At 31.3% G+C, this 144,179-nt stretch overlaps 1 protein-coding gene across 1 annotated transcript; it reads right to left on the bottom strand.

Annotated features, from left to right (window-relative positions):
* Window positions 1-8,568: 8,568 nt before the first annotated feature.
* Window positions 8,569-89,933, bottom strand: LOC142318774 (uncharacterized). Its single transcript, XM_075355231.1, has 9 exons — window positions 89,775-89,933; window positions 53,285-53,433; window positions 52,523-52,652; window positions 35,009-35,070; window positions 27,390-27,425; window positions 21,010-21,136; window positions 17,777-17,865; window positions 14,167-14,194; window positions 8,569-8,954 (listed from the first exon to the last, which is right to left on the bottom strand). Exons 1-9 carry the CDS (start codon window positions 89,872-89,874, stop codon window positions 8,896-8,898), a joined length of 780 nt encoding a protein of 259 aa, XP_075211346.1. The 5' UTR covers window positions 89,875-89,933; the 3' UTR covers window positions 8,569-8,895.
* Between the last annotated feature and the right edge of the window lie 54,246 nt (window positions 89,934-144,179).

Consider the following 144,179-nt stretch of genomic DNA (forward strand, 5'->3'; position numbering starts at 1 on the left):
AAGAATAAAATTACATCTTTCAAATAAAATATTTTTACTGAAGTAGATTTTTTTATCCGTTTAAGAGAAATATCAACAAATATCTAGTTTAACAGTTTTAAATTTATAATTTTTTAAATTATTTTTTCTCTCATTTTCATTCCTACATTAAAAGGGAAATATTTATTTGTAAATTATTTGGTTTTCTTTTTTAAAGAAAATCAACATTACCAGCTTTATTTAAAAATAAATACATTTTTTTTATAAAATTAAATAGAGAATAAATAAAAAGAGGGTTAGGTAGGATGTGATCGAAAAAAACATTATTGTCAAAAGTTTCTCATATTTTAAACTTTTTTTGTATTGGTCAGTGGTTTCTCGTGACTAATCGACTATTAATTGGTTAATAAAAAATAAATAAATCGTATTAAAACAAACAAAATACGATATTAAAAAGACAAAAAATTTAACATCGAAGTACTTTTTTTTTAAAAATAATAAATTAAAGAAAAGTAACTTTTTCTTAAATATAAATAGCATATTTTATCTTTGTAATTATTATTTTTTTTTTACGATTAAATTTCTTTTTTAAATTCTTGTTCCTGTGTAGATCGAATGCGATATTTTTGCAAACGTTAGATTTTTCTTGAGTCCAGAGGAAAAATTTTCTTAGCCTATTTGCAGGAATGTAAATATGTATGCATTCAAAACAGATACAGAGAGGTAAGATTTTTTTTTAATTTCCGATATAATTAAAAATGTAATGTTCGTTTGTTTAAAATCTTAAATCTCCGAAAGTTATTCACCGATTGCTTTGAACATAACGTTGCATTCGAATACGCGTTTGTTTTTATATACCTACTAATTATATACCTAAGATGTCATTACCTGTGACAGGTAAGAATGTACTTTTTTTTTAAAAACTGCCCTATCTGTTGAACGTAAAAGTAACACACGCTATATTAAATATTTTACGATTCCATTTCAACGTTTGCGATATGTGTCCGCTATAGACTAAAAAACTACTGGACCGATTTACGCGCGGGGAAAAAGGGAAAAATAGGAAAAGGGAAAGGGAGAAAAATCGAAAAAGTAAAAGGAAAGAAGAGGAAAATGATAAAAAGAACAAAGTGGAAAACGAAATGGAAAGAGGAAAGGAGAAAAAAGAGAGGCGAAAGGGTAAGGCGGATAGTGAAATAATGGAAAGAGAAGTGTGGCAAGGAAAGGTAAAGGTGGGAAGAAATAGGAGAAAGGGAGTATGGTAAAAATTAAAATGGAAAAAAGGAAAATGGGGAAAGGGAAAGGTTAAATTTTGTGAAGTTCCGTAATGTTCATTTTGTTAATGTTTAAAACTTTCAATTCTGATATATACTCAAATCTAGCAATAGCGAAGCATTGCCGGGTCTGCTAGACTAAATATATATTGTTCAGTTTTACAAATACTGCATGAGGAAAAGTATATTAATCGGGTCAAATTTTGCATGTCGGTGATTATTTGGAGATTGTGACGTTTCACTACCACTTTAAGTAGACAGTAGAGATTAGCATTAAACAATTTCGCAAGGATATATGTGTGTTGGTTCCGTGTTGGCTTGATATTTCCAGACTAGATAAATCTATACAAATGAAATTTGAATTAAAAAATTTGTATAAGCTGAATATTAGTTTTGTATACCTTTAATATTAGTCACAACCGTTCATGGTGGTAGGAGGATAACGAATATACTGAAGCCTTATGGCTTCAGTATATCAAAACCTTATTTTAAGGGTAGGTATATCTTTCTGCATAATTTAATTTCCTTTAGGTACTTGAGTGTTTAAGTTACTTTTTTACCATGTTTGGGTCTTATTCAAATTTCCATAAAATCGGAAGAAAATACCCTTTTTTATGTCATATTATTATTACTACATTATTATGGTAATTATATATTGCATTGAAATTAATATGGAACTTTGGGTATGAGGTTAATAATTAGAAAATTTCATTCAGCAGTGGGGAATAGTAAGCCAATCTTTATTTGCTTTTTTCGTCAGTTATCTTGATATCTTAGTCGTGAATTAGCTCGTTGATTAGGTATTTTAGGTTTGCCCAAAGCTCAGGTTTAATTACGTAGAAAACAATCTATTAAATAAAAACTTGCGCTTACATGGAGCCACTGATATCGATTAACATTCATTTTTTTAAAAATCAGCGAAAAATAGAATTCTATAAGCAAGAATTCTTAATAAAATTAGTTGAAAATATGCCGAAGAGAATCTACAAAGACAATAAAGCTAACGTCTTATTAATATTGTCCTCGTAAGCAGTAGTCTCTCTTTTTATGTTTAGCTTCCGGAACCACCGTAAGGTATTACTTCAGAGGATGAATGAAGATAATATATGAATGTAAATGAAGTCTTGTACAGTCTCAGATCGATGATTCCCGAGATGTGTGGTTAATTGTAACTGAACTACCGAAGAACACTGGTATCCACGATCTAGTATTCAAATCCGTTTAAAAGTAACTGCCTTTACCAGCATTTGAACCTTACAACTCTGGACTTCGAAATCAGCTGATTTGCGATGATGAATTCACTACTAGACCGACCCGGTAGGTTCCTAACCAGTATTTCTTTTTTTTCTGTTTAGCCTCCGTAAGGTATTTCTACAGAGGATGATATGTATGAAATGTAAATGAAGTGCAGTCCTTTTTATTTTTTCAAGTAGAACTCGGTATACGGACACTCGAGAGAGTGTCGTTGAGGGCGATGTCCACGACACCCGGATTTTTATAAATGGTGTACTTTATTTCTTTGTTGTTCACGTCATTTATTATGAATTTGGCAAAACGAATACAATAATAGCTTTTTCATTACTTTTTTTTATTCAGTGTGCTTAGAAGAGTTAGAGGAATGTAAACCTTTTTTAAAGAAAGCTTTTAATATTTCGTAAAATGCACGCATAACTAATAAGACAGTTTATTTTTATGCAGTATTGATCTCACTAGAGAAAGACGTACTCATCCGATGACTTAAATACTTATTAGTTAATATAATCGTTAGAGAAAATAATATTTGTATTAATAAGGGACTGAAAATCTGATGTGGACACCAGTGACTTCCTTGTTCGCCTATTAAATTATATATACATTTTCTAAAAATTAAAAGTACATAAAATTATATTTAATTAATAACTTTTCATATTATTTATTTTTATTGAATTATTATTTATCGTAAAAATCTTTGTTTACAATCAGATGCTAATAACTATTAATAAATCAATCAATATATTTAAATTAAGAAAAAAAAAATTTTAAAAAAGGAGATGAAATCGGATATGAACCGATGTGCCTTTCCCTTGTAAGATCAAAATATTTCATTAATTAAAATTTTATTTGGCTATAACTCAGCAACCAATGAAAATAAGTAACACTTATATCGTTCAAAAGTTCTCAATAAGGGCTTATTACTGCAGTTAAGAAAAAGTACAAAATCCAAAGTTTTTGGACTTTGGGCTTTTTTTGGACACTTTAGGCGCGGTAGATTGCAATCTAAAGGGGATGCGGACAACTAGAGTTACAACAATTCTAAATCCAAAATTTCAACATTTTACGGGTAATCGTTTTCGAGTTGTGCGAGATACATAAGCACATACGTAGTAGTCAAAATGGATTCAGGTATGGTCAAAATGGATATTTCATTTAAAATGTGAAAACCTAAATTTTCGCGTTCACAATACTTACTTTACTTCGAACAAGGAAGTAAAAATGTACGCAAGAAGTTTTGTATAAACGAATAGTTTTCCATACTTGAATGAGAAAATCGGCCGTGCACAATAGTTTTTTTACTTTGCATGGATGAAGTGTATGGTTCTAAGGTCAGGTTTAATTTTTCAGTTCATAATACAGTTTGTAATAATCATTTTGTGCAGCTTACTTTTTTTAAACAATCTTTGATGTTGGAATAATCCTACTTCTTGTGATGTGTTTTTATAAATTTCCTTCTGAACAAAGTTTATTCACGTCAAGGAATATGAATAATATTGACAGATGATATATTATTTAAAATCTTATAACAAGTTATTATATCCTTTAAAATTCTCAAGATTAGTTATACAGAATGTCGTGGTTTATTAAAAAAAAAAACTTCTTTTAGTTTAATATTACCGACTTTCGTTGGTAATATTTTGGTCAATTAATCACGTTATACTTCGGACATTTCTTTTTATTGTCTATGTATAATTCAAGTTTTTATTAGTTACTAGCATCCCCATCGTGGCTTCGCCCATGCTATATGGTTACTTGCGTTTCCCGTCGCGGTCAAGCGATATTTGGCCGATCAGGGCTTTGCTACCTGGACCCTCCATTAGAGTCATGCTTATGAGACTAATCATCATCTATATAAATAGAAGACACCCTTCGTTTTATGTGCGTCCTAATAACTGAAAAACTACTTGACCGATTTCGATGAAAATTTCATAATTTATTATTATTTGACCTGGGAGAAAATACATGAAGACCGTTTAAAACAAATACATTGAAAGTTTAGAAACACGACCATTATTTTTATTTATTTTTCAATTCAGTATAAATTGAATAGCCGAAAAAATAAAGAAAATTATTAGTGAATTAATGTTACGAAAACATTAAATTAATTCACTATTAATTTCTTTCTTCTTATGGTTTCCGGAATTTTTACCACAGTTCAAACCTCACCAATCTTACTACTATAAAAATAATATTAAAAAAATCTCTTTCCACGTGCCGGTAGGCGGAGGTTGATTTCACCGGTGCTAAGTGGGGGTAAAAAAAGATTTCCACTTTAAAATTAAGAAACATTTCAAATTTTCTCAGTACACAATGGTTGCACGTGAAAAAATGTTTCACATTTTTAACATATGACAAGCCCCATCTTCTTACAGTTCCAGCAACATTTTGGTCATCCCTTGCCGTAAGGCTTGATCATATCAAAAATTGTTTCAGACATAGGTTTTAGGTAATGTTTAGAGGACTAATGACCACTTTAAACCGAATCGATACTCTTCTATTAAAGGAGGTATGATTTTTTTGTTTTTGTAACCCCGTTTTTCCACCCCCTGGGCCAATGGTTGGTGATATCAAAAAGCTTTACTTAGATAAATTTTAGGTCCTTATCAAAAGAATAGTAGGAACTTTAAACGAATTCGATATTTTCATATTTTATTCCGATCTTTTCTTAATCAGAAAGTTATAGCGATATTTTGTTTTTTCGAAAAAGCCCTCCCCGTTCTAACCACCATGACCCGATTTTTCCTATTAACAAACTCGATCGAGATTTTGGGTTACTATATTTTATATATCAGTTTGAAAGTTATTGGCGCAAAATTACGGCAGTTATGGTATCTACAAGAACGTTAGTTAATACACACGCACACACATACATAAACGTTTCTTTTAAACTGACGGTGGTTTTGAGCTCCGGGGTATGTGAAACGCGAAGACAGGTAGCTTTTACATTACAATAGGTAGCTTTCTTATGAAATATACCTAAAAAAAGTATAAATAAATAACCTAAAACGTTTTTTAAAACTTTTTTTACTAAATTTAATGTCTTATATATCGAGAGATCGTCTATATCGCTCGTTGTTTATGTCAGTATTGACTTTCTCAGATAGTTATTATGTGATTAAATGTGTCATGGAACTAATAACATGTAAACACTTCCGGAACAAATAATAATAAATTGTGAAATTTTCAACGAAATCAATTTAGTAGTTTTTGAGTTATTAGGGCACATACAAAACAAAGATTTATTTATATACATTATTTCCTAGCCAATTCCACTAGTGGATGACGTTTAATTTAATTAATTTGGTTATATATTAGTGGAGTGGTTAATAAAAAAAAGTATTTGTTTTAAATAGAATTCAATGGCTACCCGTAATAGGAGAGATAAAATTGTTTTTTATTCAAGAAAAATGACTTTAAAATTAAAATTTTAAATTAAACTTTACAGTTTATCAGCGTAAATTAATTATGACAGCACTGATTCGTAGAACAGGATTAGTTTTTATATGGTAAATTTTATATCACTTGTGATATTAAAATTTTAGCCGGAATGACTGTATTTTTTTAATTACTGTAATTCTCATGAGTTACAAGTTCCCATCGTGCGGTTTTCGCGTTTCCACTGGTGTGATACAGTGCACACGTATCTTGTAAGCTCCCGACTCTTCTAACGCTGTATCTGTTACTTATTAATTGCTATTTAACCATGTTATGTGCCCCACAAATGTCTATTTATTTTGGATTTAAATGCACTTCTTATACATCTGGCATCGCACTAAATAGAAGGTACATTTTAACTTTTTCCCAACTACTCTAGGTTATGTCCGAATAGAAGGGAAATCGAGGGAATGGAACGTCTCACCGTAAATGCTCCTGCGTATAAAAATGTTTACGTTTGTAGAGGACATACATGCAGTTAACATGATTATGCATGTTCAACTTGGCAGACGGCATGTGGGTCATTCCTTTTACGTTAATGTAAAATATGATGTTTTATATGATGTAATTTGTTTATAGATTATGATTTGAAACTATGATTTCTGAAGCCTATGACTGTAGATTTCACCCCCGTGAAGCGGCAGCATCTCTGTTTTTTATCCGGTAATTTATTTGTTCGAATCAAAGTCAGGTTCGGTTGGTTTTTTCACACGCTGCAAAAATGCATTTCTCGTCACTAGGTGTAATTAGGTAGGTAGAGCCTGCTGAAAAATGAAATTATTATTAAATGAAAATATATATATATATATATATATATTAAATATGACAACGTAGTTGAAAACTTTTCCCGGATGTATTTAAAAGTCACCATGGTTATAGGAGAATTATTCCACCCTAATATTCAAATTAAGAAAAAAGACAATTCACACAATTTTTTTTCCTGTTACAAGTGGAATCGCTGTATATATAATTCTTATGACTATGCATGTACCCTTTCCAGAGAAAATAGACGCCAGAAAACTATAACAGGGTTCTGACCTGCTTATTTTTTAATTTTTTTATTCGGAAAACCTCAAGACGTAATGAAAACCAAATTCCAAATATTTTTATTCACTACATCATTTATTTTTTTTAATGTTTTCTATATCGTAATTAGTACAGTAAAATTCATGCGATGATTCGATAAATATTTTTTTCAGTTATAATTTTATTCGCGCATTAAGATTCTGGAGAGTCCTAGCGAATAAGGTCTGTAGAGTGTTAGAATGGGATTTTTTGTTATCTTTCTTAGTTTCTTACTTATCAAATTAGTTTTGACAAAATAGTATACTATACATTCTTCCCAGGTGGAGGTAAAAAATGAAAAAAGTTAAAAATGAGGTGTATCGTAATTCAAGAAACTTTGTAAACTTAAATGTAGGTCTCGTGATACTTTTTTGTAAAATCAATGATTGTTGAGATATTAGCTAAAAATGTAAATTTTCCCCCTCTCCAATAATCCTTTCTCAGTTTTACCCTATTATTGTCAGGATTCTTAGGGCTCATATTCGCAAAGTAAAATACAAAAAAATTGTAAACCGTACGGTAAGAGTCTCGCAGGTATCATTTCTTCCGCCCCAAAACTTAACAAAATGATACTGATATCAAAAAAGGTTAAGAAATTACGTTTCTGTTATCAGAATCTGTTATTAATTTAGAATTTTCTTTAAAAAAAAATACTTGTTAAATATCTGTAATAGACAATAGGTAATTAACAATGTTTAAGCGTTACATATAATAACCAAAAAATAGAAAAATTTGTTACAAAACTTACCGCCCCAATTTCATTTACGTGTAATACATATCACATTTACATAAATAATAAAATTCTTACGATTATTCGTTGTTTAATAAATGAAATCGGGCCAGTAAGAGTTTTGTAACATTTTTTTATATTTTTTGCTTATTATATGGAACGCTTAAACATTTTTTATTATCTATTATTATTGTATATCTATATATATAACATGTATTTATTTTAAATGAAATTCTAAATTAATAACAGATTTTGATAATAGAAATGTAGTCTCTTAACCTTTTTTGATATCATTATCATTTTGTTAAATTTTTAAGCGGAAGAAATGATATCTGCGAGACTCTTACCGTACGGTTTACAATTTCTTTGTAATTTTTTTTTGTTGATATCACTGCATTTTGTTAGATTTTTATTCTTTTATTTATTTTTTATTTTTATTTTTTAAATAAATAAAAGAATATATCCATACGACCGTTATCGTATGGATTTATTATTTTAATTTATTGCCTTTCTAGAACAAACAAGTATGCATTTTTTTAATTTCTCGGACTATTTTTTTAATTTTTTTTCTAACATCTCGTAAGTAATTAAGTCGTTAAATTTGGTAAAACGTTTTGCGGAACTTTATTTTCTTTGTTGATTTTCTCGCACGATATATTATTTTATATAAATTAGTGTTCTACTAAATCAGTGGAAAAAGTTGATGGAATTGTGTTGAATTAATTATTTTAATTAAAGTAAAAATAAATTCTTTTCTTCTATCTGTTTGTTTTTATATTAAGTAAAGTGTGTAAAAATGAACATTTTATAGGAAAAATAAGAATAAGAAGGTTAATTTTAATTTGTTTATTTTTAATAGAAAAAAATGTATAATTTCTGTAGCGACGATGTTATAAATATACCTTTATTTCAAATTTAAAAATATTGTTTTTTATATTTTAAGTATATTGTAGTCTGACCAGTCTTTGAAGAGTTTTTCTTTTATTTTTTAAAAATTTTGCTTTTAAAATAATAATGTTGAAATGAAAACGTTAATTAATAACATTAGTGATTTAAAAAAAATATAAAATTTAAATTTATGAAAGTTTATCTAATAAATTATTGCACCCAACAACGGTTTACTTTATTTCATAAATATCAATATAAATAATATATTATTTACATTCCTGAAGAATTTAGCTTGCGAAGTCTTTCTCGTAGGCGTATACATTTTGGTTCTGAAATTATAAATAAAATAAAACATTAATTTAACTATATATATTGAATAAATAGATCTATAATAGTAGTAAAAGTAATTGTAATAATAGTAAAAGTAATTAAGTAAAAGTAATCGGCAGTACTTTTAAAATATAAATTACATTTGACAGTTCGAATGATACAGGAAGTGATGCCACTCAGAATATTCTGTTGTATATTCTCTTAATATTTTAATACTACGTATGTTTAGTTGTAATTCGTGATAAAGAAGGTATTATATTAACATAGGTAATTATAACAATTTTAAAAATGATGTAGCAAATCTTAAGGACAAAGTGTAATAAAAAACGCAGCTGTATCATAACCAAATACGTTTGGAGATTTAGTTTATAAATTAATTATATAATAATTTCTATTTATCAACTATTTTTATTATTATGTCCAATCGAGAGCTTCATACTGACATGACTGATAACATCGACTATATTTTTACATTTTGACGATCAATTGTTGTATTTATAATTTTCGTTTTTAAAAAATTCACAATTCATCTAATATATTAATTTGTGTAGGAAATAATTATAATCCATAACATATAAACGTTCCTGATGATGGATTAATATCCGAAAGCGCTAGGACATAATAATAAAAATAGCTGGTAAGTGGAAATTATTATATAATTAATTTATATCAATACTAACGGGCTGTGATTAATAATAAAATTAATTTATAGTTTTAATTTTTTTTTTAATATGATGGGGGATTGTAGATTTTTAATTTTCTACCTGTACTTTAATAGAAATGCTGTAACTGTTTTTAAATGCTTTTATTTAACTCGCTTTAGGAATAATCAAATCGTGCAACTGCTATATCTTTTGATCTATCGTATGAAAAATCAATGAAAGTTGGTACACCTATGTAACTTCGATGACAATACAGCACTACGGTGTCGGAATTTGATATGACCCACCCCCACCCGTTACCCCTACGCTAAATTCATGCATTTAGTTGAAAATTTTCATTTCTCATGAACTATCGTATGAAAATGTTTGAAATTTGGTACACGTACGTGTACCAAATCGATGTGTAAAAATAAATATTTTTACTTTTTTTTAGTCTTAAAAAAAATACAAAAAAAATTACAAAAATATATTTGATACATATAAAAAATTATTTTATAAAAAAGCTTTTATTTAACTAATATTAATATTAACATTAATAAAAAAAGGAAACAGATTAGAAAACCCCTCTAAAAAGTAAAAAATAAGAATTAAATCAAATTGAGAATTTAAAAAAAAGTATAATATATTAACGAATATAAAAATGTACTGAAAAGTAAAAAATAAATTATATAAATTTCTAATAAATAAATATAATAATTATTAGATTTTAAAATTAAAAGTAATGAAAATATTTAGTTAAATAAAAGCGTGGCGCAGTATTTATAATTTATTTAAAACACAACATTTATTTTTACAACAATTAATCTTCATTTTCAATAACGACGCGAGGAGGCGGAAAGGTCTGCTGGAACCTCTCCAGTTGAGACTGACTTGCTACAAGTAACAATCTGGGAAAATGCACCCACTCGCTTTCTTTGTACGTGTTCCCACATAGTTAAAGTTCATCTTCGAATTGTGCTTGTAATCCAAGTCAAATTGAACGCACTCTTTCCGCTAAAAGTTTCATTTTAATTAATTATGAAGTTTTATTTAATGAATTCATAATTACGATTACAATTATAATAATGATAATAATTCATATTTTTTCAGATACCGTCAAAATGTAATAACTTTGTGCAAGATTTCTAAATTTAATTTTTATTTTTAATCTTATTAACTCTTAAAGGTCATCTCGGTACAAATTTGAACCATAAAATAATTAAAACTTGAGTTATTTTATTACAGATAAAGTATATAAATATACTAAACAACCTCATTAAACAAAAAATATATTTTAAAATACAGCAAATCTCTATAAATACTTATTCGAAAAGAATGTTATAAAAACTCCGCCACCCTTTTATTTAACTAAATATTTTCATTACTTTTAATTTTAAAATGTAATAATTATTACATTTATTTATTAGATATTTATATAATTTATTTTTTACTTTTCAGTGCATTTTTATATTTGTTAATATATTATATTTTTTTGTTTAAAATTCTCAAGTTGATTTAATTCTTATTTTTTGCTTTTCAGAGGGTTTTTCTAACTTGGTTCCGTTTTTTTTATTAATGTTAATATTAATAGTAGTTAAATAAAACCTTTTTTGAAAAATAATTTTTTATATGTAATCAAATATATATTTTTTTTTTAATATTTGAGCACTCGGATTAGATTTCTCTTAAAATTAATTTGAAGTCTGGGAATTCTCCTTTCGTTCACCATTATAACTAACATATATTTATTAAAAACCAATATTTTAAAATTAATGATTTGTCTATTTTTACGTACAAAAAATAGCTGTTTTTTTAAATTTCAGCTATTTAGAAAACGTAGTATAAAATTTACACCTTGTTTTAATTTCACTGGAAAATTATTAACGGTCTTGTCCTAATAAAAAATTATAAATGAAAACCATTAAAGATCGCTGGAATAAGAATTTTTTTTATTTAAAAAAAATAAAAATATATGGGACAAAGCTAACTTTTATTTTTATAAATCAATAACTTAAGAACTTAGGCTACATTAAGTAATGTTAAATTTGGAATTATTTAATTTCTTCCTTTACTCACTCTTTAAGAAAACGTCTTACCTTAGATCGATTTTACTTAAAAATTATTCCATCTACAATATTAAAAAAAAAACAACTTATTTTATTCAAAATTTTCTTCATATTCTGCCATATGAAGTCAATTTTTACTTATTTATTTTATTTTTAGAGATATTTGAAAAAAAAGCATTTCGTCACCGTTTTTTAATCCTCCGTCGGAAATCAGGTATTTTTAGTTTACGATATTAAGTATTAGCGTGCGATACCTAGGACTGCATTTGGATCACCGTCTTACGTGCAGAATTCATGTCAGGGAGAAAAGGATGCAGCTTAACATAAGTTCATAGGATGTACTGGTTGTTAGGCAAGGGGTCGCAACTATCATGATTTAACAAGCAATCGCTTTATTTAGCGGTCCTGAAACCGATTCTCACTGTGGGATACGATAAGCGAGAGTAGTATCGAAGTCGTACGGCAAAAACTATTGAGAAATATAACAGAAGCGCCGTGGTTTGCGAAAAACACTGAAATACACGGTTTTCGAACGCCAAACGTTCGAGAGGAGATACGGTGACTCGGTGTAAGATAAAAAACGAGACGTAACATGTGAACTGGCTCACAGTTAACCTGTTTAATAGCGAGAACTTAAGGCGCATAAAGCGACAGCATGTATTAGATATGTAAGTTCTCCGAGATTTGAGGTGAATCAGCTACCCTGCGGTTTGGTGTGTCGTAAAAATTTTTCAGTTTGTTCCTCGCTTACACTTCTTGAACCTTCGATTTGTTTTACTGTTTCTACGCTTCATTAGTTATTATTTGAGTTAGTTATTCTTTTTTTTTTATTGTTTTGTTTGCTTTTTATGTTATGAACTTGTCTACTTCTTGGACTCATGTTTGTATACAATTATTTATGTTTTTGTATTTATGTATATTGTATAAGATGTATACATATACATTTCTTTGTGGAATTTCGATGGAAACCCTCTCTGCGTCTCTTTTTTTTAATTCAAATTTACTTATGGTTCCGGTAAATTGGAACCGATTATAAATTAAAAGTTGCGACAAAAAAAAAAATATTTACTCGTATATATTTATTAGTTTTCTCAATACATACGACCTGTGTGAAACAATTTTGCCAGTTTGATATTTCTCTGAAATTTTACTTTGAGGACTGTTCTAATGGACAGTTAATTAACGATGAGACGACTCATTCTAAATTTATGTTATAATGATCATATTAGTGTCCATTACTAAGGTGACTTAATATTTTTACATCATTTTAAATTAATTTCTTTATTTGGAATTTTACAAATAAATTTTTTTATTTATATTTTAAAAATGTAACTCTGAAGTATAGTTTTTCTTTTCTGTTATGGTGAGGAATCGTAAAAACGATTCCGTAATCAAGGAATAAAAAATGACGACTGGAATCATCCTAATACTCGTACTTATCAAAAATGTTATTAATTTTTGTCGGTAATACTGCTGAATTATTATGAAGGAGTATCAGTATTATCGATTATTATGAATCCTAAAACTTCATTTCGTGAAAAAGGACTTTAATTACAGTTAAACAAAAATATTATCCAAAATAGGGGTAACGAACTGTCTGTCCTTAATTATGAACTGTATGAGCAATTTATAATATATATGGGTCGAAGTGACGCTGTTTGTCACTTGAACGGGTAGGTGTCCGCTTCCTCTTGTCGAGCACCATTCCTCCAATGAGTTTTATGTTCTTTAAATTTTTCCTTTATATCATTCTTAAGCTTTTTTCTTGGTGCATAACTTTCTTTCCTACAGTTGACCCGCATTTTCAGTATTTGTTTTGTAATTAAATTAACGGAAATTAGTATTAATATATTAAGACTTTAATTGTATTTTACTACGAAAAAAAAAGAAAAGATTTTGCTATTATTTTTCCGACGATGGTTAATGCTTTCAGGCCTTAAGCTAACTTATACTGTCAGCAGCACTGATAATGACATAATTATAGTTTTAAATTTTATTAAACCTAACGAAGGATGAATTTTATACGTATAAGTTTTCAGTTGAATATTCATAATAAATCGGTCTTTTGAATATAACATTTGCTAATTTACTTTTCTATACAGTTATAGTGGCAGAATTATAAAAAAAATCATAGTATGACGCACCTCAGTAGGGTAAACAAGGTCTCTTAATTCCTTCTATAAAATTACATTCTAGTAACACTGGATATTTTTGTTTATCTTCTTAATTTAACGAGCGGTTTATCTTAAAGAAGAAATAAATAAATTACAATTTGTTTTCTTATTTACCGTTTTTTCGTATTTCAAATAACTCTCATATATTAAACTCTTTAATTATACTGTTTTCGTTAAAATAAAGTGAAAGTTGAGTCGAAAAAAGTAATTTTTGGGTAAATTTTACAAAATATTAAATGTTTTTACTTATATATTCTTTCTCTTATTATTTTAACCGTAAATAATTGTTATGTGCATAACTATATATCGAATAATGTAATTAGTACTTACTTGTATCCATTTTAGATTCGGGGCAGTTCTGAAAAAAAATAAAAATGTTTAAATGAGATTGGATGAAGACTTACGTATTAATAAATCGATTTAAAATATTTTACACAAACACACCCGTAAACAGACAAACAACTTTCCTAAAAATTTAATTAAAAAGGAAACTTATTTAGAAAGATATCATTATATTACTTTTACCCGTACTTCGATGCAGTAAGTTTTAAAAACAAGAATTACTGTTAAATTCGGTTCTGATGACACAACTTGAATTTTTTTCCGATATTTATAAAAAAAATAAACTTATCAGATCGGGAAGTATTTATCGCAGGTATAAATATATATTTAAAAGTGACAATTATTTTTATAATTATAATTTTAATCACTGTATTTTAATTTTAATTATAATATTTTGTTTAAATATTCCATAATTTTCTCATTTTTAATGGAGTTTTGTTTATTACGAAAAAGTATCTTAGGGAGGGTTGAATTAATAATTTTTTATATTTTTTACCGGTTTAAGAGATATGTTTACCAGATTTTCTTTTGGTTTCAAAAACTCTTGTAAAAAACCGCAAGTTAGTAAAAATACTTTTTCCATAGTGGGTTTAACTTTAATTTTAAGCTCTAAGCAAATTCAAGAAAATTTCGGCAACATCATTTCCAGCTTTTTATATTACGATCATTTTTATACAGATATCCATAAAATCTTTATAAATAAAAATGTAATTGTTCGTTTGTTCAAGATCTTAAATCTCTGAAAGTTGTTCACCGATTGGTTTGAAATTTTGATATACCATTGCATTCAAATACCTGCGTGTTTTTATATACTTACCATTATATATATGTCACACTTGTGATAGGTAAAACATGCTTTTTTTTAAAAAAAAAATAAAACAGCGTTATCTGTTGGACGTAAAAGCAACACACGCTATACTATATATTTTACGATTCCATTTCAACGTTTCCGATATTTGTCCGCTATAGACTAAAAAACTACTGGACCGATTTACGCGCGGGGAGAAAGGGAAAAATCGGAAAAAGTAAAATGGAAGAAGAGGAAAATGGAAAAAATAAAAACGGGAAGAGTAAATGGAAAGGGAAAGAGGATTGGGGAAAGGGAAATAAGGAAAGAGAAATGGGGAAGGAAAGGGAATATGGTAAAATGAAAATGGAAAAGGGAGAAAAGGAAAGGGTAAAAGGGAAAAATGGAAAGGTTAAATTTTGTGGTTCCGTAATGTTCATTTTGTTAATGTTTTATAAAACTTTCAATTGTGTTCATTTAATCTATATATATATATATATATATATATATACTCAAATCTACCAATAGCGAAGCATTGCCGGGTCTGCTAGATAATTATAAATATTATTATACAATTTTTAATGCGCAAATTTTTTCTTCTAAAGTCAATTCAATCTGCTTGATATAATTAAATCATATTATTAGCGTTCTTCAGTTGTTTGACTTATCTTTCTGGGTAAACATGAGAGAAGAATTTTTTCGGAAAATGTGAGAATCGTTCAAAAATTGCAGAAATAAATAACTAGAAAAATTATTATTTATTCCAGGACAACGAAACTCTACACTACTTTTCAACGTAATTCCTGACTACGTTTAGGCAACCGACCCATATTTCTGTCAGGTTTCTTATTCCAGTAATAAAAAATTGTTCGGCTCGGTGTCTGAGCCGTTCTTGTATAGTATTTTTGGCTGCTCATTGTTGCCAAACTAGATGCCCCCGTAGAACAATTTGAGAGGACTAAAGAAAAAAATTTGATGATGCGAGATCAGGACTGTACGTTTGGATGCGGCAACACTGCCGCATCCGAAGAGCTGCTTACTGTGTCTTTTCAGATGTATAGGGCGGATATTATCTTCCAAAAAGATTACGGCCCTAAATTTTACAATCTTGTCCAAATTAATGTGAACAAGAGTATATTTTCTAAATTAATTAAATTTATTACACATAAAGAATGTACAGTGTTTATTACAGTATTTAATGTGTTCTCCTCGCTCTTTAATAAACATTTCAATTCTTTTAGGAATTGAATCTATAAGTTGTTTACATAGTTCTTTAATTTCTTGATTGCGAAACCACATCTTTATCAAAGCACAGATTATCTTCTCTTTCACAGTGCAATCCATTTTTCTCAGTCTTTTCTGCACAATTGCCCATAAATTTTCAGTTGGGTACAGGTCAATTTCCAGACCGGTCGAAACAACTGAATCCATTTCTGATAGCTGAAAAGCTTAACTTTCCTTTATGAGTGGCAGAAGCCCAACCAAATCTTGTTGAAAAACAGCGTTTTAGACTAAGTAAATCTCTAAGTTTCTCTAAGGTAAAATTCTATTTTCCAATAATGGGAGGTACTTTTCACTGTTCCTCATCCAGGAGATAGGCACGAAAGTTGTAAATCCAAAGTAGCTGAAGCATCCCCAAAACTTTTTTTTTAAAGAATGCTGTACAACTTGTTTGATGTGTTTCGGCGAAACCCGCTCATCATCTCTTCTTCGCACATGTTACACGCTTAAGCCCTTAACTAGAAAATTACTTTTCTACAAGTCTCAACACTCCAGTTTTTGTATTTTTTGGCCAAAGAAGCTTTTTCTCGTTCATTGCGCCCGTAAGAAGTTTTCTTATAGGCCTTCGTACCTTGCAACCGCTTCTCAGAAATATTCTTCGTACAGTAGAATCGTGGAATTTTAATATCAGCTGATTCTAAGTCTTTTTTAAATCAAAATTATTTTTCTGTGGAGTAATTTTACTTTTTCTAAGTAAAATAGTAAAATAAACTTTTTCCAGGCGGGCAATATTTTCATTTTACTCTAACGTTCGGAATCCGACTCAAAATGATGAATTCAAATTTCCTCGTAACATATACTACATAAAAAAGTATTACTTTCCGTTAAAAGTCGTTGTTTTACTGCCGACCAAAAATGTGAATTGTGGGTCTTTGTGAATTTCCAGACGACCGTCTCGGAACCCACCTCGAATACGTTTTCTGGTAATTCGGCTTATCATCGATAATGGAAATGACAGTACCGATACTTGCATTACAGTTTCAGCTATTTCCAAAATTGTTGTGCCTTAGCCAATAAAATTATTAATGCAATTTTGCAAAGTGTCAGTCGTAACTGCCACCGGTTTTCCGCTCCGATGAAACTCGGTATCACTTGTTTTGGCCGATTTAATTGTTCAATACGAAACTTTCCACGTTTAGTATACTTTTTACCGTACTATATGAACATCCGCGTAATGTATTTCAGCCAGTTTTCAACTTTTAGAAATGAAAATTAACACGCTGTTCTTCTATGGTACATGTTTAAGCAGAGCCGACATTATCAAATAAAACAAAACATTTTTTTATGACGGGAATTTATCAGCTGACATTTTTTGTTAGAAGGCATTTTTTGTTGAAGGTGAGACATTTTATCATATTAAATTATTTCTCTGCTGTTTCCATTCGTTTCTTTAATTGTTGAACGACTATTAGGTGATTTGTTAATTAAAGATCAGGAAGAATTGTACTTAATAGTATATTTGTTGACGTGTAACGCAAAAATAAAGTAAATATTTTAAGAATAAATTTTAAAAGCTAAATGTATACTTACAGTTTCAATTTCTCTCCATAAACAGTATTGGAATTGGACTGATGTTGGATTGCATTTTCCTTCCATATCTTCCATTTTTACCATGTGATCTATAATCATACGAGGACAATTTTATTTAAGTATATTCTATAATGTGTTTACATTCATACTGAAAATTAAATCTCTTCATATACATAAAAAGATTTTTACATACAAAATATATTTTGCTTATGACAAAAGTTAATTTATGAACTGGTAGTCATGATACATAATGGATGTATCACAGGAAGCCTACATAATGGTGTGACTCAACATTAAGTTACTGATCTGAAATTAGAATACATGCTATAATTTGTTTATGTTATTACCATATATTAGTATATTATACCGCAATACGCAGTACAATGATAAATACAGATACTGAACCCTTATTTGGAAAGGTTCAGGTTAAGGTTTTATTGACATGATTTATTTCTGCATTAATTTAATTAGTTTAACACAAATTTCCTGTACCAATCTATAATGTCCTTTAACTAACTAAATAGACTTTTCCAAATATTTTATTCTGTCCATGGATTTTTTTTTTTTTTTTTAATTTTAAACCTTATTTTTTCTATGACTAGAAAGTCATTTAATATTAATTACATAGCTAAATACATATAGTTAAAACATCATTTTCATCTTCATGTGTCCGTTTTTTTAACTGAAAATATGTCGGGTTCTTTAAATTGTGTCATTTCTATAAACGTATTTTACCTCAGTTTTATTTACTTTTTTATTAAAAACTATCTTTAAATACGAAAAAAAACAATGTGTTATATAAACGGTTATTAATATAAAAAACTGATAAATAAAAAAACAGTGAAAAATCGTTTATATAGAAATCAAATTCTAAGAGCTTATAATTTACTGGAGGAGACCGTCCAAGTGCAGATTTTTATGTCGGTCAGATAGTTTTTAAGATGATTGTACCCTGGAATTCTCTTAAACAATAAAAGTAATATTTTTGACCGGTTCTCATTATATAAACTAGTGGAAATAATGTTTTTAAGCGGTTTTTAAGAATTATTTGATTGAATATTGTATTTTTTATTTTCAATTTTTCTGTTTATTTTGTTATTTTATGTACGTACATGTTGATGAGGATGACGGGGTTTACAAACGCAACGCATCCAGTTTGAAATTTTTATTTTTTTATTATATTATACCGTTTTCCGTATCGTTAAAATATACACAGACTGTTATTAAATTATGAGAATAATTTGGAACTTTTCGATAATTAAATATAAAAGAAATGAAATTTAGCAGATGCTCTTACCTCATTGCGATTTACCTTTCGGTATGTGATCGCAAATCCCCTTCGACCCCTTGGGAGAACTCAAACATTTTAAGTTAAAATGTTAAGTTTGTCACGCATAATTGTAAACGGTATTGAAAAACAATATTTTTGATGTAAAAGACATCAGACTACAATCGTAATGAAGATAGCGATTTAGTTACTTAATATTTTCAACAACTCTTAATTGTTTGTTTGAGCCCGGGTAAACCTGGGTGATAATTCCATGTTTCATAGGTGACGAATTTTCGTCGGTAATTAATTCTAAATCTACAACACAAAGATTATGGAAACCGCCATTTATTGCGTCGCTGAAAATAATGTAAGTAGTCCTTAGACCATCGTCTCCATATAGATTGTATGAATTTTTGGAGTAATTGCCGACGACATAAGCGATTTATTTTAATTTTTTGGTAATTTGGTTCAGGCAAAGGAGTGGAAATCCTATGAGAAAATGTCCTGGAAATAGAGGTTCTGGGTCTCTATGATCTGTTGAATTAGCGAAGATAGGACGAGTGACTTGTGTTTTCACAGATAGTTTCAAATGTGGTCTAAATTACTTTCTAAGAAGTAATACAGAAAAATAGACCGTTTTGTAGTTGAAATATTTGATAATTTTTTTTTTTTTTTTAGTGTTCCACAGTGGAGTACTTACTTGAGACGTTAGTTAGTTTTGTAAATTATCGATAACATTTTCCTATTTATTTTATTTCATTTTTTTTTATAATTGTCATTTATTAGTAATAAGATGGCCGCTACTGATTAGAACATTATTGCACTGATAACACAAATAAGTGAAAGCGTGAAAGAAAATGTAAGTTAATTGAAAAGGTATAAAATAAAATATGAATAGAATGGAAAAGAATGTGAACGAAAATATATGAAAAATGATAAAAAAAACATCTCATATTGAGAATAAATTAGGTACTTTTAGTACTGAACGTAAGAGGTGAGGAAAAAGTATTAAATCTGATTTAGTTGGTTTTAAGATTAGACTTTAATATGTTAGAGAATAGGTTAGTTAAGGTCGAACAATTAGTTAATTAATTAGTTAAGCATTTGTATTTGTTAGTTTCTCAATATCCTGATCGAGCCAGGAACACACCATAAAATGAATAACAGTATTAATGTATATATATATATTTTAATTTGAAACCATGCCGATGTATATTTATGACACAATTATTAATTTATTTTAAGTACTTTTTAACAAAACGCTGTTAAGAAGATATTTCTAATAATAATGTTGTTCTATATATTTTCCTTTTTCTTCTGTATATTAAAACCATTACTGTATCATAATTTAATTATGTTGACTGAATTTTAGTTTGTGTGTTAAGTAATACAATAATGAAGTAATTTATTTTTCTTTAATAGGAATTTATTATCTTTGTTTGCTTTGATATCAGATATATAATATTAATTGCAATATATTAAGTAATAAATAAATCTATATTAATTTCTATAAACGCAGAAATAAAAGTGTTTTATGGAAACGTACCATAAAAGTTTATATTCAATTAAATATCAGACTAGATTAGATAAAAAGATTACTACCGTCAAAATTTATTTATGTAAGCATATATAGAAAGACTCCTCAATTAAGTAAAATTAAATATTTGTCGGTATCATTAATTAAAAATTCATTGAATAGCTGATTTATAAGCGTAAAAAAGTACAGGTTTTTAAAAAAAAAGTAATTAAAATTGTTACTGCGTTTTTAAATATAATCTTTACGTAACTATTATCGTATACTAGAGATATATTACGTAAGCAGCTAACAGCCTTACAGTTGTGCTGTTTATTATATGAATAACTTCATAGGTTTTAGAGTAGAAGAATATTTAAAACGTTTTTGGGTTAAAAAATAAAAACAAATATATTAATACTAGGATATAGTTTTGTACAATTAACTTACTGTAATTTTGTGATAAACATTTTTCTACTGCTTTTCCTCCTAATTCTTTTGACCAATCTTCAGTAAACATGTTTTCTTTTGCGTATTGTCTGATGCCATCAGGACTTAAGGAACCATCTTCGTTGATCTAAATTGGCAAAAAAAATTCAAGTTAAATAGAAACAAGAAATTTTACGTAGTTTACGTTTCATTACACTTAATTTTGTTAAATGCTTTTGCAAATTGAACTGAAACGTTCATGAATTTTTAGCGTACTACAACAATAAAAACGAAAGCTTCAAAATCCTGAACATTTTTCTTCAGTTATAATTTTTTAACGCAGCTCTAATCCCAATGTTTTCCTTTTTTATCCCCAAAACACAAAATATAATTTTAGATAAGTCGATCGTATTAAGAAGTATAAACCGGTCGGACGAAGGAAGTGTTCGTGAAGTATAAATCGTTCGAACGAATGAATGATTCGTGCGCTGCGCGCAGCCGCCCGGCGCACCACCATTGGTCCACTCTGCGCCAATAGCAGCTAAAATAAAGATGTGAGCACGTAAAAAAATAAACCAACCCACACGCCATCCTTTTTACTTCCTTGTAGGAAGTAGATTTTATAGTAAATTTTATGTACTTCTCATTTAATAAAAAAATGTGTTTATGTAATTTAATAGGCGTACAAGGAAGTCATATGGTATCTACATCGGATGTTTACGCACCTTATGGAGAGTGATAATAACATGAAATAAATTAAAAACTCTATAGAATTTATTTTTAAATTGTTATAACATGTTTACGATTGATTTGTATGTATGAAATTTAATCTTTATAAAGAATTTTGTGTATATTATGGAAACACGTATAGATTATAAAAAAAAAAAAATTCTGGCCGTTTTTGATACTTATAGATTTAATGTGTGTTATATACGTATTATTAATTTTTCATTGTATTATTATTATTATTATTTACCATTTTCTTTTAACAGTGTTATATTATAAAAAATGATTGTGGCAGTGATTTATTCCGTGTTGCGTACCATACAGTTTATTGGCAGACAGATAAAATTCAAAATTCCCTACAGAAAATAACACAACCATTATCTAGTTTAATAGTATCTAATGTTACGTCTACTAAGGAAAATTATGAACGAAGCGGTTTCCATCGCCTTTTTCACTGAATAGAAAAACCGATCCATGAAATTTAATCGATATTCAGCTCTATTTGTGATAACCCACCGAGTTGGTGAACGCGTCTTCGCAAATCAGCTAATTTGGAAGTCGAGAGTTCCAGCATTCAAGTCCTAGTAAAGGCAGTTACTTTTATACCGATTTTAATACCGGTGTTCTAAATCTACCGATTTAGAACACCGGTGATTGTGGATACCGGTGTTCTTGGTTGGTTAGTTTCAGTTAACCACACATCTCAGGAATGATCGAACTGAGACTGCACTAGACTACACTTAGTTTACACTCGTTCATATCATCTTCTTTCATTCTCTGAAGTAATCCCTGAACAGTAATTCCCGGAGGCTAAAAAGGAAAAAGAAAGAAAAGCTCTATATGTGATACCGTCTATCTTTTACTACATAAATTATCTGTTAACTGATCGTTCTTACTCCCAGAGAAATCTGTTCTTATCGGTATCGCTTTAACTCTGACGCTTTATATATATTACACTGCTAATACTTACCGTAAAAGTATAACGTAAGAAAATAATGTTTTCTTTTCGGTATGAAAAAATGCAATGATGTATTAAGTAATGAAATAATATAAATAAAAACTTTATTGTAAATAATTAAAATAACGTATTACTTATTAGTTTATACATTATGAACTTTCTATACGTGCTTTTGTTTTTAATTTTTTTCTACAACAAAAATTATGTAAATATTTTCGTTATGGCGGGTACAAGAAATAAATTTGACTCACAATTGTGAAAAATATTAAAATCTTCAAAAAACCAATTCTGAGTCCGATTTGTCATTGTTTACGAATATATATTTATCAAAAGAAAAATAATATTTAAGCTCGTGAATCATGTTTCTATTATACTTGTTTCTGCTGTATTCCATTTTACTTATGCAGTTCTTATTCAAATGCTGTCAAAACCTTTCCCCACATTAGTTTGAATCGTCAGATAACGCACAATGCAAGAAACGTCATATTGATACTTAAATATTGACAAAGTATTCCCGCGCTGTCTCTTACGTTCAGAAAACGTTTAAATTGACAATATTACAATATTTAGTTAAGTAATATTTATCTAAATTTAATTAAAACAATTATTATCAATATAATTCTGTTTTTACTAAGGTAAAATTCAAGAAATCATTAGTACCGTGGTATTAATAATTTTATTTTAAACGAATTAAAAATTGTGTATATTATTATTAAATAAAAATCACTAATAAAATTTATTCTTGCTTATAAATAATATCAATAATGAAAATAGTGTGTTTACTGGATCGATTGAACGGGCAAATGAACAGACTTGACTCCCAATTACGAAAAAGATTAAAAAATTCAGTAAAAAAGTTGCGTCCGATTTTGTCATCTTAATCACACTATTCTAAAATGCAACCACAACCTTAAAAATTGTGCAGTATAAAATGCATGATGGAGTAAGCATGAAAACAATTAGTAAAAGAATTTACACCTAATTAACTTCCTTAACCGATTAACCTTTTCATCATTATGGTTTTACTGTATTTGAAGTATATTTATGTAAAAAAAATTCATCAGATTTCACTCCCTTGACAGTTATCTCATTTAAAATTTTTAACAATAGAAATTACAACAGATTATAACATTTTTTGCCTTTTTTTAAAAGTTGCTATGTCATCTGCATTAATATTATGTAGAGTTGGATTTAAAATCCAACTGCATAAAATTAGGTATATACGTAAATATTAAACATAAAAAAAAGATATTTAAGTACGGATTCCTTTCAACTGCTTGTTTTTTTTTGTTTGTTAAAAGTTTATTTATTGGAGTAATATTTACGTCATTCAATGTTATTCAACTAGGCTAAAAAAATTATTTTAATGAAAGAAATATGTGTACCCCACATACCCCGTTTGTTCGATGGGGTCGAAAATTAGAGTAAACCTGGAATATGTATAAGTAAATATCAACTTTTTTGGTCAGCGAGTTTTCGAGATACCAGATAAAAACTGTTTAGAAATAACATTTATTATCCCTCCACGATTAATCCGTGACTTAAAATTTTGGAATTTTAAATAATTTTAAAGTACTTTCACCGTATTTAAAGCTCAATTTTCTACGATTACTATACAACAATTTTAAAATTAAAAATGGGAAAAATTATCGCCCTCCTTTTTTATTTATAATTTTGTCCAAAATTTATTCCCATCCATGCCCGTACATAGAAATCTTTTGAGCCATTTCGAAGAATTTAGGTAGAGCCAGTGAGAAAACTTTGATGAAAATATTGGCCAATACACTACATATTTCTTCAGGATGCACTACATGTATCTTCCCGAAGTTTCTGTAAATATTTTTATCCCTTTTGGACTAAGAGAGGGTCTTGAAACGACATTTGAAATAATACCGATATATAAAATTTTAGCTGATTTCTATAGTTCCCGTTATAGCAGTGCTATTGTAGCAGCAATAGAGCTGTAAGTGGGAAAGTAAAACGTAAGATAACTTACGTTTAAGGAGTAGTAGTAAACGATAAAGAAGAGCAACCTTCTTTATCTTTTACTACTCCTTGGGGACGAAGGTGGTTTTAATTCGAACACATTTCCAAGGGAAAATCGGGTTGAATTCATTCCTGTTTTTCCTCTGCCGTCTTTGTGCAGATCCGTTCGGTCTTCAGGATGATGTTATCTGAAATAAGCCTGCCGAAATTTCTCAGGGGTACTTCCATGTGCTACAAGGGGAAGTGTGCGCACTCGAACACAGTGTATTCTTCGATGTCCTCCCTTCTACGATAATCACACTCTGCGGAGGGTCTTAATACCCGCGCATACAATAGTTCTTTAAGGCGGCCGTGATCGGTTAAGAACCGGGTCGACTGTTACTCTAGTTCCTCTTGCTTGCAGTCATCTTTGGAGGTCCGAGGAAGTCTGTAGGTTCTACAGATTTCCTTCGTCGACCGATTCCATCTCTTCTGCCAACCGCGGATAAACGATGCCTCCGCATCCGCTATACTTGCCTTCTGGTACATCTCCTCCTTTTTCGAACGTGGATGTTCACGGATGCAAGTTCTAGTAGGATGTATTACTTCTGTTGTAATGAACCTCTGAATCAATAATTTTTTATTCATTTATTGATATTTTAATCTTAATCAACTCAGGAGTTGATGAACATTAAAATTTAAATTCACTAGCTCAGTCTCTAAAGGAAAACTATTAACTCTTTTGTTCAACTGTATATCTACTTGCATATTTCTGGAAATCAACTCATTAAATCTATTAGAGATGGTGGTGTAAATTGTGGAAGTCAGTTTTACTATACCCAAGTTCAAACATTTTTTACCGAATTTCATCAATACTTATAATAAGATCATTTTAATTTGTTAACTATTTGTTGATATAAAATGCAATATTAATAATAGTAATATTATGAGTAGTACTGGAATGCATAAAAAAAATGTATGTGTGTGTGTATATATATATATATATATATCGGTCTTAATAGTACTATTATAATTTATTTTTCTGTACACATTTTTGATGTTACGTCATATCCTATATTTTTAGAAATAGAATTATTAATTGCATTATTCTTACGCTTAATACACTTTTTATCGTCTTCACTTCCATGCAATATCAAAATCAAATTATTTTATTAAATCCGTGAAATTTTAAATTTACCATAATAGTTTTATTTAAAATATAGAAAAATTATTTGTTTATAAATATGAAATAAATCTTTGTTGAATAACATATCAAGGATAACATTTCGTGGTAACACTTCAAAAATTTGTTGTATCGCTTTCAAAACACCAGAATTTTTTTCCACATGAACCTATTAGAGCTTTTTTCTCTCAAAAAATCTCTTAAGAATATTTTTTACGTGTGTATCGATTAGAAATAAAATTATCTTTTTACATTACTTTTATAATATAAAGTTTTTTTTTTTTTATTTGTATTTTATATACTCTTTTTTTTAATTTTATTTATATATTTTTAAAGTGATAAATTTCTTCATATCATTTTATTTGAGATCTATCTATATTTAAAATACTTCAACTTCTATTGATTACTAATTCTTGAATATTAAAACGTTATAAAATTCCTAGAACTTTTTTTTCAGTTATATGTACTTTTTTCTGTAGTATAGAAAGAAAATCAATTTTATATTATTTAAATTATTTTCTTATAGCTGAAAAATATTGTTGTTTTTTTTTCTGTTTTTAATAATGTATATCTTCTTCCTTTCCTAATTTGTACGTTGCAGTGTGTTCAATTATTGGATAATAATCAAACTTCCCACAGCCCATTGAGGTGGGATGGGATGTACGACATAAAGTGAGGTGTCGTCTTGCACAATCTTAGGCCAGCCATATAATATATTATTATGTATAAAGACACAAATACCTATTTTACACTTCTTACTACCTGGTGGGCTTAGCTGTGGAGGGCGTACCTATGGCACGCCTCTGCAGCTAAGTCCTCCAGGTAGGTTGTCCTGCGAGCGGTGTCTCGGAATGGGATTATTAGGTGTCTAAAATTGATTACCTCGGGTAAAAATATATATATATATATATATTTTTTTTTTTGAAAATTGATATAACGAAAGTTAAATTAGAAATTTATCCCTAACCAACGATTATCCCCTGGTACCAACGAATCAGGATTTTTCGCTAATGATCGGTATATTCCGACGCCTACATTTTGTTATAGTTCATTATTTTATGAACAAGAACAATCGCATACTATAATATAAAACGATATATTATTAATATATATTTCACATATATATCGATATATAATAACATAACAAGTATACACCTTCTTTTTTTTTTTACCTCCGGGACCGGAGGGTTCCCTTTAGGGGTGCAATTATGTATTGCTTCAGAGGATGAGATGAATGATTTGTAGCGTGTGTGAAAATGCCACGCCTGACCGAGATTCGAACCCGGGATCTCTGGATGAAAGGCCGAGACGCTACCACTCGCGCCACGGAGACCGGCCAAGTATATACTTGACCACCACGAGACATGTACTAACGAATTGGGATTTTACGCTAGTGATCGGTATATTCCGCTGCTAATCTAAGGGGAATAGACACACAAAGAGAGAGAGAGAGAGAGAGAGTGAGAGAGAGATACAAATGCCCTTTAGTTGGGTAGGATAAATGGTTCAAATTTTAATAAATAATTAAACCGAAAAAATAGAAACGGTTTTTACTTTAATATTACTTACTATTTTTGTCTTCTTTCCAATGCACTCGTGAACACACTGAAAAAAAAAAACAAACGATTATTCAATTAATATAATTCAATTAAAAGGTAACCGCTACAGGTATAGAAAGCTTTTATGTAGATATAATTCTGTCAGCATCAAATATATGTGATAATAGAATGGTAATCTTAAAAGTATTTGTTTAGATTGGTTTAACGCTTTATGGCAATAAATGTGGTCGATAGGTAAAACACAAAGGAAAGGGTTAGTGGCTTTCCTAATGCGGTGAGACTTAAGATGACGTGTTATAAATTAAGTTGTTCAGTAAAGAGGTTTAAGAGATGAGAGACGTTTGTGGTAAAATCTTGAAAAGAGACGAATATGATAATATGATTTATTTTAAGACATCAGAATTCACTCTTCTCATAACAAAAGCGCTACAGAGGATATAAAAATTGTACAGAAAGATAATGATTGTATCGGAAAAAACAGATAATTAAAGGATATCGGTTGTAATAATTACTTCAAGGTTAATAGATCAGTACAAGATGAAAAAACAGAATTTATAACAGCCATAAGACTAATGATTCCAACAAAAAGTAAGGCTTCATTATATTTTCATTAATGATTTCGATATAATTTTTTTTTATATTAGTAGGATGTGGAATTAACGTGATTAAAAAGCTTATCTAAATTTGGGAAACGATTCCGATATTTACAGTTTACCACTCAAAAAAAAAATATTTATAAAAATCTTTATCCTGATCGGTACATAAATATACTTGATACTGATCACCCTAATAAAATAAAAGATAAATTATAGATTTCAAAACAAATTATAAGATAAAAAGTAGATATGTTTAAAATCCATATTAATTATTTAAATACTGACACTGAGAAATAATGTTAAAGTAAATACATGCAGTACGAAAAATTACAACAAAATCATTCACAATTCAGATCACGCTGTTGAACAGGATGTAGATGGATTAAGGTTCTTTTTTTTAATTCGTTCTATTTAAGAAAAAAAAAAAACATTTACTCTTCTTTTTTTTTTCAGAAATTGGAGAAGATTTTTTAATCGGTTCGGTAATTTACTAAAAACGATAAGAGATGCATAATAAGACCTTTTCTTATAAATCGAAATATTGTGTTGAATTATACGAAAATATCGTATTTATTCGCATAAGCCTCGCAACATTTTTCATGATTCCCTATTTAGAATTTAGTCGTGCGGGTCTTATTCGAATTATTGTAATGGCTGAATGATTATTGTACTGATGAACCATGTATTATAGTGGTATTTCATTAAATTCTGTATAACCAAAGCGCATTTATTCTTAATAGCAGAATCACATGTTTCGTCTGCCTAATATTACAGGTATATTTACTGCTGAACTTACGTTATTAATAAGGTATTGAATATCGTTAACCCAAAATACCGTTATTTCCTTATTTGTAGCGACTCGTGTAGTGCACTCCAAGCTTTACAAGATTTTTACTCTAGATATCCGTTGGTCACTGAAATCTATAATGCAGTCGCCGAGTTGAATCGTCGCAACACACAGGTGACTTTCTGTTGGATTGCGGCGTGGGAATTCCAGGTAACGAAAGGACAGATTCCGCTGCTAAAGAGGTTTGTAATCAACCTCCCTTCGCCACTCGTTTTGCTACTTCTGACTTTATTACTTACGTAAAACAGTCTCTTCGAGCAAAATAGCAAGGTGATTGGATGGCCACCGTTGATAACAAACTCCGGTACATTAATGTTGCCTTGGGACTCTTCATGCAGAAAAATTTGTCGTGAGGAAGTTGTCCTCTGTCGATTGCGATTAGGACATACCAAAGTCACACACGAGTACCTGATGTCAGCAGGACATGCACCACTATGCGCACGATACAATTGCCGCATGACCGTGCACCAAATTCTTGTGGATTGCGTACGTTATGCGGCTTTGCGTCGTAAATTAAAATTTCCCAGAAATATCCGTCAATTTTTGGGCAATGATACCGAAGTTTTAGACCGGATCTTTCTGTTTTTGCACCTTGGTGTGGTCTTATAACTAAAATTTGATATTGTGGTGTATAGTTTTTGTTTTTGGTAAAGCTTTTAGTATGTCTGTTTTATTTTTTAGTTTTATGTTTCTGGTTTGGATTTTTATTCTATAGACTGATTTTTTAGTCCTGTTACCCAATTTTAAATGTAATTTAAGAAAGTGAAATTTAGGTGGAATTGAAAAATGTATTTGTTACTTACAAAAGAGATTTAATAAAAAGCTATTACTTACATAATTGTTAAAGAATGTGCTCAAAATGCCCGCACCTTGCGGTTATACACGCACGGACTCTTTTCAGCATATTAGCAGAAATCTTTTTATGAGTTGCATTGGAAATATTCGTGATAAGTCTGTAATATTGACTTTTAAGTTCATCAATAGTGTGAAGATTATTTTTGAAGGCCTCGGGCTTAATATAGCCCCACAAAAAGTAGTCAGGAGATGTGAGGTCTGGAGACCTTGGAGGCCATAAGCCCTTGCTTATTATTCGATCGTCAAAGAACTCTTGCAGAAAATCCACGGTTTCTCGAGACGTATGGCATGTAGCGCCTCTTGCTGAAACCAGCAATACCGTTCTTGAGGTTCCAGGATGGACACAAATTGGCGCATAATATTCCTGTATACTTCACCGTTTACAGGTCTGTTCGAAGAATATGGGTCCGACTATACGATGACGAGATATCGCACACCACACACCAATTTTTTCAGGATGCAAAGATTTGTCTTGTAAATCGTTAGGATTTTCAACCGCCCAAATTCGACAGTTTTGACTGTTCAAATAACCATCGAGATGGATCCAAGCTTCATCACTAAAGAACACTGTGTTTAAAAATACGATTCCGTTATCGTTTACGAGAGACCTAAACCAACGGCAATATTGCAATCGCTTGTTTAAATCTGGAGGCTGAAGCTCTTGGACTAATCGTACGCGATACGGATACAATTTCAATTTTTTAGCGGCTTTCTGAACACTCGAATATGACAAACCGACTTGGGTGGAAAGTTTTCATAAACTTTTCCGTGGAGAATTGAGCAATCTTTTGTTCACATTCTCTAAAACGTCATCTATCAAGCTAGTTGGTCGACCATTACGTTTTCTGTCGCAAACACTACCTGTCTCTCGAAATCGACATTTTTTGCTAGCCTTGAAATTGACATTTTTTTGTGGCGGAGGAACCCTAACGAATTTAATTTGAAATGATTCTTTTACACTCGCGTACGATTTCGTAGCAAAATATTGTTCAAGAATGAAAACTCGTTGTTCTATTGTAAAAGACATTCTGTTCATAACACGACCGGAAACGGCACAAATGTTTACACAGCTCAAGCAGAATCAACTGACACTGCCCTATCTATACCGGTTGAGTACCGCTACCAACTTCGTGTCACAAAACAAAATTTCTCTTTCTTAGAAAAATTTATCAGAAATTAACAATTGGGTAACAGGACTAAAAAATCACCCTGTATTATCTGAGAAAGGGCCCTTTACTCCCCTCTCAGGTATTGTAAAACTCTATATTTATGTAAATTTCTTATTAACCTTAAAAGTAGCCTGCGGATCTTATAAGGTGGCGGAAAATGTTTGGATAAATTCGATTGTTCCATTGTCTGGTTTTGTAAATGTGTATATTGTTTTTTTTTTTCTTAAAATTAGTAACTGTAAGAAGATAGCACATTCATCAATTTTACCGATTAATTCACCGTAGAAGCTTACAAAGAAGGTTTTAGGTGGGAATACGAAGATAAAAATTCGTGTCGTATGAAAAATCCTACTCCTGAGCGGGTTTCGAACACGGGACCTCCGGATGAAAGGCCGAGATATCACTCCGCCACGGCGATTGACGAAGTTAAACGCAAACTGGCGATTTAAACACGAAGATCAGTAAATGAATATAATTTTCTGCATACAGGTCCGGACGATTTATAGTTATGGGCCCTGCATAATTTTCCTATCTTAGAAACTCGTTCAGACTTTTTAACGGAGCCCTAGAGATGACTTTTAACGAAATGTGTAGGGATAATAAATATTTGATATTGGTGATATGATCTTTTACAACTTTATTAAAGCACTTCAGAAGAAATCATACTTGATTTTGTTACAAACGAAATCAATTTGGAGAACTTTTCATTTGATAAACACTTTTATCTTGAAATTTTCACTTTTCATCTGATAAATTTTGCTTGGTGGGCAAAAAAAAAATACTATCGTATCATTAATGGAAATTTTATCCAAGCGTTCAGTAATGTTACGTCTACTTAAGAAGTAAAATAATGATTTTATCAGTTTTTATCACAACGGTTTTATCAGTTTATAAAGTTAGTTGGTCACATCCGATGAATAATGTTTTGAACTGCTATGGTACAATTCCTTTTAAATGATTATGTTTAGGTATAGATACCGTTTTGTCGTCTGCGAAAAGGGTTACAATGAACGGTTTACGAATTTGAGGCAGGTGATAAATAAACAATAAAAAGATAAGGGATGGACAGAGAATACTTCCACGACATGAGACATTCCGCGTACTACATTTTTAAGTGAGGATCTAAATTTTACGTGTATATTTTTATCAAAAGATGACATTTCAACTATTTGTTTACGGTTGGTATGACAACAATTGTAAATAGTTTTTCTGACTTCATAGCACGTATATTTTCCCGTAGGATGTTAACATTTTAGATTTAGGAGTGTTGTAATATCTAGTTGTGCATCTCTTTTGATTGCAATCGACTGGACCAAAAGTGTCCAAAAAAGCCCAAATTTAGTACATTTAGATTTTGGACTTTTTTTAACTGCAGTAATAAGCCTTCATCGAGAGCTTTTCAACAATATATCATAAGTTTTACTTATTTTCATCGGTTCCAGAGTTGTAGTCAAATAAAATTTTACTTAACGAAATATTTGGATCTTACAAAAGGAAGGCACAACGGTTCAAAAACGACTTCATCTTCTTTTTTTTAATTTAAGTATATTGATTTATTAATAATTATTAACCTGTCATTGTAAAAAATCTTTTACAATAAATAATAATGTCATAATAACAACAAAAAAAAGAAGAAAAAATATCAGAAGTTATTATTGAAATAAAATTTTTCTGTACTTTTCATTTTTTTTAAATGTGTATATGTACTTTAATAACCAATAATAATAAGGAAATCATGTGATGTCCGCATCATATTATTTTATTATTTACTAAATTAAACATTTTTTTAAACGACTGGGAAATGCTTGTGTCAGCATACAATTTTTCCTTAAACTACGCTTAAAGTTTATTAATAGAAGCTTGGTATACTTTTCAAGGAATTTTAAAAGTACATTTTTCATAATTTTTTCAAACGCTTTAAAAAATATGGGCAATAAAAAAATTAGCTTTTAATCGTGTAAATTAAGTGCTCAACCTTTCTTAAGGACGGTAATAACAACAGAACTTAAAGCAACTAGGGATTACTCCTTTACTAAAAGACTCATTATTTAAATTGATAAGGGGGATAATACGGGAACTACGTCTTCTTTTAAATTATTAACAATTGTATCATCAACATCCAAGGAATATTTACAATACATATTTAAAATACAAATGTTAACTTCCTGGGCATTAACAAGAAATTAAAATAATGTTTCATCAACAAAATCGTTTTAAGGTGAACGGCTTTGCTTGAATAATGGATTGTTGTTTGAAAAACTGGAACAGAAATTATTAAATTCTTCCGCTACCTATTTAGGGATTAGATAACAGAAGCCCTTTTTTCTTCTTTTTTTTATGAAGTTATCTGATATGTTTTATTTTAAAATCCGATTTCATTAATAACTGCCACACATTAAATTAATTTAAACATATTTAATTTCACATTAAATTATCATAATACAATCTTTTAGTAGTACGAATAAAATTTACCATTTAAATTTACTTTCTTTTGAAATTTACCATATAATTCTGGAAGGTATCGTACAAATTATGTTTATATATTCCAAGGAAATTTCTTAGCGTATAGGTAAATTTTACAGTTCCTTTAGTAATCCGTGCATTTTTCTGTTTAAACTGTTTCGTTTTTACTAAAGGGCATTTCTTGATAGAAATCCTTCTGAAATTGTTAAATTTTTCATTACATCTAATTTTATTTCTTTCCCAATTTGTTTCTGACAGCAAGGTTCTCAAGTTCCTAGTTAAATCCTTGTCGATCCCCCTCTTGAAAAATAATAAGTAATAAGTAATAATTAGTAATAATTAAGTAATAATTTCCTCGTTGCACGTTTTCATTAATAAATTACGACATTACAATTTGATAATTACGATCTGTAAGATCGTAATCTACAAAAAAGGTTCGAACATAATTTTTGGTCATTTTTTAAAGTATTATTTATATATACAGGTGGCCGAAGTCCTTGTAATTCTGGTCGGCTGGGAAATCGAAATGTTTAGACCTGCTAACCAAAACTAACTTCGTTCATGTTAAATTCTTTCGTCTCAAGACTAGAATCGTCTAGAAGTTTAACATTAAAATCTTCACACACTATGACGTTGAATTTATTTGGAATTTTAAATAGAGTTTCAGGTAGTTTATGTAGAAGGGTTTCAAAAGAACGGTGCAACCGTACAGTAATTTAGTTTTTGAATAGTAAGAAATTAATAAAAATGGGGGTCCGACAAGAATGTTCCCTATCCCCGTTATTTTTTAATCTTTACATAGAACTAGCAGTTAATGATGATAAAGGACAATTTAGGTCCGGAGTAACAGTACAAGATGAAAAGATAAAGACGCTACGATTTGCTGATGATATAGTAATTCTAGCTTAGAGTAAAAAAGATTTAGAAGGAACAATGAACGGCATGGATGAAGTCCTATGAAAGAACTACCGCATGAAAATAAACAAGGACAAAACGAAAGTAACGAAATGAAGTAGAAATAATGTAGATGGACCACTGAATACAAAAATAGGACGAGAAAAGATTACGGAGGTAGAAGAATTCTGTTATTTGGGAAGTAAAATAACTAAAGATGGTCGAAGCAGGAACGATATAAAATGCCGAATAGCACGGCGAAACGAGCCTTCAGTCAGAAATATAATCTGCTTACATCAAAAATTAATTTAAACGTCAGGAAAAGATTTTTGAAAGTATATGTTTGGAGCGTAGTTTTATACGGAATGAAACTTGGAAGATCGGAGTACCTGAGTAGAAAAGATTACAAGTTTTTGAAAGGTGGTGCTACGGGAGAATGTTATAAATCAGATGGGTGGATAAAGTGACAAATGAACAGGAGTTGCGGCAAATAGATGAAGAAAGAAGCATTTGGAAAAATATAGTTAAAACAAGATTTACGGGCCACATATTAAGCCATCCTGGAATGGATGTCCAATGTCAAAGCGACGGCTTTGACATTGGAGGTAGGTGGTAAAAATTGTGCAGGCAGGCATTGTTTGAAATATGTAAAACAAATTGTTATAGGATGTAGGGAGTATACCGAAATGAAACGAATGGCACTATATAGGGAATCTTGGAGAGCTACATCAAACCAGTCAAACGACTGAAGACATAAAAAAGAAGAAATTATTTAATTTTAATAAATTTAATTTTATTTACTTACGATGTGTTTCATTTTTACTAATTTGATTTTTTCACAAGAGAACATATCCATCATGCCATCATCTGGAAAAAAAAATTGCATTCTGTTAATAATATTATTAGATGAGGTTTTTATCAAAGTAATTCATAATTATTTCCTGTAATACGAGTACATAACATCGATAAAAATTGTTTACTTCTGAAAATTCTTAATTCGTCTTTTTCGTGTGAGTTTCATCACATTTAATGTAATTAATGTTTGTTATACAATCAAATTGACGTATAGAATTTTGTCAAGGCGAGCCAGAATATAGTGTTGAATAGAATTTATTCTTGTTTATTGATATTTATCGCTAATAAAACCTTTTTTAGAATAAATTGTAAACAACAATTAATTTATAGTTAGTCTTTCGTTTATTATTTGGGATTACGTACGCATAAATAAAATTCTTTATGCATTACACATACTTTGCTTATTTTTTACTCGAATCGCAGTATTTTCTCGTAAATTACGCTTTGAATGCAATAAAATTGCCTCATAATTATCGTGAGACAAATAAACAAGCCAAGGTAAAATAATAGAACTTATTCTACCCGGTCGATTTATTAAATAATCTCCCTTAAAAGGTCTTTTTTCAATTACATTTGAATACAGTTAATAATATACAACGAAAAGCACCTGCATCATTGTGTAATTATGTACGGTTGGATACGCTTACATAAAATTTCATTTAAGCTTTTTAACCTAAATACAAATTGCTATAATTTCTTGTTTGTTTTAACTTACGAATAAACTTTTTAATTATATAATTTCACCTTTACAATCGTAATGTTAAGATATAATCTATGAATAAGTTTAATGATAGCGTATTTAAAGAATAAGGTACGAACTGAAAATTTGTCTACAATTTTTTTTTTAATTTTTTTTTTTACCTTGTTTCCCTACCCCCCTAGACTGGATTCACCGTGAAGCACATCACAGCCCAGGGGATTGTCCACTCTAACGGATCGTTTCAGTGCCTGCCTGTAACCCCTAGGGCAAGGTATCCAGCCCCGACTATGTCGTTCTTGAACCACACCTAGGGGCCGGGTCTAGGTCTTGATGTCTTGCTTCCAATGTGAATATCCCACAAAGAGAGCCCGCACCGGGTCTCGGTCTTTTAACGGCTACCTGCCTCTAACCGGGTCCTCCGAGGGGGCCGCAGCCGGGTCTCGGTCTTAACAGCTCTAAGGTAACGGAGTCATCGTGTCTCATCGTCGCCGCCTATCCCGGCAAATTCGGACGAACGACTCCACAGGAGGATGTCCTTCACCCCCTCGCTACCTCGTCGTCCCTGCCTTTTTGCTGTAATATCGTTGTTGTATATTGTGACACAGCCTTGAATTTGTTTTGTTTTAGGAGACGTTAATCTTTCGTATTGAATTTATAAACAATATATATATATATATATATATATATATATATATATATAACTGTTCTGGTTTTTAACCAAAATATATACATTAAGAAACAAAAAAAAAAAAACTACTGTGACTGATCAATGCAAATTAAATTCTATTTAATATTTTGATGGAATAGTAAATAATGAACGGCAAGCAGCTTCTTAATGACTTGTCCTTAAAGTATCGGGAAATATTAAATATAACCGAGTCTCATTTTTCTGCATTCGTTTTTATCTTCCTTTTGCAAGTTTAGTTCCAGCCCCATAATGTTACGCAGTTGGAATACAGCGGCTCACCAATAACTTAGCTGTTAGGATAATGTTAGTTGAAATTAATTATCTCAATAAAATAAGTCTCTACAATTCAGAGAGCAGGTCCGTAAACGAAAACGACTAGTATTACGAACGACCAGTTTGTTTTAGCGACATGGAGATAACGACAAGATGTTCCGGTAAAGATTTGTGCTTATCGCGTAAATGGTGGTCCGTAGCGCTTAGAACAGATAGGAAGAAAGATAAGATTACACATAAGATTTGACTCTCCTGAGATCACAGGATGGTCCCGGGACGGGTCAGGTCTATGGGATCGCTCGCTCAACGGCGCGGAGGTTCCTCCTTATGCGATGACGCGTATAGAATATGAAGTTTACAAGGCGTCAGGGTTTGGCGTGACGGTAGTTATTGGTGATACATGAACTGACCCGCCGGGCGGCAAATCAGCTGATTTCGATGTCGAGAGTTCTAAGATTCAAATCCTAGTTACTTAGATCCCCGTTACTTTTATACGGATTTGAATAGTAGATCGTGGATGCCGGTGTTCTTTGGTGGTTGTGTTTCAATTAACCACACATCTCAGGAACGGTCGGCCTGAGACGGTACAGCACTAAACTTCTTTTACATTCATAATCATCATCCTCTGAAGAAATACGTTACGGTTGTTCCGGAAGCTAAACAGAAAAAGAGGTACCCGAGCTAAATTTGCCTTCGATAAAAACCATCGTAGTTCCGGTCTATTGCAATGATATAATCCCGGTCAGGCATGGCATTTTTCATACGCTAAAAAATTTCCATTTTGTATTCTCGTGCACAGGCTTCAACCTTATGTAGTAAATTAATCATCTAAAAAAAAGGTCGACGACAAGTTTTACTCTGTTCCTCTAATGAGTCGACTCCCTTACCCGTCTGAATCTAATTCCTAGTAAGTAGTGGACTTAATCGGTAACTACCGATGAGTTCTAAAAACTTGCTAATAGACCGACGACATGTGACTAACAGACAAGCAGAATGTGGCTTACAGAGATGAAACCTGGCGCTGCATTTATCAAATACGGTGCTGCCTAAGAGTGGGAGTTAAACGACATTCAAAGGTATTCAGATTATCCATTGATGTAATCAGGGTGAATCGACGACACATGATCTGATTTTTTTAAGATATGTGCACGTTGATTTTTATTTTTTCTACTGTATTATCGTGTTACAATAAGTCTTGCGATTCTATCTACTACATAGTCATAGTACTTTTAATGACTTAATTAAATCTGAAAAAATTATTTCTTTTTAGTAATTGATGGTTAAGTATATCGACGATTTAAGATTTTATCGATAACTTTAGTTTCATCGATCTACTAATTAGGGATCGATTGAAAAGGCAAAATATTTTATTATACGAGTGGAGAAAACCTCAAGATAAATTATGAAATTTTTGTTTAATAATTTATTGCAAATCTTAAGTGAAAAAAGAGACAATTCGATGTAAATAAAAAAAAATATCCACGTCGACACCGGAAATTAAACTTACAGATATTTAAATTAAATGTTAATATCAATTGAATACGGAATCACAGTGGATTATCCTGATCAGTTAATTTTTAATAGCTAAAAAACGTGTCGGTATATGATATAATACTCCTACATATGTATTATTAAATAAAAGTAAACAAATAGTAGTAGCTTTCTTGGATCACGACCAAGAACTGATATTTATTTACGATGCCAAAGAAATAAGGACGTTTCATTAATAATTTATTAGTAAATAAAGAACATTTTATTAATAATTTATTAGTTTCTTTCTTAGAGAAGGAATGCGTTACAAGTGAATTAAAGAATTGCTGCTTGTTGGGGAAACGGTGATTCAGTCATAATATTATTTAGTAACTTATAACATTTTCAAACGTATTAAACAATAAAAGAGAAAAATGTTTTTGATTTATTCAAAGTGTTGTAAACATCGCACACATATTTATAAATACAGGAAAACTACATAACGCAACAAAATTAAATAAAAAACGAACGACCTTGGTATTTTTTTAATACTAAACTCCATTATATGAATCGCTGATGAGTTTTAAGCTTACAATTTGCGTCTTAATATAAAAAATAATATAAATAATCGAAAATTATTTTATTTTATTTCCTCATAATCTTTTCTGTTAACCTAAGCGGTTTCGTTTCATTACTGAAATTATTCTTTAAAAACTATTAAAAAAAGTTTTTTTTGACTCTATTTTAATTTAACCCCTAATTTACATCCGTTGTAAAACGTGCAAGTAAAAAATCCAACTACAGTAGCGTGCAAATTAATCCGAACACAGATGTATTTAATAAAATCTTATGTGGACCCCACATGACTTCTTTTTACGTCTATTAAATTACATATACATACGTTTTTCTGCACTTCATTTGAACTTATTTCATTTGAAAGTGCGATACGATTTTCCAATTCTTAAAATAAATTGGACAGTTACACAATTACATTGTGGTGAACACCACATTGCATCACATTTTTTTGTGTTGTCCGTATCAACATTTTATGTTAGTTAATATAATAATTTTGTTTCACGTCGCTCAAGTAAAGTGAGAACGTATCGGATAAGTAACCATGCACGCATCAGTTCGAATCCGACTTCATATACATATATATATATTTTTTAATTTAAAGATATTGATTTATTAATTATTAACCTTTGTAAAAAAATGTTGAATTAAATGAAACGTACATAAAATTTTATTTCACTAATAAGTTGGTCGGATTCAAACCGATGCCGCAGTGTACTTTCCAAATAAGATCCAAAGAACCCTAGATCCCTGTGCCTTCCAAGTAAGATCCAAATATATCATTAATTAAAATTTTATTTGGCTGTAACTGGAACCACTGAAAATAAGTACCACTTATGGTATATCGTTGAAAAATCTCATTGAGGACTTATTACTGCTGTTAACGTAAAAATCCACGTCAATTTTCTTATTTGATTTTGGGTTTTTTTTTTTGGACACGTTTGGTCCAGTCGATTGCAATCAAAAGGGGAGGTGCACAACTAGTTGTTACAGTGATTTTAAATCCAAAATGTCAACATTCTACTCCTTATCGTTTTTGAGTTATGCGAGATACATACGTATGTTCGTACTTACGTACTTACAGTCACAGCGCAACTAGTGAAAATGGATTCAGGCTTGGTCAAAATGGATATTTCCGTTGAAATCTGAAAACCAAAATTTTTCGCCATCAGAATAATTCCTTTACTTCGTACAAGGAAGTAAAAAACACCGTACCTGCACAATTTGTAAATATCTTGTAATAAATATATCTTCCTTTATTCTTAATCACTTCACGTACACGATTTGGCTCTATTCGACAAGTGTACTACACATTCTTTTGATTTCTTTATCGTGAAACCATACCGATGTTATAGCTTTAATGAACTCAACTTTTATGGTACAATTCATTTTTGACAGTCGTTATTTGAGTATTGTCCAACGATTTACGGTCGGATTTAAGTCAAGTAAGTTAAGAGAGTTGCTTGGCCACGAGAGCACTTCAACGTTTCGTTCTTCAAAAAAGTTTTCCACTTTTTTTGATAGTATGGCGTGGGACCAAATCTTGTTGAAACACTCCGTTGTCTTCCGGGAATTTGTTTTGAAGTTTTATCACAAGCCTTTCCATCATTTTTCAACATACCATCCACCGGAAGTTATGACCAAGAGCTTTCAACTGTAAAAGAGCCCCAAATCATTTTTTTTCTGGGGACGTTTAACTGATTGTTGGATATGAGTCGGTGATGTATTTTCATCTGATTTTTTTCTAACGTATGAAACCCTGAACATAAAAATGTGAATCGTTGAAAAGCATAACATTTTTTCCAGACTTCTTTAGTCCAGTAGCTGGACATGTGCTTTAAGCCAGAAGAACCTTTCTTGGAACGTTGTTAAAAGCTGATTTTTATCTGGCCAACAAGCCTTCCGTCCAAGTGCAAGAAGTCGGCGTGTAACCGTTGTCATGTGTAAATCTGTTCCACTGGCTGTTCATTATCGATTTAAGTCCACAGCGAATAATTTTGTATCAAGTTTACTTTTTCTCCTTAATAACAGATTCTCTGTTGAAGTAGTATTTCTTTTACGGCCATGTTTGCCTTTCCTTTGAGGTGAAAAGTAATCGGTTTCTTTAAATTGTTTTAAAAATAGCTTTTGCTCTCTTCGATTTAATATCACACCCAGAAGCTATTTGCCGTTGTGTCATACTGGTATTCTCAAGAAGAGAAGTAATTTTCGAACGCTTTCTTGGAGTTAACTCTATTATTACATATTCAAGACACACAGAACAGAAAATATGATTTTGTAATAAAAAGTGAAAAATAGTTCCACAAAACTCTATTTATTACATGAAAATTGCTAAATAACCAAAGAACAATAACCTCACATTACACAGACAACTTAAAAAATGTCCGTGGTCAAGCAGTATTGCCACAACATAGAAATAAACAAAAGTTCCCTGTGTTCAGATTAATCTGTACGCTATTTTACTTCGTAGCTGATGTTTTCTTAATGTCAAACCTGAATTTGAAATATAGAGTAATTCGATTTTATCAAAATTTTATAAAAACGCTTAGGCGTTTCTGGATCAAATTTTCTTATCATTTATCATCCATTTTACAAAGGATAACTGTTAAAATGATAAAAAAATAATTATTATTTTTAAAAATTACAAAAAATAATTATGTACGTTTTGATTTGCCGAATAAGAACATTTATAAAGTATTCGTTATTATGAGGGAATAAAAGTTCTTTTAAATAACGTACTTTTGCTATATTTATACCAGAAGACCTCTAAGAATAATTATTACAATCAATTTTATTAAGTAACTATCTTTGTAATTCCTATTGTAATTTTTGTTAGTAAGACAGGGCGCAGACTAATAAATCTCTCACCAAGAATTTATATAACATAGACTATACTGGTGCATAATACTTAATGAAGTTTTTATTTGCAAATATTATTTCATCCGTTATATAATAGATTGTTATTAATTTTTATACTCATATTCTTACTCGGTTGATCAAAGTACATACATTAAAAAAAACAAAAAAAACATTTTTATTTATTATTTGCTGGGGATAAAAATGAAAAATGTTTACTTATGTAGTTGATGAAGTAAGACTTTTTTTGTGTAACATTCCGTCAAATTGTTTTACACAACATTTAATACAGCAATTTTTAATACTAAAAAATCTTACTTAAATTAGTTAATTCTTCTTTCTTTTTCCTGTCTAGCCTCCGGTAATTACCGTTTAGATAATACTTCAGAGGATGAATGAGGATGATATGTATGAATGTAAATGAAGTGTAGTCTTGTACAGTCTCAGTTCGACCGTTCCTGAGATGTGTGGTTAATTGAAACCCAACCACCAAAGAACATCGGTATCCACGATCTAGTATTCAAATCCGTGTAAAAAAAACTGACTTTCCTAGGACTTGAACGCTGGAACTCTCGACTTCCAAATCAGCTGATTTGGGAAGACGCGTTCACCAATAAACCAACCCGGTGGATTAAATTAGTTAATTCTTAGTGAAATTTTCTCGTTATGATTCTCTAGTTGTTTACTTCTAGAGATGTACGGTTATTCTGAGGAAAAAAATAAATTCGATGGTATTTGGTAGCTTTAGGAGACAATTACTTTCGTAATACGAGACCGTAATTTTCAAAAATGGGCATTAAAATATTACATTATAGAAATTTTTTTTTCTTAACTGAAATAAAATTTACGCATATGTAATAATTGAGAGAGAGAGAGAGAGAGAGAGAGAACAAGGACGGAATACCAGAAGAAGAAGGTAACACTTTTAGAAAGCGTAAACTAAATTTAATATGAATTAGACTAGGCTAGCCGATAAAACTTCAAATTTAATTGTAAACTTATAAAGAAAAAAAAAAATGAAAATAGAGAGAAACTTATTTTACAAAATCATGCCGATCATTTTTCTTTAAAAATTCTGTTATAAACTCTAATGAAAATTAAAGAAATTTTTTTTTGCTCTTTGCGGCACACTAAAAAAAAAAAAAAAAATTGAATCGATTGACAAGTAATGTATAAAAATAATATAATAAATAGGTTAAGAAAGTAAATATAATAAGAAAGGTTATTGACTTTAGAAAGTAGAAAAAGATATAATTGATCAGAACATGACATCTAGTCGCATTGAACAAATACTAGTATTGTAATAAGTGGTAGACGTTTATAGGTCAGTAACAAAATAATGCAAGAGTTTTTTGCCAATTTTTATTTTGTTATTTTGAAAAGAATAACACAATAAAAATCGTTATTATAAAATTCGATTCGGTAAGTTACTTTAATTGTATTAAGAATGGCAAGGACGTGACGTCGCAACGAACCTTTTGATGTCTGTGTACTGAGCACGCGTGAGAATTTGGTTTTGTGCGCAGTGTGCGTCTGCGAGTGATTGTGTCCATTTCATATTTATTCGATCCACATGACAGTTACTTATACTGTTGTTCTTAATTTATTGTATTTTTCATTTACATTTGTTCGTTTTTATTTTGTTCATGAATCTGTATTTCTTTGTTATTAATATTTGAATATAATAATAACCGTTTCATGTGCGCTAGTTATTACCTAAATGTACTAGTTATTACCTAGAATTATTAAGTTTTCGATACTCAATTATCCAATTACAGGAAATTTTAATGCGGAAACCTATATTGTCAATATATATATATATATTTTTTTTTTTAGCATTCGAGACCGCCGATAGGTATTGCTTCAGAGGATGAGATGAAAATTCGGGACCTCCGGACGAAAGGCCGAGAGGCTACCACTCGCGCTAAGGAGACCGGCAATGATTAATCGTTTAATGTAATATTATTGACAATAAGTAAGTATGTATAACCTGTTAAAATGTACTGAAATTTTATAGTATTACGAATCGATTAAATCCTATTTAAAAAGTTTTATAATTATTAATAAAATAAAGCGGATATAACTAGTTATATATATTTTAGATGCCGGTAACTGAATTGCTTGTGTAAGACCTAACATGAGGTATCGGTCACTGTGAAATGGAAATTCCGTAGAGTAACAAGCATCCTCTGCCACGCTTACTAGGAAAAGAAGGGAGGCATGAAAAAATTCAGTCGTATAAGCGTCAAGTTTATTGTTTTCAACAAAGATATTGTATATAACTAACATAATTATTAACAGAGATCGTAATTCTGAAATTTAACGCTCGTATCTCTCATGTATCATACCTATAAGAAAGATTGATTATATTTTCATTAACGGAATAAAAAGTGTATTCTCTTCTGTTGTAGAGACTGAATTTTTTACACTTCCTCCATTGAGCCGTAAATAAGACAACATTATGGCGTTTCTTTAACATAATTTAAATTACTAATAGAGTATAAGATCATTATGAAAATTAACTTCCAATCAAAATGTCTCGTTTAGTAAAAAGTCTAAAATTTACGTATAAATCACTCGTAAATTGGAATAAACGATAAAAAATCCTTTTATAAAAGAACGATGTAACATAATTATTTTCAATATTTTACTTTTATTGCCTGTTCACAAGAATCAACTAATCAGATATCAAGAAAATATACATATTTTAACAAAAAATTGAAAAAAAGATGGAACAAGGATTTTTTCCAACGATAGTGTTACAATTTTTTCGTTATTGTATTCCTAATTACTAATTACTCATTACTAATTATATTTCTATAATTACTCATCCAATTGAGTATGTTTTTATGGTTTTTCAGACGTACTTGTGCATAAATGTAATAGATAGATAGAAATGACTTCTTTTAGATCCTTTATTAATAAAAAATGTCGTATAACAATATAATATAATATAACAATATAATATTCTTTATCAGTTTAGCACAATGTATATATTTTTCTATGTAGCAATAATAAATTCCAAGTCGGTTTTAACTTACACATAATGTAACACAAGGACGTCTCTGTTTTCAAGTCATACATATTTATACAAAAACAACTTCTCAGAATTTATCTGGTAATTACAAAAGAATCGGACGACGATTTAATGTAATTTAAAATTAATTTTAAATGAAAAATTTTTACCGGCAAAGAAATGGTCTTTTATGTTTAAAATTAAAAAAAAATAATCGAAGTGTGGATTTTAATAGATAAATAATGGTTAACGTACAGAGAAGTACAAGAAATACTGAGTGGATGTTAGAAATAACAAAATAAACTGAATTGTTAAAGTTAATTGATTTGTTGAATGATATTACTGAAGGTTTTCTAGGTTACCATTGAAAAGGAAAAGAACTCTTTATGCAAATAAAAATAACGGACTTGTTAAAAAACTATGAACTTGTTATAAAAAGGACGAAACAAAACTTTAATTTAAGAACTAGGTTTTTGTTTTATTGTTTCTGAATTAGTTTCATACGTATTTGTTTAACCTCTATACAGCGTCTTTATTTACTTAAATTTCTTATGGCAGCTTTTATATTTTGTGTTTTTTCAGTTGAAAAAAAGTCTTCCAAATAGTAGACTTTCTCTATTTATTTACAAACATTTTTAGATGATTCTGCTTTATATATATTTAGACTATAATACGAATTGTTTGAATTTTGAATTAGTAAGTCTACGAATTCCATAATTTGCCATTTTCAGCCCACCCCGTTCGACTTCAAAGTAATGTGACGGTTATGGAGGTACTTCTTTTTATCTATTCTACATGATTTATGTTTGTAAGTATTTATGTACCGTGTGTTTTGAAAATCTTTTTCTTTGGAATGGAATAAATTTTTTCTGTTGCCCACTATTTTGATTTCATCAAATTTTGTTATAGCACTCTGTATCATTTGTAATATTATACGCCAAGTGCTCTCATAGTCCTTCAGAAAATGCTTATTACACACCATGGTTTGATGCCCAGCTCAACTATGCCCTGAGAACCTAAGGGAAATCTTATTTCCCAGTTTCAAACTGGCTGGCTGTTAGTTTCTTATATCTGCTCCTCTAAACTATTAAAGACGGGTGCCCTGAACAAGATACGGAAAACCATAAATGAAAATCCAATATTACTAATCCCTCGTGTCAACATTTTTATGAATCGATTGTCCTCTGTTGGTTGACTGGAAGCAGTGTGGTTTTGGTATTAAGTACACATGAATGGAACAGTAGGAAGAAGCTGTTCGTAACTTTAAGCTAAGGTTTCTTACAAGAAGACCCTGTTTTTCTAGCTTCCACGTAGATCACGAACTGTGCTAGAAAGACCGATGACCGACCAAGAAAGATGTGCTGCATAAATTGGGGATGGATTCCTTTTCCCGATTATGACACGTCCAAACAATAGAAAATTTGATGAAGGATTGTAGTAGGGGCTTTCATGATCGTTCCAACGAATATCATTTTAATAGTATTGTTGCCAAAGGCTAGTAACATTTTACCTAAATATCTAGAAAGTAGAGATTATTTCGACCTGTATTACTCCTAGTTCATTCGATTACAGACACATATATATAAAATAATTCAACTCTGACATTTATAGCGAAGTGGGAAGTGGTAGAATCTTTTTCTTTCATGCGGAAAGTTCTGGAATCGAATTCCGATCAGGCTTGCTGTTTTTTCACACGCTATAGAATTAATATCTATCATTAATAACTATAATGGGTAAAAAAATCTGTTACTATTTTAAGACTAAAGAATATATATATGCACTACTGGTCTTATTCATAAAAAATCTGCACTACTCTGGGGTTAGAAAAAACCAAAACGAATCTGTTTTACCCAATAATATTATAATTGTATCTTGATTCTGATCTAGATAACAACATCCGGTTTAACTCGAGAAACAAATACAGGAGGCTATACATTGATGATGCTCTCTCTTCCGGGTGAAAAATGCCCCTCTAGTGTAAAATAAAACTTTTTGATTAAAAATAAATGAAATCCTGTTTACGAATTAAATATCCACGTTCAGAAAAACAGCCGTTTGATTTTGTGAGGTTATAATTTACCCTGTTTTAGTTAACAATTATTAAATTGGAATATAGCAATTTTCATTGTACAATTGAATGAATATATATGGTAGAAATATGTGTAACGTAACATCTTTATTCGAAGCGTTAATTGGAAATTCTGGTGGGCCGCATAGAAAGCCACATTAGTTTGAATCATGATTCTATTTGGATATTGTCCCAGGGTTGGTGGCATCATTTACACAGCTCGTTAGAGGTTAAGCATTAAATTTCCCATGTTAATTGCATTGCAACACGTGTATACAAACAAACCTATCTACTTGACGCTTATACAATACCAAAATTTCAATTCTAAATGTTTCCAGCGCTTCGTTACGGTAGAAATTCTAATAGTAGTTTGTGAAATCAAAATTAAGTTTATAAATTATATATTTATTTGTTAAACGTGAATTTTATTTACCCGATCTAAATTAATTTTAATATATTTAATTTTAGATTATGAAAACTTTCAATTATGTTTATTTTTGTTTTACTTCACTATTTCTCTTCGAATGTTATATTACTTTACAATTTCTATTTCATAAGAAATATAGTAATTAAGTTTATAGGACTTAAGAAAGAAAAGAACGAATGAAAAACAGTTACGTAAGCTTTAGATATCGATCGAAGAACAATACAGATATTGAAACAAATGTCGATAATTAAAATGGTAATGAATATATTTAATTCATACATAATTTTTGTATACCTTTTATCCACGAGCACGAGCATACGGCATTCCTGTGTAACTGGTTTCTGTCGTAACAATGTAAGCTGAAATGGCGTTTTCATCGATCATTCTATTTTTAGGATAAAATTCTTTTAAAACAAACATTTTTATTCCGTATGTCATTTAATTTAAATCTTTACTTACGTGTGTATCATATAGAATATATAATTAAAGATATGAATGAAGCGTTTTTGGAAGAGAAACATAAATATCTGAAAGATATTACTTTACAAAATGATTATAGCCGCTTTCAAACAGTTTATCTAATAATCAATAAAATACTTTTTTTCTAAATTAATTATTTTAACGATAATTAAGTATAGCAGTATGTTTTGTCGTACCATTAAAAAGAGAACACATTTTTAATGAGCAGTTAAATTTAAGAACATAATAAACATATATTAGTAAGCGGATAAAGAATAAATTACATAATAATAATAAAAAGAAGACAACAATACGAGTTGTTTGGAAAGAAGTTTATTTATTCGTCTACATTAAGGGTTATTCCCTTCAAAGGAGTCCCCATTAGATATTACACACTTATGCCAGAGCTTATTCCAATACCCGAAACACTTCTAGAACTCGATCTTTGGAATAATGTTTACCTTTATCAGCTGTTCGCTTTTAATCTCATGTATGCTTGTAAACCGACGGCCCTTTAAGGTTCTAATTTTTGGAAATAGAAAAACGTCACACGAGGTCATGTCTGGCGAATATGACGGCTGGGGTATCATTACAGATTTTTTTTGCTAAAAATTGACAAACAAGCTACGAAGTGAGAGCAAGCGGATTATCGTGGTGCAAAAGCTATGAATTGTTTCGCCACAAATCCGGGCGTTTTTTCGGATTGCTTCACGGAAACGGAACTGAACTTATCAATAATAAAATATCAACAATAAAAATATGAAATAAAGGCAGGGTTAATTCGTATTTTACTATTATTCAATGTTCTAGCAGAAATTCTGATAACATTTTAAAATTAATCCTTTAAAATAATCTTTAGCGAGGTGAAAATTCATAATTTTCTATTTCTTATATTTTTTGAGAATAAAATGTGAAGGAATCTCGTAACTGTAAATATTTGAATGTAATTGTAATCCATCATCAATGCTTATGAGTATACATATATTATAGAAAATGTTTCTTCTCCTTTTTTCTTGTATATTTATCATTAGTTAAAATAATTTTAGATAGTTTTTGTTTGGCATAATTGCAGTTAAAATACAATTCTTTTGTTTAAAATAAAATTACGTGTTTTATACCTACTATTTGTTTATAATTAGATTAGTAAAAATATAGATCTAAATCTATGTATATTTTTTGCTATAGGAATTTTAAAAGAATCAATTAAAAAACTCAGTAAAAACGATCGATAAAAATAAACTTCCTGTTAGTTGGGCTTTATATGAATAGTATTTTAGATATTTTTAAATAACGTAGTAATGTATTTTAAATTGCCTAGTGCGAATATAAGCATTACGGATAGCTGGGACATCCGGAAAATCGGCGTTTCATTGTACCAGTCAATCTAATTTTCTAATAATTTCTGTAACACCTTATTTCAAATGGTTAGTTACATTTACCTTTTCTTTTTTTTTTGCCCATTAAACTACAATTTCAGAATTTCATATTTATTTAAATTTACGTTTGATACTGATTCGTGCAATATATTTAACACTAATCGATTAATTTCGTTTAATAAGTTCGATACTCTCGTTTTTCAGAATAGAATCCTATTTTTTCTTTTTTTCTGTTTAGCCTCCGGAACCACCGTAAGGTATTACTTCCGAGGATGATTGGGGATGATATGTATGAATGTAAATGAGGTGTACTCTTAAATAGTCTCAGGTCGACCGTTCCTAAGATGTATGATTAATTGAAACCCAACCACCAATGAACACCGGTATCCACGATCTACGAATAGTATTCAAATCCGTATAAAAGTAACTGCATTTCCTACGATTTGAACCTAATACGTTTGATACTGAATGATCATTTAGTATACGTTTAATATGTTTCTTGCATTTACCGATCAAGTACTACTACGATTACAATTTACGAAGTTATTTTAAATTTAGTATTTTTTATTTTTATTTTATGTAAATAAATTTACTTTCATTTATTTATGAATGTACTCTCCATTAAATTACTACTGATAAAGCTTTTTTGTGTTGTTAATTTACAATAAAAGTTTTCGTAAAAACATTTTTTTTCCATATAAAAAATACAATTGTAGTGTATAATTACCCATTAATATATTAAAAATTAAGCTTACTCAAGTTCAAGTTCATGTTAAAATAGAATCTAAATAATAATATCCAGTTAAAATCTGTTTTACTTTCTTTCAACTCTTGTTTACTATTAACCTACTGAGATACACGGACATGCTCTCTCATCGTAACGCGAAGGAATGTAGACTTTGACCTGTTTCTTATATTTGACCTATTTCTTATTAATTTTTCCTTAAAGTTTTTTAAGTTTTCATTTATTTTACAAATAAGAGGATTTAACGTGTTCTGAAAATGTTAATTTTAACGATTATTTTTAATAAAAATATACTTAAAACATAATTTTTTTTTTAAATTAGTATGCCAATTATGAATCAGATTATTGGTATGAAAAGTATTTATGTAGAATACCATCAGATAACATTGTGTTTATATCGGTACCTTTGCATATTCTTTTTGTGAATTTATTTTGCGTTATAAATTAAGTTAGCGATACATGACAAGTGGATTATGTCTATATTAATATCTTTTTAAAAAGTTTTATGTCATTTTTTAATTAAATAAAATTCAATTAATTGCAAAGAAAATCTTTTTTCATCAACGCACGTGAAACTGTGCTTAATTACACTACATTAGATTAATTTAATTTTTTCTGTTTTATTAGGATGGGGGAAAATGCAAATATCCTTGTTTTTATAAATTTACGAGTTTTTTATACAAATAAAAATGATTTTATTTTTAAAAAAATGTGGGATAGATAATCGATTAAATATGGGGTCTAGACAATTCTCTGATTTTGTCTCTAAACTGTAGACAGAATGTCGAGTAAATATCATTGATATATGACATTTGTAGGTTATTATTAATCTTTATGTTCCAGAAGTACGAGTATTTAGGTAATTCTAACAGTAATCAAGATGTTATTTGCTGATAAGTCTGTATTTACGGGGGAAGGCTTATGGATATTATTTTTTTGGCCGGAATTATTCCAAATAGGTTGTAATGTATTTTTCACTAGGCTTTTAAGTTACGGAATTATGCTTAAAAGTAATCTTTTAAGTTACAGAGATATCGAGTTTGATTTTTGTTTAACTATTTGAAAAAAATGATCAGTTATTACACGTTTAATGGAATAAATTTTGTTATGTTAGTTTATTTAATTATAATCAAAGAAGGCGCTCAGAACTACGTTTCGACCAGGAATTACTATATAAGAATAGAATTTAAAAGAATTCAAAATAGCAAAAATAGTTGGACGTGATATATATAACAACGGATGGTTACCGTATTATTTCACGGGAGGCAATCTTGGTGATTGCAGGCGTGAAACCGATAGATTTGATTGCATATGAGAAGCAGCAGCGGTATGTTGCCAAGAAGTCCGGCGAGTTAATTTCGGATAAAGTTTGAGAATAACATGGCAATGCCTTGTGGCAGGCCAGATGGGATGAGACAGAGGGTGGGCGTTATACGCATGATCTCTTTCCAAATGTTGCTGATTTGCGGGACGCTTCTTGGGTGCACCCTAATAAATATGTGACGCAATTTCTTTTTGGCCGTGGTGCTTTTAGGGACAGACTGCAGAAATTCGGCCTGATAGATTTTGGGATATGTCCTCAGTGTGGACAATTGGATGACATTTACCATGTTCTTTATGAATGCTCGAAGTACGATTTAATGCGCACGGAGACCATCTGTCGGCTTGATCTTATCGGGTCGGCGTTGGATCTCCGTGTAAACTGGAAGGCCAGGCCGAATGGGCAATGTTGTAGAGTTTTATCGTGTACTTAACAAAAGGAAAGGATTATTGAGGGGATTTAGAGCTTTGCTTGGATTTCTCTTGTATTCTGTTTTTGTTGATTTGTTTTATTAATTATGTTTTTGTCCGTTGTTTTGTTTCAATGTAACTGTGTTGTTATTGTTCCTTGTAATATTTTTATGTTTCCTGTTGTGTGTTGAACTCACTTTTACCTTCTACGGGTAGGTAGTTCAGTTGCTTTGTTTAGTTAGATCCATTCAGTCTTACTTAAAACTTGGTAATATGTGTTTTGTTTTCAGTTCATTAAATAGTAGTACACCGGTGGGAATGTCACTCGTGGCATCCTGACCGAGGCGGACTGGAATATGTCAAAAGCCGAGGTTTCGAACATGACCTCTGATAAAGCCCATAAGGGCTACGAACGGAGGGTATCTTCCCCTACGGGGGTCAGGATATAGAGAAGAATTAATTAAAACGATGCTAAAAGGATCTCTGAAAGTCGCAAAAAGAGTGAATTGAAAAAGAATAAAAATTATAAACGATTTAAGCGTAAAAGGTATCAGGTTCTTAAAAGCTGGAAGTAAAGGAAAATGGAGACGTTTAATGGAGACCTGCCTCAGGGAAGATAACAGTATGATGATGATTTTGGATTGATTTTAATTTGACTGTAAAACGTAAATATCTAGACACTTTTATGGGATGTCAGACTTATATTTAAAATTTTCGAAGTTAAAGAATCGGTGTTTATTGTGAGGATATGGTGTAAAACCGTTCTATGTTGAAAATAAAATACCGGACGGGCTTATATTTTGTAGAAACTAACTAAAATTATTCCTTCACGTACAACAGCTAAAATAGAAGCCTAAGAGGATTCCGCTAAACACCTAATGTTTAATAAAGTAGTTGAATAATAATTAAATTCAATAAATAATATACCATAAGAAATTAATTATTAATGAGAATCATTTAAGATTAAGTATACACACACACACACACACACACACACACATATATATATATATATAAATAAGGATAATATTTATGCAGAGAGAGAGAGAGAGAGTATTTGAGCTACGTAATTTTCTACATACCATCGTCTGAAGGTGCGGAAGAATTTTGAATGGATTTGAAATCGTTCATTACTTTTTCGTAACATTCCTTTCCATATGGTTTTCCTTTTTCTCCGTAATTTTTCATTATATTAAGTTTTCCACAGCAAGACTACGAAACAACAAAACAAACCGATAACAGAAATGAATCTTTTAAAATATTACTATATATTATTTTAACATCTCTTGGAAAATAAAAATTTAATTCAAAATTAGATGCTTATCTCGTTTTGTTAAATAATCAGTAGATGTACAGATGGAAATAGTGTATAAAATTAAAGTGAATTAAGAAACAATATTACCTCGATTTGTAATGATGCCTTATTTTTAGCAATCGAAATAGCTATCTAATATTAATTTAAAGTTTTTGTAAACCGTTTTTAACGTTTTCTTATTTTGCGGTCTACTTCGATAGCCCATTAAGTAAAGCTTTGTCTTTCTATCCAACATTAAAAAAAGTTACGTACAAGTGGGTTGTACGTATTTTAAATAAAAACATATTTGTTTAATATGATTATTATAAATAAAGGTTTGCGTGTATGTTGTTTTTTTATTATAAAAAAGTAATTTCTTTTTATTTATTATGTACTTTTAAGGTTTTTTAAATTACAGTTGGCACAACTGCTTATTATACATTTGCCAAGTTGTATCATTGCGTGTGGGTAGATGTATATATACGTAATACAATATATTATAGCTGAAGAGCTGTCGGCCAAATGCCTGCTATGTAGTTACGATACTGACCTTCAAATTCCTGTGTTTGCATTTGAAATAATCGTCTGCTACATCCTGATTTTGAGAATGGTCTGCGTTACGTTGCACTCTTATTGTACCAATTTTATCTTCAGCTACTAAATCTCCTAGCTCTTTTAATTCGGTTTGTAGATATTCATCTGCAATTAAAAATTAAAGATTATTAAAAAAATAATTATAATAATAAAAACTGTTTATTTAATAATTACGTTAATAAATTTTACTATTGAAATTTATTAAAAAAAAGTAAACAAATTGTGTAATTGTAATTTCTTTATGTAATTTTACTTTATAAATATAATATTTACGTAACGTTTAGGTTATAACTAAAAATTTCTCCTATTTTGTTATATTCTCTTTAATTTAAATGTAATCGTACTAATAGTTCATCTGGCAATGCAGCAAATTGATATGCTTAACGCCGCCGGTTCGATTCACGACTCGGAATCATCCTGTAAGTTTATAATCGTTGTATAACTGCGCCCGTATATAGAAATTATCCGTTACTATCAATACAGTATTTTTGTCTTAGGTCACGTTATTACTATGTTGTCTGACTGACCTACATTATTAAAGTACAGTCCATTGACCTACTGCAACGACTATTATAAACACGCTTCGGGTTGAAAATAAGGAAGTGTAAAAAGATAATACTCTAGGATTCTCCGCGTACAAAATAAAACCAGGAAGTGACTCGCTTGAATTTGAATCGGTCTAATAAACGAATTATAATAACATTTAAAGAATATTTTAGTAGATAAAATAAATAATCATTTCTGCTGAAATAAAAATTCTTCTAAATAGAATAAAAAAATACAGCTGTATCGAACCTGACAGTTGAGGGCTTTTGTATAACACAGCACAATAATTATAACCAAAAAATAATAATCGTAAAGAAAAAACCCTATTAAAATAATAATAAAAAAAAAAAGAATACAATAATAAATTATTCCAAAACCGTACTATAAAGTATTATATTTAATGGTTTCCGTTGTCATTTTTAATAAATCGCCGACATACTTAACACATCTTCCAATAAATTTATTTAAAATAAAAAACCCTTTTTATGTTCGTATTTTTACATTTGCCGTTTACCTATTGGTTGAAGTTGTTGTTGAATGTATTATTAATGTGGAATGATTTTTTAATGTGAATGATTTTTGATTTTTTCACGCTGTCCGGTATGTTTTCTATCATGATTTCCTAATCTGTCGTGGCAAATTTTGGACAGTTTTTTATCCATCCAGTAGTATACCATTAAACATTCCTTTCGTTTAAAAGGTTTTTAAAAGTTTAAAAAGTTTTTTTTTTTAACTTTTTTTCTATAAATAGAAATTATTTTTACGTAAAAAGATGTGATTTAATTAAGTAAGATTTTTTTAAATAAGATCAGATGTTTTCATTGAAATCCATCCTGAAGCGCAGGAATAAAACCGTAAACATACGCGTGTAACATTCGTAAATTTCAAATAAGCGAATGACCGTATCGATTGAAAATCACTTTTTAAAATATTGGAAGAAGTAGGAATAGATAAGAAAACACTAAACCTAATTTAATCGATCTCTGTGATACGGTAGCGACTCGGCGTTTCATCCGGAGCTCCCGGGTTCGAATCCTGGTCAGGCATGGCATATCTTATGTGGCGATATCATAAAGAAAAAGGAGAATTAATGACATTAACAAAAAACGGTCTCAAAAGTTAAATTCTTGCTGAAATTATCAGAACCGTTTAAATCGGGTCACGAGTTAGACAAGACGGTGGAATTTCACCGCTTTTATTCAACTGTCTCCTGAGGAAAGTTATCGAAGAACGGATGAAAGAGTTGAAGAGGCAGATGCAAAAGGTCTTGTACTTGGGTACAACAAATAAAAAGGTACAAGTTCACTTTTGTATTTGCAAACGATATAGCATTTTCTTAGAAAATCTTAGGAACGCTAAAACGTAAAGAGATAGTAATAGAAGTTGCTGTGATGATTGGCCTAAATATCTCTTGAAAAAAACGGAGTTCATCGCAACAAGAAGAGTGAAGATAAAAATAAAAATGGAACAGTGAAGAGAAGAATTCAAGTAGTTTGAGAGATTACATCCGACCGAATGACAAAGAAAAAAACACTGCATAATAAGAAATAGAGAATGGAAATAGCATATAAGCTGTCAAAAAACATCTATAACAAAAAGTCCGTTTTGTGAGACCAGAAATATTGTACGCAATAGAGAACATTCTCTGAACGGCATTGCACGTACTCAGAGTCCGGAAAAGAAAATATTCAGGACAGTACTACAACAAAAAGTTAATGAAAGACGATGATTTATATTGAGACCCACAGAATGAGCTGTTTAAAATAAAATGAATGGAATGTAATGGAAAAAAATCTGATGTGGTCACCACATGACTTCCTTGTATGCATATTAAATTGCGTATACAGATTTTATTTTAAAATGAAAAGGAACATAAAATTTTTTTATATTTATCTTTTTTTATATTATTGAATATTAGTTATCATAAAAATTTTTTGCAATCAAAGGTTAATAATTATTAATAAATTAGTAAATTTAAACCAGAAAAAAATGAAGTCGAATTCGAACCGTTGTTTCTTCCCCCTTGTAAGATCTAAATATTTCATTAATCTAAATCTAAATTTCATTTGCCTACAACTCTGGAACCAGTGAAAATAAGTACCATTTATGATAAATCGTTGAAATGCTCTCAATGAGAGCTTATTACTGCAGTTAAGAAAAAATTCAAACCCCAAAGTTAGTGGATTTTAGGCTTTTTTGGACACTTTTGGGCCAGTGAATTGCAATCAAAAGGGGAGGTGCACAAGTAGATGTTACAGCAGTCCTAAATCCAAAACTTCAACATCCTACGGCTAATCGTTTTTGAGATACGTACGTACGTACAGACGTCACGACGAAACTAATCAAAATGGATTCAGGGATGATTAAAATGGATATTTCCGTTCAAATATGAAAACCTAAATTTTTTGCGATCACAACACTTCCTTTACTTCGTACAAGGACTCTCTCTTGAAGTCTATAAAAAAAAATAATAAAAACCAGTCGATTGAGAGAATTATTAAGAATATGAAGAGATAAAGGGGAATGAAAATAAATTCTGGATAGAGTAAGGTACAGAGAAACAGTCAGAGTTTAAAGATTTTCAGGATAGTAGGATAGTAACAGAAGAGAAGGAGTGAGGACCTCAAAGGAGAGAAGGGAAGCAGCAAGAGTTATAATGAAGTATCAGTAGGATGTAAGCTAGGGAAGAAACGTAAACCCTAAATAAGTGGTTTACAGATGGCTTAAGTGAAAAGAGTTATTATAATAATTATTTTTCATTACAAATTAGAAATAGATTTAAGTTAAAATAACACGATGCAAAAATATAGTTCCATGTCGTTTCACAACGCTATAAGCTTCGTAAAAAGCTAAAATTTAGCCTTTGGTCGAAATTCAACGCAGGTATATTATAAATATTTACTTTTATTTGTGTATTTTATTATGCAGTTATTTACTTCACTGGAAAATGTAGCGAATTGGTCTGCAAACTAGATAGTTAGTCCGTCTGATCGCTTTATCTATAATATAAAATTATTCGCCAATCTTATTAAATAATGTATTTATTTTATTTTATTTTATTTAAAACCTCCGTACAAACATAATTTGTTTTAGCTACCTAATTATGTAGCTAAATCTAAATCAGTTATGTTATTCTATAGATTAGTGTCGAGTAACTTTTCTTAAATTACTAAATTATTTATACGGACTTTCATTTCGTAAATTAATAACGATTTTATAATCGTTATTAATTTATTTATTAATACAAACCCTTTGTATTAATTATGCTCTAATTAAAGAGCGTAAGGGTGACAATTTTGCATAAAGTATAATATTTTTCCTAATTTTTTAAATTTATTTAAACACACACACGAGGAATATCTCTAAGTAAAGACCGCTGGGAAATTTCTCTCCTTAAAGTAGGCGAACCTGTGTCGTTTATGACTACGCTAGTAATGTACACACTGCGTTGTTGTCTGTAAGTTGTCGCGTTGTAGTATCTTTGATTTCGTGTGGGTTATTACGTTATAAAATGAATAGGAAAATCGATGTTGCCGCCTACTGTGAAATACGTAGAGTCTTATGTATTTTAAGCCATTAAAACATTAAGCCGGCTGAAATTCATAGGCGGTTGATTGTTGTGTAGGGTGACAATGTAATGAATGAAAGAAACGTCCCAAAATGTTGTTAAAGGTTTAAAAATAACAGAATTAATGTGCATGATTAAGAACGATCGGAGAGGCCCTCGATAATCAATAAGGACTTGTTGATACGCTTCGATGATGAAATCAGAAAATATCGTCGTTAAACGATTTCCGGCTTGGCCCTTCTTTTTTCCTGATGTTTGAAGAACTGTTATCAGCCGCATTGTTCACGTTCCTTCAGAAAAGATTGTTCACGTTAGGTGCCGCATGTCTTAACGGAACGTCACAAAAAAATCCGAACGAGATCTGCTTTGGAATTTTTGATGCGCTACACACAAAAACGTGATGAGTTCCTTAATTCGATTGTTACCGGCGCTGAAACATGGATTTCGTATTGTACTTCAGAGAGAAAACGGCAGTCAAGTGAATGGCTTCATTCTCAATCACTAACCAGACCGACAAAGATGGAGCCACAGCCATTTGGACGCAAACTGATTGCCACAATTTTTTGGGATCGTTTGGCTGATTTTTCATATGATTAATTCATTGCTGAATGATTTCATGCCACGTGGAACGACTATAAATGCAGAGGTCTACAGCAAAACTCTACATAATTTACAACGCGCCATTCAAAATCGACGACGTGGGCGGCTGACAGGCGGCGTCGTTCTGCTGCACGGTAATCCACGTCTACATGTTCCGGGTCCGACACGTGATTTACTGAGATTATTTGGATGGGAAATTTACGATCACCCAACCCATAGTCCGAACTTAGCACCTTCTGATTACCATTTCTTTACAAAACTGGAAGAATTTTTGAGCGATAAGCAATTTGCTGGTGACGATGAAATTAAAAATGCTGTTAATCACTGGCCGAATGGACTGGCGGCAGAAGAATACGAGAGGTATATTGAAGCTTGTGTGTATCGCTACGATAAATATCTTAATTCATGTGGCGATTATATAGAGAAATAGTGTTAGGTATATAGTTTGAAAGAAATAAAAAAATATTAATAAAGTTTTCAGAAAAGATTTTTTTACAATGAAACGGTCTTTACTTTAGAGATAAGCTCTCGTATATATATAGTGTCGCCGAATGGCTTCGACGGCACGTGGCACTTACTAACGTTATGGTGGCCATGTAAAGGGCCGTCTTTGTCGTCGATTGGCTTTGACAGCTCGTTGTAATTGTTAACCCTAAGGTAGCCCAGAGAATGGCTGTTGTCGTCAAATGGCTCCGACGGTTCGAAATCCATAACCTTATGGTGACCCTGAAAAGGGTCTAACTAACGTAAGGGAACTAACGCAAAAACCAACGTTTTTGCGTTAGTTATGAGAAGAGCTGTTGGGTCCGGAAGCTGGTCGTCGGGGAGTTGCGGCTCGTCCATTGAAGTCTGACCGGGCTTTCCCTCAGCGGCAGTTGGGTCCCCGCTACAGTGTGGCAGTGTTGGCCCCCAGAGCCCCGCAGTGTCGGGTCGGCATCGGTCGTCCTTCGCCGGCGCGACCGAGGTGGTTCTCCCCGAGCGATCCAACGCTGGGCCGGGTCCTGCGGCTGAGTCTGCCGGCCAGGGCGATTGGAACCCGGCAAGCTGGAGCTGGAGCGGGAAGGTAGCGTCAGCATCCAGCGACTCCTCGGCGGGACGGCCAGGCCTGATGCTTCGCCGAGAGGTCTCACGTTGAGCCGGCCAGGGAACTTCTATCTTCTTCTTCTTCTTATTCTTGGTCTCCTCCAGGTGGTCGACGATGAATTGAATATTAACTCTTGGGCACGCTCTTTTATTGGAGCCTGAGATTGGCGGGGATGCAGCGTCGCTATGGTGGGAGAACTGCGCGGTGGGAGTGATGCTTGTATCAGCGCGTCTGTATATTGTGCACCAGTTCGAATCTGAGTTGCTATACCGTGTTCGGCCGCATATTAAATGAGGCGTATATGTGGTAACAATGGCCTATGAGACTTCCAGTAACGTAAGGATTAGAACGCAGGGTCATACATCTATATCAGTTTAGCCGTTGAGCTGCTACGGTGGAACATACATACATATATACCCTCTAAATAAAAACTCTCTAGCGACTCGATCGAAGAAAACCATTTAAATCGGTATAAGTATAATTATTATTATAATTTTCTGAATTACATCTTTTTTCTCGTCAGTAAATTTTTGGATATAGTTTTATCTAATAATATGATTGATTTCACATAAATTTCTAGTAACATGTAGCTCTGTTAACAGTACATTTGTATGCTGTGCAGCGTTAAATTTAGTTTCTGAGGATATCAGTTAATTTTTGTTCCGGTTTGGTTCTATTGTGATTTTGTATTATACTAGCAAATACTCCTTTTGAATTTTAAAAAATCGGAAAATTATTTGCGACGATATAACTATATTTCCGAATAACCATGATCTGTTTGATCGGGAGTATACCTAATGCATGCAAAAGTTAGCTGTCAACCTACTAACAAATACCCCGTTCGAATTTTGAAAATCGGATGATTTTTGAGGAAATATTATAAGAGCACTCTATTGAACCTCCCAAAACAACGTCCCAGGGGCACCCCGTTTGTTACCAGTTGATAGTGATGATTGGTCTAGCCTCGCACAAGATGCTCGCATCATCTCTCTACTCTAGCCTCACACTCAGTCCCCACGGGAAGTTCATTATTGTTAACAGAATTTATTTGATATTATTTTATCTTATTTAACATAAATTTAATTCTATTATCTGAGTATTATTTATTTGATTGAATCGATCCACTCAGTTTAAAGCTATATATATATATATATATATATATACACACACATATGTATATAGTAGCTAGCTTTAAACTGAGTGAAATATATATATATATATATATATATATGTAGCCTATGATACTCCCGGTAACGTAAGGATCCCAACGCGGGGTGATATATGCTACGGTGGATATAAACGCATACATACATACATCCTAAATGCATTACACTCCTACTAGAGCAGTTGTGTAGAAATAATTCTAAATGCTTCACATTTTAATAAAATAAATATACTTGGGGTTATAGCAAAAAATGTGTTAAACTGTGATGGTTAAGTATAAAAATCCCGTAAAATATCCAACGTATATGTCAAGGGATAGATGTGTAATTTATCACCAATGTAGATGAGAAAGTATAGAATTCTACGGCAATAGAGTTGGAAGTTATAAAGGTTTAAAAAAATATATTATTATTTCTATTATTATTGCCTACATGTAATTTTTAACTATTAATATATTTTACGAATAATTATTTTATTCATGTTAGGCTTCACCATTACATAGGTAGGCTCTTTGTATTTTGTATCTAAATATTAACTTAAATGTAATTTATTTAAGTTTATTTTCATCTTGGTTGGATAGAATTAAATAAAATAAGACATATTTTACTTAAAAATATTATCTTTATTAATCTCTTGGGTTAACCAACTTATATATTAAATTCACTACGTTTCACTAAGAATTCTCTAAGCTTCCTCAGGCGACAACACACATCATTCAAAATTTTCTTACGTACTAAGTATGGTGGATTCTTTAGTATCTAGTGTCTATGAATGTGTATTGTTATCTGAAGAAGCCTAGAGAATTCTAAGTGAAATGGTAGTGTATTTAATTTATAAGTTCGTATAGTTGATTGTTTAACCCAAGAGATTAATAAAGATAATATTTTTAAGTAAAATATGTCTTATTATTATTATTATAATATATATATATATATATATATATATGATAAATTTGTAATATTTTTTTAGGTTTTGTTCACACAATTAGAGAAAAAAGTATTAAAAATTGATAGTGTCCTTTTTTTATACAATTGAATTTAACAGTTGTATTTTGAAAAAAAAATTGTATTAAAAAATTATTATGTAATAATACATTTTTTTTATGTTTTTAGCAACTACAGCTGTTTTAGTAATATTGTTTTGATCAGTTTTAGTATAACTATTACAAAATTAATTAATAAAAGAAAACATTTTTTTTATTGTATTTATTTAAAATTATATTAAATTAAATATTTTAAATGGCATACTTCAGGAATTGATTAGAATAAAAGGTTTTGAAAGTCATTTACGTTTTCTAACGGGAATAAATGCGTTGCGTGGGAAAAAGTGTTGAATCTTGAAGTTAAAATTCTAAAAAAAAGTTACTGTATCGATTTGAATCGGTTTTTAACATATATTAAATTGTTTAATCATTAATAAACATTTACTGAATTTTAGGGAACTTAAGAACAATTTTCATAAATTATTACTAAAACCTCTTTTTAACCGATTTCAAAAAAGTAAGATTACCAATTAGTATGTCCTTTATTTACATATGTTCAAAAAAGGACAGAAATACTACCTGCGCACTCTGCCAATTAGATCACCCTCCCGACTACGAGGGTTGCCTAGTGTACAGAGAAATACTGGAGAGGAAACATGCCGACCCTTTGCCTGAATCTGGAGGCAAAGGGTCGGCATGTTTTGATTCGACAGTGCCAATACTCTCGTACTGGGACGGAGGGCAGGTAGGATGATTCTAATAACCTTCCGTAAATCTACGAATCTTCCATGAATCTGTGGGGGTGGAGAATATCTGCGGAGGGCAAAATAGAAAAATCGTTCAGTTTGGGGAACGTCCTCGTTCAGGAAATGGGGAGCCTTATACGTTATTGACGAAGTTACTCACCAAACTTTTCTGACGGCTAGGTTTCTCAAAATTGTCATATGGGATATCATTGATGTTACTGGACGAAGGGATGAATAGAAGCTTTGATTTTTACTGAATTATTAGATATGATCCAGATCTCTGAAACCCATTTCAGTTATCGTAACTAATTTTCGGCTTAGACGTTATTCTGTGTACACGATGAAAAATCAAGATGGCAGGGCGCGTGGAGGATTTGAAGTGCATTCTGTAGTCTTTTTCATCAGCGTTGTTTGGTATTTTAATCTTATATTATTCTGATATTTATTATATTTTTACGTATTATTATTTTATTGTATTTGTTTTTATTCTATAAAATGAATTCCGAAACTTAAAAAAATGAATGAACACGGTTCAGATAGTCTTACCTTACACTCAGCAGTTGTTTCTTTTAGTAGTAGATATAGGTTTTTTCGACTTAGATAATTTTGGGACGGCCTATTTTTAATAAGGGCAGCAGCGCTTTTTTGGCCTATTTATATTTAAAATAAAATTGAACGTTTAAAATAAATATAACCGACCGTAAAAAAAATCACTAAAAAATAAAACTTGTACAATTTTCAATTCTTGTTTGAATTTAGATTTTTTAAAGTTACCGTCAAAGGATAAGGTTTCGTAAGTTGTTAGTAGTAATTTTCTAATGTGGTGCCGATTACTCTATATTATAGAAATTTGTTAATTTTATTTAAGTGTTAATTTTACTTCGCTAATGTGGTCTTTTGATCGATTTTATTACACGATTTCCACATTACTGACTTAACGTTTCTTGAAGTACTAACTGGGGGTACATCGGCTGTGTAATGTAATGAAGTTTTTGCTTCAACTATTATTTTAAAAGAATACAAATTAATTTAAATATCAATTTAAATAAATAATTAATTTCTGGAACATGGTACCGCTGATATGTTAAATAAATAATATTAAGAATTAATTAAATCCACCTTACCAGCATACTGATATGAACTCAAGATCTTTCGCCTTACTTGAAAGCCATTATCAAAAGATAAAATTATTGCATTAAAGTCAAAAATTTAAAAGATCACAGTTAATAAGTAAAACAGTCATGACTGTCCAATCCTTCCAGTATACTGAAGGAATAAACATGTAATCTAGTGGATTAAAATGAAATCAAACGGACCATGTTATAAAAGAGATAATTATTAGATAAAATTATTACTTTTTATATTTTTATTTAGAATATTTTAAAATAATATATCGTTTTTAAAAAATGTCTGTTCATTAATTAAATTTTTACAGTAGATATATTTCCATATTAGAAGTATAACCGTATTCTATTAATGTTTGGTAAAGTTGGAATTTTCTGGTTTATTATTTTTAACGCTATTTAAGTGCCTTTTTTCCACGCGTACAAAATTTGCGATTGGTCATAGCTACGTATATCATGTCACAATCCTCACAAACAAGACTGTATACTCCCTGTTTATCAAATTTGGTATCATTATTATATGATTTTTTTATTAAAATACTATTAATTAATTTGTTATTAGTAGAATAAGCAAGTATTAAGTCATTCTTTTTATATATTTTTTCAATTTTTCGACTAAAAGGTGTAAATTAATTTTTTGTTTATATTTTATCTTTTTTATCAGGTAACAATTTTATATTTTTATTTGAATTAATTTTATTGCTTATCTTATTATATAATTTGTTTTTAGTACCGACACTGTAACCGTTAGCAACAGCAATGTTGTCAATTATTTCTAATTCTTTATTTAACGAAATTTTATTATGTTTGAGGTATTTTATGTCTGTAAAACAATGAATTAAAACAATAACAATGAATTAAAAACGGCCATCGTTCGGGACGTTTTCTTTAATGCAATATTTTTATATCACGATGCTGGCTTTCAAATAAGCCGAAAGATCTTGAGTTTATGTCAATGTACCGGCAAGGTGGATTTCATTAATCGTTAATATTATTTAAATAAATAAGTAAATCAAAATGCGTGTTAAATTGGTTGTTTTTAAAAATTCATTATATGCTTAACATTAGCATACTATTCTTTTCTATTGTTTCCAAGGTTTGTTGACATATGCGCACGCAACATCTATAATCAATTTTTGTGACTTAATATTAATTTTGTTTGCACAAGTAAATAACTGTTCATCTCGCCTTTTTGTGAAAAGCTGTAATTCATTACAAAATCAAGTAATTTTATATGAACAATTTGATTACAAAAAAATTAAATATAATAATTTTATTTCTCAATTCGTTATTGAATCTTCCGATCGGTAAAAGATACAAATAAAAGATAATTTTATTTTCTGTTTTTCATTTTTTTCCTTTTTTTTAATAAAGTAATCTCCAGAAGGATTAGAATTATGTGTTTTCAACTCGTATCTATAAAAGATAAAAAAATTATTTAAACAATAAAAAGAGCTGAAATGCATATGCTAAAAAAAAATTATCCTACTGTTCTTTACCTAGCCAGAATTTATTGCAAAGATAACCCTTATAAAATCTTTTTTAACTCTGAAAGATAATTCACTATAAGCCGTTAAAAATGTTAGTGTACGTTTTAATAATTCTTGCCTTTATTTTAATTCTTCTTTTAAATAATTATGCTTAAAAAACGATTTTCATAATTAAAATTCAATATTATATGATATTGTTTTTTTTCTTTAATTTTTTTAATGAAAGTTAATGGATTCTTTGTTTTAATTCTATACCACCTTTCCTTCTAAGAGTAGATTTAATTACTGATAATAATCAAAAATAATATTTCTATTATGAATGATATATTATTAACTGCTGCTTGTACCGGTTGTCCCAAATGAAACTCTACACCGATGTTTACAAACTCTTAATTTTTTATGTTCGTATAGCAATGATAGAAAACGAACTTACTAAAACGAATTTTTTATTTACAGGAGATGCCGAATATGACCGCCATTGGCATCTTTCCCTGACTAAACACGTTTCAGTATTTGTAAATACATGCTGAAGCACCAAAGGAATGATTGCATTTTCAAATTCACTTATGTTTATTTTCGGTTTATCGAAAGTACGATGATTGTTGTTTTATATAGATACTTAGCTGGCAACACAGTTGTAGGACTTTCCTGTCACGCAGCTAAAGCCGCGTTCCGGGAAAGTCCTACAACTGTGGGTTGTCTTTGATGCACGACTTTCACACCTTAATTAAAAATATTTATCGTTTAATTTAAATATAATATTTTTTTTGTTTATTTAATTAATGGTTCTAACTAAAACGCGTGCGCATACCTTATATATTTCTCGCGGGTGTGGCGGTACTAGCAGTGACGGTCGACGCTAAGCTGATGTAATTTCACAACATACTTAGAACAAATTTCGCTTTTACGGTCGGCAGATTGGTATAGCCGCGATACTTAACGCACCAGGTACTGGGTCAACCGGACAATCGAGTTGAAACCTAGTCAGACCGATTTACTTTTTTACATTTTAAATATTATTCATTTACTTAATTCTACCGCTTTCCTGTTTAGCAGACGACTACAACAGCTGTATGACAGCCGACCTTTGACATATTAACTTGATTAGATAAAGTAAGTAATATTTAAAGTGTACAAAATAATTTGGTCGGCAACCCTGTGGAATTCAAATTTCCCGGTCCAAGAGGACGAGGGAAGGGGAATTTCCCACGGGATAAAGGGAAATTACAAAATGGCGGACTGCCACACTGGCGCTCCTTGTGGTGACAGCGGATACTATTGAGCAGTATGCCTACTTAGCCACTAGTTCAAATCATGTTTTGGGGTGGGAGTGCGATTTAGAAAAAATATTTCTTTTGCAAATATTGTTATTAACAAATGCGCATAAGAAAAATATGACCTTAATTAGGCGAAATACTGAGGGTGATCTTGCTGTACAGACTTATCCTCTTGACCTTTTAAGTTGAGATATAATGGCATCAATGTCTCATATAAAGAAGCTATCTGACCAGGTTTGGTCATAGTCGGTCCAATAGTTCCGGAGATTTAGAGGCCAACACCAAACACATACAAATACATACGAACATTAACATCCGGAAAATTTCCATCCGGTTTTATGGATTCTTTAGGCGTCAAAACGTCAACATCCGGTGAAAACCGCAAATGCCTTAATTGGACCGATTACAATACTTTCCCTTTTAGAGCTATAAGGTCTGCTATAACGATCTCCAGACGGGAAAGTAAAATCTGTAGGTGAAAGTTCAGCGGGCAAAAACGATTTAAAATATTGTTTCAAAGCACGTTTGGCCACCAAGAAGAAAAAAACATTTTCAACCCCCTCAAAAAAAAGCGAGCTTCATGTGTAAGAGCTTTGTCACTAACCGGGGGAAAACGAGTGAACTAAACCTTTAATAGGTACAGTAATAAGTATTGTCAAACAATAAAAGATGTATGTTAACAATAAAGTCAGTTCTGTTAGTTTCACTGATTAAAAAAAAAAACCAACAACATTGATTTTAGGGTAGAGCGACAACTACGCCGTATAAATTATAAAAAACGTTATTATTGTAAAATTGACAATATTTATCTATAATCGAATCATCAATAGGCGTACGGCCGAATACATTTACTTTACGATAGATGAATTTTGTAGGGCGGAAAATGGTAACTTGACCCAGAATTGGAACATAAAAATTTCCGGATGAAAGGCACAGGCTCTATTACGCGGATGGGTAGATATCTTTTTATAATTATGATATTTGTTCTTGTCTTCAGTTTTTATGTTCCTACCTATGTTGAAAAAGTCAACAAAACTGAAATGTAATAGTGCTTTTATACGCGTAAAACACTAAGTATTTTATAATATAATGTTTATGGTTCGGCATGCCGATATACAAAAATATACTTTGCTCAGTAAAGAAGGCAACGGTGAAACAATATGCTCCTTACTTTTCTTAGTAAGCCCGGCATTGTACTTGTTATTCTTTATTGTATACTACGTATAAATATTTTTTATTATCTTCATCCTGCTACCAAATAAAAAATAAATATCTTGTTATTAGTGTTGTTACATTACATTAATTGTAATTTTTATTTCTTTCCTCTGTTTTAGATTCCCAGAAAAATAATATTAATCAACAAAAATCGGAAATATAGAATTAAATTGCTTAGTTTTGCAGCACTTTCCAGGTAAAGTAGACGTAGCAGTTTTTTATTCCTTTTTTGTTATAAATATAATAATCTCTATATTTGTTTATTTATTGATTTTACGGTTATTTAATTTACTATTGATTTTAATATCTAGATCAATTTAAAATAGGAAATTTATGTTGGGAGACCTTATTTTAGTATAATAAAAATAAAATACGCTTCGACTATTTTTTTATGTAACAAATTTATTTAACCTATGTAAATATAAGTTATTTAAAATGTTGGGTGGGTTTTTTTTAATAGGTTTCAGTAAAAAAACGGACTCTTGTCGACTCATTTGTAATTTAATTATTTAAAAAAAATTCTGAATGTCTCCTTGTAAGTTTGTTTTATAAATAAATTAAAAGAGCTTTTAAAAGAAAAATTACATACATATTTTGAACATACATAAAAAAATGTTTTGATATAATTATTTAATACAGAATTGTGTCAACATAATAACATCCTTATATCATTCTGATATGAAATACAGTTTTGCGCAAAAATTCAAGACATTTAGTTAGAAAACTTCAGGGTAAAAATGTAATACATATTTTCACAGTTCAGAGAGTCTTATTTCACGTTCTGTAACCATTTCTTTATACAAATTCCTTTCTTATTCTTATCAAGATTAAATTTCTCATTTCATTTTTTACGAACAGATCGTTTTCAAACGCGCACAGAGTTTTTATATCACTATTCATTCATATTTTAAAGAAAAACGTATAATTAATTAAAATCGGCAGCATCTTACTGTTCAGTAATTTAGCGCCAACTTCAAAACTTCGTAATTTAAAGTATAATTTAAATAGGAATTAACTTTTTGAAGTCGATTTATTATTTTTTTTAAACATATAATAATTTAGTTTTTTGTTCTTCAGTTACTTTTCTAAAATAATGTAATGTGGCGAATTGTTTTCATTAGAAACTTATTACTCGTAAAACTGTATAAGAAAGAAATAAAAACACAATTTTTTCCCTATTAAATTAAAAATTAAGTACAATGAATTTCCTTATCTATATTTTAAAAAGAACCTCCTTATATCGTTCCTTTGATTTATAAATTTTTATTAAACTTCCACGGTTCGAATTTGATCGTAGAAAAGATCTTGTACGTTTATGATTTTTAACATATCAAATCTTATCTACACTTGCTAATAGATTTTTAAAAAATTATCAGAATCCAAATAATCGCCTACTGTTTTTCTTTACGTTATGATCTTTATGTAATTAGAAATTATTTCCCATCAAGATTCAAATTTGTAAAAATATTATCGAATCTGTGTAGCAGAGCAAATAGCTGTGGAAGGGAAAGTATTGCAATCGGTCCAATTTGGGCATACGCGGTTTTCACCGGTTCTTGACGTTTTCACACCTAAGAAACCCAAAAAAAACGGATGGAAATTTTCCGGATGTCGTATGTTTGGTGTCGCACTCTAAATCACCTTATATCTCCAGAACTACTGGACCGATTTTGACCAAACTTGATCAGATTACTTCTATGTATGAGACATTGACGCCATTAAAATTTTAACTTAAAAGGTCAAGGGGGTGAAGCTGTAGAGCAAGGAAACCTCAGTATTTCGAGATTTTGGCTAATTAAGGTCTTATTTTTCTTAGGTGCATTTGTTAATAATTACAAAATTATAATATTTGAAAATAAATTTTTTTGCAAAGTTGCACTTCCACCTCAAGAAGTGCCCTAAACTATTTATTCTTCCGTAATAATTCATTATTATTAATACTAAAAGTAATGATAAAATAAAAATAATGGTGTTAATTGGATCAGAAATGTTGAATCCTTTACGGTTTTTGTAATTTTTTTGTGTGGTTTTGGTAATTTTTTACGTGTTGGTGTCAAGAGGTAAATGTTGGCTTCATGGCTGTGAAATTATTGTCTAAAACGATGTGGGATTTTAGAAGATGAAAGACAAAATTATATTTTAGGAATACTAGTATTTATAAGTAAAACAAATTACAACTGATTTTTGTTTATGTGACTGGTCTTTCACTTTCAGCTGGTGTCAGTGTTATTTTTTCTGATTCTTCAGTCATTTAGTTAAAACTTATTCATTTATTCTCTATAAGCCCCAACATGCCAGACAGCTCTGATTCATGCCCCAAACAAAAAACAAATACCTGCAGGGTTTATGCTGTGCATTATCATTCCTTAACCTATCAAATCTCCTCTTGACTAAGAGGATGATTACGAAATTTATTTAACAACGAATACCTAAAAACGGTACAGTTGTGTAAGGAAAAAATCAACAAAATAATGAAAAATCCCAATCGGTAGAACAACGCCAAATTATAATATTAGTGATTTTTCTATGCCGTCAAATGAGGTCAGTAAGCCTTTGAATGAGGCCGTTATAGCATCTCTGATTTCAATTGATGAACGTTCTTTTCTTCAGTCTGACAATTCCTCTATATTCGGTCTGAACCAGATGTCTCGCTGTGTTCCATGGACATAAATAAGCAAATTGACTTAGTAAAATCCATTAAGTCAATTGTCCGCGATCCTGTTCATATTGGAATGCAATAAATGTCGACTAAATTAAGAAAAAAAAGTAAGTTCACTTGGAGAAAATCTTTCTATTCTTCAATTAGAAAATTCCGAACTAAAGAGGTTGACTTGCATCGGAAGTTCTTCCGATGGAAGAACTTTCTTCATTACGATTGGAAAATACTGAGGAGTATGTTAGTGGAATTTGGTGGTCTCTTTGATAAACTTAGTAATTTGGGTTTTGTTAAGGACGAATTGGCGTCTGTTAGTTCTCTAAACTCTGATTTTAAAGACCTTTTATCAGAGTTTATCTGCCTTCAAAAGGAAGCATCTCCCTTCTCTTCATTTCCAGTTGCTTCCTTGAGTCCTTCTAATTCATTTAACTTTTCCACTAGTTCCCTTTCCTAATCTAATTCGGATAACAACGGCTTTTAGATAAAAGCCAAGAATAATCGTCCTGGATCCAAAATTAATTCTACTAAAGGGGTTGATGATTGTACTAATCTCAAATATGTTATCTCTAAAAATACTATTAATTATAATACCGATTTTGATCAAGATAATCATATTGGCAGGGCTCATCTTCTGATACGGATACTTAAAGTAACATCGAGATTATACAACGTTCCCATAATAAGTTGGCGATATCCGTTGCAGAAGCGCCGCAGTACGCACGAAACGAAGAAATATACGACTACCTAGAATTACCTTACGTTCGGGAAGAGGTCAGAGGTTCGGTTGAAATTATAGACAGCAATTAGCAATTAGTTTCTAAGTTTAATCATGTAAACTTTTTAGCGGTTAATTTCCTAGAAAACAGCAATGATATCTGGCAACTGTAACGCCTACATGTGCTGGACTAGGGGGAATTTGTATTTGCCCACCGAGCTGGTCTAGCGGTTAACTCGTCATCGCAAATGCTAATTTCGAAGTCGAGAGTTTTAAGGTTCAGATAAAGGCAGTTACTTTTATACGGATATGAATATTAGATCGTATAGATATATTAGATATCGGTGTTTTTTGGTGGTTTTTTCCTCGGTGAGGGGGGAATTCCATTTACGAGTGAAGTGTTGGACTCGGTAACAGGTTCCGTAAGATGTTGTTAAAGTGCGTATGTATTACCTGTGCCCTACCAATTAAACCCCCACCTCACCAACTCCCCTGCCGAGGCCGGATCCGCAATTAAGCATTACACAGCCCCGGGAGGTGCCTTCGAACTCGAAGGATCTTGAGTCCCCGTGTATCTGTTTCTTCACCGTCACCCATCCACGCAAGCGCGGACAAAGGACGGCTCTATAGGAGGCTGTCCGTCATCCCCTCGCTCTCCAGCTTATGGACGTTGGTTTCAGTTAACCACACATCTCAGGAACGGTCGACCTAAGACTGTACAAGACTACACTTCATTTACATTTATACATATTATTCTCTTTCATCCTCCAAAGGTGGCCTCCGTACGGTGTTTCCGGAAGCTAAACAGAAAAAGAAAAAGAGAGTGGGAGTGATTCTTAATCACTCTTCTTATTTATTGAGTGATTCTCTTAAGCCGGTTCAATATCACATACGTGATGAGGATTTTTCTATACCCCGATGAGGAGCATAGCCTTTTCCTTTTATCTCCACGAGCTTGTTATGCTGCTATTTTGTTGACTATTGTAAATTTTTTAATGATTCTTTAAATGTTTTTTTGTTTGTATTTCATTAGATCATAGTGAACCCTTGAACCAATGTGATATGATTCAGTGTGAGTGTGTTTATATATATGAACTTTATACGTGCAATTATGTACTTTATTTATATCTTTATGTGTATGGAGTTTTTATTGAGGGTGTATGTTGGAAACCCCTGATTATGTGTAGTTTTGTAATACAATTTACTTGTAGTTCCTAACTCCCAACTGATTGTAAATAAAGTAATTGTGAGGCAAAATATAAATGCTATTTTTGTCCTTTCCTTAAACATACCTTTAAAAATCATCTTTTTTCTTTCATCGAAGGTGACCAAAAATCATCGCTTTATAATCGTGTCTGTTATTTTTTCTTTATATCATCCTTTGTTTCTAAGTTTAAATGTCTTTCTATCCTTTAGAGGACCTAATATTTTTCTAATTATTCCATTTCCTTCTTTTCTGTACTGTCCATATTTGTGTTCAAATTTAAGTCGGCTTTACTATTACTATTATTTTTAATTACTTTCTTCTCATTAAAATGCGCGTTATTTTTTCTTTTAATTCGGTTGGTTTTTTTAAAGTAAATAAATAAGACAATTTAGCGCCTCTATTGTTCGACTTTTGAATTATTATTATTCCTTATTACGTACTCTTAACGTAAAGAAATCTTTACCATATAAATTTCATTAAAGCTGGTTTGCCGTTCCTTTACAATGACCGATCTGTTATAATTTAAGAAAATATTCTCGTCTGCTCAATCTTTTTATGAAACTAATCACCTGAAAAAATTATTCTTTACTCGTACAAAAATAATAATTATTAAGATGTATATCATATGTTAAGATATTAATTTCTGATATTTTTTCTTTTTTTGTTGATGATATCACCTCATAAGCTTGAAGCTTGTGCGTGGGATATGGAGATGGAATTTTGTAGCGTATATATATATATATATATCAAAGTGATTTTTTTTTCTATTATAATACAATTATTATTACAGTGATATTTATTTAATTTTAATGATGTCAAATTAATTAATTATTATAGTAGATATCCTTACACTTAATAATTATAAATCTATACTATATATATATATATATATATATATATGTAATAAATTTCTACTGATTTTGTTTCTATTTATTTGAATGCAAAATACTATCATTTGTATGTGAATCTAGCCGCCTAAAATTAGAAGATAGTAATTAGTTCATACTGTCGTAATATTTATAATCTTGTTTTATTACCTAATAAATAATATAGAAATTTCATTAATTATTTACGCTACATTTGATTACTTTTTCAAATTAACTTAATAATTAAATGATATGTTGAAACGTTCTAATTAGGTACATCCGGAATTTTATTTCTGATTTATCAGTTTTTCTGATCAGTAATATATATAAAAATTTAGAACAATCTTTTATGTTGCGTAATGCTATATATGTAAGGCGTATATGTATATGGGTATGCTATATATGTTTACCTGTACGTAGATAAATTACCCAATTATCGTATAAATTAGAAAAAAAGATTAGAATTTTATTTAATTAAAACTGAAAAATATTTCTCTAAAATATATCACTGTTTATACTTTCATTTAATTAGACTTGTTAACTATTTTGTTTTAATGGTTAATTATAAACAGGTCTAACCAAAACTTTATTTGAAAAAAATTACGTAACGTGATATAACATTATTTAGCGAGAGATATTCGTATTTAATCCTTTGGGAATTCGTAGATGAGATCCTTTTTTTCCTTAGGGAATTATAAAAAAATCTCTGGCTTTTTACGACTGCATTTAAAAAATGTATTGTTGAATATGTATTTGTATTTATTTAACTGTAGGTGTGCCTATTTATTTTATCGTTTAGTTCTTTTGTTGACACATCTTACTATTATGAAGAAAATTTTTGTTGATTTCTGTTTTTTTTCCTAAATTTACCATATGACATACACAAAAAAGATAGTAATCTTAATATTTACACCCGCAGACAAGGGTGTCCGGGACATGTTGATTCAGGACAAAAATGAAAAAAAAATTCATGTGGACAAAAATGCCCTCATTTCATTTTCCCTCTGACTGTCATTTTGTATTTTTTTAAATAAAATTTATACCTTAAGGACAGATTGAGATATTTCAATGAAATGTAGCCGTCATTTAGGCTACATTATCTATGTGTATAATATCTATCTATTAGATAGATTATCTATCTGTTTTTACGCGTAATTTTTTCGATCTACTGGTAAGAATTTCAACCATATTTTTGTAGTTTATCAAAAAGAAGTTTCATTTTATTGAAAACATAATTTGAGAGAACTAACATATACAGTAGTATTCAGTCTCTTAAATTCGGTTAACACTTTAAAATTTGATGAATAGAAGTATATAGAAGATACGTAAAAAGTAAAAAAAAATATTTTACTCATAATTTTTAATTTCGATTTTGATGATTGTTATTTATTTATTTACTAACGTAATTCTATGTATAACATATAATAAAATTAATTGCATTTCATACAAAGAATCAAGCTTTAAAAAAAAAAAATTGTCTATTTCGAATGTTATACATTCGTTTTTAGACCAAACAATGGAATTCAAAAAGTAGAAAAAAGTAACGCTGAAAATAAATAAATTTAAAAAAGGAATAAACGAACCGTTAACTAAGTTATACCCGAGGGATATCTCTGAAGTAAAGATCGCTGGAAAATTTCCCTTTAAGGTTGGCAAACCTGTGTCGTTCATGGCCACGCTAGTAATGTATACACTGCATTTTTGTCTGTTAGTTGTCGCGTTGTAGTATGTTTGATTACTTGTGGGTTATTACGTTATAAAATGTATAGGAAAATCGACGTTACCGATTACTAAATATCTGGTGTCATACGTTTTTAAACCATCAAAACGTCAGCTGAAATTCTTATAGGCATTTGGTTGCTGTGTACGGTGATAATAAAATAAATGAAAGGAACGTCCGAAAATGGTGTGAAAGGTTTAGAAATAACAATTAATGTGCACGATGAAGAACGTTCACCATGTTGAAACGCGTCGATGATGAAATCAGAAAAGATCGTCGCTCAACGATTTTCGACCTGGCCCTTCTCTTTCCTTGTTGTTTCAAGAGCTGTTTTCGGTCGCATTGTTCGTGACCATTGTGGCTTCAGAAAGGTTTGTGCACGATGGGTGCCGCACGTCTTAACGGAACGTCTCAAAAAAATCCGAATAGGATCTGCTTTAGCATTTTTGATGCGCTACACAGAAGAAGATGATACGTTCCTTAATTCGATTGTTACCGGCGATGAAACATGGATTTCGTATCACACGCGAGCGAGAAAATGGCAGTCAATTGAAAGGTGTCATCCTCAATCGCCGACCAGACTGACAAAAGTCAAGTCACAGCCATTTGGATGCAAACTGATGGCCACAACCTTTTGAGATCGGTTTGGCATGCTGCTGGTTGATTTCATAACAGTTGGAACGATTATAAATGCGGAAGCTTACTGCAAAACTACGTAAGTTACGGCGCGCTATTCAAAATCGGCGACGTGGGCGGCTGACCGACGGTGTCGTCCTGCTACACGATAATGCACGCCCACATGTTGCGAGCCCGACACATGTTACCGAGAATGTTTGGATGGGAAATTTACCATCACCCACAGTATAGTCCGAACTTAGGGACTTTTACCGTTTGGGAAATTAGATACATGACTTCCTTGTACGCCTATTAAATTACATATATACATTTTCTTTTTAATGAAAAGTAAAATTTTATTTCATTAATAACTTTTAATATTATTTCTTTTTTTTTTATTTGTCGTAATTTTTTTTTACAATCGGAGGTTAATAATTATTAATAAATCGATATATTTAAATTAAAAAAGGAAATGAAATCTGATTCGAACCGATGTGCCTTCCCAAATATCCAAATATTTCATTGATTAAAGTTTTACTTGGCTATAACTTTGAATCCAATGAAAATAAGTACCACTTATGATATATCGTTGAAAAGGTCTCAATGGCTTATTAATCCTCATGAAGTTAAGAAAAGATCCAAAATCCACAGTTTTTTGGATTTTGGACACTTTGGTTCTGTCGATTGCAATCTAAAGGGGAAGTGCAGAACTACATGTTAACAACAGCGGTCCTAAATCCAAAATTTTTAACATCCTACGGCTAATCGTTTTTGAGATATGCGAGATACGTACGTACGTACAGACATCACGCCGAAATTAGTCAAAATGGATTCAGGGATGGTCAAAATGGATATTTCCGTTGAAAACTGAAAACCGAAATTTTTCACGATCACAATACTTCCTTGTACTAGTGAGTGGAAGTAAAAATCATGATCAACAAATTGATTAGATTTCTTAGGCCTATATCACGCGTGCCTATAGCCACGCGTGACAAGAGCTTTATTAACCTCGTTCCATTAGCTTATTGCGTAAATAAAATGTAATTATTATTAAGAAGACGAGTAGGTTTAGTAGCGGTGAAGTAAAATTTATGCATATATTTGTTTATAACATTCAATTTAATTATACGACTAGTACATACAATACACATTATATTACTGATTTTCGGGAGCTTTATGTAAATTTTCGAGTTAAGTTTTAGTTAGAAGTTTTCTAATTACTGAAAACAATTCTAAGTTTTGCACACGCAGTTCATTTGTATGCTGTGCGTGGCTTTACTCTGCTTGAATTATATAGGACGTGTGCAGCCGGTATTAAATTTCATCCTTTACCGTATTCGAGCAAAATACCGAGTGAGCTGTTTCGTTTTTATAAGTCCTAACCTGATTACTTCCTCAACTTTGTATTCGGTCCGAAAAAAGCCTTGAAATAGGCTGAGAAATATAGTATCGCCTACCTTATTGTACGTTCTTTTTCAATTAGTTTTTAAATCTGAGAGAAAGATCTAATATTCTCTGGCATTAATATTGTTCTTATATTAGTATAAAAAAAGTGTTTAACAGTTTTCTAGCTAAGTTTTGTTTAATTTTATATTTATTTAGGATTACTATTGTCACGGCTTTCGGAAATTGAATGTAGTAAAAAAAAAATTGTCTTTTTTTTCTTTTAAACGAAAAATATTTTATTACTAAAGTAAGAAGTTCTGTTACATAAAAGTAAAGTATATTATTTTAACGTCAAATTCATTTGCTGCTTGAAATACACTTTCTGTTTAATGACACAGACAGCGACGTGGATTTTTTCGTTTCTAGTCTGTTGTATAAAAGCGGTTTTAATAAATACCTATAGTTGGAATTGCATTTATTTATTTTTAATGTTTTTCTCTTGATTCGTAGCCTACTATTTTACTTATTCGAATTTTCACCGGTCGTTTAATAATTAAAGAGATAAATTAGTTCCGAAAATTATTAAAATTTTTCAATTAAAATGAAATAAGACTAATTTTCAAGATAATCCCCGACTTCATTTAATTTATTGTCCCGTCTTTCTGTATAGTTTCTTACTCCAGTAATAAAGCATAGTTCCCTTGGTGTTATAAATATTCTTGTACCGTATTCTTGATCCGCTCGTTGTTCCCGAACCCTGTATCAGGTAAAAACTCGTTGATAGAACCGTACAAAAAAAAATAGCCCTCCGGTGCGAAAATCAAAATGAAAAATTATTACGGTAACATCTTCCGACTCGACTTTTGAATAACATCCCGAGTCTTTTGAGCGGTATAGGACGGGCGCTATCGTGCTGAAGAATTAACCCTTTGAGAGAGAACCGGGACGTTGCCCCCTCATTGTGGGTTTTATTTTATTTTTCTAGCGCAGTATTGTTAGGTGTTTCTTACAAAGAACAGCAATAAATTTAGCTTTTAGAATCCCAAAACACCGTTACCATTGCTTTACCGGCTGAAAAGTAGGTTTTGATGTTTCCTTGACGGACGATTCTTAATTTTTCCTTCCGCTGACAGGAAAAGCTCGTATAAAGTAGTGCCGATACCCCCAAATAAATTTCAGCACTTTCCGAAATTTTTATGCGTCTTATTCCAGTAACTAAAATCGTTCATCTTGATGTGTACCTGCTCATTCGTTCGTTCGTTCTTAGACCGGCTCCTTGTTGTCGAATACGATGCCATGTAAAAGTTAATTCAGAAATAAATTATTTCAGCAAATTCTTATATTTTTATTTTTCTACCTTAAGTAAAAAAATTATTAATGTGATTTTGGAAAGTGCCAGACAAAAGTTCTTCCGGTCTTCCGTTACGATTCAAATCGGTGAAACTGTTCTGCCAGATTTAAACTGTCCGATCCGCTTACAGAAATTTACACGGTTAATACAGTTTTTACCGTACTGATACTGCTAATGAATTTCGGCCGGTTTTACGCCTTTGGATATAAAAATCTTATCACAGCACTTTTTTTCAAGTGGATCCAACATTTTGAAATAAACAAGAGGTTAGAATAACAGAAATATCTTGTGTGTCAGGGGTGCCGACTTGAACGTCACGCAGTTCTAGTTTATTTTGGTTGTTAGTGAACTGACACGTGACACGACAACTTCCTTAAAATGATATAGCTATTTATTATATCAAAATAATAAGTATCTCGTGCCCAGGAGTACTAAGGGAAATTGACTGTTTCTCGTCGTCTTCTTCAAAGAGTCAAATATACGGTTACACATGGCACACTAAGGCTACTTTGGTGATAATAATCGCTGATTATTAATATATAACTTAAAAAATAACTTATAGTCATAGAAATAACTTCGCGACTATATTTGCCATTTCGACTAGATAGACGGACCGTATCATCATTACCGACGTGGAAAGCAACTCTTATATTTCAGATATTTCACACGTGTTATAGCCATAAGAAAATACGGAACAGAGAGTATAGAAAATCAAATATATAAAACCCCTTTATGATAAGAAACTATATATGCATATATGTATGTATTCCAATTAGTTATTAAAGTTTAAAAAAAATCATTAACGTAACAATTGCAAACTGTAATTCAGCAAACCAAACAAATACCGTCGATAAAGACTACATTAGTGCTTCAATGAGTTACAGAAAATTTAGCTGATAAATAAGAATTATTGGAATTTACCAAAATCAAACCACATTTTATTACTATTAGTACGAATTTTTACTTCCTTGTACAAAGTAAAGGAAGTACTGTGAACGCCAAAAAATTTCGTTTTTCAGATTTCAACGGAAATATCCATTTTGATTATCCTTGAATCCATTTTGACTGGTTTCGGCGTGACCTCGCATAACTAAAAAACGATTAGCCGTAGGATGTTGAAATTTTGGATTTTGAACTGTTGTAACATTTAGTTGTGCATTCCCCTTTTGATTGCAATCGAATGGACAAAAACTGTCCAAAAAAGCCCAAAATCCAAAAAAAAATTTAATTTTGGATTTTGAACTGTTGTAACATTTAGTTGTGCATTCCCCTTTTGATTGCAATCGAATGGACAAAAACTGTCCAAAAAAGCCCAAAATCCAAAAAAAATTTAATTTTGGATTTTTTCTTAACTGCAGTAATAAGCCCTTATTGAGAGCTTTTTAACAATATTTCGTAAGTGGTACTTATTTTTATTGGTTCCAGAGTTATAGTGAAATAAAATTTTAATTAATTAAATATTTGGATGTTAAAAGAGGAAGACATCGATCGATTCATATCCGACTTTATCTGCTTTTTTATTTTTAACTTTTTGTTTTAATTTAAATATATTGATTTATTAATTATTTTTAACCTCTGACTGTAAAAACTTTTACAATAGATAATAATTGAATAACAGCAATAAAAGAATAAAAATAAAAAAGTAAGAAAAAATTTTAAGTTATTGTGAACTAAAATTTTATGTACTTTTAAAAATGTGTATATGTAATTTAATTTTAAAGGAAGTCATGTGGGTCCACATCAGATTTGGTGAATCATCTGATTAGTTTTACTAACGCATTTTTTTCATTCTACTTGATAATAAATATCGCTATAAAAATTAGTAACCTTCTCCTGCTTCGTTTTTGTTTTCATTTTGTTGATGATTACATTATAATGAATTTAATAAACATAATATTAGATAGATAGAAGACATACATTTATTTAAAGAGTAATAAAGGGACTTTTACTCTATCCCAATATTTCAGGTAAGATTGTTGAATTAACAATTGTATAAATATTTGAAGTTAATAAAAAGTAATATTTTAGCAATTATGCAACTGTTCACTTTATTAAAGAATTGGAGGATCGTATCTCACTTTCAAATGAAATAAGTTTAAATGAAGTGCAGCAAAAATGTGTATATGTAATTTGAACTGATGTACAAGGAAGTCCTGTGGTATCCACATCAGATTGTTTAATTTAAAAAAATGATCGGTATATTTTAACTATTTCAATAAGATCTAATAGTGCTAATCGGTCGGTACAGGTAGTTAGAAAAACCGACCGTCTTTGTCGGTTTCGGTGGCGTTTTCGCAAATCAGCTGATTTCGAAGTCGAGAGTTCCATCGTTCAAATCTTAGCAAAGGCAGTTACTTTTATACGGATTTGAATACTGGATCGTGGATACCTGTGTTCTTTGGTAGTTGGGTTTCAATAAACCACATATCTCAGAAATGGTTGAGCTGAGACTGTACAAGACTACACTACACTTACACTCATACACATCATAATCAGAAGTAATACCTGACGGTGATTCCCGGAGGTTAAACAGAAAAAGAAAAAGGTAATTAGAAAAACTGTTATTTTTTAACAAGTTGAACGATTTCTTTTATCTCAACCAGAAGATGTTACAGAGAAGCAGACGACAAAAAAATTGAAAAAATCAGGTGGTAGAATTTTATAAAAATTCCATTACAGGAGAAATTCGTTCTTTTTATTTTTTACAAGCTTTCTGCTTAAAGTTTTAATAGTTATACAAGAGGATAGACTTATTAAAAATTAGTTTTAAAATTTTTTTAGGTTTACTTTATGTATTACAAATCCATTTTTTTTCAGAAGGAAAGTTTTTTTTTATTAAAGTACAATTACTATTTAGGACTGTGCCATAATTAATATTTTTAGTAAGTTCAACACGCAACCTACAAGTAACCACATCAATTCCTAGCTTTTAACCTTTTAACCTCCTGGACTCCGTTACGTGTTACTTCTGAGGATGAAGTGAATTATTTGTAGCGTGTGTGAAAATGCCATGCCTGACCGGGATTCGAAACCGGGATCTCCGGACGAAAGGCCGAGACGCTACCGCTCGCACCACGGAGGCCGGCATTAGTTCCTTGCTTAGATATATTAAACTTTTCGTCTTTTGAATTATAACTAAAATTAGCTATCGATCTGTTTATTCAGGAGTTAAATTATTGTCATACATTAAAAATTCTTAATTAAATTATTTTCCTCGAAACTAATTTTTTCCCTTGGATATTTAAATTATTTACGTCATACTTTTTTTATATTTACACCTTTTCTAATAATTAAATAAAGAAATTTTCATCTACAATAATAATCTAATGTATGCCACGTTTCTTCATTCCTGTTATTATCTCTGTTGAATACAATTTGTTATTTTCTTAGAAATCCAGTCAATTACTATTTACTTGAGTATGTTATTATAAAAAAATTAAGAACAGTCTTTATTTATAATCGATAAGATTGTGAAGTACAGGATGGATTTTTTATTACTTCAAATAATTTCTTTTATAAATAAAACAAAATTACATTTAAATGTTATATTTTAATATATGTGTATTGTCTTGCACATTAAAAAAAATAAAAATTAAACAATACGGTAAGCGATGACCAAGCTATGACGAGGAAGTAGATGCTCAGTGATGTTCTATCAGTTTTAAAAATTGAGAACAATAATTATTAAAAAAAAAAATTGTACCAGATTAAAATAAAGATTTTAGTCATTTTCGTGAAATATTTTAACAATTTTTCCAAATTTACGTTCAATTTTTTTTTTATTCTTCCGTTATTATTATTATTTGTAGAGGTTGACAGTATTATCTATATTTGTGTTAACTTTAAGAAAATAAAACTTTCAACGGACATAAGTAATACTATAAGTAAATAACTTTCTTTAAAAACGGAGAATGAATTTTAGCGAAAAATGTGTATCGATGAAAGTTAAAGTAAAATAAAGTATGAAAGCTTAGTGTATTTCTCTATGTTCTTTTGCGAGGCTTACGTAATTTACTCTTTTTTTCTTTTTTTTTTGTTTAGCCTCCGGAAATTTACCGTTCAGGTATTACTTCAGTGGATGATATGTATGAGTGAGTGTAAATGAAGTGTAGTCTTGTACAGTCTCAGTTCGACCGTTCCTGAGATGTGTGGTTAATTTAAACCCGACCACCAAAGAACACTGGTATCCGCGATCTAGTATTCAAATCCGTATAAATGTAACTGCCTTTGCTAGGACTTGAACGCTGGAACTCTCGACTTCCAAATCAGGTGATTTGGGAAGAAGCGTTCACCACGAGACCAACCCGGTGGGTTTACGCAATTTACTCTACCTTCAGAGTTATTGACACCCGTAGTGAGGACGGCTTCCTGATAATAACCGACTGTATGAGTACTTGAAACCCTGAGCCGCAATGGATCTGAACCCATCGTTCAAATAATTTATGACACCTTCTCAAGAGTAAACAAGACAATAGTATTAATACGAGTCCCCGACGTTGCGACGTCCTCGAGTATGATGAGGCTTCTGCCGATAGCGGCAACAAATGAACCCGATTGAGTTAACACGTGACAGCGACTTCATGAAAACGGCCCTCTTAGAACTACGAATTTAGTGAAATAGATTCTGGCTTCTGAGTCCTCCTACGGCCTTACATGACATCCGGGAGATTGTGCTCGAGAAACCTTTTATCCCAAGCAACAGAAGCGTCCAAGACATCCTAACTCGGTTGAGGATTGGACACACAAATCTAATCTAACCCCATCTATTTGGCTTTCCTCGACAGAACTGTGAGGCGTACAATGTAAAATGGTCCGTAAACCGTTTAATCGTAGATAGCCCGATGTTTGGGTCTATTTGACGACAATTAAATCTGGGTTCAGCTGTGAAGGCTTTACTAAACCGTAAAAAATATATCAAAAGACTGTCGCGGTTTCTTTGTGATCGTGATTTGAAGAACTTAATCGGTTTTGCTTACACGATATCCTTTACGGAATACTGCGTGCGCAATAAAAATAGTCTTGTGATCATGTTCCAATATTTATTATCGATTTGTTATTCACGTTCCAGTTTGGTGTCTAGTGACTTATGATCACTTAGTTTCATTTAAGCCGCTAATGATTATTTTCGTCAAAGCGACTGTAAAAAAACGATGGAAGAAATAAATAAATAAAATGTTTAAATATTTTCATTTTTTTTCTTGAAATTTCAATAACGGGTTCCTTCTCTCACAACTATTTTTAAAAAATCTAGGAATAGTTTTTTTGCTATTTATTCGGCGGCGATGTATTTTAGTGAAATATTTTCATAATTTTTAGATCATGGAAAAATAATTATTCATTATAGTTCATTATAATCCTGCTTTTATTAAATGGGTTTATCCCTTAATATACATTTTTATCTCTGTTGAGATATCTTCAGGACGGATATTTTTTTAATTAATTAATTAAAAATATAATTAAGGTTTTAAAATTGCAGAAATATTAGTTTATTACCTCAGTCATTAATTAACCGTATTCCATTTGCAGGATGAAATTTGTTAAACTATATTTATATAAAGAATTTAGGACTATTCCTATTCAAACTATTTATTTTTTTAATTTATTAACTGTAGTTTTATTTTGATCTATTTAAATTACAGTAATTGTTAATTTAATCTGTTAAAATAAACATAACTATAGTATAACGTCGGTTGTGATAATATGGAATACTATGCACTCACTATAATGTTGAGTGTGCCTGTTATTGGGCCGTGCAGGATAGTACAATAGCAGCTATTGTACTAACTTAATCAACCGTGACCTATTTTATCAATATTATACAGTTAAAAGTGACGCTAGTAAAATTTCATGTTGTAACTTAAGAATGTTAATAATCGTGTAGGTTTGAGAGCAGAAAGTGGTTCAAAGTCAGGGTCGTCTTTATTTATAAATAAAGAGTTATACGATTGTTTGTTTTGTTTTTATTAACCGACGTTCTCTTAAAACGTTAAGCTACCGCTCGGACTATCTCAGTGATTCTTTTACCACTATAATATAATTTTTTATTTAACTTTGTTTTATACATAACTTCGTAATTATATAAGAAACAAGTGAAAAATAAAGAACGTATCGAATTTTAACACGTTATGTTTCGCTTAATTATATTTTAGGTCGAATGACTATGAGTACGTTCTGTAAAAGATGGCTGTATCGTTCCCAAAAATAAAATTCAGAAAGTGGATGATTTTTATTCTGGTAATTTCTAAAAACGAAATATGTTGTCCCCGAAGTATTAGTTGTATATAAAAAAATTTAAGGTGCTATAATTTTAGTAACAGATTAGCAACTTATTTTTTCGTAGCGAGTGTTATCGCTATCTGTACATATATATATATATATATATATATATTTTGGTACATATAATTACAATTACGTTTTTAAATTTCTAAAACTATTTTTATGTAAAATTTGCGTTTCACATAAAACCGGTTTTATTTATTTAGATTTGTCATCATATCTAGATTTTTTGGACTATGTAACAACCTTTTTGATTACTTCAAACAGGTAAAAGCTTACTTCAAAGAGGTAAAAGCTTAGCTACGCATGCTTAGCTATGGTATTATGAAATTTATAAAGATGAGGTGCTCTTTTTAGCAAAAAATAATTTTATTTTGAAATTTAATCATTCAGATCCGGTTTAAAGAAAATCGGTCACTTTAACCTTATGATAAAATATTCTTCTGATATAAAAACTCAGAATACTTTTTAATGAAAATTTCAAGCGATGAAAATTGAAATAAATATAATTGTAAACGATTCAAGTCACATAAAACGAATAATTGAGATTCGTTCCGGGATTTTCAGAAGCAACGTTTTATATAATTTACTACTCATTGTAGTTCGATTTTTCGTAGTCGATTTCTGGAGGAAATGATTTAAAGAAAGTAGAGTTGTAAAAGATTTTAGTATAAACCTTTATTTTTGGAGTCTAATAAGAATTTCTCTCTAAATAAAAAATTAGTGTATTAAGAGGAGGAAACCCCCTGAATAGTTAAGCTTGTTTTGAGCGTTTTAAATTTTAAACAGTTTATTATTGTTTTCTGGGAAAATAATTGTAGCAAATCAAATAATATTCATTTATATCACTTTATAGTTGTTCAGATATGTATTACTTTTTTCTATGTTGCACCGAAACAATACGTTTGACTACGATTTTATTATCCTACTGGTGACGTAAATACGAAAAAATTTGAGCTATGAATGAACATGGAAATATCATTTTGTCGTTTGAAAATGAAGTTTAATTATTAAAAAAAGAATTACGGATGAAACTACTAAAACAAAAATTGGGAGAAAATAAGATACAGAAGCCTTTTGTTTTCTTTTTTTTTAGTTGTATTAAATTAATTTTAAAAATAGTTCCGATTAATCGAATGTGTATTATAAATGTAATTTAAAAATTATATAAACCTAACTTTTGTTTTATGTCCGCTACATTGTTTGTCCTTGTATATTTCACTGATTTTTTTTAACATTTAAGAGATTTTATATTTAATAATTCCTAGGCTTAAACCTTAAGAGTTTTCTGTCAAACTTAAATTAATTGTAATAAATAAAAAAATTACACATGATTACAATTTTTTTTTTTTAAATTATGGATTTTTATTGATTTCAATACAAAAGAGTCTTGCGCAATCCTGCGCAAGAAGACCGACTTTTCATTATTGTATTTTGTACCGTTCTTGTGCAAGAAATATACAAAACGTAAATTAAGTGAGAAAACTGAAAGACGTATAATTTTTTTTTTATTTAAAATTTAAATTCACTCACACTGTGACTCGCTGCATAACCGCGTATGAAAAATACACAGTCAACATTGCCTCAAATTAAGGTTATGTTGTTGTCGACCTTTAATTGAGCGTAACTGAAGAACGACTCAATCAATCTACGTCACATGTTTACATGCACAACTTCAGATACACTACTAGAGCATATCTAAATTTAAATGAAATTAATAGGATAGTTTTGAAGATTTTCGAGCCGCAAAATGTTATATATGAATGGTATTTTCGTAATCCTCATTCATGAAAACGTAAGTAAAATTCAAATCACCCCTCCAATCCCACCTTGCAACCGAAAGTAATACCGAACGTTTCTTCGAATAGTCGGCAAAAAAAAAAAATTGTATATTGTGCAGGATATTAAATCTTCTATCATTCATGTTATGATTGAAAAACAATCATAAGATTGTACGTAATTTTAATATTAATTGTTAGGCGTAAAAGAAGTACTTTATTAGTCTTCTACATAATAAACTTACCGAGTGTATCACAAAGTTCTCCCGCGTCGTGCATAACCTATTCTACTTGTGAATACTGTAAATAATTTATTGTATTTCTGTCATTAATAAGAAAAATATTATTTAAGTAATTTTTATTTTACAATTAATTGTTGTGTAATTCCAGTTTTCTTTTTTAATTTTTTAAAAGGTATTTTTAACAGTAATTTTTTTTACAAATTTTTCACATGCTTAAAAAACAATTTGGTTTTTGTGTACATTAAATAAGTACTTTTCTTACTAATGTACTGTTTGTAAATAAAATCGAAGTTTTCTATCTTTTCTTTGTTATATTCAACTTGTCTTACAACATTTTGTTCAGGGTTCAATTCTGTACAAGATTTGTTCAAAACTTTTACGTATTTATTATTCATTTAACAAATTATTGTAAGCGAGACAAAAAACCCACTGTTTTTTAACCCGATTTGTTGGGTTTACTCCAGACTTCTCAAACGCCATTGGCAGATACGGTTCTGGGACTTATTTTATTCGATTCTTTATGTTTAAAAATTATAAGAAATCGCTCATTTTTCCTCTAATTCACGACCTAAAAACTTCAGTACGACTTCATTTTACCGGAGAAGCTGAAATCCGATCGAAATCTTTTACTAGCTGTAACTTGCAAACGAAGCATTTTAGGACATATGTTTATAATGAACTTTTTCCACTAATTTCAGGAGTAGAATAGGTTACGAAAGTCCCAGGAGAACTTCGTGTTAAATTTTGTATATACTTCGGTAAAAACAAATTACGAACTAAATTCGTAAGAATAATGATAAAATTTCCCAGATGCTTTATTTAATGATCTAAAGCCTATCGGATACTATTGAATAGTATATATATATATATTTTTAACCTCCGGCCGGGTTCACCGTTAGGCATGCTTCAGAGGACGAGATGAATGATTTGTAGTGGATGTGAAAATGCCATGGCCGACCGGGATTCGAACCCGGGACCTCCGGATGAACGCTATCGCTCAATATATTACGCGAATTTCACATTTCTTTGATTTTTTTTATAAACGAAGATTCGTACAAATTAGGAGATGTAATAATAACTAACCGTATGAAGTTTAACACTTTCAACCGAGTTTAGTTTATTAATTCAAAATATTTAACTCTGTGGAACGTTTTCCCTTTTATTAAATATTGATATAAAAGCAGATATACATGGATTCTAAGAAAATACAGATATAAGGCAATGTATTGTAGGAATATATTCGTTATGAAAAACAACAAAGGAGTTTCCTTTCAGGTAGTAAAATAATTCTCTTTTCATATTTTATCTACGGTAAGTTTGTTATTTCTCTTTCAAGTTTCCACAAATAAAAAAACATTTAGGCTTACAAATTGTTTAAATGTGTGTATATAAGAAACTAATTGGAATTTTTAAAAGGAAATTGTTGTTTAACTTCTTTTTTTTTCACAAATTCACAGTTAAATTTTTGAATCTTTGGCAACGTTTTTAATAAAATATATCGTGCCGCTTAACTATTAATAATAATTCAACATCAGGAATATTTTATTAATTTAACCTAATTATTAAGGAAATGTAATTAAAAAAATCTTCCAATATTGTCTATAATTCATTAAAATTCGTTTTATTTAAAAATTTTTTACCTTAATTTTTTTTAATTTATAACCTCTTTTTTAACTGTAAAATTAAAATTGTTATTAAAAAAATTTAGTAAACTCGTAAAAGGTGAAAAACCAAAATAAGAACAGAAATACAGTGATATAACATAAAGAGATTAATAACGGATTTAAACAGTCATGTCCCTTTCAAGAATATATACACATACAATGTATTTTTTCGCTCATAAATTTAGCAGTGTTGAATTTTCGCGTGAAAATATGATGAATATTGGATGACATTAAGTTGTACTATATTACGGTATAAAATCTAAGCAGTGATGACAGAAAATGTTCAAATTGCCTACGAATACGGTGTAATTTTTCGTTAAAATACTGTAAATCAGAAACTAATTTGGGAATAATTGAATTAGTTTTTGACCGCCAATTAAACATCCTCTAAACATATACAATAGGATTATATAAATAATTAAATTAATTTAATAATTCATTTTTCTTAAGTCATTTGAAAATATCTTATTTTATTTTCATATTTCTTTATTACGAAATAAAATTATTTGAAAAATATGGGATTTAATATTATCTAATTTCTCAACTCCATAAGAATTATTCCATGAAAAGTCGTAATTAATTAATCGTCTTATTAATTATTAATGTTAAAAGTTAGTACAATTAGAATAAGAATACGTACTTTACAAAATATATACATCAGGATTTTTTTTTAAAATAAAAGGGTATTAGTATAAACAATAAAAAAACTTACAAATAAATATTCTATATATATATATATATATATATATTATATTGAGTAAATGTTCCAATACAAATGATATTTAATAAAACGTTATTTTTACATTAAGTGTTAGGTAATTTCAAGAGTTTTCAACAATGAATAAAATAATAGATTTGATAAGCGGAAGGAAAGTTCATCAATAGAGCTCTCGTTAACATTTTTATTAAACTTTGAAAAAATTAATTAAAGAGAAATTTGAGTATTTTAATACCTGAAAATTTTATTCTTGAAAGCGGAAATTATTTTGGTGAAAATTTTATCGAATCGACCCTTCCGTTAAACTTTTACAAGGATCAGAGGAAAGGCTAATTTATTGCGAAACGAATACTCCAAGTCAAACTAATCGTTTGGGACTAAATAAAGAGGTAAACCGATTAGAGATGTAGAGAGAAAAAAAATCTCTTTTTTTTTTTAATAAAAAAAAAATGTATTATTAATGTAATAATAAATTTGGTTAATTTTTTAATATATGAATTCAGGTATTAATTGTAATATAAGAAATGTTGAGCTAGTGACGTAGAAATTCTTAAATAAAAAACGGATAACGTTATTTATCTCTAAAGTAAAACCAGACGACAATACAAAAAGTTGTTCTGTTGTAACTCAGCATAGTAGTACTTTGCGAACGAAAAAGGAGTATTATTCTTTGTTTGTTATTTTTAATATATTATCGATCCGTTTAAGAGCTCGTCATATTAATTTATTAAAATAAAATTTTTAAAAATAGTCTGAATTCCTTTTATCTTCGTTTAAGCAGTTCTTCAATAAATTTCATTAACAGCTAAATTTTTGTTATACTTATATTTATATATATGTATATACATATATATAAATACATGTATATACATTTTTGTATATTTATTTAATATTTAGTATAGTAGCAGAGTATTTTTACTTTGTTATTATTTCACGCATTTTTTATGTATATATGGACTTTTTTCAATGCAATTTCGTTATTTTATAGTAGTGTATTTATGACGCATTTCTGATTAAAGTTTTACCACGGTTTTCCTAGTCCATCCAAGCAAATTCTGGAGCAGTTCGTTTATTATCAGTGAAATAGCATATCTACTTGTTGCTAATAAAGCTTTGTAACTTATCGCGTACAAATGTGAATAAAGCAGTTTCTTGTTTACTGCAACTTGAAGTCTGAATAGATTAATTAATGTTATTAAATATTACAGAATTATCTTAATTATTTTTTAATTAATGGCAACACTTATGAAAATTATACAAACGATTATTATTATTATTATTATTGTTATTATTATTATGAGAATAAGATCTGTATTACCTATTAATTTTTTAAATAATCTATTATTATTTATAAAAACCTCGATGAATAATTTAAGTTTAGGAAATTAATGTGATGTATTATATAATAATTAATGATACAAATATATAAATTTGAATATCGGTTAAATTTACTTACTGAAAACCGGGTCAGAGAAGTCATAGGATGCGGTGAGGGTGACTAAAGTTGCCACGTAGATAACAGAGAGTAATACCATGTTTGCAACACTGATTCCCATTGCAGTATGTCAGACGGCGAGGCACGACCTGCCGCTATATAGAGGACCAGCTCTTCCGGCACCATTCTCGGACCGGTTCTGGTTAGCGGGCCGCATTCTTCTAGCTCATACATTGGACTCGTCTCATGTACTTTTCGATCTGATTGGAAGAGACCATACATAACAATAAGCTTAATTTATATATACATATATATATATATACCAATACATATTATTTTTTTCCACTAAATACATTTTTTTTAAATAAAACACTAATTTTTATTATTAAACAGGAAAATTTGTATTTACGTAAAAACTAACTGAAAAAAATTGATTAATTAAAAAAAAAATTGTTGTGGACCCTACATGATTTCTTTGTACGCCTATTAAATTACATATACACATTTTTTTTAAATGAAAAGTAATAAAATTTTATTTCATTAATAAGTTCTGATATTTTTTCATATATATATTTTTTTTATTGTTATGGAATTATTATTTATCGTAAAAATTTTGTTATGTGGCTTCCCCTTGTAAAATCCAGATATTAAATTAAAATTTCATTCGGCTATAACTTTGGAACCGATGAAAATAACTACGACTTATGATATATCATTGAAAAGTTCTCAAGGAGAGCTTATTACTGCAGTTAAGAAAACGTACAAAATCCAAATTGTTTTGGATTTTGGGATTTTTTGGACACATTTGGTTCAGTCGATTGTAATCAAAAAGGGAAATGTACTACTAGACGTTACAACAGTCATAAATCCAAAATGTCAACATCCTACGGCTAATCGTTTTTGAGTTATGCGGGATACATACGTAAGTACGTGCAGACGTCACGCTGAAACGAGTCGATGGATTCAGATGGTCAGAACGGATGTTTCCGTTGAAATCTGAAAATCAAAATTTTTTCGGTAACAATACATCCTTTACTTCGTACAGTAAAAAAAAAAACTTGAATTGTATGGGTGTTGTTTAATGTGTTAATTATGTGCTGAAATAATTTTAATTATCAATTTATTAATTTTTTTATTAACATTTTTTATGTTTATTTTATTTTCTTATTTGTTTAACAGTTTGACGTATTTAAATTTATTATTCTTTCGTTGTTTGTATTTCAAATAATTAATATAGATTTCAACCACTTCTATTTTCTATTATAATCTTGTAAATTTTGTGATGTTGCTGTGATCAAGGTTTTACTACCGTTTCCCTTGATTTATGTTGACAGTTAGTATTTTTCTCCGTGAAATAATATACTACTATTTATGTCTGAATAATGTATATAATTTATTATTTTATATTAGAATAAATTATTTATAATTAAAACTGTAGGCCTATCCAATCGCGAGGTCAAACAAAGACTAAAATGTATTTATGCGAAAAGAATTATCTATTTATTGGTGATATGAAAGTTATGAAACCGTTATCAATTAGGTAAGCAATCGTCTTGATTCACATTTAAAAGAAAAGAATAAGGTTATTAGTGAAAAATAATTCTCCTTAATTTTATTTAAATAATACCATGCGATTTTGTCAGGTAAGTTTGTACATGATAGACGTGCCTCTGATTATTCTGTTTATACAGAGTGTTGTGACGACTTTAGAATTATGTGAAATAGCATTCTGTTCATTCGATGTTATGTTGGCTGCTCTGTGGGTTCGTTGGCCGTTCGTTAATAACCAAGGCGTCAGTTGTTAAGTTGTGATTGAACGTGTTTTGTTTCGTTTAGTGCTATTTTGTTTACCGGTATCGATATTTGAAAGAAACGAAACGGTTCTTTCGGTAGAGAAACGGACTTCTTTCGTTGAACACGTCTTTCGTGAAGATAACAAATATATTTATTGTATTGTGTAGTTTTTTTATCGTATTTAGTGAAACACAATTTTTTGAAAAATTTTCAAATACTCCTGTTCATCGCAATGCGTATTGAACTCTTATCGAAAAATTTCGTACAGCAGGGTCTGCTGCACATCTAAATTAAACGAGTAGAAACTGCTTGATATTTCGGATGCTATGGCCGAAAGTCCATCAAAATCAATGCGTAAGTTAGCACAACAGCAAGATATCGGATTTTCTAACGGACATAAAGCTGTAGGAAAAGAACTGAAACTTTTTCCATACAAAGTAATGTATGTTCAAGAACTGAAACCTATACAGATCATGCCCAAAGACTAAATTATTGTCAATGGTTTAAACATTTTACTGACCAAAATTCCGTAGGTATCCTTGACATTACCTTTTTCACAGATGAAGAGTAGTTTCATCTGAGAGGGTAGATTCACAAAATACTCGACCGACTGTGGTCGATAACTAACCCCGAAGAATTACACGAAGCGAAAATTGGAATCTGGTTGTTGCCAGTAGAATGCGTATTGTGGATCAATCTTTTTTGAATATATAGTTAATAACGATCGTTATTGTGCTGTTTTAACAAACTTCATTAGTCAGTAAATAGAAATGGGAATCAATCACGGCTGGTTTCAAATAGATGGCGCCACAGCACACACAACTACTAGGTCGGTGACGTTTTTATGAAATGTCTGGTGAACGAATCGTTTCGAGGAGTGTGTGTGGCCTGTATGATTCTCGCGATGTGACTCTCTCAGATTACTTTGTTTGGGAAGGCTACGAGTGTATCGCTACAGACCATGCACGATTGACGAAGTAAATAGTGCAATAACAGCATACGTACTAGACATTCTAGTGCATCAGCTGGTTAAAAAGGGTTTGAAATCAAATTGCAAGGTGTGCATTGTTGTTTTGATGTTGGAGATCATTTCAACACCTTTTATATAGTATTCTAGTTATTGTAATATCCGTTTCTATAAAATAATATAATAAAAATATAAAATAATAATCAAGAAAGTTTTGCCATTGCATTTTCATAATTCCAATACACAGCAACTTTCCGAACGCTCTGTGTTATTGCCAAAACTTCTTTTACCTAAATATCTAGAGATGAACCTAAAGATAAAAAAACTTGTGTAGTATAAATTCTACTTATTTAATCATCGGCAATAAATGTCATATAATAAGTCTAGGCTAAAGATTATTTATTATTATAATAAAGAAACGGTTTTTTTCTTTAAAAAAAAGAAACCGTAACATTAAGCGAAGTTTGAGTTCTCTGAATGAAGATTTGTTTGACGGATTATATTATTAGTACTTAAATAGCGTAAAATGTAGAATGAACTGTTAATAGAAATAATGGGCCACAAAGCAATTATGGCAATTCATCTGCCCTGCTGTTAAGGTGGGGGGGGGGGGGGGGTTGTGATTTAAAACCAGTTTATTTCTTTCAGTCTACTTGTGAGAGTGGTTAAGTGAACTGAAGTGAGGTAGGTCGTCCTAATCTCATAGCTGCAAGCCCTTTTTATTATTTATTTATTTTGTCAACGCTACTATCTTAAATTTAATGTTTTTTGTTTTTTATTATTGTTATTATTAATTCTTATCCTAAAATAATGTAACATCCTGATAAAGTATAATTTTTTTTCTATTATTTATTTATGGTTATAAACTTTTGTTTTATTTTTTTTAACCCTGTATGGGAAACTATTGTTAGTTTTTGAATTATTTCTTAAATTTTGACTTTTGGAAATGAACATTTTAATTAAAAAAACATCATATTGTTAGGCACCAATTGATTTTGAGCTGACTTGAAAAATGTTTTATTTAAAGAAGAGAATTATAATCTTTTTTTTTTATTTTAGGGATTTTATGTGAAGCTGGTTTTATTATTTCTTAGAAATTGCTTTATTTCAAATTAATTTTTTTTTAGTTTTATGCTTATTATTATATTTACTTAAAATTTAGACAGGTTTACAAAAACCAGTAGAAATAAAATTGTTCGCATAGAGGTAAAATAAAACGACCTTGATAAAATTCAGGAAATAAATTCTGAGAAATTACGTAAAAAGTATAATCCCAACCAATTGTGATTGTCTTCGACTATCTGAAATGTAAAAATGAATATTGTATTTTTACGTCTAAAACTTGCAAATTTTTCGTAATTCCTGAAAATTATTTGGATTTTGATGAACATCGTGCTATATTTACTTGTATTATGATATCTATCCAGATGTATTGATACATCTATCCTTATCATAAACGGATACCGTTTATCCGTTTGTGAGGAACGGTATAAAATATTTTCAAACTGAGTTATCGATGTAATTTTTCGCTTAAGAAATCATTCACTTATGTTATCAACAATAAAAAAACCATTTTATCAAAACCACTCCAGATACTTCTTAACTTGTTTTACAAAATGTGAAAGGAATATTAAATCATTACTTGAACACACGTGTGTGTGTGTGTGTGTGTGTGTGTGTGTGTGTGTATATATATATATATATATATTTGTTTATTTACTGGTTGAACTACTTTTTTTGAAGTTAGTAGTAGATAATTAGTTAGAAGATCATTAAAATAGTTTGTACCATCAACGTTAACAATCAGATACGTAATTAACGAATCTTTATTTTTGTACTTATTTATAAATGTACGTCCTATTTTAAGTTACGACAGTAAAGTTAACAATTAAATTACAAATAAAAGGTTTATGATTATTGGTTTTTTCGAAGTTGCAAGGCAATTGAAAGGATTAGCGGTAACCCCTTTACTATTGTTAAAACTAGAGAACTTTCTAACACTCAATTAAAAAAAAATTCAGTTTCTTCTCCAGTAGAAAAAAATAACCTAGTTGGATTCAAATTAAATTCAATTACTATTCTTTTTTTTCAATTTGATGCTCGGATTGATTTAATCGACTGCTATTCAATAATTTATCAGATTTACCTCCACCTTTGAAAGTTCATTTTCATACGTATTAAATAACTATTTAATTAAGTAATTATTAGATTAAATTATTTAACATTTTCTATTTTATTCGGTGTTAGTTTGCGAAAAATATATATATCGAATATAGTCTAATATTTGTAATCATCTTCAATGATACGGATAAGAAATTTAAATTCTAATCGGTAAATTCCATAGTATATTAAAATTTGACTAAGTTTTTTATATTGCAATGATAATGTCGCCTGAAATAATCCTTCTTTTATTGATACATTTGAAAATGTTTGGACTATGCGTATTTTTTTATCTATCTACGAAATGATAGAAGAAATTAGAGGAAATTACCTTTAAGAATTAAGAATTTCCCGTCACACGAATAAGCCGCGTTCCGGAAAATTCCTACAACTGTGGATTGTTCCTGATGCACGGTTTTACAGTCAACTTAATTTGAAATATTTATCATTTTGTTTGAATATAATGTTTTTTCGTTTATTGAATTCAGTGATTCTAGCTAAAGCGCGCGCTCATACCGTATTTGATACGTGCGGTTGTAGTGGTACTAGAAACGACGGTCGGCACTAACCAAACTACTGCAATTCAACAACTTACATGAATACATTTCGCTAATACAGTCGGCAGACGTATAGACACGAGGTTTAATGCAGCAAATACCAAGTCAATCGGGCGATCGAGTACAAGACCGACTCAGACCGCATTAAGTTTTTACACTTTAATATTATGCATTTATTTAATTCTACCGCTCACCTGTGACGTCACAACATGGCCGTCGACTACAACTGCATTTTTTTTGGGGGGGGGGGGTGCGACTTCACAAGAAAATGTTTGCAAATGTTATTTTTTAATCGTTAACAAATGTGTCTAAGAAAAATAACCTTAATTAGGCGAAATCTCGAGATACTGAGATTGATTTTGCTTTACAGCCTCATCCCCTTGACCTTTTAAGTTGAAAATTTAACGGCATCAGTGCCCCCATATGTAGAAATAATCTGACCAAGTTTGGTTAAAATCGGTCTAGTAGTTTGGGAGACATAAGGTGATTTAGAGGCCAACAATGAACTAGGGTAGGTACTACATTAACACCCGGAAAATTTCCATCCTTTTTTTTGGGTTCCTTAGACGTCAAAACGTCAAGATCCGGTGAAACGGCATGTGCCAAATTGGACCGATAACAATACTTTCCTTTTTAGAGCTGTTGCGCTATCTAGACGGGAAAGTAATATTAATGCATGTATTTTAAAAAGGTTTATATGATAGTTTCCATGCAAAATAAGTAAGTCGCACTACTAAGATTAATGGTTTAGGTCTATACCTTTATTTATAAATTGATTAACTTCGTAGAACCTTGTAGAATCGATACCGTTTCATGGTTTTACCAGTATTTTCCCGCCATGAATATATCTGTCACATAACCATGCATTGCCTACGAAGTAAAATAATTTATTTTCTTGGTTCTATAATATACAGATAAGAGTTAAAACTAGACCGAAATATGTTGGGAGGTGATTTGCCATAAGGTAAAGATTCTCATAACTCCACGTCCGGAAACGTTTTGTTTTTAAGTTACGGTTAGTGAAATACTTTGCTCTGATTTTTGTCTACTCGACAACTAAAATGAAACCCAATCCTAAAATTATCGGAGCTTAAATAAAGGGAAAGTTTGATGGGTTTGTAAATTTTTTTAGCTGAAAAAATTAAATAAAATAATACCCGGTTTTTTATCTCTAGTATTCATCTCGTTTTGTACAGAAGAATTGAGAGGAGAGTGGAAGAGGTGTTAAGAGAAGACCAATTTGGTTTCACAAAAAGTATAGGGGCAAGGGAAGCAATTTTAGCGAATTTTAGGAAGATTAAAGAAAAACTAACCGACAAATGTTACATTTATAGACTTAGAAAAGACATTTGGTAATAACGTAGACTGGGATAAAATGTTCAGTGTTGTAAAAAAATTAGGTTTCACTTATAGAAATAGAAAAACAATTCCTAACATTTACAGAAAACAAATTGCAACAGTAATAATCGAAGATCATTAGAATGAAGCGGTAATAAGGGAGTGAGACAAAGATGTGCCTATATAAACATACATACCTATAAAACCGCGAAAGTAAAAATTTGACATTTAAATAAATTTATTGTATTTCAATAAATGTTTTACTGCAATAAATTATAAATTAATTTTTAGTTGCTGTAACATTTTTTTATTTTTGCTATATTGCTAAACATTAAACTGTTTTGCGATAAAAAAAAAAGGTACGTTTGTTTGCTTCTTTTACAAAATTTACGGTTGTTGCTTTTCTATGCCCAACAAGAAATAGACCGGGGTAACTTAATTTGTAAGTCATATGTTAGATGAATAAAGTGAAGGTGCCACTTCATGTTATAAATTTCGATGTAATTTTACGTTAACTTTATAATGTATTGAATAACAATACATTTGGGTCAATAAAGACGTTTACGAAAACTACTTTGTTCCTCATTTCTTCTACTAAATGGAATTACTAAAGTGTTTGCTGAACTTGTGTACATCCTTTTAGAAACTTTTCATAGGATTGGAGTTAAGCTGTGAGAAAGAAAAATCATGAACATAAAAGAAGATTTTAAGTAATGTACACACACACAAATACACACACACACACACACATATATATATATATATATATATATATGAGAAAAATGGAAGAAGATTTAAATCTTTCGATCTTGTAGAATGTACTATTATAGATTTTTTATACTTTAAAAATGAATTTCCTAAGAAAGCTATTTAAGTACAAGAAAACAAAACAGTTATAATAAAATATAAGAATCATTTCTACGAAGTTAAGTGTTGGTTGACAAACATTACAAATACGAGTAAATCCGTTTAAAAAAATAAGAAGAAAGAAGGAAATTTATTGAAAGACAAAGATGAGTATTACGACAGCCGGTTTATTTCTCTAACATACTGTTACTTTTAAATTTTTATACCGCTTTTTATTTGCATTACAAATCAATTCGTACTTACTTAAATTGAAATTTTATATTTTGGTAACCGTGTGCTTAAAAATATAGAACAGTATTATTTAAATCGAACAGAAAAGTATATTTTAAGGGACTTAGATTATCTGAAGAACTTTGATTTAGAACAAAAATCAACTCAAAATTGGTGAAGTTTATATAACTAATACCTTGAAGCAAGTAAGTGCACTATAGTCGATTTAAAAAGCGTTCTACACTCGAGTTTATAAATATATTACTTTGATCTTAATTTTCTGTGTTACCGATACAGGATGATTTTACGTACTTATCCCTCCATCTATTGTTTATTCATATTATAATTTACTGTTAGTAACATTTCTCTGACATGAATAATGGAACGAGTGGATCAGCTCGCTGGAAGACGAGCTAACGAGCCGAAGCAGAACCGTCCACTTTGATCGCTCGAACATCACCACCCGTTCATTATCTTTCCTTCTCTATTGTACGTTATGAATTCGTGTATATATGTGTGCCCTTTCTGCGTTCGTATCAGTCCATCAGTATCTAAAATTGATTCTCTTTGACATTATACCTACCGCGCTGAATTGATATCTCTTGTTAAGTTTTAACACTAATCCCTCGTGTGTATTGTGCATTTAGTTACAAAATATACCGTTAACTTATGATGTAATTTTACTGTCTATATGGATAGCAGTCAAAACTAAATTAACTAATCCACACCCACATATATGTATATCCATTAAAGAAGATATATATATATATATATTCTATAATAGATATCTTGAATGCCGATTTAATTAATTTTTTTATGAAATGTTTTAATAAACACTTAAAAAGGTAAAACAATTAACTAATGGATTGTAACCTAATACGTAAAATTAAATTTATCATACCTTTTAACTGAAAAGTTGTTTAAATTTTCATTTTATTATAATCGGGCTTAAAGTAATATGTATCTAGTAGTAGTACTAGTCATCTTACATTAAGCTTGAGTAGTACACTCACTTTAACTGCATGTATACGTTTAGGTTTTGTTTTAACGGTTATAATACATCATGAATTACTAAAAGTGTTACATTAAAAAAAAATCATGTAATATCTTAATTTATTTATGTATTTTCTTTATGTAATGTTATTCAATATGCTGTACTGTTATGTAGTTTTTATTTATTTTGGTGAATTAATAATGAATAAATTAGTTTCGTGATATTATTTTAATATAGTAATAACAGAACACGATAAATATAACAATAAGGTTTTTAAAACAAATATGGGAATAAACAATCTATTTCCAAAATTAAAAAAATAAATAAATTGACGTCGTTTTATTGCATGTACAAAAAAAAATATCGGGATTTAAATTTTTTAATATATCTCTTCGATGAGGTAATAGTGCTAATTTAAGGCTAGAATTAAAGAGCAATAAGGGTAGTTTTTAGTTGCGCGTATAATCGTAGATTAATTCCCTACCTTTCTGTTTGACATCGCCACTAGCAAAGATAGCGACTCACAAACACAAAGTTTTCTGTGTTTTGCGGTTTGATAAATGCAAATCCATAGTTACAGTGTAACGTGCATTCCCTAGAAAGTTTAAATGCGATCCTCCTCGTGACAGTAACATTCGTCGTCGGCTTAATCGGTTCGAAAAAACCGGATGTTTGTGTAAAGAGAAGAGTACGAGACGATCGATACCTGAAGAAAATGTCGAACGTGTCAGTTAGTATTTCCTGTGCAGTACCAAAAAATACGTTACGAATGCAGGAGGCAAACTAGGGATGCCGATGATGACAGTGTGTAACGCTTTAAGGAGACGCTAAACATACGCATAAAACGGTACGCATCCGTACCGTTTACACCTGTTACAAGCGTTAAAGCCTACTAAATAAGCTGTACATGCTGTTTTCGTGATCGAAATGTTGCAGTATGAAGACGACGACTTTGCCGATCGTATCGAGTGTAGTGTTAAGTCGACATTTCATCTCGGTGGAAAATTTAACGAACATAACGTCCGTATCTGGAGGTCAAAAAATCCACACGGCTCCTGCGATGAGAAACGAATTCCCAAAATTAAATCTTTTCTGTGCAGTATCCAGACGCATCATTCGTTTTTCGTGAAGCAAAAAAGTAGGAGTTGCTTATTTGGATATGCTCCGTTCTCATGTGCAAGATGGACCGGAGAATTTTATTCGGCAACAAGATGCTAAATAATTCCTCACTAGCATAATTGTGTACGGGATTGGTTGAATGACGCTTTCCCCGACCGCTGGATCGGTAGGTATAGAGCCGGTTCGTTAGTAGAGCTTGTTTGCAGCGACTCCAAGGTCACCCGATCTGACTCCATACGATAATTTTCTTCGGGTTTTATAAATAATCTTGTGCAAGTGCTTCTGTTAAATACTAATTTACCCGATTTGAAGCACACGTTCGAAGTAACCATCGCTTCTATTTTTCTAGACATGCCGTTTAAAGTGTGCGACGAACTTTCCTATCGGTTAGATACGTGCCACGTGACGAAAGATGCTCGCATTTATTGCGTGTAGGGAAAAACTGTAAGAATTATTATTTAATTTTAATAGTGTGATTCGTTCGTATAAGTAAAATTTAAAGGATAATTAATATCTTTTAAACCCCTATACTATTTTTTGTAATAAAATGACAAGTAATTAATAAAATTACAAACGACTGAATAATAGTGAAATATGTACTACGTAAAACGTCCTCACGTATTTGTTTTTCGTAAAAAGTTGCGGTAGTAGTTTTGTGATATTCATGTAAACAAGTTTAAATTAACAATCGGCTGATTTTTCAGTTGTATTTTCTACAATACATTGATTTTTTCTTCAAAAATTATTAGTTTTGAAAGAGAATTTTCGGAACTTTTTAGTTATTCGCTTTTGATAATCAATGACGCTATTAATTTTATATCGACATTCATTCTCCTATTGTGAATAGGAGATACTAATTTAGAATAGGATTCTGAACGCGTTATCTTTTATTATTTTTAGTTGGATATTTGGTGAGAGGCAATATATTTAATTTATTCAAGCGAACTCATATATGAATTTGAAGAGTTAAAAAATCTCCCTATGGTGTTTTTGAGATTTTAAAAGGAAATAACCTTGATTTAAATTTTGAATAAAGATTACCGAGCGATTCATAAAATATCGACGGAAAACTTCCTTCGATGTCAGCATGAGTTTGGTTTTAATTTTTTCTGAAAAATTAGCTCAAAATAAATTTAAAATAATTTAACTTTTTATAATTATCAGTAGATTACATTTTTTCAGTAAAAATTGTGAGCAGTTTGGTTAGAGAACCGTTGCATCAGGCTTTTTAATAATAATGAATAATTTTAAATAATTCATTTTTAAAAAATGAAGTAAAAGTGTCTTCTGTTTGACATAAACGCATTGAATTGCTCAAATCATTTTATTTTAAGGTAATCCGAATTGTATCGTATTTATTTAATAACTTCGTATACTTAGTTTACTTTTTGACGGTTTTATAATATTTTACAATTATTAACAAGGAATTTTTCTATCTTTTATTTTATAATTAATGTTTTATTTAGTGGATGCTGTTCTGATTCAAAGTTTTACCGTCGTTTCTCTTGGTCTATCCAGGCAAGTGCCAGGGTAGTTAATTTTTTTTTTTATCTGAGTAGCGGCACGTTTCCCCGTTCCTGATATCCATAAAACCTATTGGTGTGTACCGGTATAATAAAATATTTATTTATTTGCGAGTACTTGTTTACGATAATGCGTCCTAAGATTTGTTACGGACTTTTCTGGACATTTTTTATTCCTATCCGGTGGCAGAATAAAAATCCCGTAGTAGGTTGAGGAACTTATTCGGGTTAAGAAATGACTTCAAGTTACACGAATAACTTAAGTACAAACACGCTAGGAGAGATATATTCAGTTACATTATGCACGCGTACTTTTACATAGGTGTAGTATAATTGTTGTGAGCGTGTCCCAAACGGAATCATCCGATTTCATTTGTTTTGATTTGAAAAATATTAAATATAAAAACGTAAGTTTGATTTTTTGTTAAAAGTTTACTCCTGAACTTGTTTTACATGCCAAGTCATAGTTGCTCAATATGGCCCCTTGGGATGCACAGCATACGTCCACACGGTAGTCGAATTCGTACCGTACCATAGCAAGCGTTTCTTTATTCACTGTTGCCACGGTTGCTGTTAATGCGGTCCCGCAGTTTGACCACTGTAGCTGGAACGGGAGCCACATAAATGGAATCTTTTATAAAACTCCACAAATAAAAATCGCACGCTGTGAGTTCTGTTGATCCGGGAGGCCAGTGATGTAAAGCTGAATCGTTAGGTCCCGTACGGCCGATCCATCGATGAGGAATCCTGTCGTTCAAAAATTATCGAACGTACAGACTCCAATTCAAAAATGAATTCAAAAATGAATTCTTCCGAATCGGTCTTTAACTGAAAGAAAAGCCAGTTTTTAAACATATGGAGATACGTTGTTCCCGTAACATATTCTCTAAAAAAAAAAAAAAAATAATAGGGACTGTTTCCTTTTTTCGAGAATTTACATGAAAAATAATAACTATGGAAGAGTCTCTCTCATGCTGTACAAATTCATTTGCCTATTTCGTACTCCATATTTTAACATTGTGGCGGTTTACCTTTCCACTTAAATGAAAAGCAGCCTCGTCACTAATCACTAAACGTATTACAGAATTTTCATCTTCTGTCAACTTACGAATTCACAAAACTCCACAGTCGTTGTTTGTCATCACAAAGAGCTTGCTGTAATAAAATCATGTACGGTTTTATATGCAAACGTCGACGGAAAAACACCAGATAGACGTTGTGGAAATGTTTAGTTCTCTACCGGCACGGCGAGTTGATTTTCGAGAGCTACATGAAAAACTTTGATGGATGCGCTCAAACTTTTCGTTTGACACACGGGGTCGACCGCTTGATTTTCTCTTGTTTATAATATCGCCTAATGGGCTGAGCGGTAAGAAGTTCACCACCGTGTTCACAACGGAAATCACGCCAAACGGCAATTACGGAATGGAACTGCGCGAACACAAAATTATTTTTCTTGTGGAGTCGCCACTTTTTCTGACACTGAAGTGAAGGAAATTCCGGTATTACCTAGCGGCAACTACGTTAAACCGGCAGTTCCTCTTTCTAACAGTACTTTAGGCGTTCAAAACGGATTAAAAGCTGAATAGTTAAAATTTTAAAATGGGATGATTCTTTTAGGAACACGCTTATTAGCCCGCTACAGGTATCAATTTTACATTCATCTTTTGCAGACTCTAATAGAGGTCATATGAACTTGTGCTCTCACTATATTATATTGATAATTTAATAATTCTCTTAACGTTTGCGGTAAGATCCTCATTTGATAAATACTTAATCAGGATGAAAACGAAATCTTTATGATATATCAGTAAAAATAATTTAATACGTTATTATTCTCGGTCGCACTGTTAGGTTATTTACTTATTTATACTAGGTGTGTGAGAAAAGTAATGGGATTGGTAACACTGCGAGCGATCTGGCAATGCTGTGTCTAGCGGTCTGTGCTAGACCGGTTTGTTCATCCCTTCCACATTCTCAGTACGAGTTTCAACTAAGTTCAGCCAACACATTATTTTTGACAGCGCCATCAGTAAAGTTGTATTTTTGTCGTGCGTTACGAAAATGGATCATCGAAATTTAGAGCGACGTTGTGCAATCAAGTTTTGTGTTAAACTTGCGGAATCCGCGAGTGTGACCTTTGAAAAGTTGAAACAGGCCTATGGAGAACTTTGCTTATCAAGAGCACAAGTTTTCCGCTGGCACAAATCATTTTTGATTTGACGGACAATTCAAATTTTGACAGACGATTTGGACATGCGAAAGGTTTGTGCGAAATCGGTGCCGAAAAACCTCACAACAGAACAGAAGGACAATCGAAGAAACGTGTGCGTTGATCTTCTTGAGAGGATTGACAATGACCAAGAGTTCTTCAATCGTGTGATCACAGGTGATGAATCCTGGATATTTGAGTACGATCCTGAAACAAAGCGGCAAAGCGAAGAGTGGCACCCTCCGTCATTTCCTCGACCGAAAAAATGTCGGATGATCAAATCAAAACCGTGCTGATTTGTTTTTTTGACAGTAGGGGTATCGTACATAAAAAAATTGTTCCTCCAGGACAAACTGTCAACTGAGTGTTTTACAAAGGTGTCCTTGAAAGACTCAGGAAAAGAGTGATTCGCGTAAGACCAGACATTGGAGACAAGTGGATGCTTCATCATGACAATGCCCCGTGTCACACGGCCATTTCCATCAGGGAATTTTTTACTTCAAAACGCATTCCTACGGTTCCTCAACCGTATTCACCTGATTTGAGTCCTTGTAATTTTTTTCCTTTTCCCGCAATTGAAGGGTGTCTTAAAAGGACGTCATTTTGGAACTCTGGAGAACATTAAAAAGACTGTGACCGACCAGTTAAAAGCCCCACCAATTGAAGCCTTCCAGCGCTGCTACCAGGAGTGGAAACAACGACTCCGCCGGTGTATAGCTGCCCAAGGGAACTACTTTGAAGGAGATAATATTGTTGTTTGAAAAAAAAATAAAAAATTTGGTAAGTAAAAAGTCAGTCTTGTTACTTTTATCACGCACCTCGTAATAAATATTAACGAAGTGATTGTGGACTACTGATAAATAAATACATTTCTTCATTTCTAATGCAAAACATATTTGAAAGTCGGAAGAGAATATTAGGTTTACAAAATATTTTACTTAAACGTAGATTGGTGTTTAATTTATTTAACAATTATTATCAATAAGTTCTAAAGAAATTATTATTACTGAAAAGAAATATCCAAACAAACCAAAAAAATAAACAATATTATTTGTCAAATAAACAGTATTAATAAACGCTACATTTTTAGCAGGATGATGTGGAGGTTTACCTCAAAAAAATGAATTTTCTTGTTCAAAGATTTTATTAGAAAGACGACCATTAACAGAGCACGGAAAAGAATCGACCAAAAATTTAATAAACGCAACAAAACAACCTTACTAAGATTAGAGAAAGCACGCATAAAGATTGAATGTTACTCTCCCTACAAGCTAAAGAACGCTTTAAAAAGTTATAACTTTAACAATATTGTGGCTATGCCTCTTTGTCCTCAGAAATGCATGTGATAATAATAAAACTGTCAAAAGAGTGGGCATATATAAATTTATTTGTGAAAAAAATAATTACAATTTAGAATACTTTGGTAAAATAAAATTACTTTGCAAAGTAAATACAAGATAGGAACATTTGGTAGGCGACAAGAGAAGAAGTCTTTCTTTTTCTGTTTAGCTTCTGGAACAATTTGGCGGTCAAATCCGTATTAAAGTAACTGCCTTTACTAGGATTTCAACCTCACAACTCTCTCTCGACTTCGAAATCAGGTGATTTGCGATGACGTGTTCACCACTAGACCAACCGTCTGTAGCCTAGCATCAGCTCGAAACGAGTCAAAGGATTTTTTAAACGATGTTTTATAAAATTAATATTTAGTTTATAATTTACGGTGTCTTTATCTTTTTTGAGATATGTTTTATTTTCTAACCTCTATTCACTAATTCGTCAATTAGTTGCCAATTAATTCATCACTAATTGTCAATGTGAATGTAAGGTTTAAATTATACATGTTTTGATTAAATTTACGTTTTTATTTGGATCGCCTAGAACGACTGCAGTTATTATTTAATCTTACTTTTTTTATTGTTATTTTAAAGTACTCGGCTAGTATTGTTTATTATTTCTTTTTTTACACGATTTTGATACTTTTTTTTGTAATATATACTGATGATGATGATTATTTAATAATCGAAATGAATATCTAGATTTCGATTTTTTAATTTTTTTTTTTTTATATACAAAAACAGTTTTGTGCATAATCTTGTTTTCTTACTTATTTCAACACTTTTATTATAGCACTTGGATTTTTTATTTGAAAATTTTAATTTTATTCTTTGTTATTTCTGTTACATATAATTTTCATTAGAAATACAAGTATACTTAAAAAAAAACTCAAAATTTATAGCTTAATTTTCAAGCTGATAATAAATGCAGGATAAGTTTGAACCGTTGGAAACTATAAAGAGCCCCAATACCGTATGCTTTATTCAATATGTGACATATGAAATCAAAACAGATTTTTATTGAAGAAAACTCTTTACTCGAATAGGAAATTATAGGCGGTGATCGCAAAGGGTGATAGGAAAATAGAGTAGTAATAATAATAATAATAATAATCCGCAGAGGTAGCTGATGAAATCTTCAACATCTGGAGTCGTGTTCAGTTTCTAAATCACGTTTCAGTGGAAGAGAGTCACTTCATCATAGTCAGCTGGTAGTGACGGTTTAAAGGCAGTGACGCGGACGTGGCGTGCAGTGGCTCAGACAAGCAGAAAATGAAGAAGAGCATTCGGTCTACTCTCTTCTCTTCTTATGCCAATTCTAACTAACCCCTCCGACCTATCCTTATATCGAGTGCCGGAGGTCTTCTCGCTCGGTCTGTGACTTCGCTATAAGGGTGTACGCACGTCACAGCAGTTTTCAATCACACGCATTTCGATTGTTTTTCGAACCTTTGATGTCGAGCTTTTTTTATCTCTTGTGTAAAGAATAAATAAACGATTAAAAATTTTAAAAACGCAATTTACAAGGAGAATAATCAAACAATTTGCTCTTACGAATTAAAAGAGATTCTATTTATTAATCTCATTACTAACAATTTTAATCGTAACTATATTTAATAGTGTTAAGTTGTTTGACTTTTAATGTAATGAATTTTCCTATGAAGAATAATAGAACGGTGTATAAAAAAAATGAAAAATTATTTTTGAATTTGTGAATAAAGTAGATTGTTCGTCTGTTTGTTTGTACCTTATTCGAATAAAACTTAAGAATCACGGTGCCGATCTAATTGTTTATTTTGCCAGTAATTTTAATGAATTTTAAGAAAGTTAGATGTAAATTTATCAAAGAGTTTCCGTTATTGGGCAAGCAGTAAAGCGTAAAAAGAGTTAATTTTTTAGTGCGATAATATTTTCTATCCTAAGTCACGTACTATAAGACATAACTCTGGTCGGTTAAATAAAAAAAAAAGATATCTTATTTTTATATTTAATTTATTAAAATCGATTAAAAGTTTTACGTAATATCAGCGATTTATTACAGTGATTTTCGTAGGTAGGCGATTGACTCTATTTTCCATAAAGAGTGTTATCTACGTCCTTTGTACGTAATAAAGATATGTCGGTAAATAAAATTGTAAACGTCAGTTTTATTCTTATTTTATCTTAGCGTTCCATACAGAAATAAAATAAAAGAGGTAAAGCAAAATCTCCTTTCCTTCACCAGTTTTTTTTTAGTTCAATGTATTCCTATCGTCTCAATTTGTATTTGTTGTACTATTTGTGCGGGGTTACACACCAATCGCTTAACTGTTTTTTTATCAAACCTAAAGAATGAATTTATTTTAACTACTTTGTAAACTACATCGTGAGCTGCAATTTACAAAAAAAAAGTTAATTCCGCACTTTTTTTGGTAAAAAATCTTTGAATTTGTTCGTTCAGAATGTGTTTCAGTCAAAATTTTAAGAGATGAAAATTTAATCGAGTACTAATGTAAACGTTATTTTAGAATTTTATATAGGTGGTTCTTAAGTAAGACCCGCCTAGAAAGACAAGACCTACTAAGTAAGACCTTAAGACAATTCTTCACAATATACAGATTTTGGTGTAGATGAATTTTAGTAAAAGATTACAGGAGAACCAAAAATTAAGGCCGATCAATTTTGAATCACTTTTTCTTTTTTTTAAACATTTTCAAATTTTGCTAATGTTTTCCTTTTTGGTGACAGTGAGATGTGGTACCCCGATAAGTTTATTCATACGTTTCAAATGTATTTAATATACTGATAAGAAAAATTAACAAGTCATAGATAAATAAAACGTAATTCAGAATTGTGATAAGTATATATTCGTATTCCTTCATTAATAAATCGCCTTGACAACAAACCACAAATCAACACAAAAAGGTTCTCATTATTCTTCTATTATAATTTATTAATAAATTAAAAATTTATCTAAAACATTTTTTCACCTATTTATTTAAAATAAAATCGAAGATTTATTTTTATGAATAAAACATTATTTATTCAGTGAATTTAAAAGTAATACTAATTAAAAAAAAAAACAACAAAAAACTGAATTTTCTGCACCATCTTTTGTCGCTTAATAATATAAATATGTGCTGAAATCATTTTATTTAATGCCTTCTAAATTTTCACTGATTTAAAAGCTATGTTATTTATATTTAAATAAATATTTAAAATATTTTTTTAAATTAAAAAAAATTAAATTAAATTAGAAAAATGTAGAAATTTAGACTTTAGACTAAATTTAAAAATTTAAACTTATTTACTTTGAAGTCAAATTTGATTTTTTTGAGTAAGTTCGCTATAGTACTTTACAGTCGTAATCCAAAATGCGATCTGGTATGAATGAAAGCGGTTGGTGCCCTGTTGTGGTTTTGCAATAAATAATCATTTCAATAATAACATTAAAAAAAAATCAGAAGTTACTAATGAAGTAAGATTATATGTACTTTTCATTTTTTTTAAAATGTGTATATGTAATGTAATAAGCGTACAAGGAATTCATGTGGTGTCCCATCAGTTTTTTTACAGTAAATGACGTATTTAACGTTTTACAAAAATAATTATTTTCAAAATCTGACTTTTAATTCTGAATTAAATTCGATTTTTTTTCCTCTTATTTTTCATTTCGTTGCATACTAAATGAATTATTCACTCGAAGTGAATTTTTTTTCGAAATTTAGTCGACAACGGTTGTTTATTCATAACTGGTTCAATTACTGATATGTCTTATATTTTAAGTTGTAATGTTCCAAATCTAAACTTCTCATATTTAAGTAATTCTGTTTGTTTGGAAAATTGCGAATATCATCACAAATTTTGTATACATTTAAGTAGATTATTATTTCCGTTAGATGTTTCTTCTATCCGATCTATTGACCAAACGTTCTTCTAACTTCAAGATAATGCTTAGTTTGGAATAATGTTTTTACCGTTGGAAAATATATCTAAGCTTTAATCGTTTTTCTGGAATCAAACTTTTATATTGTTTTCATGGTATCGAATTACCGAGATTCAGTAACGGAATCTTACAGCTGTTAATAGTGTTTCTTTTCCCTCAGTTTCCATTTTTCTTATCCATACCGTCTTCGATCTGATAGTGTCAGGTTGAAATTCATCAATTTAAGGTACCAAGTACCCTCATTATCGCTTAATTTCTCTCTTTTGCATATTGACGACCCACCACGTGCTACCATACACCCAGGGGTTGAGCTGAGGATAATAATTGAAGTAAGATTTCCAGTTAAGCTGACCAATTATAAGTCTACAAAACTGTCTCAAACGATAGAAACACTTGTCATTTATTAGTGGAAGCAAATTCGTATTCCCAGTCGATGGCTTTTCCAGTTTTTTACTCCCCACAACTTTTCATTTCATAAACATTTTTCAAATGCAAAAATTGTTTCACATTTTTAATAACATTTTATTTAATATTATTTTTTGAAGCAGATACGAAAGCTAATAAAAATTAACATAAAATCTATTAAAAAAATTCACGGATGATTAAAAAACAAAACCGCGATATAAAAATATTTGAAAATATTACATTTGTTACAAAACGATACCAGATTAACTACATTAAAACAATATGAAATACATGGATGCAGAACTTACTCTACTCTAATTCTTAATGAACTCCAATATACGTGTCGTGCATATTTGATGTACTACTCAGTATAGAAATTCAAATATCCCTCCATAAGAGGCAGTCGTACCCTAATATTTCCATACTTTTAACATACCTTACAATCTTAGCTCACTAATGAGTACACACACTTCTAAAAATGGAGTAAAACCAGCTGAAACGCAGCCGTCTATACGTCATAATATGAATTATAATTAAATTCCTTATTATTTTATTACAATTTAATTCTTAAATACTTTTTAACAAATGGAAAAATACTTATATAAATTTTTTGATTATACTGCAGTGAAGATTCTTTAAATTAATTTTTTCTTTTCAATAAATAATAATAATAATACATTCTACGCTTTATTTTAAACTTTATTCAAATGAAATATATTTTTAATTTAATTTAATTTAATTTTTAATTAAAATTAAATATATATATATATAAGAAAAGTTAGTATTAGTAATTATACAATTATTTTTTTTAATATTTACTTTGTTATAAATCAGATTAGATTTGATATTATTTATTATGTGGATTTTAAATGGACGAATAAAATTAAGAGTGAGAAGGATGCACTGAGGAAGACAGGAGAAGAGCGGAATTTGATAGAAATAAAAGAAAAGTATTTTGATAGAGACATATTTGAGTTGACTGAGTTCATCAAAGAATCATAGATTCAAATCTCAGAAGCAGGGCAGGGTAAAGAAAAAAAATCGACGGGATTCTTACTGACATTAGGAATGGAAATGAAGCAAATTGCTCAGGATTGAGAGAAATCGATAACGTTCATTTGAAAGGTTATTGGTTTATAAATATCTTATCTCGTGGAAAAACTTTGAAAAATAACTTTATCGTTAACAAAAAAAAAGGTTAAATATCTAGTAAAATACTAATAAGATACAAATATTGAACAGTAGTATGAGAGCAATAAAAGATAAAGTTTTGGCTTAAGGATGGAGTAAACTGTGCAGTTCGGCTCGCGTATAGGCACTGTGGAACTGCAGCATCCCCTATTTCCTCTTGATATTATCGATAACGTTTAATATAATGACTTCTTTTTTCTTTAATTATTTCTTTATACTTGTACAATATATAATCCTTAAGCTTTATGTCAGTAGCGATCCTCCAGTTTACGAAAAAGATACAAAAATCTTTATATGGAACTGTGCGCTTTGAAGTTCCAGCGGCGTGGTGTTTGGCTGTTGTGCGCATGCGCACATAAGAAGCTGCACGGGAGGACACTGTCGCTCTCGCAGTGCTCCTCTGGCGTGCTGGTGCAGTGTAGTTTTTTTTTTTACTCCGCGTGTGTGTATGGAACGTTCCTTGTTTGTTCTCTTCTCTAGTTTAGTCGGTGGAAGGAATATGAAAGCGGGTTTAGTTGTTTTTTCAGTAGGCATCATAAAGGTGGCGGAAAGCAAGAGCTCTTTGATCGCCAAATCTGACCAAAAACAAGCTGGAAGGGCGAAAGAGAAGGTAATTAGTAAAATGTAATTATGTATTTGTTTCTGTGTACATAGAAATTTAAAATAGTGTTCTTAAGCGGACATTTTATTAAGTTATTCAATAATACTAAAAGAATATTATCTGTATTGACATTTTATTATTTATTCGGTTAAACCGTGTACCGTATTCTTGAATGCGATAATGTTTAGAATTAGGTTATTATCCTGCTTCCAGCTATTCTAATCGATTAATTTTTTTTCGGTTCCTTTATTTTACAGAAAACTTTTTAACCGTCTTTGAAAAGGGCCAGAAAAAAATTTCTAGAGCAGTACCCACTAATATTAGGTATGAGCCGTCACTTAAAATATGAATGAACGGGTAAAAGCGACGTTCCATTGCAAGGGGATAGACCAGTACAGACTACACCAGCAACAGGTATAAAAAGCAAATAAATGATCTACTAGAGTGGTTCTAGTTAAACCGATCGGACCAGTTCAGAAGGAATTACTCTTTCGGCCGGCAAACAAGTTTGCTTTTTCTTTGGGCTGCTGGTGGTGTTGACCGCAAAAATCAATACTGAATTTATTTTTAACTGTCAGCTCGAAGCGACTGTTTTTTTGACGATCAGTAGATTTTTTGAACTTCGATGATCATTCTAAATCATTTATAATAGGGTGGAGAATGTAATCAAATGTTTTTACATTCGTTCGTAATTCACTTTAAATTTTTATTCTTTTAATCGTGGACAAAATTTTTTTGTTCTTTATTTTCTTTGAGATTATACGATTTTCCAAATAATTTAATCGTTATTATTTTAATCGTTTCATATAATTCTTCGGATTAATTGAACCGCACATGTACACCGGATCCAAAACTATAGCGAACCAAAGGAGTACAAATTTTATTCAACAACATACTGGTTTTGGTCTGCTCAAGGTTACATTCACCTTTGCCAGACCGTCGTACAGCCACTATAATTACGTTCACGCCGGATCTGGTCTGACATCTGGTAATAAAACCGTATCAAAATACGAAGCCGTAGACAGAGTGTGACGTGAAGAGAAATTAATCTCGACAGGAGTTAAGGTAAGATCACGTGTTCGGTTTGCAGCAGCGGCGGTTTGGCAGCCAAAACATAGGGGATCTTGCTTTCCTCGATCGGGTAGGTTCCGTTAGATTTTGTACGTCGAATTAAGTTCACACTACTACTTATTGTTATATAAAGTGTTAATACTAAAACCGATTAATATTAAAGGTATTATATTTTTATATTTATGACGTCAGAGGATAAAGTAATTAATTAACGTAGCGTAGTTTGAGTCGAGTAGCTGTACGGTCCTTAATAAGGTCCGGTCTTTGCGTGTTGCTGTGGGGGGAGGGGTTTTAGTCGGTGGGAGCCCCGACTAAAACATCTGTGGGGGTAGGTGGTGTCTGTTACAGATTCCCTCTCCACCATCGAATAAAAAAAAATAAAAATATGAATTGACTGTGTTTAAACCAGCGCATATTATAACTAATAAAGATATTTCGGTATTTAGCGATGAGTTTTATTATTCTTCTCTTAATAATCTTCTTAATTCTCTTAACTAAAGATCTGTTACAAAATGTCAAAATATTGTGAAGAATAACGAATTATAATAGCTTGTTTATCTGGTAATATGATTAATTCAGAATTTAATGTTTTCAAGTAAATTATGCGGTGGAAGCAATAAGAGTACCTTAAGTTAAAATAACTAAAGGAAAAGCGGGTAGTAGAAATATTAGTACGGCCGGGATACTACTAAGGAATGTTACGGCAAATTGGAGCGCTGAAAGGAATTAGGTTTAATGGCTTGAGATGAGTGCACTGTAAATCAGCTTCTTAAGCGAGGTGAAATCATCCGACTTGTGACAAATTTCTTTGTTAATGGGCCGCTATTTTAATACGCAAGATAATACCTAGTTGAGACTCTTTTTCTCACTGCTTAAATCTACTTAATTTTTTTTTGTTCTTTTTTATATTATGTGAAATTTCTTTTAAGGAATTTAACTAATTTAAGTGTATAAATATAGATGTTTTTTCTCTTTAAATTAAATATGAAAAAATATTACAAAATATATATATATATATTTTTATGTAGCGATCTCGTAATATCATTTTTTCAATAGCTTATCGTTTAATTTCATTCCGGATATATGTAAAAATTTGAAAGAAGTTGCACAGTCGTTTGTTTATTTCGTAACTAATTTAAAAATAATATAAATCTTTTACCCGCAATTTAAAAAAAAAATTTGTTTAAATTATATTAAGTATAAATGTTTTTTGCGGTTACATTATAATAGAATCGAAATATAAAAACAGCTAAGTAATTGAAAAAAATCTAAAGTAAAAAAAACAAATTACTAACCCACTGGGTTGGTCTAGTGGTAAACTCGTCGTAAATCAGCTGATTTCAAACTCGAAGTTTTCAGGTTCGAATCCTGATAAAGGTAGTTCCAGCGACTTTTATTCTGATTTGAATACTAGATCGTGGATACTGGTGTTCTTTGGTGTTTGGGTTTCAATTAACCAACACTTCTCAGGAGGAGTCGACCTCAATTTGTTCAAGACTACAAATTTACCGGTACAGCTACATTACAGTGATAAGTCGCTAATGACGTCAGTTGTTGATGCGACTAAAAATAAAAGTATTAAAAAGAAAATTACTGAATATAAACTGTAAATAAAATTCTTGCAAGATTAACTCATTATTTCAGAATTTTGTGTCGTAAGTCGGTCATTCATCCATCCGACCGTTTCAATAACTAAATAATTATGTAAAAAAAAAAAATTCAACCGACTTCAAGACCGTGTAATGTGATGCATGTATATAAAATTATAAGATTCTCACTATCCATACCGATACTGTATATTATATAAAAAATGTATATTGCGTCTGAAAGGTTTAAAGACGACATATCTCGATTTGTGACGTTTTTATTAACGGTGCTACATATCTTGTGCGGAAACTCTTCTTATTTGCCTTACAGAACACCATATAAGATCATCTAACGTGGCGCATACATGTATCATATCAGGATTCCCACTGTCCTTACCTACCCGCCAGACAACGAAAAATCTTTTTGTCAATTTTCAGACCGATTTTCTCGTGTAAATTTTTTTCAACATCATACTACCACCGCGAAAAGCATCTGTGTCGATTGCAAAAAGAATTATTTCTTGGTGCGGTCGGGAAAGTCCTAGAAGTGTGAATTGTTTCTAATGTATTGTTTACACGCGCATGCACACACAACTTATCTTGAAATATTTATTATTTTATTTAAATTAATCTTTTTTCGTTTAGTTAGTTCAACGATATAAATCCCGCGCGCATACCGTATTTAATTCACGCGGGTATGACGGTATTAGCGGCCACAGTCAGCACTAACTAAACTAATGTAATTTCATAATTTACGTAGAACAAATTCGGCTTGTAAGGTCAACCGACCGGTGTAGCCACGAGGCTTAACGTACCAGATACCGTGTCGAGCGGGTGATCGAGTTCGAGACCCAGCCGAGTTACGTTTTTACAGTTTAAATATTAATTTATTTAATTATACCGGTTTTATACCAAAAAACTTGTTTTGCAAGTATTGTTATTTTTTAATCGTTAACAAACGTGGTTAAGAAGAGTATGACCATAATTAGGCGAAATCTAGAGATACTGAGGGTGACATTGCTCTACAGTCTCGCTCCCTGGACCTTCTAAATTGAAAATTTAATAGCATCATACATAGAAGTAATCTGACCAAGTTTGACTAAAATCGGTCCAATCGTTCTGAAGATATAAGGTGATATAGAGGCTAACACCGAACACATACACACACAAACACACACCGGTACACATACGAATATTAATATCCGGAAAATTTCCATCCGGTTTTTTTAATTTTTTGTATTCCTTAGGTGTCGAAACGTAAAGATCCGTTGAAAACTGTGTATGCCCAAATTGGACCGATTAATATACTTTACCTTATAAAGCTGTACCTCTGCTACGGCGTTATCTAGGGGGGAAAGTAATTTGCGGGTCGAATACATAACCTCCTTTTTTGAAGTCTGTAAAAAAAGGTTTTTCATAACGTTCATAAAATAAAAGATACAGGACGAAGTAAAATAAAGACTACAATAAAAGTTATAAAGAATAAGAAAATAAACTGAAACGGATCAGGATTAGAGAATAAAAATCGATCTATACTTATGTAGTTGATTGCTTCGTCATAAAGCAGGAACACTCACCCAATAATTGTAAACTTACGGTATAAAAGAATGTTTACGTATTTATTTATCCCTACTTCATTACGGGGAATAATCTAAATAGGTGAAAACGCACCTGCCATCTATCTTGATCTAATAACTCTTTAAAAAAATCCGTAACTCTTGAAATAAGGTTTATTTTACTTTTATTGGTCTATCCAAGTATATTTCTATTTTATTTGCACGTTATTCCTCAATAATGTGCTGCTGAATTTTGTGTATGATATTTATCAATTGATATGCTGTTCACATCTATTAATCATTACTGAACCGGTCAGCGCTTACTATTTAACCTGTTTCGTTAAATAAAGTGATGTCTTTGAGGATTGGGATACCTACTCGTTTATGTGTAACAGGAATAAATAATTTTTAATCGCTGAATCTTTTATCTTTTAATCATTATTTTCCAATTTTAAATTAATATTGATTCTACTGAATTACAACTCGCGTTTCAGTTTCTAATTCGATTATATAAAGCGATTTCTTATCTTTATTGTCGACGGTACAGCAGTATTATTTAAACTGTTATTTCATCGTTTTGATGAAGAATACTTAAAAAAAGAAAGCCCGTTAAGTAAACTTAGATAATTTGATGAAAAAGGCGATTTACTTTCGACGATGCACCTGCCATCTATCTTCATCTAGTAACTCTTCTTAAAATATCAGTATTTCTTGAAAATGACATTCTTTTCTCAAGAAAAACATCCTTTTTAAAAATAAATATTCGATATTACTAGTAGTCCATTACAGTTATATATTTATGTAAACAGTATTAAACGTTATAATAATTATATTTTAAGGTTAATGCTACATTAAAATATTCTGATTATAATTTATAATTATTTTTATAAACTATTTCGTTTTTTCTAAAATATTTTTCAAAAGGAGCCTTTTAGAAAAAGTTAGTCGTGATCTACTCTTATTTCCCGATTCATCCTCTTTTATTTATTTACAGTTATTAAAATTTAAGATCAAATAATAAGTAATTTATGTTAGTACTTTATTTTTCGTAATTTACATTTTAAGGAATACAGTAATCATTTCTGCTTCAGGCAACGTAGATTATATTAAAAAATATTTTTCTTTGTTTAATAAAGTTTTTTGAAATCCTCTTTTCATACATGTTTTCTTATTTTTATTAAATCTTGTTTATTATTATTAAAAAAAAAAAAAGTAAAAACACAGTGGTAGGACTTTTCCGTCATGCGGCCAAAGCCGCGTTCCGGAAAAGTCTTACAACTGTGGGTTGTTTTTGATACACGGCTTACATACACGACCTAATTTAAAATACTTATCATTTTATTTAAGTATAATATTTTTTTCATTTATTTAATTTATTGATTCTAACTAAAGCGCGCGCGAATACCGGATTTAAGTCGCACGGTTGTGGTGGTGTTAGCGGCGACGGTCGGCACTAAGTAAAATAATGTAATTTCAGAACTTAGTGGAACAAGTTTCGCTTGTACGGTCGGCAGACTTGCGTAGCCGCGAGGTTTAACCCACCAGATACCGAGTCGACCGGGCAATCGAGTTCAAAACACAATCAGACCGAGTTACTTTTTTATACTTTAAAAATTATTAATTCATTTAATTCTACCTTTCACCTGTGATGTCACAACAAAACAGACGATTACAACAGCATTTTTTGAGGTAGGGGCGCGATTTTGCAAAAGTTTTTTGTTGTAGATATTGTTATTTTTTAATTTTTTAAAAATGTGCCTGAAAAATATGACCTTAATTAGCGAAACCTCGAGATACTGAGTGCGACTTTGCTCTACAACCTCATTCCCTTGATCTTTTAAGCTGAACATTTAATGGTATCAATGCCCTACATATAAAAGTAATCTGACCAAGTTTTGTCAAAATCGGTCTAGTAGTTCTAGATATATAACGTGATTTAGAGGCCGACACCGTACACACATACGAACATTAACATTCGGAAAATTTCCATCCGGTTTTTTGGGTTCTTTAGGCGTCAAAATGTCAAGTGAAAACCGTGTATGCCCTAATTGGACCGCCTATAATACTTTCTCTGCTATAGCGCTATCTAGACGGGAAAGTAAAAATACAATATTTGCTTCAATTTTGAGATAAATGGCGAAAAAGGAATGATGGAAGTAAAACCTGAATTAAATTCTGGGTGGAGAAGACTAAATTTTAAGCGAAAAGATAAACATTTTTTTTAATAGTATTTAACCAGAAAGTGAAAATATGTGAGAGTAGTTTTAAAAATGTTTGTGGATTGATATATATGTGATTGGCAATTATTACATTGTATTTGTCATTAAATTGTAAGATGTAAAAATAAAATTAAAAAGAAAAGAAAAGAATTCAGTACACTTATTTTAAATTAGTTATTTTTTCAAATCACAATTAAAGGAAAAAAAATCATACTTTTATATTTATTATAATAATTTATGGTTGTATAAAAAATGATGAAACAAAAAAAAAATTATCTTATTTTTTTAACCATATAATTTTTTTCAACCCGTCAAGTAGAATGAGGGATTCTAGGAAACGTCTACTTAGTAACTTTTTTTTTTAATCTAGGCGGTGACCTAGAAATTGAATGAAAGTAAGTAATTAATTAATTCTTCTTGTTCAGTTGTTACAAGATAATTACAGGAACAGTGGCATTTATTTGAAATATGGTGTGGTACTCTTGTGTTAATTTAATTAATTAATCAACATACCTTTGGTTTCTTATAGAAATTTGCATACAACGAAAAGTACCAAAGTAAATGAGTTTTGTTTCTATTTTCTATCAGTCATGTTCTACTGTGGGTAAGACAGTTAAAGAAGTCTTATAATTTGTTTTATCTCGAAATTAGTTTATAATTCCAATTAAATCAAATTACATCACTATTTTTGTAAAATTGATCTACGTAAAAGAATTCTAGTTTCTTGTTTCCATTGCCGCTTTCAATAATTTCGACTGACTTAAAAATATTTACCCGTCATTTAATTTATAACTAAACTAAAATTAAACGATTTTTATTACACGACTTCCCGAGTCGTAATTTAATTACGAGAAAGGAGTGTAACGTATTTAGGGTGTATGTATGTTTGTTTCACCGTACCAGCCCCAACGGCTAAACCGATTTAGATGTATGACCCCGTGTTGGAATTCTTACGTTACCGGAAGTGAGATAGGCTGTATAATAAATATTTATTTATTTATGTATATGTTTAAATAAATTTATAAAATTTAAAAAAATATTTATAATATGTACAAAGTTGCTTTTTACTTTTCCTATATTAAAGAGCAAGGTTTTTTTTCGCAGTCGTGTTTTTTAATTGTTTAATATTTATCTCTTGTTTTAATAAATAATAATAAGTATTATGACTTGGCTATATGAAATAAGGCAATAATATTCCCGAAACTGTATATCCGTTTATTTATCCCATGAATAAGTATGTCATGCTGGGGCTATTTGGAAAATTGAGGAATGAAGTGATTTCCAATTAAACTCTTTACTGAGCCAAATATTGTCGTACGTAAACATATTGTAAACGCACGTAAACATTTCGAGGTCGTTGAATCGGTTGACAAAATTCATCTCTCTAGAATTAATATATTTAACTAGGTAAATGCAAGCTGGATATATAATGTATATCGTTATTTTCAAAAAAACGTCTGTGGTCGTTGCCATATGAAAGCCGATTTACGAGTATCACAGCCAGTAAATATAAAGATAAAATAAAGTAAAATAATAAATTTGCGTACCTCTCTACGTGGAAAATACTGTTATGTAATAAAAGGTGTTCAAAAAGTGACGCAAGCTTATGAGAAAATGGGTAAGTTAAAATAGTTGAGGATTTACAGCGAGAAGTAGTTTATTTTCGCCCTGCAATTCGGAAATTGTGTAAGAATGAGTTTTGTAAGCAGTATCCTTAACGAATCCCCACAAGAAAAAGTCAGAAGGGGATAACCAGGTGACCGAGTGACCACAACCCCTTCGATATCACTTGTCTATGAACACGCTGATCCTAGAAAATCATGTTGTGGGCTGTATGAGCCGTAGCATTCTCCTACTGAAACCACGTGTACTCTAGCCGGTCTGTAGGTATAGTGTTTACCCATCGGGTTGGTCTAGTGGTGAGCCCGTCTTTCCAAATCAGCTGATTTGGAAGTCGAGAGTTCCAGCGTTCAGGTCCTAGTAAAATCAGTTATTTTTACACGGATTTCAATACTAGATCGTGGATACCGGTGTTCTTTGGTGGTTGGGTTTCAATTAACCACACATTTCAGGAACGGTCGAAGTGAGACTGTACAAGACTACACTTCGTTACACTCATACATATCATCCTCATTCATCTTCTGAAGGTAGTTAGTTACTGGAGGCTAAAACAGGAAAAATAAGAAGGTATAGTGTTTACAAATTGTTGCTGCAACTGTACGTTGCGCTCACTGTACACTGTGCCGTGAAAGAACGTAATGAATATTCACCAATCGCATTGCACACCAAGTACCCACTTTTTGTCCGGACAGAGGAGACTCGTCCAGCTGAAGTGGATTTTCCGTTCACCAAATGCGTGAATTCTACGCGTTCACGTATCCACCGTGGTGGAACCTTGCCTCGTCAGACCGAAATCAATCGTCGAGTTCTTACCCGTCTGGCATTACAGATGACTTGAACCGCTGACAGTAAGCTACACGTTTTCCAGTGTCTGCAGGTAATAAAACGTGAACAACACGAATTTTTTGCGGGCGCATCTTTAAACTTGCCCGATGACGAGTGAGCATTACCGACAAAGAAATCAGACCGGCTAGATAGTCGCACACTCTTCTTGGGACTAACAGAACACGTAGCTTGCACGTTCGATCAACTTTTCTGGTGTGAGTCCTTTCGGTCGACCGCTTCTGGCTGCATCTGCCGTAGTCCCTGTCTGTTGGAATTTGTACAACCGATTGATGGAGGACTTATTTGGTGCAAACGCCCCGTATTTTTTTATTAAGGCGTTCTGGGTCTGGGCATAACTACCACATCTAATGTATTAGGAGATAATGAATGAATTTTCTCTGCTTTATGTGTAACCCATTTTTCCTCAATTAAACCTGCAACAAAAGAAGGAAGCATTCTTCCATATGGTTTCATAACTTTTGGAACACTATATACTACTCTCCATTCACTAGGAAAGATTTTTTCTTTTACAAACAATAATGCTCTGTTGTTATATTTCTAAATAATATCAGTAAAAAATAAATAAACTCTGAATTATTTTTTAACGTAAGTAATTGTTATTCAAATAATTTCAATGAACGACTAAAAAATGTCAGTATTTAACTTTTTATTGATTTTGTTTACTTATTATAATTTATATTTGCATTATTTTACGAATATATATATATATATATATATATATATATCAAACCTTTCTTTTATTCATGGACACTAACTACATTTGATTATAATTAATTTTATATTTTTAACATAATTCTATGTTCACACAGGTTTCCCGGAATTTCTCCTGATAATTGCAGGAAAATGACCTTGCGATATTCGTTTTTATTTATTGATAAAGTAGAAAACCTACATATTTCTGACGTGATTTATATAACAGACAATTCGATTTGTAAAACATGAAGGTTTTTTTGTATCCAACAAAAGAATGATGCCCAACAACGGTGTTCTTTGAAACAACGTAAAATTATAGTATTTAATAATAACAGTTGCATTGCAATAAGAAGTTAATAATACTACTCGTCATGCTATTTTTAATAATCTTTAATGTTAGTAAATTAGTATATAAGCAATTTAACGGTTTATTTTATATTTTTATAAGATTACCGATTATTAAAAATATATCCGGAAACTGGTTTAAAAATGCCGGTCGAATTGAAAACAAGTTTTGAAGTGAATGAATTCAATGTAATAGTAATAAAATCGGATATATGTCAAGAGACATCAATGATGAAAATGATAAAAAAGTAGTAATAATTATCTTGGAGTGTTTACGAGGTGAAAGAAAAGGTGTTATAAATCTTTTAAGTGTGTAATTATATTTAAGATATCGTTGTAAATTTCAAATTACAAACTTCAGGGGAAAAGTGAAGTTGTATGAGGAATTATAATTTTTATTATATTTAAAAACAGGTTAACAGGTTGCGGTTTAAAACAGGTTTTATTTATATCAATATATTCATTCATTCGTTATTCATTAAAATTTACAACAAAATGTACGTCGTAGTATTTAAATTTTGTTTTGTTTACGTATGAATGAATATGAAAACAAGGGGTAAATGAATATTCTCGTATTAGTATAATCTATTTGATTTTTATCCAATCGATAGTTGGATATTATAATAACATTGAATCCCTTTTAATAATCTAAAAAATTAATGATTTTAACAGCTAAATTTGTTATTATAATATTAAAATACGTTAAGACTATTAAATCGCTTTTATTTTGTTTTAATGTATTCTAATGTGATATTGTAGGATAACGAATTGCAGTGTAATCCGAGCTAGGCAAAAATCGATTGATAGCAAGATATTATTTTTCTAATGCACTTTTATGAGATGTACCGTCATAAATTTTTGAACCGGAAGTCTTGTGAGCTGACGTTTACAGTCGATTAAAAAAATTGACAAACATTTGGTATGTGTAGATAAAACTTAGAGCTCGTATCGATTGTACCACTTGTAGTTCGCACATTTTTCGACCGACCGACTTCACTTCATTTTTACTTCCTTGTACTGTACAAGTAAGTATAGTAATCGCGAAAAATTTCGGTTTTCAGATTTTTAACGGAAATATACATTTTGACTAATTTCGGCGTGAAGTCTGTATGTACGTATACATCTCGCCCGACACAAAAACGATTACCCGTAGGATGTTGAAATTATGGAAATTTTTGTGTGGTAACATCTAGTTGTGCATCTTCCCTTTTGATTGCAATCGACTGGACCAAAGGTGTCCAAAAATTTGGATTTTGGACGTTTTCTTAACTGCAGTAATAAGCCCTCATTTAGTTTTTTTTCAACGATATATCATGAATGGTACTTATTTTCACTGGTACCAGAGTTATAGTCAAATAAAATTTTAATTAATGAAATATTTGGATCTTACTATGGGGAGGCACATCGGTTCGAATCCGATTTCATTTCCTTTTTTTTAAACATTTTTTTTCTAATTTAAATATATTGATTTACGTATTAATAATTATTAAATTCGATTGTAAAAAAAAAAATTATGATAAATTATAATTCAATAATAACAGTAAAAAAAGGAAAAGTGTCAGAAGTTATTAATGAAATGTAATTTAATAGGCTTACATGGAAGTCATGTGGTCCCCACATCAAATTTTTGTTATATTTTTCATGTTTTAGTAGTATCTCCCTTAAGTATAGTTCGCACACAATATTACAGCGCACGGTCTATTGCTGTGCTGCACTGTTTAATTTTCAAAACTTAAACGTAAATTTGCTCGAGCTAGATAGATTAACGGGAAAGAATCCATTGAATATTTTTACAAGATATTTTTCATGCGATAAAAATTTTGCGAAGAATCGTGAAACGAAATGAAACGGACGATCGGATTGACGTTGTAATCGTAGAGGTGCCAGTCGACAGTCTGATTCCAGATAAATACACTGTTACACGGCGACAGGCTCTCGTTCGATAAAATTATATTTTTAATATTCGCAAGATCGAAAGAATTTAAAACGAACAAATTTTGTGTCGATAAAATCGGAATAAAGACCGTTGGAGTTCGACGAATTAGTTATACTAATGAACACGATTCAAATCAGTCACTGATAAGCAGTCGGTACAGACGGTCTTGTGTTTCGTTCGTTCGTTTTAGTGCGTGCCTCTCTTGTTATCTGACAACATCTATGTTTTCAGATAATTTCAATCCTATCTTACAACATAATGTTGTAAGATAGGATATAATTATAAATTATTAGAAATCTTCTAATCCGATCTTAGAAACGTTTTGCTTTTTATATAAAAACCTATAACGGAGCTAATGCAAACTAAGGAAGACAAACTTATTAAGGTTAAATTTATAATTATAGTCATAATCCTACCGTATTAAACGGCATTTGTATGTGTGTCCGTGTGTGCGTCCTCCTTAGCTTTGCACCAGAATGTACCGATCACTAGCTGAAAATCCTGATTCGTTAGTACATGTCTCGTGGTAGTCAGGTGTATACTTGTTATATTATTATATATCGATATACTGTATATATAAATATATATCAAAGTTTTGGGAAAATTTAGTACTTTTTAACCTGATCCGAATTTTCGGACGAAAATCGCAAATATCTCGAAAACGGTCGGTCCTAGCGCTCTGAAAAAACTTTTCGACCCACCTCCATGATGCCGCATCCGCTCTCAGTGGTATCCGTCGGATGATAATGTTTTAAAGTGCCCCCGGCACTTTAAAACCCGAAAATTTGGGAGGGGTGCGATGGAGTGCTATCGGTATATGCCGGCAACCGCTCGTCCGATTTTCACGATTCTAACGGAGTCAGCAGGTCGAGCGCTAACTGTTTAACGCATCGGGTACAGTCTTTGTTAGACCGGATCTTAGTTAACCGGAAGTTAAATTGTTTAGCCCTATGTTTTGATTGCACTTTGGATGCCTCTCTGCATTCCCGGACTGAAGGAGTCGTTGCGAAACTTTGTAACTATTTATTGTTTGGGGTCTATATAAGCCCGAATGTGACGCTCGCGGATTACGAAGCCAGACTACTCGGACTGCAGAGGATGGTCATGAACGCCCCAAAGAGGACAATTGTTGTGGGTGATTTCAATTGCCGTACCGTAGCGGCTGGGGCTGGTTTCTCGAACAACAGAGGACTAGCGCTAGAAGAACTACTAGGAACTACTGGGCTTGTGCGCATCAATGATGGGTCGCCCACTTTCTACGCTCGCGGGCATTCCTCTATCCTGGATCTGGTATTGATCGACGGTAGATTTCCACCAATCATGGTGAGCATGCAGGTTTTGCAAGTCGAGACTGCAAGTGATCATTTGGCTGTTTCTGTTGCAATCCTTGATTCTGAGACTCATATTAGAAATCAGCATCTATCCTTTAGACTTTCGGAACGTCAGGTAGAGACCATTGTTCGCAAAGTTGCTACAAAAATAACGGATGGCAGGCCGGTCACGCCAGATACATTACAACAGATCATGATTACTGAGCTGGCCAGGCTCCCCGTAAGAGCTACCAGACATCACCCTGTCTATTGGTGGTCTTCCGATATTGCGGATCAACGCAGGGTTCTGCAATCCATGAAGAGGCGCGTGCAGAGACTTAGAATGAGAGCATATGGAGCTGATCGAGACCTGAACACGGTGATTACACAATACCGAGCAGCAAGAAAACAGTTAAACTTCATGATTAAGCATGCAAAAAGGCAGAAGTGGAGGGAGCTAAGCAGTGAAATATATGCTGACCCCTGGGGACGGGCGTACCAGGTAGTCATGAAGAGACTGGGAAGACGGTTGCCCGTTCTTAATAAGATAGAAGCTACACGACATATGGAAGCGCTTTTCCCGCGGGTTGATACGTGCGTCACGGAGCTAATACCTGGTGAACCCGGCAGGTTCACCCAGGATGAAGTGGCGACTGTGGTAAAAAGTCTAAAAAATAAAAAGAGTCCAGGACCCGATGGTGCGCCAGCTGAAGTCATAAAGGGTCTGATCCCGTGGGAGATGACAGATATCGCGAGTTATGGGGTCCAGCGTTGCTTTTTTCCTGCTTGCTGGAAAGCTTCAAGAACTGTTTTCTTGCCCAAACAACAGTCAGTTCCAGGGGATCTCGAATATCGCCCTATAAGTCTCATTAATAATATGGGAAAAGTCGTGGAGAGGCTCATCGCTAATAGACTAATTGAGGAACTGAAAAACAACAACCTCCTCCATGAGAATCAATTTGGCTTTAGGCGGGGGCGGTCAACTATTAACGCCATAAAAAAGTAGTTTCATGGGTTGCTGCGGTGAGGGCTGGGACTTGGAGAACGAGGCGAATTCCGCTAATGATACTCCTGGATATAAGGAACGCTTTCGGTTCGGTACCTTGGCCAGCTATATTGAGGGCACTTCAAAGAAAAAATATAAGCGAGTACATAGTGACGCAAGTAGCCAGCTATCTATCCGAGAGACGAACTGAAATCAATACGGTGGATGGGTGTGGTAAGTCATCAGATCTTCGGTGGAGTCCCGCAGGGGTCTGTACTCGGACCCCTACTTTGGAACATCTTCTATGATGAAATTTTCCGACTTCAATTCCCGCCGGGGGTGAATGTCGTAGGATACACGGACGACATCTCGCTACTAGTGGAGGACAAGGGGAATATTACCTTAGAAATAGTGAATGAATGGCTCGTCAACAGCAGTTTGGAGTCTCGCCTTCCAAATGCAAGGGTATCCTCTTCACTGGTCGGAGGATACTCAGAAGATTAAATCTGCGCCTGAGAGGAGAGGCAATTGTCGAGGTGGAAAGGGCTAAATATCTAGGGGTGTTAATGGATAAACACCTCAAATACTCCAGCCATGTGGCCATGATCTGCGACAGAGTGGAAACAACAATCCGTGCCATGCGAGGTCTCTTTGCGGGACAAGGAATTCCACGTGCGTCGAAGAGGCGACTTATCACCTCGGTGATAACGTCGTCTCTGTTGTACGCCGCCCCGGTATGGGCTGATGCAGTTAATGTCCAGCGCAACAGAAGAAAACTAACGCGCAGTCATAGGAAGTCGCTTCTGGGGGTAGTTTCGGGGTACCGAACGTTATCGTATGATGCACTGTGTGTGCTTTCTTCGGTGCCCCCGATAGAATTGCAGATTAAAGGACGAAAACTAAGGGTGTCCGGTGTAGCCAAAGATGAGGCCAGTTTTATTATACGAGAACAATGGAAGGTGGCATGGGCGGGTTCAGCAGTGGCCGCATGAACAAGAAGATTTATCCCGGACCTGGATGCTTTGCTAGATCGCTCTCATGGTGAATTAGATTACCGCACAACGCGTCGGGACATGGTGTGTTTGAACAATACCTGCATAGGTTTGGCAGGAGAGAGTCACCAATCTGTTGTTACTGCGATGCGGTTGACGATGCCGAACACAATATTTTTGAGTGCAGACGATGTGAGGAACAACGTATAAATGCAGGGCTGATGCATACCCGACCGGAGCAGCTCTCGGAGTGGCTCTTGGCTATGTCCGGAAACTGGAATAATTTTGCAATATTTGCAAGAACAGTTATCAGAATAAAAGAAGATGAGGCAAGACGACTGGGATACTGAGGGGTGTAGTTTATAGTAGGGCTGGGCGGACAGCCCCGTCCCTGAGGGCTCACATGCCCTGTTGTATGGATTCCCGTGATGGAGCGGGGACTCCTGGGGTCCGTTAGGTGGGAATGAATGAAAAGACCGAGACCCAGCCGGCGGTGTGGGTTCCCGGATACGCTTTGGCGGCTTCGGCTCCTGCGCCGTCGGTTTGAGGCTGGCAAAAGGAAAGACCGAGAACCGGTCTCCGGCAGGGGGGCTGGGAACGGCATAGCCGGGCCTGGTTCTTACGTTGGAGATTAGAGGCAGGCAATTAAAAGATCCGGAAAGGACACGTCCCCGAGTCGAGTATACTTAATTGGATGTCCGGCTTGGGGATGTAGGGAAAAAAAATGTTTTGATTGCATTCACCCGCCGTAAAACGTACCGATCCGATATTTCAGTAAACACGCTCAAACCTGTGCGCTAGCGTATCTATAAAGTATAAACTTATGAGGACTAAAATGTATAAAATAAAAAATATGTAAAAAAACTTTTTAAAAACCACTCTTATATCAAATTCACTAAAAAGTAGAAATATATAATATTTGTAAAACACCTCTTAAATTAAACGCACTAAAATGTAAAAAAAACAATTTTTGGACGGTATCTCAGAATGGATTTGACAACAAGCTTTGATGGTGATATGTAAGATTATGTAAAAGTCATAGCTTCAAATTAAAGATTTGATGTTTGTGCCAATTTTTCTTACGTGTGATGAATGGCCTAACGAGAAGAGGTGCAAACACGCATTTGAAAAAATTGGCAAAAACATCATATTTTTAATTTAAAGCTATGACTTTTACATAATCTTACGTATCATCAAAGCTTGTTGCCAAATCCACTCTGAGTTACCGACCTAAAATTATTTTTACCTTTTAGTGCGTTTAATTTAAGAGTGGTGTTTTAAATAATTTTTTTACATAATTTTTATTTATGTGATTGTTATTCTTCATAAAATAATGAACTATTACCAAAAAGTAGGCACCGGAATATATCGATCGGTAGCGGAAAATCCCGTTTCGTTAGTATCAATTTCTAGAGTTAAATCGCTAATTTACCTTTCGTTATATCAATTTTCATCATTCAAAAAGAAAAAGGTTTACACAGGAGGTAATCGGTTTTGGACACCTAATAATTCCAGTCAGAGACGCCGCCCGCCAGGGCAACACGTCCAGAGGCACGTCCTGCTGCTAGTTAATATTAAGACTATTTAGTATTATTTTTTGTTACTTTATATTGTTACAAAGTAGTGTTAACAATATTACAGATATAATAAAATATTTTACTCTTAATTTATTCAGTATACTAATCATAAAACTGTACAACAATATACGAGTAAAAATATTCACATTATCTTCATATTCTTGTATCTTCTTGATATTACTAAATCTAAAATTTTATTGCGCGGGTGTGGCTGTTCATTTGTTATATATTTCTAGAATAATAAGTTTTAATTTTAATTGATTTCAATCTTTAACAATTAACTGTTTTTGTTTGCAAGAGATTTTAATGTATTTATTTATGTTGGTAATTTTATTTACTATATATATTTTAAAAATTGTTTTAATTTTTATAATTATTATATAAAGTGACTCATACGTGCGCACAGGTTATCCTGTTTGCTAATTATATTTCGTAATTTTTTTTTTTAAATCATCCCTTTTTGTTTCTGCCGTAGTTTTCAGATCAACTTGTCCTGTTCTACAAGATGTAAAAATAACGTCGGCTGGATGTACGTACAGTAGTGGGTTTTCGAAGTTATATGCGTGAGAAGAAATCTTTCGTGAAGGTCTGAAGAAGTACGAACGCCAAGCACTACCGTTGATTTTTATTTATAGTGCGCATTAAATTGAATAATGTAATTACAAGACATGAATTATGCGCATAAACAGTAATAATGAACAATTTTTGAAAGTTTTTTCGACTCCCACACTATAATTTGTGGACTGGCGCCCACACTATAATTTCAGTTATTATAGGCGATCGCTATTTGCCAAAATCTGGAATAATTAGAAACCTTTTCTTTTTTTTTTTACTTCCTTACAAGGAAGTTCTACTTTCGTGCAAGGAAGTAAAGAAGAACTTCTTCCTATGTACGAAGACGAAGAAGATGTACTGTAATCGCAAACAATTTCAGATTTCAACGGAAATATTCATTTTAATCATCCCTGAACCCATTTTGACTAGTTTCGGCGTGATGTATGTACGTACGTACGCATAACTCAAAAACGATTAGCGTAGGATATTGAAATTTTGGATTTAGTAGTGTTGCAACATCTAGTTGCAGCATCTCCCCTTTTGATTTCTTTTTGAATAGATTGGATCAAATTATCCAGAAGTGCCCAAATCCAAAATTCCAACATCCAAATTTGGATGTTAAACTTTTTCTTAACTGCAGTAATAGCCCTTATTGAAAGCTTTTCAACGATATGTCTGTCATAAGTGGTACTTATTTTCTTTTATTGGTTCCAGATTTATAGCCGAATAAAATTTTAATTAATGAAGTATTTAGATTTTACAAGATTAAGGCGGTTCGAATCAGACTTCATTTTCTTTTTTTTTATATATTTTTTGAATTTAATTATATTGGTTTATTAATAATTATTACCTTCTGATTTAAAAAAATTACATAAATAATAATTCAATAATAACAATAAATAATAAAAAATAAAAAAAAAATTATATGTTATTAGTGAAATAATACCATTTTATGCATTTTAAAAATTGATGATATGTAATTTAATAGGCATAGAAGGAAGCCATGTGGTCCACATCAGATTTTTAAATGAATTACATATATTTATATTTTTCTTAATATTTTCGATTAAATTTATAAGTGTAAATTTATATATAAGTATATATGTATATATACATATTAAATTTTAATAATACTTATCACAGTAATGTTGTATATCCAATGTATCAGTTTTAATACCTAGAAAGTTAAGTCACAATAAAATGGGCCATTCGTATAACAAAATGCATACTTTGATCGCGAGTAGAACTCTTGTTTTATTTAAAATTTCCATTCGCGAGAAGTATTTTTCGATATTTTGTTGGTTATATTTTTTCTAAGATGAGTTTTTTTTTAATAACGAAGGGTGAACAGGCAGGTGGTTATATGTCTTGCAAAATAAATATCCGTATACGGTTCTCATACGATCTATTTAACTAAATATAGTAATTTTTTTCCCCGAGTTCAATAACGTGGATTGAAATGAAATCAAGTTTAAGAGGGAGGAATAAGAGTAAGGTAAACGTGTGGTGGAATTTTTTTAGAAAAAAAAGTGGGCCGGGAAAGTCGACGATTCATCAGACTGAAAGGAACACGGGCTCTATAAGGAGTCCGATTTGTTACCTCCCAACAGAAATGGGCAGGGAAACTGCGGCATTCGTCATGTGTTGCTCTCTTATAGCTTGTCAAACCGATCTGCCTTCAACCTCGATTTGCTGCTATGCTACCCTTAAAATTTTTCATTCAATCATGGAAATCTGATAGCGTATATAAATTTCTCTTCTTATACATTTAATCAAACAATTGAATTTCATTTCAAAAAATAAACGGATCGTTTTATTTTCAAAAGTATCACGTAATCCTTTTAGAAAATACTTTATTAATTTTTTAATAGTTTATTAAACAGTAATTAGTTTTAAAGATTGTAAAGTTTTTAAGATTTCTTTGAGGGTTTATTATAATTTAACGCTGTAGTTAAATGTATGGTGAAAAAATTGACATTTTAGCGATTATAATTTGCATTTTTGTGAATAATATTTATATTTGTATTTATACAAATATTTATTAATTCGTAAATATATATATATATATATATATATATATATGTATTTACAAATTAATATTTGTAAATATATATGGAAGATCGAAAAAAACTTTCAAAAATACTTCATTATTACTGTAAATGCGCATAATTACATTATTCAATTCTATGCGTGCTATAAATAAAAAATAACGGTAGTGCTTGGCCTTCGTACTTCTTCAGACCTTCAAACAAGCACATGATTGAACTACTAAGCACGGTTTTCACAAAAGATTTCTTCTCACGCATATAACTTCGAAAACCCACTACTTTACGTACTGCTGACGTTAATTTTACACCTTGTGAAACAGGACTAGTTGATCTGAAAACTACAGCAGAAATAAAAAGGGATGATTTTTTTTTTTTAAATTACGAAATATAATTAGCAAACATAGGATAACCTGGGCGCACGTATGAACCACTTTATATAATATTTATAAAAATTAAAAATATATATATCTATATATATAAAAATGTTAAGTTCGTTTGTGTACGGCGTCAAGAACTCAAAATGTTCTGCACCGATTTAGCTCAAATTTTAGCACGATATATAACCCCCATCAAAGATTGTTTTCATCTATTTTTAATAAATCTATCTATCTATATTTAATTTGTACAGTTTTTTAATAAATAAAAAGAGTTTAATAAATCAGATGTAAATGTAAACAAAGGAAAACCAATCAGATCAATGCAAGATGGCCGCTGTCAAACACAACAACCAATCACAAAGAGCCCGTATGGCCGTTGCCAATGTAAACAAAATCACAACTGATTAAGTAACAAATTTCTTTGAATTATATTTAGCAGCTAAAACATCTGTATTTTATTAAAAAAAAAAAAAAAAAAAAAAAAAAAAAAACCGTATCCACTTACATCTGATTCCGATTATTATACAATCTGAATTAAATATTCACTTTAATCGTGGTACTTTTGTGTGATCGTGTCATGATTGACCTGCGCCTTTCACCAAGCTCTGAATTTATTAGAAAACAACCAAAAGTGTGATATATGTATTAATGACGCGTGCAACACTGCACATCCAAACCAAATTCGCGGATTATTCACAATTATATTGACCGCTTGCTTCCCTTCATCTCTTACAGAGTTATAAGAAAGATATCGATCGCATGTGGCTGTGGATATTTTGCATAGAGTACGCCTAGAAAATACCAATATGACCATGAAATTTACAGAAACATTTACAACGAAGCATTGATAAATATTGAAGATATTTATCAAGTGCTTAGCTATTGCAAATAAAGTTCTTAGTCAATTGGGAATGCCAGCACCCACCCGAGCTGCGATTGCTTCATGTGATGTGGATTTACGCCGTGAACAGAGTTACAACATTGGTGATATTCAGTCATATGTCCAATCAAACATTCCCAAATTAACGCGTGAACAGCTTTCTGTTCACTCGTTAATTTGAGAATGCATTTGCATTATGCGATCATAAATGCAAAGACATTTATAATCGCATAATGCAAATGATAAATGACGGAGTTGGGGGACCTTCTTCTTGGATGCGCCAGGAGGAACTGGGAAAACATTCCTCATTAGATTGATTCTAGCAACGGTTCGATCAAAAAATGACAATTATCCTGTTGCGGAATATTAATCAGCCAAAACTCTGCAACGGCACGCGACTTGCAGTTAAGAAATTGATGAATAACGTAGTTAGTGGAAGCAACGATTTTAACGGGGCCTTTCAAAGGTGAAGATGTCCTCATTCCTCGAATACCTATAATCCCGACCGATCCACTATTTTAATTCAAAAGATTGCAATTCCCAATTCGATTGGCATTTGCAATCACAATCAATAAAGCTCAAGGTCAATCTTTAGAATTGTGTGGTTTAGATTGAGATGCGGATTGCTTCTCACATGGGCAACTGTATGTTGCGTGTTCCCGAGTCGGCAAACCAGATAGCCTTTATATCTACGCAGACAGTGGAAAAACAAAAAATATTGTGTATCCACAAGTATTGCAAAATTAAACTTCTATGAAACTTATGCTTTGTTTTGTTTCTCATTTCTCATCCATGCAACCACAATGTGCCACAGCGAAGCGTGGCGGGCAGAGCTAGTGTATATATATATATTATTGTTACTTTAAATTATTATTTACTGTAAAACTTTTTTTACAGAATTAATTAATTATTCGTTAAAAATAAATCATTATATTTAAATTAAAAATAAAAGTTAAAACAATAAAAAGAGATGAAATTGATTCAAACCTATGTGCTTTCCCCTTGTAAAATCCAATATTTCATTAATTAAAATTTAATTTTGCTATATCTTTGAAATCAATGAAAATAAGTACCATTTATGATAAATTTTTGGAAATCTCTCAATGAGGGCTTATTACTGCAATTAAGAAAAAGCCCAAAATCCCTCCAAAAAATTGGATTTTGTACTTTTTGGACACTTCTGGTCTAGTCGATTGCAATCAAAATAGAAGGTGCACAACTAGATGTTACAACAGTCCTAAATCAAAATTTTAACATCCTACGGCTAATCGTTTTTGAGTTATGCGAGATTCATACATATGTACGTACAGACGTCACACCGAAACTAGTCAAATGGATTCAGGGATGGGGAAGATGGATATTTCCGATGAAATCTGAAAACCGAAAGTTTTCGCGATCACAATACTTCCTTTACTTCGTACAAGAAAGTAAATAACATGAAAAGCAGACTGTTTGTGTGAAAATATGATTGTAGGCATTGTGATAAATTTGGGAAACGATGGGAATAGATTAACAAATAGCAGCTTGTCGGATATTGAAGAAATACATTGACGTAACAAATATCTTTTTCTGTTTTACTTGAAGAAATTTTAATATAGCGATAACGTACTTTCTTAAAAAGTTTATTTTTAAGATACATATGTAATTTTATTACAATTTTCTAATTTTTGTGTTACAAGTTATTTTTCTTCATTCTGTATTAAAAGTAAACGAAAGTGTTTTTTTATCAGATGGATTGCGCTAAATTAAAATTGTACTTTATCTAAATCGTACTTTATGCTTTGGTTTACCGCACACTTTTGCCAGACAAATTATAATGCTTTCATTGTTCACAATTGTATTGTTTTTTTCTCTATATTATCTCAGACGTTGCTTATAATTTAATCAGTTTACAATTTTTCCTTGTTTTAATAAATAATTTGTGCTATTTCTAAACTATTAATAAACTATTTTTGCTGAAAAATCCACCAAGGTCTTAATCTTCTTCCCAAGGTACTAGTACGAATTACTTCAATTAGTATAACAATCTCACGTATCGCTGCTGTTAAACAGTATTTAAAAAATGTATTTTTCTTCTGTTTCCTTTTAACTTATATGCAACAGCAAAATATAATACTCAAAATATATTTTTATAAAAATATAAATATAAAACATTTACAAATATTAATTTTATATATATATATATATATATATATATATATATATATATATATAATACAGATCAAATATATATATATATATATATTTGATCTGTATTATAAAATACATTACGAATTAATGTTTTAATTAATTAAAATAATTTATTTGTATGTTTTCCTGAAATTAATATCTCTGTAGTATTTTACTCACGTTTCTTTAACTCTATTTATGCATTTATTTTTATACAATTTAACGATTTTATTTTGTATTATTGTAGGCCTACAAAGCTGAAAATAACGTTAGCTATTGGTGCGAACTTGCTTATTGTTTCTTTTTCCTGTGTAGTCTCCGGTAATTACTATTCAGATAATACTTCCTCCTCTGGATAAATGAGGATGATATGTATGAGTGTAACTGAAGTGTAAGTCTTGTACAGTCTCAGTTCGACCATTCCTGAGATGTGTGGTTAATTGAAACCCAACCACCAAAGAACACCGGTATCCACAATCTATTAAAATCCGTGTAAAAATAACTGCCTTTACTAGGACTTGAATGCTGGAACTCTCCACTTCCAAATCTGCTGAATTGGGAAGACGTGTTCACCACTAGACCAACCCGGTAGGTTAGATTCGTAATACGTATTATAATGCCTTCTTCCTTCTTAAAGGCCTTCTTCCGACACGCCCTTAGATATTACACACATTATAGATGAATCACTCATTAATTGCATCTTTTTTTATAAATTATGTATTTAATACAAACAGATCTCGTTTTTCCTGTTTAGCCTCCGGAATTTACTGTCAGATATTACTTCGAGGATGAATGAGGATGATATTTATGAGTGTAAGTGAAAAGGTAGTCTTGTACAGTCTCAGGTCGACTATTTCTTAGATGTATGGTTAATTGAAACCCAACCACTAGATAACACCGGTATCCCCGATCTAGTATTCAAATCCGTATTAAAATAACTGTCTTTATTAGGACTTCAACGCTGGAACTCTCCACTTCCAAATCAGCTGAATTGGGAAGACGTGTTCACCACTAGACCAACCCGGTAGGTTAGATTCGTAATACGTATTATAATGTAATAATACGTAATCGTGTTTCGGTATCTGTTTAAGTCTTGCTGTATTCAAACCATTTTCTGGGTGTACAGTTGGTTTTTTTTCAATATTATTCGGGTAGAAATTTGGCTTTATTAATAATTATTTATTTATTAATAATTAATTAGTATAATTTAAATATATGTTGTAAAATGTGAAAATTATCTTTTAAAGTAATTTAGTAGAGCCTGATACATGAAATTTTATCTGGTTTATTAATTCACAGGATTTTTTCGATAATACACCTTTATTATTTTTAGCATTTTGGTGAACAACAGAATCTTCTACCCTCTTATAGTAGTTCAGAAGAATAATTCCGAAATATCTTATCTAATTAAAAACTTTGTCAATTAATTTCAGCAATATTGTTGAGATGACTTCATCAATGTAGACTACTACTAGAATTTTATCATTTAAATACCATTAAACTCAATTTTGTATTAGTAAAACATATAGTAAAAAAAAAAAATTCCTTTATACTCATATATTTAAAACAGTTTGAACGTCAGAAGATGAACTCTGACGAGTAAATTTCTTTAGTATAGTTACAGTTTATTTGCAGAGCGATTGGATTTTACCTATAAAAAAAAAGCATTCCGTTCCTTCTCTCTCTATTAAAAATTAACTATAATAGATATTTTGGGTTAAACGATTCGCTTGGTAAAACAATCACTTCTACAAAGGCAATGACTTTTCGAAAATATTTATTTTTTTATTTTTAACGATTAAGAAAAATAAAGAAGCTAATAACTATTCAAAATTAATAAAGATGTTTTAGTAATATTATGTTTTCTTATTGAAGTAGATTTGTAAGCTACACTGAATGACAAGCACTGTTGACAAAGTTGATTAGAAACTGGTATAATAATAATAATAAAAAAGAAAAATAACCATTTTATTATAAAAATATTCATTATTCTGATGAGGTAAGCATTTAAAATTATTATTTCATTCAAATTTAAACCACGGTGTTTTTATGTCTGGTGTATTTGCATAGAGATGTGAAGTTATAATAGTACCCTATTTTTTATTCATATAAATTTTATAAACTAAAAAGATTATTATTTTAGTGTATAAAAACCCACAAAGCGATTTACCGTCTTGGATTGGCTGTAAATATTTTATTAATCGACCGGTTTGATTGAAATTTGGCATAAATACAAAATCAAGTCTTGAAAAATAAAATACCGTAAAGTATTTTTTTTTTGTTTTTTTTTCGTTGGAGGAGGAAAAAGCTCTTCCAGCTACCCTCTCTGCCCGTGCAAGACGGTGGTGTCGGGCTCGACTGACCAAACAACCTCCACGTTACTCCTACACGACCGGACCTGGCCACGAAACGTGAACACAGTCTTTGTGATTTAATTACGGGTTTAATTACGGTTGGCTTCCTAGCGGCAGGATTAGGTGTTCCCCGGGGATCATTGGCAAACGACGACTCAGCGGAACCCCCGCTGCCATCCACAAAGACTGACCATCCCCACTACTCATCCGCCAGCTTCCCCCTAATAATCACCGTGACCATATTCTCGACTGTGGCCCAGCTCCTCTTGCACTTTAGAATCTACTTCATAATGATATCAGCACACAGAACCCCAACTTGCTGATATACTCCTCTCCTGCTCCCATCGCATGCACTGGAAAATTGTATGTTCGGGGTCGTCGTCCACCATTCCACAGTTATCAGACTCAGCTCTTTTGAATCTTTTCAGATGCGTTTTAAAACAGCCATACCCGGTGAAGAATTTGGTTAGCTCGTAACCAACCGTCCCAAATTTCTTTCCGACCCATGGCTGTAACTCCGGGAGCAGTCTTCTTGTCCAAGCTCCATGCTGGCCCAATCTAGCCTGCCACTTCCGCATCAGCTTCTAGCTTTCCAGCCCCTCTCTTTTGTTTTTCAGCCGCTCTCGTATTACGTATTAGTCGTATTAACGTATTAGTTTACTTTTCTTGGATAAAAACAAAACTGGAGATCTTTCAGAAATAAAATTATTTTTATGTGCGTAAACCATTTTTTGATATCATGGTGACCCAGGTAGGTTTTAGCCATTAACGGATTATATTATTGAGCGGTTATATAAAATTGAGAATAATTACCTCTAATTTCTTTCTTAACTAGCATAATATTTTCACGAATCTTAGCATAGCATATTAGTATTAAGCTGAAAATGAAGTGTTGAGCTCTGGCTACAGAATTTGAAAAATGTTTACCTGTAAAAGTAATAATTAAATGTTTTACATTTAACTCTCTAGGTACAATTAATCGCTTTAGAAAGATCCATTGAAAATTGTAAAGTTTACTGTTAGAAATAGACAGCAATACTTAAGAGTTCTGTAGTAATTATTCTATATTAAAGAGCACCCGAACTGAATTTAAATATGACAAAATTTTTGCCTCACTCTCAAAATTTTTTTCCCTCACACGCAGTCCGCACGGGAGCCCACAATTATTAAACAGAAATTTTTAAAATTTATTTAACATTATTTTATTTTCTTGGAGGTAAATGTAATTCTATAATTTTTTTTAATATTACAGTTCATTAATTTAATTCATTAAAGTTTGTGCTTCAACCAGAAAATCTCTACTACTAAATATATATATATATATATATATATATATATATATATATAGAGAGAGAGAGAGAGAGAGAGAGAGAATGAGAGAGTGACACTCCCGGTAACGTAAAGATTATAACGCGGGGTCAAACAAATATCTAAATCGGTTCGGCCATTGAGCTGCTACGGTGGAAAAGTTGTACATGCACTCTTAAGTGCATTGGACTCCTTTTTGGGCAGTCGTGTAAAAAGACATCTCGAGGGATTTTTTCGGCAATCTTTACGTGTAATATATGAAGCGTTGCTGTCAATGAGTAGTTGTAGGTGGTCTTTGATTATGCATTATCAAACAATTTTTTTATTGTTTATGCTTTTAATGGAACTATTTTATTTCCGTCGCGGAGTGATAGCGTCTCGGCCTTTCGACTGGAGATCTTGGTTCGAATCCCGGTAAGGAATGGCATTTTTCAGACGCTACAAAATTCCATTTCCATATCTCACGCGCTAGCTTCAAGGTTATGTGGCGACATCATCAAGCCAAAAAAAAAAGACTTTTGGCAATTACGATGTTTTTTGTTTTAGATGTAAAAGAAATTTTCTGAACTGTTAAATATTGGAGCTTCATTTTAAATTTTATTTGTACGTTATAAAAAAAAATCTTTCATATTTGTTTAGTTTTGTTTTGATATTTACGTGAAATTTCTGATAAATCGGTACGAGAATACCATCGTGGCCAACCAAAGAGACGAAGCTTTCAGTTTCGAATAATTTAATTTTGAGAACATCTTAAAAAACTTTTATTGGATTATAATTTATAGCGGAAAAAATCTGAAAAAGCTGTAAAAAGTTTGTGAATTAAGCGTGTTCGACTAGAACACAATGATTAAAATTAAAGTATTAGATCATATAACACCGGAAGTGTTCTACAGTAGAGTAAATACAGTAATTTATTTTTGTTGTTGAAAATTCATTTGTAATAATTACGATATAGAATACTCTATACCACTGGTTCAATCTGTGCTCGGCAGAGCCCTAAGGATTCCAAATGCATCTCCCGGGAGATTTGCGGCTTCTCCAGGAAAATAAAATAAATAAGAATTGAACGAAATTATAGAATAAGAAACAAAACGTAGAATCATAAAAAAAAATAACTAGAAATTACATTCCAAATGGAAATTTGCCAAGTTGAATTTCGCGCCTCCTATTGCAGACCTCTCTTGGTCATTGTGCTGTCACTAATTTCAAATAATTGAAATGTGAAAGATTATAAGATATTGCAGTAAAATAAAATTTATAGGAAAGAGATTACCAGTTGTTTAACTGTCTCCTTACTTTAAGATTCCTTGACGTTTATCCCCTATCCCCCTCCCCCACCACGACGTAGCACTACTAAACATCACTAACTTGTAAGACGTAGAGTAGGCCTACAGGGCTCCGCCATAGTAATTGATTCTAAAACGAGCTCCGTTAGTCAAAAAGGTTGGGTACCTCTGATCTACGCGGTACAACGGATTTTTATAACCTACTATTTTTGATAAAGATCCAGATTTAATGGTTCCATTGTCACTTGAGATCCAAGAATCCTTCTGGTAGGGTCTGAACTTAAGAGTTTTGAGTAAGTAATTATGTATTAATTTCTTTAAAAAAAGTATTACGATATGAAAATATTCCGGTTAATGTTTTGCAATTTATTGATGCAGTACATATTTCTAAAATATTGTTCCTTCTTCTACCTTAATAGGCAAGCTTACGGTTTAACAGGTTTCCACTAAGTCTAAAGCTTAAATCGTATCTTGGCGGTTGAAGCAGAAGGTTTAGCTGTGGATTATTGGCTTGTATTGCGAGTTTGAAACAACAGAAACTAACGTCATGTTATTAAGCCTCTTGGAAATACCTTCAGAATGTCAGCAACAATTTGTAGATGAAATGTATTTAGAATTTTAAATTATACATTACTTCTTCATATATAAAATTTATTTTAATTAAAATAAAAAAAAATGTTTTTGGAAATTTCATTATATTAAAATAGATTTAATATTGATTTCAATTCAAAAATATTTTGATATTATATATTATTTATTTAAATACAAATATTTAAATTATTTTATTTACGTACATAACCTAATATTTAATCAAAATTCGTCGAATATTTCCTTCTTACCGATAAATAATTTTTCTTAATTAAGTAAACCTTATTTAATAAAGTAAAGTTAACTTTTCCGTTGTCTCTTAGTATTCCAGGTTTTATTTTATCGCGTGCGCAACAAAATACGAGTAATGTTTGGGGCGTATTGTGATTCCGAGGGTGCCGCATATTGGAATGATATAACCATAAAATGAAAAAAGCTGCGTAAGAAAATACCGAACCTTTTAAACAACAGTGGAAAATTTAAGACATTTAATGAGAATATACGGAAAGCCGATGGAAACTTTGTTCGATCTCATACGGAACTACTACACAGATGGAAAGAATTTTTCCAAGTCCTATACAGCCACGAGCCGTCGCCTGTCCCACTAGCAAACCCGCCAACCTTGGAACTGCTGGAAGACCAAGCCAATGGTGCTGTACCAACAGTGGATGAAGTGAAAACAGTGATAAACAACAAAGCGCCCGGGATTGATGGAGTAACAGTTGAAACGCTAAAAGCAGATGTCGATATTGTTAAGACTCAGGGTTATTTAAATTACTTATTTAATTTTTAAATACTCATAAATGTTCGCTTTTTTGTTTCTCCTGTTTAAATATTGGAACTTTAATTTTTATTTAATATAGGACTTTTAAATTTAAAGATCTTCGGCTTCGGTTGGATTCACTCGGCTCCTTCCGGATGCACTCGGCTCCAAACGAATCAGCGGCTCCACCAACAGTATATAAGCCAGTTCAGTTCCAGTTCTACAGTTCAGTCGTTTCACTTACAGAAATATTTACGATTACATTGAAACGGTTATATTTAATGTTATATTTCAATCGCAATAAAATATTTATAGTAACAAGAATTCAAGACTTAAATTATTAAAAGAGTCAGCGCCAATTTAAAACGTACAAATATCCTTGTCATTCGCATACAATCACTGCTACAGCTAATATGGTGTAAAGAGAAAATTCCTACAGCATGGAAACAAGCGATTGTTATACCGATACTAAAGAAGGGTAACAGTGGTGAACACAAAAACTGCCGTGGCATAAGCCTCCTATCGATAACTGGAAAAGTTTTTGAGAATCATCCAAACTCGACTACAGAAACATCGGGAGCAAATCTGGAGACGAACAGGCTGGCTTTCGCCCAAATAGAGGTTGCTGCAATAAGATTTTCACTTTCAGATAAATGTTGGAAGAGCGAATACGCTGCGGGAAGCGAACAGTCATTGTATTCATAGATTTCAAGGCAGCATTTGACAGCGTCATAGTGGTCAGCACTATGCGCGGCACTAAAGTCTGAACTTAGGCCTACCAAGACCATCCAACTACTCACAGACTTGTGCAGTGGATCTAGCAGCCGCATACGTATTGATAATGAACTGCCTGATGAATTTCCAATGCAAACCGTTGTAAGGCAAGGTTGTGTCATCTCACCCTTTTTATTCAATACTCTTATTAATGCAATTATGCGGAAAGCCTTCAATGGTTGGTACGGTATCCAATTCAGCGAAAACCAATTCAGTGGTTGGCACGGTATCCGATTCGGTCTTTCATTGGTTGTCAATTTATTTATGTGTTTGATCTATTTTTTATATAATAATTTCAGTGTTTTAATGTTTACCTTTAAAATTATTGTGATTTTTTTAATACTCTGTAAGATTTGTTGAGGTAAAACAAAATACATAATGTTTAGTTAGTGATTATTTGATTTATGAATAATCATTTAATGTACGAGTTATTTAATTAGTCAAAATTAATTTTTACATTTCGGATAAAATTTAAAAAAACATTATTATTCGGTACGTACAGGAGTTAGATGGAATCACCCTACAAAATTTAATTTAATAGCGACATGAATTAAGAAAAATTGAAAAAAGTGTGATATCGGATTATAAGCAAAGTTGTTAATTTTTAATTTCCCAAATATAAACAAAAATTACCCGTGGTTTAGCAATTTTATGTATTAAAAACTAGAAGACGTTCTTAATGTAACAGTTTTCCTTCCTTGTACGAAGTAAAGGAAGTATTGTGATCGCGAAAAATTTCGGTTTTTCGGAAATATTTTTTCAACGGAAATATTAATTTTGACCATCCCTGAATCCATTTTGACTAGTTTAGGCGTGACGTCTGTACGTATGTAACTAGCATAACTCAAAAATGATTAGCCGTAGGATGTTGAAATTTTGGATTTAGGACTGTTGTAATATCTAGTTGTCCACCTCTCCGTTTGATTGTAATCGACTGGACCAGAAGTGTCCAAAAATGCCCAAAATCCAAAAAAATGGATTTGGACTGTTTCTTAACTGAAGTAATAAGTCCTCATTGAGAACTTTTCAGCGATTTATCGTAAGTGGTGCTTATTTTCATTGGTTTCAGAGTTATAGGTAAATAAAATTTTTATTAATAAAAATGTAGATCTTACAAGGGAAAGCTACATCGGTTCGAATTCGACTTCATTTCCTTTTTTTATTTTTTAACTTTTTTTTTAATTTAAATATATTTATTTATTAAAAATTATTATCCTCTTATTGTATAAAAAAATTACAATATATAATAATTCAATAATAAAAAAAAAGAAATATGAAAAAAAATTAGAAGTTAGTAGTGAAATAAAATTTTACGTACTTTTCACTTTATTTCAAAGATTTTTACGTAAATCAATAATTATGTATATGAAGTCGGATTCGAATCGATGTGTGCATGGTTACGGATCCGACACGTTCGCACTTACACCACATAACTGTTTGAGTGACGTGAAACAAAATTAATATATAAACTAATATAATATGCTGATACAGACACCACAAAAAAATGTGATGCAATGTGGTGTCTATCAAAATGCAGTTGTGTAACTGTCCACCTTATTATGTAATTTAATAGGCGTACAAGGAAGTCATGTAGTGTTCACATAAGATTTTTTTTCATATAAAACGTAGCTTCAGTCAGCAGTCGGGTGTGGTCTGCAAATAGTCGTCATGAAACCTTGTGACTAACATGAAGAAAAACTTGGAGTATGGTGTGCTATCCAGTAATCGGATATCCGTTCAGTTATTTCAGAACACAGTAAGTGCACCTAAACAAAAATATCGGAACCCAATTAATAAAATACGATTCAACCTGTTCCTGACTTTGTTCGCATGTGATTTCTATGTTGCATTCTGGAATATATTTTTTAATTAAATTACCACGTCCACGTGTTTAGAGAATACGTGAAGAAAATGTTTTATCAAAGATTTTCAGATATCAATGTACCACATCGATTGCTGTGCGAAACTTGGTCAATAAATTCTGAGAAATTAGACGATAAAGTCTATCAGACACGTTCGAGTCAGGAAGGTCATTAAGCCTAACAGAGGAAAAGTCGGATGATATTTTTGATCGCATAGCTTAAAGTCCAAAAATATCTCAAAATTTAGCCCAACAAGCAGAAATCTCAAGGATTAGTACGTTCAGAGCAACCATTTTTTTGTTCTTCTCTCGCGGGCCGGATCCTGCAGTTAAGTTTATCACAGCCCAGGGGAGTGTCCTTTACTCTAACGGGCCTGCACGTCTCGGCCCGCCGGTCGGATCTGCGCCCGCCTCAAACCCCCAGAGTAGGATCCACAAGGCCCGACTATGCCGCTCCGGGAGCCGGGACTCGGTCTTTTTCGCTCGGGGGTGCGAGGGTCCCAGTGCCTCATAGCTATCGTCCACTCGTGCAAGCACATGCGAACGGCAGCTCTGCAGAGGGCTGTCTTTCATCCACGAGTTCCCCGATTTTTCTCCCGAAGAACCCTCGTCACGAACCCTGCGATGATATCAAAACTCTTGGGGCTCCACAGCATGGTGGCGATGATGTTTTCCACGCTGAGCGGTCCGGTAATCGCCGAGCAAGGTAGGCGGTACTCATCCTACTGCGGGCACCAGAACACCACCTGTTCTGGGGTATCAGGGTCGCCGCAGTAAGGGCAGTAGGGGTCATCCGCCCTCCTCCTACCACGCAGGTAGGTAGGTGACTTTTTAAATGTTTAATCAGTGCACTGATTAACGTGTTGAATATTGCTGAAAGTTGTTGGATTTTTTATTTGAAAAAGGAGTAGACGTTCTTGATGAACCTTTCACTAAAACGTGGTTTGAGAACCTTAGGATGTGGTCTTCATATAATCCTTATGAAACGACCACTATAAGAGGAAAACATTGGAGTTTGGTGTACTACATCACGCAAGCGGATAACCATTCGGATTTTCCAGAATACAGTAAAGTAAGAATGTCTCTACAACGGTATCCTTTCGGCTGACTAAATCCGGTATAAATTGCTGGATTATACTTCTAACAAAACGAGCAATGTTTTTCATCCTCGATGCTTAGTAAAATTTTCTACCGTTTTCAGGGATAGCTTTATTTCAAAGCGCATCTGACATTAAGATTCCAATATATTAACTGTAAATTTTCTTTACGGAAACCGATCAAAGGATTTGTTCACAAGAACAACTCTTATAATCCGGTTGAACTAAAAAATAACATAACTGGATTTGTAAATGCAATTGCTCCTTTAAGTGCTTCAACGTGAAATTTTAGACATGTTGAAAGGTGCTCTGGTATGGTGGGAGTCAGTCGGTGGTCATATTATCCACGTAAATAAAAATTCATTGCACGTATATCTGTTTTTATCGTTTTTATTTGAATATAATAAATCAGATATTTTAAACGTAGGTT

Source organism: Lycorma delicatula, chromosome 2, assembly GCF_047948215.1.
Source record: "Lycorma delicatula isolate Av1 chromosome 2, ASM4794821v1, whole genome shotgun sequence".
Lineage (NCBI taxonomy): Eukaryota > Metazoa > Arthropoda > Insecta > Hemiptera > Fulgoridae > Lycorma > Lycorma delicatula.

Excerpts from the sequence above, each read along its gene's own strand:
- LOC142318774 (XM_075355231.1), bottom strand. The coding sequence starts at position 89,874 with ATGGGAATCAGTGTTGCAAACATGGTATTACTCTCTGTTATCTACGTG. Across the intron at positions 52,653-53,284 it reads GCAAACACAGGAATTTGAAG|TCTTGCTGTGGAAAACTTAA; the intron begins GTCAGTATCGTA and ends GTTGTTTCGTAG. Across the intron at positions 8,955-14,166 it reads CGAATCTAAAATGGATACAA|AACCAAAATGTATACGCCTA; the intron begins GTAAGTACTAAT and ends TTATAATTTCAG.